General features: G+C 42.1%; 7 protein-coding genes across 8 annotated transcripts; 3 read left to right on the forward strand and 4 right to left on the reverse strand.

Annotated features, from left to right (window-relative positions):
- The first annotated feature begins 297 nt into the window (after positions 1 to 297).
- ufl1 (UFM1-specific ligase 1) lies at positions 298 to 10861 on the forward strand. Its single transcript, XM_030047538.1, has 19 exons — positions 298 to 528; positions 745 to 890; positions 2376 to 2404; positions 2586 to 2683; positions 2950 to 3064; positions 3198 to 3328; positions 3432 to 3490; positions 3606 to 3752; positions 4539 to 4714; positions 4915 to 5094; positions 6058 to 6184; positions 6398 to 6520; positions 6740 to 6860; positions 6994 to 7160; positions 7257 to 7387; positions 7721 to 7801; positions 7921 to 8006; positions 8716 to 8896; positions 10334 to 10861. Exons 1-19 carry the CDS (start codon positions 452 to 454, stop codon positions 10550 to 10552), a joined length of 2394 nt encoding a protein of 797 aa, XP_029903398.1. The 5' UTR covers positions 298 to 451; the 3' UTR covers positions 10553 to 10861.
- A 4838-nt stretch (positions 10862 to 15699) lies between these two features.
- gpr63 (G protein-coupled receptor 63) lies at positions 15700 to 24016 on the reverse strand. The gene is made up of 2 exons (XM_030046644.1): positions 23533 to 24016; positions 15700 to 19365 (listed from the first exon to the last, which is right to left on the reverse strand). The coding sequence occupies exon 2, from the start codon at positions 19248 to 19250 to the stop codon at positions 18018 to 18020; it is 1233 nt and encodes a 410-aa protein (XP_029902504.1). The 5' UTR covers positions 19251 to 19365; positions 23533 to 24016; the 3' UTR covers positions 15700 to 18017.
- A 1858-nt stretch (positions 24017 to 25874) lies between these two features.
- ndufaf4 (NADH:ubiquinone oxidoreductase complex assembly factor 4) lies at positions 25875 to 28442 on the reverse strand. Its single transcript, XM_030046645.1, has 3 exons — positions 28264 to 28442; positions 27993 to 28099; positions 25875 to 27073 (listed from the first exon to the last, which is right to left on the reverse strand). The coding sequence occupies exons 1-3, from the start codon at positions 28394 to 28396 to the stop codon at positions 26768 to 26770; spliced, it is 546 nt and encodes a 181-aa protein (XP_029902505.1). The 5' UTR covers positions 28397 to 28442; the 3' UTR covers positions 25875 to 26767.
- Positions 28443 to 31313: 2871 nt separating this feature from the next.
- Positions 31314 to 50094, reverse strand: dse (dermatan sulfate epimerase). 2 transcript variants are annotated; one of them, XM_030046639.1, is made up of 6 exons: positions 49812 to 50094; positions 47364 to 47817; positions 42689 to 42942; positions 35872 to 36111; positions 34195 to 34402; positions 31314 to 33494 (listed from the first exon to the last, which is right to left on the reverse strand). In XM_030046639.1, the coding sequence occupies exons 2-6, from the start codon at positions 47771 to 47773 to the stop codon at positions 31748 to 31750; spliced, it is 2859 nt and encodes a 952-aa protein (XP_029902499.1). In that variant the 5' UTR covers positions 47774 to 47817; positions 49812 to 50094; the 3' UTR covers positions 31314 to 31747. The 2 variants fall into 2 exon arrangements, with proteins under 2 accessions (XP_029902499.1, XP_029902501.1); XM_030046641.1 differs by lacking the exon at positions 49812 to 50094 and having other exon boundaries at positions 47368 to 47423.
- Positions 50095 to 52115: 2021 nt separating this feature from the next.
- Positions 52116 to 106087, reverse strand: nt5dc1 (5'-nucleotidase domain containing 1). The gene is made up of 12 exons (XM_030046643.1): positions 105676 to 106087; positions 104033 to 104124; positions 103364 to 103435; positions 103116 to 103225; positions 102871 to 102950; positions 102694 to 102775; positions 72356 to 72530; positions 68097 to 68194; positions 63440 to 63561; positions 57185 to 57358; positions 54103 to 54271; positions 52116 to 52228 (listed from the first exon to the last, which is right to left on the reverse strand). Exons 1-12 carry the CDS (start codon positions 105766 to 105768, stop codon positions 52116 to 52118), a joined length of 1380 nt encoding a protein of 459 aa, XP_029902503.1. The 5' UTR covers positions 105769 to 106087.
- On the forward strand, positions 95763 to 102505 carry col10a1b (collagen, type X, alpha 1b). Its single transcript, XM_030046642.1, has 3 exons — positions 95763 to 95864; positions 96555 to 96687; positions 100092 to 102505. Exons 2-3 carry the CDS (start codon positions 96570 to 96572, stop codon positions 101945 to 101947), a joined length of 1974 nt encoding a protein of 657 aa, XP_029902502.1. The 5' UTR covers positions 95763 to 95864; positions 96555 to 96569; the 3' UTR covers positions 101948 to 102505.
- Positions 106088 to 109255: 3168 nt separating the features above from the next.
- On the forward strand, positions 109256 to 120455 carry frk (fyn-related Src family tyrosine kinase). Its single transcript, XM_030047422.1, has 8 exons — positions 109256 to 109933; positions 112369 to 112490; positions 113488 to 113651; positions 113871 to 114039; positions 115732 to 115890; positions 117309 to 117490; positions 118296 to 118461; positions 118868 to 120455. Exons 1-8 carry the CDS (start codon positions 109551 to 109553, stop codon positions 119074 to 119076), a joined length of 1554 nt encoding a protein of 517 aa, XP_029903282.1. The 5' UTR covers positions 109256 to 109550; the 3' UTR covers positions 119077 to 120455.
- Positions 120456 to 144179: the final 23724 nt, after the last annotated feature.

The following is a 144179-nucleotide window of genomic DNA, read 5'->3' on the forward strand; positions in this document are numbered from 1 at the left end:
TATTTTACCGGAAGCACACCTGAGAGTTTGTGTTTTGTTGAGTTTTAATGGAAATGCATGACTGCCTATTAGAAGAGTAATGGAGAGCAAAACACTTGATGCTTCTATTCAGTGCATAAGTTCCAAAAGTATCAATAGTAAATAATAAAAATAGATAATATTGACTAATTGGAGGTATCAACACTGATGGGCAGCTCATAGAAAGTAGAGCAACATCACTGTGAGCCCTTTTATTGCCACAGCACTTTGCATAGGCGTTGCGCGAAATGCACCGAAGGAAGTTTGGTCCTTACAGGTCTCCGTCACACGTCACTGTGTGTTGACGTGTGGCTAACCAGCAGCTACACAGCTCTCGTTAGCCGGCTAAGCTAAGCGCCCATTGAGTTTGAATGGCTGGAGCAGCGTAGACAGTGGGCTCAATTTTGACAACTCACACCACAAACTCTCAACAATGGCAGACGACTGGGAGGAAATCCGACGGCTGGCTGCTGATTTCCAGCGAGCTCAGTTCGCCGACACGGTGCAAAGGTAAAGCAAAGCGTTACTTAGCACTTCTGCTGCTAGCAAAGGAGCTAATGTTAGCAGTTTCTAAATAAATATCACTTTTAGTCATTCATTTGCCTCCTTGTGCTTTTCGTGCCGAAGTGTAACAGCTGTTTGTAGTTGTCGAGGTGCAAAACAACCCAGCTATAACTTTCATGGCAACGCTTATGAACTGTTAAGTGATACTAAACTGTTCCGCAGGTTATCAGAGAGGAACTGCATTGAAATTATCATGAAGTTGATTCAGGACAAGAAGCTGGACGTGGTGCACACGCTGGATGGGAAGGAGTACATCACCCCAGCGCAGATCAGCAAGGAGATCAGGGACGAGCTCTACGTCCATGGAGGTCAGTGGAGAAAACATCAGCAACATACACTACTCACAAAAAGTTAGGGATATTTGGCTTTTGGGTGAAATTTCAGGATGAACCTAAAATGCATTCTAACCTTTACAGGTGAACTTAATGTGACCTTCTGTAAACTTTTGAATGCACATGTCCAACTGTTCAGTGTTTCAGTACTTTTTGCACAAGTTGCTGTTCTCTAACAAGGAGCTTAACGGCAAAATTCACATCAGGTGTTTGATGCTCCAGCTCATCGAGGTCGCATCATTAGGGAACGGCTGCTGGAGACTGGGGTATCTCAGATGGAGTGGCCTGCACTTTCTCCAGACCTGAATCCCATAGAAAACCTATGGGATCAGCTGAGTCGCCGTGTAGAGGCTCGGAGCTCTGTACCCCAGAACCTCAATGTCCTGAGGGCCGCCCTTCAAGAAGAGTGGGATGCCATGCCTCAGCAGACAATAAGTCGACTTGTGAACAGCATGAGACGTCGTTGTCAAGCTGTAATTGATGCTCAAGGGCACATGACAAGTTATTGACACTGACATTTTTTGTTGTGGTATATCCACCACTGTTGTTGGCTTTTGTTTCAAGAAATTGTTTGAGACGAGGAAATCACCAGTGTATGCTTCTACTTAAATGCCCTACTTTCATGATATAATATCACTGTAGCGTGAACTTTTTACATTTTCCATAAATTTCACCCAAAAGCCAAATATCCCTAACTTTTTGTGAGTAGTGTATGTTAACCTGCATGATGCTGCTGTCTGTCATACAGTCTTACTAAAGGCTGCTCTCTGTGTCAGGTGTTGCACATTTGAACACTGTACCTGCGACACTGCGACTTATTGTCATCAGTCTTAAGTGTTTATTGTCCTCAGAAGTGGGAATTTGCCTCACAAGTCGGTTAAAACACATCACAGTAAATCACAATGCATGCAATAATAAAAACACAACGTACAAAGTAAAAGACAACAATAACAGACGTGGATCCAGTGTGATCGGTGTGCATGAGTTTAGCAGCGTTATTGCATTTGGTGTGAAAGACTCGAGGGCAGTTTGATGAATTCTTTAAAGAGGGAAATCAACAGGATCAGACGCAATATCTCGGGCTTTTTGTTTCACCTGCATTTTATATATGCATCTGTGCTCATTCCTAATAATTTTACTGGCAAAGTCTATTTTTGTTGTTAGACCCCAGGTGCCCACACCATGTGCATGCATTAAAAAGTTTAAACGCCTTCAACAAGACTTCTGAATCCAATTTCCTGATCAGATACAAGTGTTGCATTGCTTTATTATTATTATTATTATTATTATTATTATTTAAATATATAGGCTATTCTGTGTTGGCTGTAAAATCCTCGCTGCAGTATTGTTTAAACATTGAATAATCTTCTGTGGTATCATCAGAGTGCATTACATTTCATGGGATTAGTGCAAATTTGATATGAGGGCAAGTGAGCAATTGTTGCCTTTTTTCTTTCACAGGGCGAATCAACGTTGTGGACCTGCAGCAGGTGTGTATTAGTACGTTCATTTAGCTCCAGGCGGGTTTAAATGTTGCATTGAGTTCTGTGTAAGTTAATGAAAGAGTCGGCAAACATATGCCAGTGGCAAAAGTTAAAATAGGTCATTTCTGCGGTCACCGGCTTTTATTCAGACATGCCATGAATGTTGACATGATCACGGTCCTTACAGATCATCAACGTGGATTTGGTCCATGTTGAAAGCCGAGCAATTGACATCGCAAAGTCGGATAAAGGTGTGCAGCTGATACTGGGACAACTTATTGATGAGTAAGTGTGACATTTTATTTCATTTACCATTGATTTTGCAAGGCATTTGCTTAAGTCTGAAGGGATTTCAGTGCACAAACATTATGATGGAGTTGTACCTGCGTGACTATGGCTGATACTGATGCTTGCAATCGAAAGACGTTGTAAATAAACAGTAATGGTTACCTGAAAAACTGACCTTGACTGATTAGACTAGAAATCAAAAGATGTGAAAAAACTTTTCTCTGTCCTGCTGAAAAATCTTGATCATCTTGTATTGGCTGCAGAAATTACCTGGATCGTTTAGCAGAGGAAGTGAATGATAAACTGCAAGAGGCGGGTATGATAACCATCTCCGAGCTCTGTAAAAATTATGACCTTCCTGGGGATTTCTTGACTGAGGTGAGTTAGTCTGCAGCCCGAATGTCTTTGCAATAAATAATGCTCAATATTTGATACTCTGTTGATGCCTCATGCCTTTTTTCTGCTCATTTCTGTTATATAATACAATATTTTTCATACTTATATGTCATAGGAGCTGTCGAAGCGTGTTGGGAAGCTCCTCCAGGGGGAGATGGACCAGTACAATAAGGGTGTCATATTTACTCCAGCTTTTGTTGCTCGCCACAAGTCCCGAATTCGAGGGCTTTTCAGTGCAATCACTCGGTATGTTGAAGCATTTTCTCAGTGCACCTGCAGTAATGAGCTTTTAATTACATTATAATGTGCTTTTACACTTAATCCCCACCTGTTGTTCTTTATTTTCCAGACCAACACCCATCAGCAACATGATGGGAGTGTTTGGATTCCAGGAACATCTTCTGTATTGTGAGTAGGAACTGCTTTGATGTTTGATTGTTGTAATGGTTTAAGTCAGATTGCATTCTGACCTGTGTATAATAGCTGTAATGTTGGCTCAGTTATGTGTGTTGTGGTTTGATAGCTGTGTTGGAGGAGCTGGTGAACACCGGACGCTTGAAAGGCACCGTGGTTGGAGGCCGGCAGGACAAAGCCGTCTACATCCCTGACATTTACTCCAAAACACAGAACACCTGGGTGGATTCCTTCCTCCAGCAGAATGGATATTTAGGTACCCTTTCCCAAGTCTTTCAGAAGTATTTTGTGTCACATTCAGAGAGAGAATGGCTTCTCCTCCTAAACTTTAACGGCAGAGATTGCACTTTTTAAAACATTTATTTTACCTTTATTTAACCAGAAAATCCCTTGAGATACATTTTTTTTTGAGGGACACCTGGCCAAGATAGCACCATTACAAGGTTACAAGTGTAATAAAATAGAGCATGACAAAAACAGACAAGGGACAATTAAAAGTAGAGCACATTAAAAACAGACAAGGGAGAACAAGCCACATAGTGCAAAATACAGCTTAGGAATAGCAATTGCACTCTTTGGTTACACAGTTGTTTTTTTTTTTTTTATCAGAGCTCTGAACTCTCCTAGGGAGACAAAATCATTAAGCTGGAGTGTGTTTTGAAGGTTATTCCATGACCAGGGTGCAAAGCAGGAGAAAGCCGTTCCTGGGTTATCTTCCCTGTCTCCTGGCGCCTCAGTACAAAAGGGCTGGACAGTCTCATTGTGTTTTGAGTGTATTATGGTATCTTTTTGTATTTTGCAGAACTGCCTTTCATTTGTAATGCATTAAAAACCCAGATTGACTAAAACCATCTGTGGATACTGACACATTTTCAGCATTTTACATCAACAGTTGTCATTGATTTGAATTGTCATTGGTGTAATACAATTTTATGCATCAATCAGGGGTTTTTATCATTGATCATTGTTTCTGCACATGCTAAACATTACAGGCTTTAGTGAATCCGGGCCTAAGTCTTCCTTCTTTATTTCTCAAATGCAGAGTTTGATGCCTTGATCAGGCTGGGGATCCCAGACCCCAGCAGCTACATCAAGAAGCGATTCAAATCGAGCAAGCTGCTGTTCCTCAGAGCGGCCTGTGTGGGCCAGGCGCTGGTTGATCAAGTGGAGGCCTCAGTGGAGGAAGCTGTCAGCTCCGCTACATGGACTGACATCCAGGTGCTTAAGAGGCTTTCAGCTCAGTCCTTTGCCATCATTACATTAATGATCATTTTTATAGCAAAACATGACAGTTATTTTAATAATAATTCATCAGACAACTGAGAAGTCAGCCAGTGTAAATAGAAATCACATATTTTGGATTTAGCACTGTCCCGTACACTAACCCAAGTAATGCGTTCTCGCTCCGGCTGATTTAGCCAATTTTGCCCAGCTGTCTGTCGATGGAGGACGTGGGAATGCTGATCAGCCAGGCCATGAGGAACGCGAACGTGCAGTCGTCCGCCCGGCTGCTGGGAGGCACCGTCGTCGTCAGCGAGAAATTCATCAGCAACTGTGTTTCTTTGTTCGACGAAGCCATGCAGCACAAAGCTCAGAAGGTACGTCTTCCTTCGCCCGAGAGCTGCATTGTGTTAATGCAATATTTAGAGCCTCTGAATGGACATTTCAGGTATTTCCTCAGTCTGAAATCCTATCTTATGTCAGTTTAGGTCGCTGCTCAGGATATTTTTTGTGTTGCAGACTCATATTTCCTCACCGCATTTATGGGAAAATCCTATCTTTAGATGAGAATTTAGCTATCCTAATGTATGAATCCTGTTTTAGAATAGCACTGAACCAGTCCTAGATTAAAAAATAATGGACAAAGATGGCAACCGGTCATCTGCTCCTCAGGTTAAATGACGACAAAAGGAGGGGGCGCAGAGATTTTGGTGGTTCAGCTCAGGAAGATGTCCTTAACTTCCTGTACGACGTATTAATTAGCATTTACAGGATGCTGTGACAAATCACATTGGGTTTAATTGCAGTGCCCTGCTTTGAAGAAGCCTATGAGGGGAAACAGGCTCTGATGTGTTTGTGTGTGTGTGTGTGTGTGTGTGTGTGTGTGTGTAAGAGAGAGAAAAGGTCTTAAACATCACAGCTTTGAACATCAAAACTTCCCAAAAGGATGTGTTTCCCCTGCTCCACTGCACACACTCAGGTTACATAAGGATAAAATAATAATGATTTTTTTTTTTTTATTAGTCACCAATCACCACGACTACCAGTAGCCATTGTGATGTTGCTTACTTTATATTGTAACCACAGACACAAACAAATTGCCAGTTGAGATTTATAATTTACCAAAAATAATAAGGATTTCCGAACTTGTTAAGACACAAGGCCTAAGGTGAGATAGAGTGTTTAGGATTTACTTATGTTGTAGCAAAATAATATTTTTTCCTGTGTTTCAAACTTAAGATAGCACAGGACCATAGGATTTTTTTTTATTTCTGTAATGAAGTTGCAGAATTTCTGAATTGTCTGTTCTTTTTTTCTGTGATGCGGATGTTTCATCTCAGGAAGTCAAGAACAACCCAGTTTTTCTGATTACCGAAGAAGACCTGAAACAAGCCTCTCTGGTGACGGAAAGCACGGCTCTGTCTAAAAAGGAAAAGAGAGAGGCAGAGCGCAGGAAGAAAGCTACAGGTTGGTTAAAACTTCCCCAGCTCACGCTGAGATTTAGCAGCCGAACTCAGCAGAACAATAAACCGGCCCAGCGGGGAGCCACTTAGTCTCAGAGCCACTCTTGTTGGATAGGCTTCCTGTTAAGTTACTTCCTCGAAGCGGCATTAAGATTACATATCATCTGGTCATAATTACCATTTTTCGTGGACTAACTTTTGCTTTTTTATTTCCCAGAGGGTAGTGGCAGTGTGAAAGGGGGCGGAGGTGGCAACGCCAGAGAGATCAGGATTCGCAAAACCAAGAAGAAGGGGAGGAGAGATGAGGACAGCGATGAGGAAACCGGACCTCCCCAGCAAAGTATACTCATGGCCCACAGTGCTATTTTATCTTCATGGGGGACATAATGTCTCTATATGCGCATTAAGCTTGTTCAGCGAGGCATTCTACTGTAACAAGAGCTTAATGGCTGGTTGGGTAAAAATCTCTCCCTTGGGTTGTTTAGCTTTTTTCATGTAAGACAAAGGTAACTTTAGTACCCCTGTGAGACTAATTAGGTTTTGTTTTACCTTTGCCAAGATCGCAGCAAACAGACTGAAGTCCCCTTTATGGCCCAGGAGGAGATTGTAGCCGTTTTAGAGGAGCGAGTGAGTGACTGCCCGGAAGAAATTCTCTCTGAGTTGGCAGAGCATTTAGTAAGGTAATAAGTAAGGGGGTTTTTTTCCCGAAAGTTAGTTTTCTCCACTTTCACTTCTCCTAACCTCACTGAGAAATGTGATCCGTTTCGTCTGTGGCTCTGTTTTTTCTCTTAACGTTGACGTTTTCCTCGGCAGGCCTTTGACGAAGGCCTACCAGGAGGTCGTGAGGACGGTGTTCATGTCCTCCAGCAGCTCCCCATCAGGCACCAACAAAAAGAAAAGCCTGAAGGATCTACAGGAGGAGATCACAAACCTTTACAACAACATCCGACTCTTCGAAAAAGGGACCAAGTTCTTCTCAGGTAAACCAGTTTGATTGGGTTTTGCCTCTGAAATTGGAAAGCGGCCTCCACCTATGAATGCCGCCTTAATATAGCGGAGATGCTTTGACCCTGCAGATGAAACCCAGGTCCACATCGCCAAGCACGTCCTGAAGACGGTGTGCACGGACGTCACCAACATCCTGGTGAACTTCCTGGCAGCTGACATGATGATGTCCGTGGAGAATCCCTGCACCATCACCAGTGAGGTTAGAAAAGCTCTCAGCGTGCCGCTTCATATCTTCTGTGCCCAAAACAGTAATAATCTATGTTTGCTAATGGTTTATTTATAAATGTTAATTAGCAAGGCAACTAGCTTGACCTTACTGTATTCTCCACAGAAGACATTAAGGCAGCTAATCAACAAGGGAGCCAAAGAGCTGGGATCACATTCAAATAAACTGATAATTAATGAGCTCTATTTTGCATGGTCGCAAACTTACCATGGGACTGTACAGATGTCTTCTTATTCTTGGTAATGGCTCCCAAGGTTTGCATACATTAAGTAATTTCCCTGTAACGCAACGGATCTGTCCCCTCAGGTCAGAGTGAAGATTTTGGGGAAGCTACCAGAGGAGACCAAAGGGCCGCTCATGAAGCTGCACAATTGCCTGAATGGAAAAGTAGGTTGGCTCCCTTTAGCGTACATCATCGAGCTGTTCAGTTTGGTTATAAGGATGTAAATGAAGCGCATAAATATTGCAGCACGTAAACAAGGTTCTCCGCCTGGTGTTCTTTGCAGACCATCGAGGACTTTCTGAGCAACATCGAGACCTCGGCAGAGGTGTGTGGATTCATGCTGAAGAAGGGAGATAAGAAAAAAGAGAGGTAACAACGACTCTTTATTTTTAATTTATTTTTTCCTGTGAAGGAAAGACAACACGGACTTTTTGACAGAGAAGCTCTTTGATCAGGTTGCCAGTTTGACTTTGGGTGCTTCTGGTACTGCAGTTGTGATTTCAAAAGCAGTAGCACATGAAGGAAAGCACACGGGTATGGGACTAAACTGCCTCCGGTCTTGTTGACACACAATTAGGGTTGCACAGATACCAAGGAAAGATTAAATATCTGCACCAGAAGTAATGCTTAAAGCCTTAACACGTCAAAAATAAATGAAAACTTAAGTTTCATTGTTTTGGCACACAAAAACTGATATTTCTCAAATGGTGGGAAAAAGACGAATTTTGTATCAATTATTGTGTTCATTGACGCCAAACTAATGGTCCAAGCTGCACCGGCAAGTAAAAGTAATGGATCACATCAGCACTTGTTACTGGTCGATACCTGAAGTTTTGTACTCGGCATTGAAAAAGTGAATTTGGAGTTTATTTGAAAGTCAGTCTACTTAGCCACTATTGGCATATGTCACACTGAGCTCCAACCAAAAGCTGCAAATCCAGCCAAGAAGTTAAGAACTGGAAAAAATAAAGATCCATGTATGCCTTTTTGACAGTGGATTGGAGATTTGAGGCATCTCATTCAGATCTCTAACGTCTGTGTGTGTGTGTGTGTGTGCGTGTGTGTGTGCTGTTTCCAGACAAGCCCTGTTCCTGCACCGCCAGGCTCTCACTGAGCAGCTGAAGGACACGGAGGATCCGGCGCTGGTCCTCCACCTGACCAGCGTGCTGCTCTTTCAGGCCAGCACCCACTGCGTGCTGCACGCCCCGGGACGCTGCGTGCCGCAGATCATCGGCACCCTCATGGGCCGCATACCAGCGGTACTGCTGTGCACTTACTACCCTGTATTTGCCTGAAAACTGTGTAACCTGCACATCTATACACTTACCCGTTGTAAAAATTTGTTTTTTTTTTCTGGGAAGGGATTAGAACTGATAATGTGCTGAGGGTTTGATTCCCACTGGGACATGCTATATAAACACATGCTTACATTACAGTGGGAAGTCTGTCCCAAAACAGAGAGTACAGGCCAGACAGTGAGGCATGAAAGCCAGACACCTCACCGCTGAGTTAAATTGAGTCATTGCTATTGATCCACAGTCCTGTCAGCTCCCTCCAGATATATTATGGTCATTTTGTGCTCTGGGACAGTATAAATCATCACAGAAAATACCACACACTGTCTCCAGCTTGGAGCCAGCACTTAATTAAACAACGCAGAGTTTCAATCTACTCAGGATCCTCTTCACGTCTAAACAGCAGGTGACCGACACGTCTGTATCGAGGGTAAGGTCACATGTTAAAGAAATCTAACTCCGCTGGACTGTCATATATTAACAAGGAAAATAATCACAGATGCAACATCAGATATAAAATCTACATCTTAGAATACAAGTTGTGAACAGCCATTTTCAAAGTAAACGTTCATAAAGTGGTACGTCTAAAGGCATTAAATGTAAGCAAACAAAAAACAAAAGGCACCATAGTCATCTCTAAGGTCCAATCAAACAATATAGAAATAGCCATAATAATCACAACAGTAATAATAAAAAAAAAAGTCCTCAGTGCTAAAGACAATGGAATGGCAATGGAAAGTTAAAAAATGCAAAAGTCATTTTTGTCTCTATTTTTTTCTGTTTTCTTTCTTTCTTTCTTTCTTTTTTTTTTTTTTTTTTTTTTTTACCTCCAGCTTAATTTAATGCTTTTTGAAATACTAAATGATCAATCTGAACAAATATTCTGAGGTGTAAATTTTATATCTGACGCTGCATTTGTGATTATTTTTTCTTCAATGAAATAGAGCAACTATCTGATATTGTCCTTGTTATTATTGTTAATATTGCTGTAGTGTTAAGAGACGCAGATTCCTTTGACAAGTGACCTTAAGTATTTTTTATCGCTTTAACTCTCCTTTGAAATAATAAAAATCTTAAGCCAACCATGCCTAGAAAAACATTACAGCTACACTAAGCAACTCCATTACCCAGAATGCATTTTCCACATAAAGCTCTCGCCCAGCGCAGCCTTACATGAAGTGGTAGTAAAAATGTTAATATTTGCGCTTCACCACGGTTTAAATTATTCAGCACACAGCAAATGTTGACGACATACTACTTAATCTCAGGATTGTTTGCATACAGTTTTCAGACGCAGCAGCTGTCTGTAATCTCCATCTGTTCGGGGAGTCGTCACAGTGTAATGCTGTTTGTTTGGTGAGTTAAAACGCTGAGATATGAGCGCGTGTCCATGTGTTTCAGGAGCAGCAGCAGCTGCTGTCTCGGTACCAGAGCCTCGTGGTGAAGCAGCTGGTGAGCCAGAGCCAGGGGAGGAAGCAGGACGAGAAGGACGAAGACGGGGACAAATGTGAGGAGCAGGACGGTGAGGCTGAGGCCATCCGCTGCGAGCTCAAGTCCCTGATGCCGGAAGTGAAGGACCTGGTCCTGTCTCAGAGGAAGACGTCGGTGACGGAGGAGTGAACGCCTCAGACAGTTGGGGGGAAATCCGGAATGATTAATGAATGTTGGATCAGCGGTAGGCCAACAAAACGTTATTTTATGTGATTGACTGATGGTCGTACATGTTTAGATAAACACTGTTAACAGCGTCAGGTCATCTGTTAATACTGTATCTATATGAAATGCTGACATGTGGCCATAAATCTGAAGTATTTAATGGAAATTCCTGTGTGGGATGTCTCACCGAGCAGCCTGATTAACATGGAAATCCTCAATGAGGCTATCATTTTCATGAATTGATTAAAAAAAAGCTCACCCCCTTCTTTGAAAGATTTGTGCTTTTTTGTTTTTTTAAGTTTTACATACTCAAAGGTTGTAAAGTCACTTAACTGTAGTCTCCATAGCAACACTGACAGCTTTATAACCACATGGAGCTATAAAGGCTCCCGCACAAGCCATGAAAAGTGTGAAAATGATGTTTGGACACCACAGATTTGATGTAGTTGGATATACACTGACATTTCACATTTTGTGACTGTAAAGAATAATCAACTGTTCTGTAATGATTCAGCCTAGTTGAGATGAGTGCCTTAACAATTATTTACATAAATCATGTGCAACATCAACCAAAATATTCACCTCCAGTTAAGGAAAAAAAAAAAAAAAAAAAAAAAAAAAAAAAAAAAAAAAAAAAAAAAAAAATATATATATATATATATATATATATATATATATATATATATATATATATATATATATATATATATATATATATATGGAAATCTGAGGGGCGAAAAAATAAAATGCTAATATGTAGGAACCTTGTCCCCCACAATATTAACCTCAGCAAAAGGAATAGTTTGATTTAACTATAATTTAATCCACTGAAGATTGTTAGAACACACACACAAATGAATGAGTGATTATTTTAACATTATGTATTAATCTCACCATTTTGAATCATATTTGTCAGTGATCAATTATGGCATGTAAACAATTTAAACCCGACACAAACCAAATTATCTTTTCATATCAGGGTCCTTAGGGAATATTACCCGGAAACTGTGGTCTGTCGCTCACTGAAAGCCAATTTGGTGGTCTGAAACATAAAAAAAAGGAAAAGTTGCAGTGACACAGGTTTGACTGGCGCCCTCTGGTGGCCAAACACGGAACTGCAAAAGCCTGAAACAGGACCTCACACCGTGTAATCCTGCTCTGCAACACTGGAGGGAAGCAACAGCAAGTATTAACATGCACTGCATATGACTCCGGTAGCGCTGAATAATAATTGCCTAATCTTAGAAGGGCAGAGAAGATGTTTCAGACATTTATAGGCATTCAGACAACGAGAGAAAATGCTGGTTTTCATTTGCAGATTTGCATTCATTGAAAGGTATCGTCAAGCTCCTGAACAAAGACAAATCCATCGCTTGGAAAACTAAAAAAAAATGACTGACAGGGCTTAATATTTTCATGGTGCTAATTACAAGGCTCTCTGTAACATAAAATGACATGACGTTTGGTTGCTTCTTTATCCTGACAATTTGACATGGATGTTAATTTTGTTTTTCAGCTTCAAAAGGGGTAAACAGTCTGATGTTCAATAACATTAGGCTTGGGCTGTAGACAAGAGATTGCACAATGCACAGTAACACCTCAAAACCACCAGTGTGACAACCAGAAATATGTCGAGCTTTATTGTTAGTGAGTTAAAGATATTTCATATTTCCTGATTTAAGGATTTATTGAATTCCCCGATTTTCTCTGTATCTCAAATTCTGTTATATTCCAGAGATTCGGTGACCTGTGGGAATCTTGTTATTCAAAGATAACTGGTAACCTGTGCCTTTAGTTATCAATGTAATCATGTTGGAACAGCCTGGCTCCTCCGTATTGCAGAGATGCTGAACGCTGAACTCGAGCCAGGGAGTGTTTATGTATTTTATGTCCAAAGCATTATTTTGAAAACAATCTGAAAATGAAGCCCTCCGCCCCGCTGACATGTGACGGTACCATGTGCCGTGTGGAGGCAGGCGCCGTCTGCAGCCCGGCAGAGGAGGCTGAGGAGGGATCTGCATGTGTGAGGTCATCATACACACAAGCACATGCTCCAGATCGCCATGGAAACAAGCATCTCCTATACTTGAGGCCAGATTCTTTCTTTCTTTTTTTTTTTCTTTTTCTTCTTCTTTCTGTATTCTACTGAGGCCTCTGGGCTTGGCAGCAAGAGAAGATGTCAACCAAAGAATTTCATTCTAAAATGAGATATCCAGCATTTGGAAAAAAAACCCCAAAAAAACAACAGTACCACCCACTCTTAAAAAATGATTCATAGTGCAAAATTGAGACAATCCATGTTGCTTTTTAAAGAGCAGCTTAAGTTGATGTTTGACAACAGATTCTTACAAATGAAGACATGAAGAGAATTCAATTCAGTTACATTTTGGCAACAGCTGCCTGCTTTTTATGAAAAAAAAAATCAGTGTCAAAATGTCACCAGTTATCTCATATTACAGTAGCTACTTTGGCTGAGATGCGGTGAAAAAAAAAAATGTCTGGCATGTCATCCCAAATAATAATTCAGGAATTCATTGTGAATACCTCCCTGTCATCTTAGCCACATAAAACTGACGTAAGATGTGTTTTTACCTTCCTCTTGGGGTCGCAGACATCATCTCGCCCTGCACAGTGGATGGTTTTTGCAGACACAAGCCAGCAATACTGTTGACATAATATCCCATCCCCTTTAACTGATAAGGTTGGAGCAAATTATGTACTTTTCCCACCGTGGAATGGAAGCTGACTCAAAATGCGTGATTAAGAATTCCAGTGCTGTATCTGTAACAGTGCAATTAATATTTCTGAAGATGGATTTTCCCCCGGCGCCAGAAGCCTGAGCACTCAAAGCGGTTAAAGATCAAAATCATTATTGTTCCACGGCTAATGAATCGGGACAAAATGTAACTGAGAGAACCAAGGTTTTTCTTCCTGGGTGCAGAAGCGCAAACAAATATTTGGCATCCATCCAGATTTTAGACCTTGATGGCTGCTGATCACGAGTTTGACTCTTTTTGTTTTGGCTTCTGGCTTTGTAAAGGGTTTGTTCAAGTTCTACAGCAAAAGATTTATTGTGAAACTGAATGATATTTCCCCTTTAAATGAAATAAAAAATAATGCCAGAATGTGATACAGCACAGCCCACGACTGCCTCTTTATAACACAGCTATTTTTTTTTTTAAAGAATAAAAGCCTCTTCAGCTGAACATCACTCCATCCGCCGTCACCATACATTCTCCTGAGACATCTGCAAGTTCCTGTTGCTTGGTAATAGTCTTCAGTGCTGTGATTAAAGTGAGCTTCAAAGCTCTGGGCGCGCTCATTAGTCACTGCTGGCTGAATAATAAATCCCAGGGAGGAAGCTGATTAAGAATGCCATCTTTTATATTCGCAAGGCTGGACAGAATTACTCAACAACAGTGCCCATCACAAGTATCTTTATCTGCCTGGGCCCGGCCAGGCTGCAAAGGGGCCGTCGAGGTCACCGGGGGCTAGCAAGCGTGAGGTTTCCTCTGAAAACAACCTACTGACCTTTTCTGGGCTGCTTGTGTTTTTGATAGCAGGTTACAAGCCGCCTGCAACCTCATTTGCTCTGCTTTGATGTCCCCTGTGAGTCCACAAATATTAACTGCTCTTTGATGCGTCTTTTAGTCTGACATTAAAAAGGTGTGTGGCTTTGAAATACGCTCTGTTTCAAATTAAATTCTGATTTACATTTATTTTCCCGACACAGAGTACATCACGGGCAGCCTTCCAGCCCGATGCTTTCTGCACAACAGACTATAAACAGAGCCATGGCCTGGTGTCAGGGCACGGCCGCTAACACGGCTCCCGGTCATTTCCATATTGAGCTGTGCGGCACAACAGGTGGCCCGTGCAGCACTGAGGCGTGCGACTGCCAGGCGTGCTCGAGGTCAAGGCAAACCTGGAGGAAATGCTGTTACAGAGAGGTGACACATACAGTAAATGCACTGTGGGCGCATTTCACCCTCGTGGAAGCAATCGGCATACAATGACAGGAAGCCGAGTCCCTGGGTGGAAAAAGGAGACTCTGGTGACGCATAGGATGAGACTAATTAACACAAAGCTGGCAGGAAGGCCACACATAAACAGTCTCACAAACACGTGAGATAACGTGTGTTTACGTGAGTGGAGCATTCTGCAAACTAACTCCTGTCTCAAGTAAAATTACCAGAAGTAATTTATTTGATACAAAACTGGATGAATGTAGTTTTTACTCGTTTTTACTCATAATTTACTCGTTTTACTCGTAATCACTTGAAATACTGGGGCATTCTTACAGAGTAAATGTTTTAGGGACATAAATGCAAAATACAATGAATTTGTCAAAGGCTCCTGCAATAAAAATTTCAGTAAAAAATGTGGATCCAATTAACAAAGTCAAAGGTGGGGCGCCTGCAGGGGAACATCAAGCTGCAATTATTTACTGGTGCCTGGAGGCTGAAAATGGGATAAGTTGTTTGTAATCATATTTTTTCTTCCTTTTGTGCAAATTAAAAAGCAATAATAAAAAAGAATCAACAGTACAGTGTTTGTTCCATCATTCATAACACAACCTCACTACTAATTTAGTGACTAGTAACTTAACACTGCTGCAGCTTCTTTTTAGCCTTCAGCACAGGGCAACTGGACAAAAAAATTGTGTCAAAAGCCACTAAAAATGCCCTCGTGCAAAACGAGAGGCTCATTTTGACCGAGTACAGTCAAATATTTTGTTGGAAATTTCCTACTCACAAACCCCATGTAAACTGCGCTTTCTGACAGGTTTTTATTTAAAGTTTAGCTGTTAAGTTTCTGAACTGCTAAAAAGAACATAGTGCAGAACAACAGTTGCTGAATCAATGCAAGGATTACAAATGGACACACCAGACGGGAGTGTTCCTTAACACTTTAAAAGACATTAAAACATTTATAATGGTTTCTGACGGTCAACAAACAACTGTTCCTTTGGGCTGTGATGAAGGCCAGTAAGAAGCTGCAGCCAAGTCTCCTGTCAGTAACACGAGCGGTGAGGATGTGTTACGTATGATCGTGTAATCTGAGCCGTAAAACTAAGAAAAACACACTTAATCCAGTGTTAACAAGGTAAGAAATGTCTATTTTTTTTATTACATTCAACAGAGGTACAGTACACTGAAATTGCACATTTTCACCAGAAATAGCAGCATTCTTACTGGCAAATAGACTAATCAATAGGCACATCCAAAACATTTAAATAGAAATACACGTTCAAATGTGTTGTGGCCGTTATCTGGCCATATTCAAATTCCATAGAAGCTGTTCATATACATGCCTTGTAAAATAAATTCTACATAGCGAAAACATACTGTCGTTTCCCACGACTCATGGTTTCAGTGATGAGAGAAGACTGGAGTTATGGTCGAACAAAGTCCAGTGGCAGTGAAGAGGGAACCTGTCCTCCCAGTCCAGGATTAAAGCAGAAATCCACCCTTGGATACTTTCACACCGTTACATCATATAGAAAAAAAAAAAAAAAAGAAAAAAAATCAATTTGTGATTTTTGAGTTATTTCATGAAGTGGTTCTTTTAACTTCTTTTTTTGGGTGCCCTACTTCCTCTCAACCTGCCTCGTCCTCTTGTATTTCGGTCAGTAATAGCTCACATTTCCCAGGATGCCCTTTGACAGCCCTCAAAGTGGGACTGGGCGATAAAGCCAAAAAATAAAGTCTCTTTTTCACAGTCTCAACTCGTTTTCCCCCCAAGTCTCTCTCTCTCTCTTTTTTTTTCAAACTTTTCAAGACTCATGATGCGTGATCATGTGACTGGTGATTTGCACATGTATTTCTGGAGCATGCACGTTCAAACTGGGGCTTGTTTTGGAGTGCTCAGCAGGTGGGGTTCCCCATGTTATGACATACATAGTCAAAATCTCAATTTACAATTAAGCTGTTCATCGCATCAATTTAAAACATCAACTGGCATTCACCCATTTGCTTGATTTATTGCCCAGCCCTACCTCAGAGGAGTGACAACGTAATCCACTCAGCAGTGTCTGGAGGCGGACAGAGCAACAGCGATAAGGATAGTAAAAGTAAGACGTGTTCTTCTAGTACAGAAAACTCCTCTCTGCCTCCTCTACGATGTCGTACTCTATAATTGTGCAAAATGGTGAGTCTAGACAGAGGCCATTGCTCTTTGCTTCCAGGGACTGACACTGCTATTAAATTCCTCTGTAGCTGCATTAGAAATATACAGAGGTACCATTACGTTGTCTTTGTTTGAGCTTGACATTTACACCTGTTTCTAACAGAGCGCGATGCGAGCGAAAGAGGGGAAACCTAGCAGCTAGGTAGTTTTAATGAAAGTTTGCAAACTTGCAGTGAGCTTCAGCAAATCGAATGAGTGATGCCACTTTGGATTAAACAAAAAATGTTAGCCTTTATTTCATCAACAGATCACCGGTGTAACAAGCCTCTAAGACACTTCCAGATTGTTCAGATAGTGAAGATGGCCAAAGAGAGGCGTATCTTGAAAGCAGAAAAGTGTCCAACGTTTCCAACTCTGTCTCCAAATCTTATGAGACCCAATGGGTTTGATAGAGTTCAAGCTTTATTCCTGGTTTAATTGCTTGGTTCAGGTTGGGCCTGACCTTTTTATTTTTTCAGTTTGTATTTGATGAACCAGAAGAGCCAAAGAGCAGCACAGTTAACCCTTTAGCCCCCCACCAGCTGTTGACGCATCTGATAAAATATGTTACAACTTACAATAAGCTATGCTGTCTCTATAGTTATTTATTATAGACAGGAGCCTATTTTATTATAACAGTCTGTTTTGTCCAGGAATGAGACTCCTCTCCTCTTTTGTGTCAAACGATATACAAGCCTATAGCATCATGAGGGGGAATATCTTGTTTAGCGTGAGATCATCATCTAATGGAGAAATTAATTCAGGCCTATTTTACGTCCCACTGGAGCTCAGGCTGTTATCTAAACCATTATCATTCATTTTCTGCTTTGGTTTGGGCAGAACTTTTCATGCTAACTATGTTAATTTTTTCAAGGCCAAAAGTTGAGATGGGCTGGAAAATTTGGAACCATGTTCAGCTCTAGTTTATGTTTGGCCAGATATCTGTTTGATTTAAAAAAAAAAAAAAAAAAAAAAAAAAAAAAATCAGAAAACAACAAAATGGGCCCAGAAATGCAAGGCACATCGCCAAGAGCTGTTTATTTTTTTTGTAACTTTGTATTATTGTTGCGTTTTTCCTTCCCTTAAGGATGCAGTGAAAAGAGACTGGAAAAAGAATGAGATGTGACAAAGGTCCCGGCTGGATTCGAAACCAGGACACTGTGGTTATATGATACAAGCCACTGAGCCATCAGAACGCGCTGCAAGCAGCCGTTTTTGTTTGTTTTAACAGTATTTAAGTATTAAAGGGTGGATTTTTCCTTTAAACCACAGAGCGGTGCTCTCCACACACATACACAGCGCTCGGCTGTATACGCCTCTTTGTGTGGCCTGGCAGCTGAGGAAGAAACTTGAAGTACTTGGGCATCAGATCAAGGCAGGCGTCACGGAACTTCTTGATCCGCCAGTAGTAAATGAGAGGGTTGAGGGCCGACTTGAGGTAGCACAACCAAAGGAGCCACGTGCTGATTTGAAAAAAGTTGTCTTTATGATAGAACCCACTGCTGAAGGTCGTGACCAGACTGTAGGCAGTGAAGGGTGCCCAGCACACTGTAAACACGGAGAAGAGGATGAGGATGGTGGTGAAGGCACGGGTCTTGAAGCTCATGTCTATGTTCATCTGGAAGGGCTTCTGCAGGCTCATCAGGCCCAGTTTGCTGGCCTGGCTCAGACAGATGCTGTCTGGGTGGCTGTGGATGCGGATTGCATTGTGGCGGATGGTGTTCAGGATCCCCATGAACGTGTACAGCATGACCATGAAGGGGATGAAGAAGAAGACTAGCATTAGTATCAACACGTAGGCGTGGTAACCAGGCTCGCTGCTGTAGCCGAACACACACTGAGGAGCCCTGGAGGGGATCTCGAGGGACGGGTAACCAACAGCCAGTGGGAAGGAGAAAATGAAAGCGAGTCCCCAGGTGACCACTATGAGCCCTTTGGCTCTGCGTGGGCTCAGCTTGTCTTGTTTCTGGACAATAATAAGAAAACGATCTATGCTTATTATAAGCAGTATAGCCACGCCCTCAATCACAAAGAACCAAAAAAGCATGGCCGACACTCGACAGAAAACGTCTCCAAAGATCCAGTGTGTAGTAACAACGGTAACCAGAGCAAAGGGCATGTTCAGGATGGCCAGCATCATGTCCGCAAACGCCAGGCTCGCCAGCAGGATGTTGATGGCGGAGCGCATGGCGGACCTCTGGTAGACCATCAGGCACACCACCACGTTTCCCAGGAGGGCCAACAGCAGGATGGCAATCATGAGGATGCAGAAGAAGACCTGAAGAGGCAGGCCGACGCCCTGCAGACTCTCCTGGGCCTCCGCTGTGGGCGTGACCGGCTCTGGAGGCACCCGGGAGCCGTGGGAGGCGTTTGCCATGGAGATGTTCTCCATCGCCGGCCTCTTGGAAAGGTTCAGCAGCCCCGTAACGAGGCAGCAGTGACTGCCGTTAATGTCCCCTGCCTCTGGAAGGGGAACAACAGTAAGGCGAACCATTCTTCCCCAGGGTGAAGAGGCATCATCGCTGGTGGTATCACACTGAACATGATGCCGTGGGTGCAGAAAATCCCTGCTCAACCAAACACGCCAGCATCTTCGTGGCTTCGAAACCCTAAGAAGTACACACAAATTTAATGAACATAGGAAAGCAAGTAAATCATGACACAGTGTGGTGTTACTGTCATTAATGAACAATATTCCATCCTGACAACTAAAAACAGGTTAAAACAACAGTAATTATTGTGACCTGGCTTTGGGTATTGCAACTGTGATATGATTCACAATTTTAGGGGGAATGATTATTTTGCTTAATTTTCATTTTCACTGGAAAAAAAATAGAAAAATGATGATAAAGTGGTGATCTGTTGTGGCCTGCACGTTATGTCTGGAGAACACAATTTGTAGGCCGGGGCATCTCTGTTGCACCATGATATTTCATTTATAACGCTATTTTGTCACACATTTATCATAAAATTAATGCTTCTGCAATTTGGAGATGGAACTCAGTGATACAGATATTATATTTCAATTAAATGTGCAGCCCTAATCCAATAGTTGTAATTATAATCGCTTTCGTCTTATGTCACAGCCACTGAGAGCAGGCATTTTGAAAGGCGATCTAGAGATTAAGACAATATCCTTTCCATCAAATTCCCTTCAGAGTAGTCATGAGTGAGACAGTGAGTTTCTAATCTGCTCGGGGTTAGGTGGGAGGAATGGCAGAAATGTCTAGGCCTTTACTCCCCCAATTAACTCCACAGTGCCGTGATCCCTCTCAAATGTAAAAAGAGACCCGTTCTTCAGAGTTTAAGACCCATTCCTGGCATTTGTTAATCTCTGTCAAACAAAATTACTTAATAAGTTATTCCATGAAAAAAATCATTCATGCCTTTAAATGGCTTAGATGTAGCTCTACACATTTGCCTTCATTTAGTAGGCATGGATCTTTAGTGAAATATGCAAATAGTGAGAGATATTGAGGCTACGACTGGTTAACAGTCTGTGACGTAACAGACCAGTAAACCTACACGGCCTGCATCAATCCTGATTTCTGTGAAGTGGCGTTTTGACTGCCACAAAAAAAAAAAAATGCTCTATGATCAGTGGAGCACTTAGTAGGCCTATACATCACTATAGTTGTGGATGTTCTAGTAAAACGCATTAAAAACAGGAAAAAAAAAAAAAAAGATTTTAAGGGGAGTGGATCTTCAAACATCACCCCAGGTTTGCTTTTTGTTTTTTTTTGTTTTAACCTGAGATCAAGCAGGCTGGGCGATGTAATTCTCTCTGAACAGCGATTAGTAGTGACATGAGAGAGAACAGCGCTTGGAGGAAGAAAAGTGTTTCAAAGAGTTTCTATTGTAGCTATTTTCCAATTAATAAACACACAAGCTGCTGCCCACACAATACAGGAGCTCATCACTATTCAGTTTAGTGCCCAAGATGTTAATTTTGTATGCACCAAAGCATGACTGCTATAATTATGGTGTTATGATTAAGGTTAAAAGCTAAAGCAATTTATTCCAAAATGTGTTCAAAGAACCAGCGGCGTACCTACCACACGTTGTAATAATGATGCTAAAGCACTGCTGCACTCCCTCAAAGTCACTCTGGCCAACAGCATTAGCTACATGCTTGATTAAAAATGAAAATGCATATGGCACAAATGCGCACACACAAAAAAAAAATCTCTTAGCTCTCTGGCCAAGATGTAATTATGAATAGCCTTGAAGTTGTTTCTTTCAAACCGTGTCACTACCCAACAGCCAGTGTTCAACTGGGGACAAGTCAATAGTGCAATAAAACGCCTTATCACTTGTATAAACACTGGGCACTGTTATTTCAAGACGGCCTGGTATCATTTACAATGGCTAAGTGGCAAATGTCAAATACTAAATGTTCTGGCCATTCTGTGCAAAGGGATGGTTTTTAAAAGGAGCCCACATCCCAGCCGTTAAAACCAATACATTTTCCCTCAAATCAAACATCACCGTTCCTATTTTTAGTCACATGTGGGTGAGAGAACTGAGCAAATACAATTATATGTAATTATATGTGCTGCGCAGGCATTAAAACGCTAGGCCACCTTTTATGCGGACGTGCTAATGAAAACGCAGGTTGGCTGCTATTCTGATACCTGGATGGGTAGTAATTAAACCGACAGCAGAGAAATAAGCATGTTATTTTATGTCACTGAGACAAGTCATGACAGAAAAATGCTGCATTAAGGAGATAAACTGGCTGACAGCAGCGAGGCTACAAGACTGTGGTTTATTCATATGGTGATGACAAGCACATTGTCTGCTGCAATTACCCACAGCCTCATAACAATGAGGACGTGGTGAATGAGAGCAAATACGAAAACAGTCTTAATCTTGGTCTACTTCCTCGTCTGCTCACTTAACATCCCCAGCATGTCACATCTTCTAAAGAGAATGTTTTTTTTTTTCCTTTTCCAGGGGCATGGGCATGGCAGACCAAATATGTATTGTGGAGCAGTCTACTTCAACCGGGAAGGTAATGACACATCTGTTTCCATTACTTTCAGGCAGAGTGACCTAAAAACGTTAAAATAGCCTCTTCGGCCTCAATGCAATCATATAAACCTGCAGTAAAAGGGATGATCGGGGTCTTAGGCTTCTTGAAGACTGGGTATTGTTCAAATATGTGGCAACGCAATTATGTGACAGAGAATTGCAGGGAGAAATGGGTTGAGAGCTTTTCATACTGGTGCTGCAACCCAGAATGTCAAGCAAGTGCACTTAACGTGAGGATTGTTCGCAGGCAGCCCCGTCGTGAACGTCACAGTTTATTAGTTTATGGCAAACACAACCTATCAGGAGGCACGGGATCTATTTCAAAAAGTTACTGAAACCCTGATAACGTGTCAACTGACAGTATTCATACCTGTATCTCCCCATATGTTGCGTTTTTGTTCATTCACCTTAACAGTAGCCGATGCATAGTTGTGACACTAAGTGCAAATGAATGGGCAACACACACACACACACACATATATATATATATGAATATATAGAGACATGTGAATCTGTGGAGCCATGCTTAAGCAATTACTCAATCAACTGATACTTAATGAAATTAATTGATTACAATTTTGATATTTGACTAGTCATTAATCAAATTAAAATCCAAAATATTTGCTGATTACAGCTCCAATACATCCTAATATTTGCTTATTTGCCTCCAATCATATCATTATTAAGTTAATACTTTTATTTTTGGGCTTGCTGGCCACACTAAGCCATTTGAAGAAATCACCTGGTGGGCTAGACTAACCTCATAAGAACATTTCTCATTATTTTTTAAAACATAGACTAAATGATTGATCAAAAAGATAACTGATAAACAACTAAATAATGAAATTAACCATTAGGCTAGCTGGTGCGGGAAGTGATGCAGCCCTGCAGTATAGTAGTATAATACACCAAAACTGGGGTCTGTGAAACACTAAGGGCCACATTTTGCAGGCTTGAATTAAGGAAAGTCCATTTCAGTTCAGATTTTGCACAAAAGAAACACCATAATTTGATACTACATTACTGAAATATTTCAGGTAAGGCTTTTGCGCACGTGCTGTAAAAGACTGACATGTTTAATGCGGTAAAGAAGAGACATGTCACCTATGAAACACAGTATTTCAGTTTTTAGGTCAATAGTGAAAAGATAATGATAAGAAACAGGGTGACCACAGACAGATGTGGATGTTGCAGCCTGACTTTTTAGCCCCCCAAAAAGACATGAAACACCTCCATGCACCTCCACAACCCTCTGACCCAAATATGTCAGTGAGCTTGCAGTGTGTTAAGCCGAGCTGTGTCCTGCAATGTGGCCAAACGTGAAGAAGAAGAAGAAAAAAAAAAAAAAATCAATGCCAAATGCAATTACACCTCATTCAAAACCAGGCCTTCACTTGATTAACCTCCAAGTTGGCGGTGCAATTAAAGCCAACTCGAGCAGTTCACCGTTTGCTGCCACTCATATGCCTGTGTGACATTTCCAAACAGGTAAATAATAATGTGTAGAGTCTTATTTTATTTTTTTTATTATTTTTTTTTTCTATCTTCCTTCCCCCCAACAAAATGGTAGAGCTGGTGGGCTTCATGGAGAGTTTACCTCCAGACGACAACAAGCGGCTGTTTCTACACGACAAGAGGCCACAAAATACGCTTCAACTTATGGCTTATCAAATATATATGCGATATTTAGGTATTTAATTTGACTGTCGACCGTTTCAAACGCCAAGCCTTGTCGATATTACCTGCTTCATTCTCCCATGTCGGCTGAAGTGAAGCTCAGTCCTCCAAATGGTGCATCTCCCCGCCCAAATGAAGCTTTTCTCCTCTTTGTAGTCAAGACATCAGTCGTTATCCCGGCCAAAAAATAAAAAAAATAAAAAATAAAACAGGCTGCTTGATTTAAAATGAATAAATACAATGAAATATGTATGGGTTTCAGCAGCAGTGCGACATTCGCCGACGCTCTCGCCTCCTACACAGCTGAAACCCGTAAAGTGAAATCGGCATCTGGGTTTGCTCTCGGGTAACTCTCGCTTTGTTTTCAACGGAGCCAAAAAAAAAGGAAAAGGAAAAAGAGCCGCACTGATTCGGTGGTTTTGGTTTAAAGTGGATGCATTTTTTTAAAAAAGCCTCTCGCTTTAGTCCAAGGCTGCGTTTTCTTTCGTGAGGTTTTGGACTAGCCTGTCCTCCTGCGTGAAACGTACCACACAAATCGATGTGGGCTAATTATTACTCCACTGGAAACTCGCTGTCGGGTACCATCGTCAAGGAAACGGGAGTACACATGTACTGCGTCCGGCTGGGGCTTTCAAAATAAAACCCCCACAGCTCAATGAGAGTGCATGTGCTTTTTGAGTTTTTATGGATTTGTATTTTTCTTTTCCTTTTTTTAAATTTCGTTTTTATTTTTGTTATCAATTTAGTTTAGTTTCAGTTAGTTTCCAGAGTGGGTTTGCTTGTTTCAGTTTGTAAAATATTTAGTTTTTATTAGTTTCCGTATTAGTTTTTTTTTTTTTTTTTTTTTTTTTTGTCTTATTATAATATGGGGTGTTTGATTGGATTTAAGTTTTAAGTTTAAGTTTTAAATTTAAGTTTAGAATAGGTATTACAATACAAATACAAAGGTGATGTAGACGTCTCAGTCTCAATAAACATGAGCACCAATGCATCCCTGTGCTTTAACTTGACCAAAACTAACGCCAGTTTCTTTATATTTTTAGTTGATCTTAATTAGTTTTGTAAGTACACAATATCTTAGCCCCCCCCCCCCCCCCCCAACCTACACACACACACACACACACACACCTCCCTAAAGCCTAGTTTTGTATTTTTGTTTCAGTTAACTAAAATGTTTTTTTTCCTCCACACTTTTAGTTTTGTCATAATAACAACTATAAAAAGCTTGGTACTAATGTGACATTGTGGTTTATGTGAAACTAGATCTCAGTTTCTAGTGTTAAAGACCAGTGCAATGGATTTAAAGAGTGCCCCTTAAATCCAAAATGTGCACATTATATATTAATTACCTCATCAACGCCACCAAAGTACAGAATTTTATTATCCTTTGACGGCCCAACTTTCACTTTGCATTTAAAGCAATTAAAGATTTTTTGCTTTTGCTATTTTTTACATTTAACTCAGACATTTCCTATCTCATCAGTGATGCAACATCGCAGTTTCCGGTTGCGCTCGTGCTGCCGGTGTCTGACTTGACTGCGGTCTGTGGCTGCTGCTAACAGACACACACATGAACCAGTGGCACGGGCCACAGTGGACGCGCTCGGAGGGACACGCCTACTTTCAACGTTATCCAATGAGAAATGGCCTCTCCGGTGAAGGGGGCGTGGCTTTTGCTTGGAGGAAGTGGTCTTTTAGGGCACGTGCGCGTGGGAAGGGATTGATACAATGTTACACAGTTTGTAGCATTTAGAGGTCACTGTCATAATGTGACGTCAGTGATGGAAACAACAGGTAGTACAGGGTTTCATGTCTGTGCCAACTAATCCTTGGGTACAATAAAATAAATAAAATAAATTCCCAAATGAGAATGTTTAAAGACACACTGTAAACTGACAAAAGTGCTTTTTTTTTTTTCATATAAAATAACATCCGTTGAATGTATATTTTGATTAAAATATAATTCCTTCAACAAACTGTCACCTCCATATCTAAAGACAGATCCAGAGTATTTTAGACATCAAAATTCTCCGGTAGCCTAAACATATTTAAACACACTGATATGCTCTGGTGTTTTTCTATGTTGGAAGTTAAGCAGTTAAGGATCTCTGATATGAATCTATTGTTAGCTGATATTGTTTTCTTCACTGTGATAATAAAGTCTGAACGTTTGCTGTGTGTTTTGAGGGTTCAGGCAATGCCAGCCTGCCAAGATTGTCTGAGATGATTAACGCGAAGGATTCATCAAAATGTCCCCAAACAGTTTGCCTCCAGCACGTTTATCAAAGCCCCTCAGTTTCTAATATCTCAGAAAAAACATTCAATTAAAATTAAAATTCTCATAAGCTCTCTCTCTCAAATATATATCATACTTCAGTACATACATGACAGTAAAAACAAGACTTAATGCCTAAAATAAAGTCATTTATTTAAATTTAAAAAAAAAAAAAAAAAAAAAAAGTTGTGCGTATATGCAGCAAATTAGTGCCAGTGCCATAAAACAATCAATACAATCCAAACATTTCCCATATATACTGGTTCACTGGTTCACTGTGACATGTGAACGCTCCAGGAGATTTAACCTTGTGAAAGAAACACACTGCAGTTTGCGGGCCGAATGTTTCCTACTGACTCGTGGCTCTAAATGAATGATGACACCCAGTGAAACAATGACATGACTGCGCCCTTGTGTCGGTATGCAATATCCTCCGCAAAGTGGAGAAAAAACAGTGCCATGAACTGACACAGAAACATTTTTGAGGAGGAAATCTGACCTTAAGAGTAAATGCAGAGCGACACTGAGGGATCAAGTCGGCTCGTGTCGTGACTTCAGCTCGGGTCAAGCTGCGATTTCCATTTTTTTCCAGTCAGTAAAATCCGAGTTAACTGGATGGATTAGAAACAAGAGCCCTGGAACGGTTTTCCCCATCTGATATAAGCCACTTTCTCCCATCTGATGTTCTCTTTAACAAGAAGCGAGAATACTGTTGGACCACCAGATACAATAAATGCCAACATCCAAATGGAAATGGATTGCTACAACAAATACTGCTTGAATACACTGCCCAGCTAAAGTGATGATTAAATAAAAACGCTGAGCTACACAGCTTCATATGAATGAGGTTTGACTGAACATGTCGAAGAAAAATGGCTATGTATGATTCAAAATATTGTCTACCTTCATTTGGACACACACAGCCTATATTCCTTGTCAAAATGGAAACCTGAAGCAGGCCACACTCCCACTGAAATTTATTCCCGTAAATAAATAAATCAGGTCATTGTTGTGTTAGTATTGTCCTAGGAACCCTTGATCTGCTTTGCGTTTTCAGTCTTGGGCGGGATGATTTTGACCTCGAAGGGGATGAAGAACTCTAGAAGGGCTTTGGTGTCTTTCAAGTCGAGGGAATACTCCTGCGCGATCTTATCCGCCGTCCACGTCTGAGGTTCGCGTTTGTGACTGCTCAGGGCTTTCAGGGCCTCCACGAGCGACAGTTTGCCCTTGGGAACATCTGTGATCTCCACCAGGCCGTACGGGTCGCCGGGTAAGCTGTACTTGAGCGGCCGGCGCTCCTCGTCTGCCTGCACGGCCGCGGGCTTCGGTGCCTGTGTGAAGACGGAGCACAGGAAGTGAGTCGGCAGTGTTTTAGGAAACTGAATTATGAAGACGTGAGGTGAATGCTCCCTCTGTGTCTTCCATCACCACCAGCTCTACATAAATACTTTTCTTTGCGTATCCCTGAAAAAACTCTCAAGTCATGTTAGAAAAAATTGTTTATGCCCTTATTATGCAAATAATTTCCCTCATGAAATGACCTCACATGACTTCTCCTTTTTTTTTTTATTAAGCCTGAACTTGGCTTAATAAAACTGTGTGTGAGCTTTCAAGGGTTAATCTGTCAACTCTCTGTGCATACACACTCCCATAACAGTGTTTTAATTCCCGTGTGGCCATCAAAAACATTATTTCAACACTGCTTGGAGGGTTGAACAACCGCTCGGAGTTAAGCACATGATGATATTTCTTGACTGAAGATAAAACAATATGAAGAAGAAATCCACAGTCTAAAACAGATAATGTATATGAAGCTTGCATTGTATCTTTTAATAAAGAAAATACACAGTCAGTACAGATTAACAAGGGATTAAAGCTTGTACTCTGGCCTGATTGGGAGGTACATGCCTGCACCAACACAGCTTAGGGTTCACTAACATTGACCTGCCAAATCCAGGAAATCAGCTTTAATTAGTGTATAATATAGGAGCTGAGGAATACAATACAATTACAACATCAAGTGTGGTTATTCCACAGACACATGAGCCACACAAGGTGTTCATATCCCCAATTATCCAGTGCGTGTATTATTATTCTCACAGATTACTGGATATCAACACCTAATTAACTGATTTATGAGTTAGTGCATGTTTACTATCGTCGTGGTTAATCCCATGTGATGTCGAAATATGTCCCACTGGTCAATATGAAACAGAAGAGACAGAAAACCAAGCCTTTGCCACATCTGACCTCTGATGCCACCGGGTCTGTCGACTCCACATACACGGACTTCAGCAGCGACAGAAACGGGTCGTTTTTCTGGTGGATTTGATTTGCTGCCTCCTTCACCTCCGTTGCTGCAAGACAGAGAAAAAAATTGTTAAAAACGTGCTTTGATGATGCTGACAGTTTGGATTTTGTGTGTCCAAATGTGAGCAGCAGCCTGGGCTGACCCCGGCGACGCGGTTACACAAGCCGCGGCGGAGGATGAGCCATCCCCCGGGTGTGTGTGCCCACTCACCCTCGCCCCCGCTGCTGGTACCCGGGTATCGGGGCGCTGCCGTCGGCTTCTCCTTGGAGATCTCCCGCAGCGCCCGGTTCTCCAGGTTGAAGTTCCTCATCATTCGCGCAACCCGTGCCCCCATGTTGGACATGTTACAAAACCCAGCGCACAATAAAGATTATTCAAACGTTCGACGGCGAGCGGGAAGGTTCACTCTCTTCCAGAAAGGCGAAGGCGAATTCACCGTGAACAGCAGGGTTGCCAGGTCTGTGAGACAAAAGCAGCCAAACAGCAACTCAAAACCAGCCCAAAAGCCGCCCAACCGGGTATAAAAAGGGCCCAAAAACCAGCCCAATACCAGAACTCAAAATATGCCCATAAAAATCCATATATGTTGCTTTTAAAGTCCAACAGCATTGCTATAATTGCAAAATACACTATAATATCTATAAAATAACACCATAAACATTAAAGGCAATTTCCCGAAACAGTTCTTTCACCTATTTAATTTACAGTATATCAGAACTTAAAATATAATTCACAATGTTTTAGACATATAAGCTACTTACAGCAAATACATATGTAATAGGATATGTATTTACTGTTATACCTTATTTCAACTTGAACACTGTATCCTGTTAATTTAGAACATTTTAATAATTTACTTACAATATATATGTGTCTGTAGGTAGGACATTTAAATATGTGTAAATTGGCTCTGTTATGAATGAAAATCATTTCAGCTCACCTGTTAAACTGCTGGCTGTCTCCAACATAAAAAAGAACGGGAAAAAACTCCATGAACTTGAACTATTTACAGCGTTTCTATATCTATGGTGCTGATGATGTGATTGGACATGTGCTGAGTGGCGTCACACAGCATTGGCATATTATTTGTCTGTGGAGCAGGTGACATATGTGGATAGTTTATATGCTGATCTGGCCCAGAGTCAGTTTGACAGGATTTGGGTATAAACATTAGTCATTCAAAATATGAATCTTTATTCATGTCTGCCCAAGCCCAACCCGCGGACAAAATTTGTCACCCGCGGCAACACTTAAAAAGTAGCCCAATTTGGCGGAAAAAACGCGGACTTGGCAACCCTGGTGAGCAGCGACACCGTTTGGTTGGAGCTGATAAAATCTAAAAACTTCGCCTCCCTACCAAGAGAAAAAAAAGTCAGATGTTTTCCCAGCAGATGGCGGCATTTCTCACACTGTTATGTTCCAGAGAGGTCAGTTTTTGTGGAGGGTTGTGTTGTAGATGACCAGTTTTTAGCCTGTTTCCGTTAGTTTGGCCTGATTTTAGCACGGCTGCCTGCCAGCACAAACACAATCTTGACGTTTGGCTCGGTGTCTCTTCATCCGTTGCTAACACGAGGGAATTAGACGGATTACTAGTATTTATAATCACACCGGCTCTCTCCAGTGGGGCCACACAACCTCAGCCATGTCACTTTTTACATGAGTGAACACCATGGAGCACATCTGGTAGTGATTATCTGCTCTTTTCTGTAAAGAGAAATGGAAAGACAAGTCATTTCACACAGCTAGAGGTTACTTGCCTGTGTGCCTCAAAACTACAGAAACAGAGGAACTTGTTTTGATGCTCCTCAGTTACCTCAGAGTCCAGCTTTGACTTGGGCATCCCATTCAAGGACATTTAAATGAATTAAGCAACCCAAATTGGTGTTTATGGTGGGGTAAGACATGATAAGTAAACTCCTGATTCTTGTCAAGAAACCCTGGTAAAGATTTGACAGAGGAAAATCCAGAAAACTTGAGTTCATTGATTGATTTGGGTGCTTTATTTTTATTTCTATTTTTTTTTAATCTTTTTTTTATTGATTAGATCTTATTCTTTATTTTTTCTTTCTTTATTTTTTTTTTATCTTTTTTTTATTGATTAGATCTTATTCTTTATTTTTTTTTTATTTTTTTTCTTTATTTTTTTTATTTAATCTGTAATCTGTGGATACTGCTGAAAAACTGCGAATTTCCTGCGGGATGAATAAAGTATCTATCTATCTATCTATCTATCTATCTATCTATCTATCTATCTATCTATCTATCTATATTTTAATTAAAGCCCATCCAAGGCAAGGGGAATCAAAGCCTTGGTTTTTTGAAATTAACAAATTTTCAAGGATTTTCTAGGCCTGTTAATACTCATCCAGGGCAGAGGGGCTCATAAAAATGCAACACATGGAGGACAGACATTAGCTGGTAGATAATACAAGCAACTCACAGTGTGCAAAGATCTGGAGCACCCCGAGCATAGACAGTCATGTAGAAGATGACATGAGTGTGAAATAAGATTTTAAGATATATAAATTAATAAATAAAACACAAAAAACACTGTGAAAATAAGTTTATTCGATAGAGGACAAAATACAGTAATAGTCTTGGATTGGTTCTTTGCCATGGGAGTGTTTTGAATTATCGGATATCATTCTATGAGGTGTTAATTTATCTTGATGGGGACCAAGTGGATTTAGCAACACTGGGGTCTAATTTATAAGACAGCTCAAGAGACTTGGAAGGCGAGGGAGTCACGTGTGTCTAGACTGTGTTTACTTGTACAGTTTGTGCAATGAAACTCTGAATCATGGTTTAGGTCTCGCCAGTATTGCGAATGACTAAGAGTTTTTAGAGATTCATCTGTTTCAGTGTTGTTATTGTCTGTGACTGATGATGGAGGGTGGAAAGATTTGCATCCCTGCCACCAAAGTAGGGGAAGGTTATTTTTTAATAGATTTTGTCTATTTGCACTGCATGATTTTTCTCAGCATAGCCCTGAAACCCACATTAGCTCCTTTCCGATGCATCACTGGTGCCACCGCTCACCAAGTCAAGGTGCAGGATATTTCACAGATGATACAGTTGTACAATAGAAAATGTGTTTTCATAAACAGGTAAGCCAGTATGAATAATGAATAACTGTTGATTGCTGAGCTGTGCCTGGTAAACATCAGCTTATTGTTGTATACCTTCTGGGGCGCCATATCTGACCTAAATTTATCTGTTCATACATTCAACAGACAACACACAATGACAATGCACACCTATGCTTGCAGTAATTTTAATTACAAACGGTAAAAAATAAGTCCACAAAAATATATCTTGTTTTCACATATATACATTTATATGTATTCCTAAAAACTATGTAGACATGACAAATCTCAAGTACTGGTGGTGATGACTGCATTTTAGTGGCTAACCTTGAGATCTTTGATACAAGGCAGGACTTCTCAATACTGTACAGGACAAACGTCACACAAGACTCAAATCTATAGCTCCACAGAAGCTTAATATGTCAGAGGTGGTCTGGTTTCATCTTGGCAATTGATCAATTCCTATTTGGAATCAATTTTGTTAAATTTTCCTGAACACCCATTAGGTAGATTTGGCTCAGACTGAGGTGTGGGGTGCATTTCATCCACCTTGTCCAACAGGTCAGTAGATCTGTAGATGGATGATCCCTCGTCATCCACTGATGATGTTAACACTGTGTGCGAGAGCAAGAAGAGTAGAGGTACAGTAAGATGAAACTGTCGATGAGAAGGATGGCATAGAAACACCTCTGGGTGTGCAGGCTCCGGCCCCTCTGGAAGCGAGTCAGTAACACGGCCAGCAGCAAGAAGAAGGTGGCTATGTTAAGGATGAGAAACAGTCTGATGTAGGAGGCTGTGCTGGACAGACCCTCACTCCCAGCGGTGGCCAGCATGTGAACCTCCTTGAATTTGCGGCCCTTAACAAAGGCCCCCTTCCTGTTTTTGTTTTTGTCTGCGTAGTCAATGAAGGCCCGCGAGTCCCCATCTCCCTCCTCTGGGCTGTCCTCATACATTCGTTTTGAAGTCCTCTGTCTCTCCTTCTTTTCACTCACCTCAATCTGTGCAAAAATGTCAGGTAGGCTCTCAGAGAGCTTTTCCCCAAGGTTTACTTTCTTCCCACCTTTCCCCTTGCCCTGTTTCTTAGACATGGTAAACATTTTCTCGATGACCTCCTCCGTCTTCTTTTTGTCTGACAGCTGGAGAAGGCGCTCTGCAGTCTTGCGGAAGCTGGCAGTGTTGAGAACCCGTCCCAGGATGTGTCTCTCCATTTGCTGGAAGACAGGCTTGGCGTGCTGGAGGTTGTCCTCCATCACATTGACATATTCTTCTACTTCCTCCGGCGAGCTGTCCATCACAGCCGCCTCTTTCTCAAATACTATCTTCTTGTGGTTCACCAGCACCATGGCAAACAGGGGCTTGCTGGTGACCTCTCCAGTCAGCAGGTAGATGGTGTAAGTGTGTTCCTTGGTGGCCAGGGAAATGTCCACTCTCTGATCATCGCCACGCAGGCTGAAGCTCTGAACATCCACCCCCGGCCCAAAGAAAATGTAGGCTGCCCTCGTGTGAGGGTACCTTAGTGGCATTGTCACATTCACATAGTTAGAGCCATTATATGGGTACCCGCGAGGATAACTCCAGTACCCTACCACCCCTTTGTTACTGAAGCCTGTGTCATCCATCCAGAACATCTTATACATGCTCTCACCATGTAATACAAATGTTCCATGCACACCATCCATTTTTGTATTTTGGAAAGGCAGCTCCGTGTTGTGAAAGAAAGCGCTCATTTCCCTGGTTGGACTGTCTGGATCCAGGTGGATGTGGTCCACAAGGAGCAGAAGCTGAGGATGAAGGAGGAGCAGGTTCCTCTGAAAGCTCCTGATCTTCAGATCTGGGTTATAAGCGGACTTTCCCTCCCCACGGATGAACACCATCCCCTGTCTCTCCATGGCAGCCTCTACCCTGCCCTGGGCATCAGCTGCCAGCCCCACCTTGTACTTCAACCACTTGGAGTCACAGGCCTCAGTGACCTGGCCAGCCCATGGCTTAAAGCAGCTCCCTGAGACAGCCGGGCCAAACAACACCGCATTGTTCAAGAAAGTGTATTTAGGTCCATACAGTGCCTCAGTGATGAAGGGCACACCATTGGGTGCAAAGGTGAACGTGTTCTGATCAGGGTGCTCATGCCCAGCATTGAAGTTCCTCCACCCTTTGATCCAGTCTTTGTACTTGTTCATATGGACAATATCGAAAATGGCACGTCCTCCCAGTTTTCCCGACTTGAAGGAGAGAAAGGAGCGGTTGGTGTCTGCAGGTAAAGCACCGCCGTAGGTGACCACTCCCCAGTCCTCGAAGTAGTGGAGCTGGGATGTCCCGAAATCTGAGGGAGGCTTGGGGCTCAGGCCAGGGTCATACCTGCAGAATTGAGGTCAGAAATACAGATCATCAACACGAAAGCACAACAATATGGAATGAAAACTCAAAGAAAGAGTTCTCATATCTTCTTAAACTGTTTGCTGTCAGTTTGTGATGTTGAATTCCAGTAGTTATTTTGTGTTGAGCTGTTAGTTTTTTTAAATTCTGGTCGATTGAGGCTACTGCTCCTCTACAATAGATTTCCCCAATCTATAGATGGTTGGTGAAACTAAAAAGAGGTTCTTGCTCTTAGATTTTGAGGAAATGATACCAAAACCTGGTATGTGCATTAAGGTTTTAGAAACATATACTGCGATCAAACTGCCGAACATATCTGGAAATAACATCATGTCATACATGCTTGGCCAGTTGTCCTCAGGAGTAAAAAACATAGACTACTAAACAAAATGAAGACAGTGAGGTACATCACTAATGGCCATTTTACATTGCTGAAGTGTTTTAGACTGGATTTATCCTTTACATTGTAACCTGCTGTCAATAAGAAAACACTGGATAAAGATATGGCATGAACTTCAGCAGTTTCTTTTTTAAGGCTCTTTTTAAAATTTAAACTTATTATGAACTGTTTACCCTGTAAAGGTATGTTATGATCCTGTATGGGATGGGCCGGCTAATGGCATATCACTTTCGTAAAAATTCATTCATAAAGATATTTCTGAGACCCCATTCGACCACTTACCAGATGAACTCTGTGTGGAGTGTACACCACCGCTGTCCTTTGCCAGCCTGTCCTGGCCCGTCTGTCACCCTGTTCTGGTGAATAAGATTTGCCAGCCAGTTTCCACTGCCGTTGCGCATCACATAGCGGTCCAGGAAGACCAGCTGGCTCTCCGGCCCATAGAACCAGTTGTAGTTGGAATCAGCAATGGCTACGGTCCTATGAAACCCTGGTGAGTGACGGTGAGAGAAAGACTAGACTTTACTATCATAAATGCAGGGCAAATATGACTGTAAGTGACATGCTGATGAACTTATCACTTTGAACAACCTTTGAGTTTTGTGTAAAATCCTGCATGCAGTACATATGCAGCCTTGTAGGGATTATTTTTTGTTTGTCATGACCAACTGTATGCCTGAAGAAGGTCTATGACCGAAAGCTTGCAGTAACTTTTGATATGCACAGTGTCTTAGTGTGCCGTTGCTGTTTTGTTATCTTCTTTGTCATGAACATTAACAAAAGTATAAGTGAATGATTTTCCCTGTATGAACAGTTTGAAGCAGCAGCTCATTTGCCATCTCGCTTAGTTTCATCCATAAAACAAACTGCTCACATTTCATTTTAACTGTAAATATCTAAAGGAAAACAGGGTAGAGAAGGTACAGAAGTGGGAAAAAGCGTCTACAAAACAGCAATAGTAGCTATGTATTTAGCCACAGTAAGTGACTGAGGAGCCAAAAACAAAACAAATAATGAGAATCAGAACACACACACAGGCCTGTGGTTACTTGTTTTAAGGAGTGTCATAGTTCTAGTAGTGAACAACAAATGAATAACCCTCCTGAGGCAATTATTTCAGGATCTGCACTACTATTATTGTAGGTGAAGCCGGGTTACTGGTTGATATTATCACCATTTCAAATATATTCAACACCAGCCCGGGGCCTGGGAGTTAGCGGCGGTTGCATTTTATTACAGTCCGCTTCCTGTCAACTATATGTACACACCACCGCACACAAACCCATAAAAACAAATGCACACACAAACAGGCAGTGAGCGGAGAGCAATCATCCGGGCTGCTAAGGGGGCAGTTTAGGATAATCTGGTCTTGTCTTCCTGTCTAGGGGGAGAAAGCTGCCACTGTGGCTCCGGATCCGAGGCTCTCCTGGCTGATGTAATTAGAGGTGCTTTCTGAAAGCAGCAGTGCCGCCCAGCCACAATACAGAAACTGTTGGCAGGGGGCTGTGAAATGTCCAAGCCTGACCTGGGGGCCCCCTCCTCTGCTGCTGCCCTCCCCCTGACCTTCAGACAAGCCTTCCAGGACAGCCAGGAGAGGAATGGCACGGATCCCTGCCGGTCTCAGCACAGCTTTGAAAGGCATCCAGGAAGGTAATAACTACACGCATGCATACCCCATATCAGGTCACAGGAGAAGCTACTCTGCAGTGCGGTGCCCTGAGGTTATTTTTATGCCCAATCTAGTACATCCAATGGGTAACTCTGGCACTGAGCATGCTAGGAGCTGGCCAGATGTGTCAGCCATTCATAGCTAAGTAAACACTTACTCACAGATTGTTGACTCAGCCTCTATTTGGCTGTCTTAATATATCCATTTCAATCAGGAGTGTATCATTCTCTAACATTAATTTCACGGCTTCTCAAGAGGTGTTTGGTCGCCGCACATGATGTGACATTTACCAGGCAGGATAGTCCTGTACAGGAAGGCAAAGTGTTTCAGGAGCCAGGGGTGGTCGAAGTGGCCGATGGCGAAGTGACGCTGCACCAGGAACATGTACTGGAACAGAGAGCGGGTGGTGTAGGTCCCATAGGCCACTCCTTCATACAGCGAGCCGTCTGTCACGTCCTGCAGGAGGACCATGGACTTCTCCATGATGGCAAGGACCTGTTTGGTCCACAGGTAGGCCTCCTGGAGGTAACCTGAAACACAAGGATGGTTGGAATGGTTTCAGATGCTAAACACACTCTGAGATTCTTGGCACGAGGGCAATTCATTTTGAATCTCCAGGTCTGGTTCAAAATGACAACGTTTTCAGAATTTCAGTACCCAGAGATCAAGCAGTACGTTCATGTTACCAAACTTGCCGGTCTGTGATCACTTTAACAGCAAAAAGCTGCAAAAATCATTCAGTCTCATATTCAGTTTTAAAATCTTGTTTTGCTTAAACCAAGAGAAAACATCTGCCAGTGGGATGCGATAATCCCACTTGTTTCCAATGCAGTTTCTTTTTTCTCTCAACAAGTATATATACTTTGAAACAAGGCAAAATGAGGCAGATCAATCCATTAGTATCAAGAAAATGACATTTGATCAAGGAAGTTTCCAGAAACAAGCTGATTAACAATGGAAATACTCTCAGTCCACGTGCAGATCCGACATTTGTTTTAACGCAGCAAAATTTTAAATATGAAAATAAATCTCTTTTTTGCCTTTTCTTTTCTTTTTTTTTTTTTTTTTTGCAATGACAGGGATGGGAAAAGCAAAAGATCTGATGTTGAGAGTCTAGTTTCCTGTGGACACAGTACTCACTGTTTACTGTTTGGGGTATTTGCTATAAATTTCACTTTATCACTTTCTGTGTGCAGAGAAATGCCAAAAATCAACACCAGTGCTCCACTGGGGAAAAAAGGGAATATCTACAGGGCTTCTCTTTCACTTCTTTCATCATGGATCCTGCATCTGTTATTTGGCTGGCAAATACCAAACAAAAAGTTGCTTAGGAACATTTTTTTCCTGCTTTGCACAAACAGTGTGCAACCTTTTCTTGCAAGCAGGAGATTTGTGATTGCTTAGCCTCTTGAGAAAAACAGACTTTGCATTACAACCTGACCTGCGTCAGCCAATCCAGGCGTCAGGTTTGGGACGATATATAATTGCATGTGTTATATCATCATGCTTAGGCTTCATAGAATTAATGAAAAGCTGCAAACAACACCTTCTTGGTCTGTTACCTAAAAACAAACCTGAACAGTTCCTTCCACTCCCATTTAGCTGCGGGGATGGAAAGTATGACAGCCGTGTAGTGCACAACACCATGTATGCTCTCTCTCTCTCTCTCACACACACACACACACGCGCACACACACTGGATCACACACATAGAGTTTACTATGAGAACAAGTGACCACATAAACACTCCAGCCACAGTTCATTGAGGAATCCCGGGGCCGCTGGTGGTGGCTGCCTGGCACCCACCCAGCCGGCCGGGTCCGCCCACTGGAGCTGTTCACGCCAGTGTTTGGTTTGGGTTTGGGGACCGGTGGCCTACACAGAGCAGGTATTTACCATCAAACAGGAACTCTTGGCACACAAAGACCACATTTACCCAAACAGCGCTTCACTAGCACTCACAGCGCTCACGCTCCAGTTCCACACTTCAGAGCAGCGCAGGCTTTCTGACTGTTCTGTCATTTTCCTCCTAAGTAATGCTATTATATGAGCAATTAAACAAATTAAACCCATGTTACAGCTATACCAATTTATTGGGCAAATATACAGTGTATAATATACAACTGAGGTGACCCTAGAAACTGGTTAAACCCTTATGTTTTGCTGATTGCTTGTGATTTGAACCAAGTGTAAAGATAATAATAATAATAAAAAATCACTTTCTTTTTGATTCTGTCTTTATAACATATTAAAACCCAGTGGGCAAAAAAACAACCAAGGTCTCAACCCTCCTTTTGCCACAAACTGGGTCTTATATAATATGTGAATGGGCTTAAAGCATGATTATTACACAGAATAAAGTAATATTTCAGTTTTTCTCTGTGTTATGGGCCCAGATGTGTTCCAAGAAACTGGTTCAAGTAATGATAATAATAAAAGGTAGAACCTCCTCTGCAAAGTTTTAGATTTCCGGCACAACAACAACCCCATACATGAACATTCAGTATGTTACATATATATATGTCGCCCATACATACTGAACATATTAAGTATGCAACATATTTCTATATGCATATAAAAAGACAGACTGCTCTTACATGGTGATATACGTGCACCTGTAGCTGCTCAGCATTAGTAAATGACAGTGGCAGCTGGTGATGTGTGTAATTGTAATATATTAGACATACATACATAAATGTACATACTCATAAATTACTGTGTAAATACTGTGTAGTACTTTATTGTTGTGTTTTTATGAGTTTGGTGTAGCACAAATAAACTTTATTACTACTATCATTATAAAGTAATTTATGAGAATGTGCCAAACCCATACATTTCATTTATGGGTATTTAATATGGACACACAGTATGTGCCATGCATATGGAAATCTCCAGTATGTGCATACAGCTCTTTGGAAACAACAGAAGAAGAACGGAGTGTCAACAGCCACCAGGGCAGATCAGACAAAGTCAAAACTACAGGAATTCAACCTTTATCCAAGAAAATCCAAGGAAAAAGAGATCCTGGTCCCGCCCCGCACTGTTTGATTGACGGGAACAAAACAACCTCAGTGACAAGTGCGCACCAAAAAGATATCACCCTCCGTAACAAATGAGGATCTCAAGGATTACCACTTCATTACCACATTAAAAGGAAAACACATACCAGACACCCTACATCACACACATGTACAGCCACACCGGTCTCAGGTCCAATTTCCTCTGTTCTCCCACAGTCTAATAACGTGGCTAGTTTACCTAATGACTAGCAGAGGGGATAATGCTGCCGTCTTGCTGAGGGCTTAGGCCGGCTGTCTCCCATGCTGTTAGCCCGGGTGCTGAGTCTGGAGACCCAGAGCCTCCATCAGCACACATTAGTGTCCCACACTTTGAGCGCTGCAAACCGAGCCAGGCTGTTAACTCTTCAGGGCACCGTCACCCCCGCGGTCCAGAGGAATGTGAAAGGTCAAAGGATTTGGCATTTCTAATAGCGCTTCACGTCACCTTTGTCTGCCTTCATTTGCTTGCACATCATAATAAGAGAGCGCTGCTGAAAAGCAATGGCTATGGAGGGAAATTACTGAATAGTCACTAATTATCTCTTGGATATTTCATATATTCGTCAACAACAGTTAAGCATTATTAAATGTTTTTAATTGAGTAGCTAGTGTAAATGCATTTGTTGAATTGATGGGATTAAAATGGATGCCAATTCCACACTCAATCCAAGATATTTTCTTGAAATGATCTGGATTATAGCCTGCTAAATTCAAACGGAACTGAACTGAAATACCAGAAATATTATGGAAATTTATTAGTTATCACAGTAAAACTTAATATTTTACTGACATTTTCCTTTAACTCCCTGCTGTATTCCATTAGTTTTGCTATGGCAGCAGCTCAATTTCCCCATGGGGATTAATAAAATTTCATTCTTAAACTTCTTATCTTAAACTGAATCCTCTCTTCACTGTAACTACAGTGCAACCGGACAGGAACTGCAGGTGGGGGGTGTTTATGGGGTTACTGATGATTTCTGAGATTTTTGGCTCTTATTTCTGGCAATTACACACCATAAGCTCTGACACAGACCTGTTTTGGTCAAAGACAGAGGTTGATAAAATTCATGTATTCATTTTTGCCCCAGTAAATTAGAAACAGTACTGTAAAAACACACACACACACACAAACTAAGATTGTTGGGATTAGGGTAGGAGCAGCAGCTGTGCCATATTTTTATATATGTATGTTTTTTTTACTGTCCAACAATGATTGTGGGATACACGAGCTGGTCATCATCATAAGTTGACTTTACAATCTGTTTAATTGTGTCTCAAGTCATTTTTAAATTAATCCGTGCCTTTCTGAGCTAACGCCCAGGCTGTTTTGAGACTAAAACAGACATTTTGCCCGCGTGGGTGGCGGTCAGGGAGACGTGACAGATAGGGCAGTGAGCATTACTGTGAGCACAGATGACCTCTGGCCCAAGTATGCACAGCCCTGTCTAGTAAAGTGTTCAGCTTGCAGGCACCAACATGCAGACACCTGCATCTGGAAAGCCCTTATCCTCTAAACTGCTCGCTGTCCTCTAATCTGGTTATCTAACTCATTCTCTCCTTAAGGTGCTTCTAATAGACTAAACTCACTAGCAACAGTAACACTTTAAATGTACCAGATGTGAGTGAGCGCCCGATGATTTGTCACTTGAAGTTTAATGTTATTTAAGAGCAAATATGAAGTGAAATAAGAGTTTTATGAAAAGCACCAGAGTAATAATATGAGAGGTGGTGTTTAGTCCTAAAATATCAGCTGAAGGAGAGAAAAGTCTGAAATGAAGCCAGACTTTGTTCTTCAGTGTTTTGCTGGCAAACGTCCATCTTTTCACAGCCATCTTGGCAGAATAATATTTTCATGTAATGTCATACTTTTGCACAGGAAATGAATGATAAATATAGGACAGGGGAATGCAGTCAGGCCTCGCTGCGCAGTGTTTAGAGCGATGCCCGAGTAAAGGCTGCCACTTCTCTTTTTTTGTGATCAATGCAAATAAATCATGTGTTAGCAATCTTTTAAGAAGCTATTCGGTCACCACTAAATAAGTATAAAGCGGTCTTCGCTGTGTGATGCCGGCTATAAAAAGCACAAATAAAATCTGTAAAAAACAAAAAGCAGCAGTGCCCGAGCAAAATCCATTTCCCGAGCAACAGAGGTGTTAACAAGCAAACTCTGTTTTTCCTTGGTTTGGAAAAAGAAAGCAAAACAAACAAAAAAAAAAATGGAAAAGAAGCAACGTAACAGAGTGTGCTATAACTCTGCTGAGCCTGCACACAGACCCTTCTCCCTACGCCCGCTGTTGCCTTACACATAAAGAAAAAAAAACTTTAAATAAAACCACCATGACCACAGTGATCTCCGTAAGCCAGCTGTCATATAGTTCACATCAGGATTGGATCTTTTGTACCAGAAATCAAATCCCTGTAAGCAAACCAAGCTGCACTGTAGGCCTGCTGGGAACAATAGACCTTCACCTTCCTGTCCCTTCTCCAAGATACAAAATGTTTAGCCCAGGATATTGAGGCACAACAGAGAAGAGCTATTGTGAATGAGCAGGAAATAATCACTGAAGCCTACAGGACAGCAGTCAAATACCTCTCCTATAGGAAATGCTGACATTTAAGATAAAACACACACACACACACACACACTGCAGAAAGTTGCAGAATCAATCTGCAGAGTTTCAGCTGGAGAAGCAATTATAAAGGATGAAGTGCAGCTATGGCAGATAACCTCAGGCTGACTGAACCGAAATCCCCGTCCACAATGTTTCTCTCATAAAAGCCAGCAAAGTCTCACCGCGGGAAGGAAAACTTCACATTTTGTCATTTTGAAGCAGGAGTTACCCATCCATTCAAAACCTGCTGGCTTTAAAAAAAGGGACAAACCTCACTGAATGGTCACAAATGGCTGAATAAGAGGAAAATATAATAAACTAATCAGTAACAACTAACTTATCCGCAGTATGAAATCATTTTGTAAACCCTGTCTTAGTCATTATTATTATGTTTTACAACTACAAAGACAAAAATGGGTTTCGAGAGCTCATTTTGTGTAATCATTTAACTTCCCACGTATTTTAACATGAAACTGCGGATTCAACTTATTAAATAACCCGTCTTGTATATTTTCAGTGGCACAGTCGTGTTAAATCTGATAGATTTACAGTGAATACTTCCCTAATCCTAATCTGCAGGTCAGTCTCGCAACAGCAACTGCCATGTTATGTTTGTTTGCTCAGTCGTGATCAACCTCAAAGTTACAAAACTCATTCTCAGGATTATTTAGTCTTACAGATTCCATATGGCTCCGCTAATCTAGGCAGGTCAGCTTTCAGCCACTTCAAAGCCGACAAATGAAACAGTACGCAGTGCACTCTTTGAACGCAGCGTCTTATTTCACTTGGCGATTTTAAATCGGGGCCAGACGCTTTATTGTGCCTCGAATGTTCCCAGCTCTGATTGTTTTCACACTGTGTTTTCAAATCTGCACTTCATTTAGTCGTATTTGTTTCACTTTTGTTATTATACCATTGTGCTGCATCCTGTCTCAGTGTGCTTTAGCCCTGAAACTAAACGACAGTAAACCAACATAAACAGTTCTAAGCAGGGTTTGATCAGCATGAGGTATCCATATTTTGACAACCTCTTTCTACGCGGACATTCGATATTTCTTAAATTAGATTATTTTCATGCCAAAAATGCCCCGCAAAAAAATCATTATTCCATGTTTCCTTCCACTGTTTTGTTCTTGGCAGGGCAGAAAAAGCTCTGAAACAGACTCCTGGATCATGTGACGCTAAAACTTTCCAGTGCAAACCCTGAAAATCTGATTCTGTTAGGTGAGCTGCAGCTCCTTAACGCAGGCTGAGGCAGATTTCTTTGCAGATTTTAACCTTAACCCTTAAAACGCCTTGAGTAAGAGGCAGGGTCAAGGAGGATAAACCCCATACTATTGGCAATTGTTGTAAAATCTCTGTGAAACCACGACTACTGATCGATTGAGGTGCTGGTGGAGACGCTGGTGATGAAGGTGTGCGGCAGTGATAGTCACCTTGGGTCATGTACACCAGGCTGCCGGTCAGCAGAGCCACGCAGTTGGTGGGCTGGTGGTTGTGCAGGTACTGGAAGCCCCAGCCTCGCACGTACGACTTCTCGTACATGAGGCGCGAGGCGTTGCCGATCACCTGGAGGAAACGCTCCTGCTGGCCCTTGCTCAGGTACTCGTACAGGAAGTCGTACGCCGTGGCGAACCCGACCAGAGAGTGCGCCAGAGGAACTTCATCCCAGGGGGCGTCTTTGACCAACCTGCAGAACAGACGACGACAAAAAGGCTGAAGGCAAGACGAGCGCACAAACGTGTCGAGGCCGGGGGAGCTTCCTAACTTTTTCATAAGCCAGACCCCGCCCCGTTCGATATGGAAAAATAACTTCATTTATGTTTACACATCATACTTCAACACTGACAAATATATTCAAACCGGCAACATTAAAACATAATGTTAAAAAAAAATCAGGGATACCCACGTTTTGTTTTTGTTTTTTTAAATATGAGACAAGTAAAATTAAATTAAATGATTATTCATTCTGCTGAGGACCCACTGGAAACCCCTTAAGGACTGCCGGGGTTCCCAGGACCCCACTTTGAAAACCAGTGGTTTATAGATCTTGTCTTGTCTTGTGATAATTAAGAGTAAAACTGAAATTGTTGACATGATTCCTACGAAAATGTGCGTTAGAAATGGGTTCCAATGCACAGGTGTGAAAATCCAACGGCATGACGTCTTTTGCTTTGGCAGGCCTTTTAATCAGCTTCAGCGTAGCTTTAAAATGTCTTTTCGCTTTGAAAGTGCATATAAAGATGCTAAGTAGTATTTTACACAGCAATTACATCCACACCATAGGCAACCACGTAAAGAGCCAAATAAAAGCGTAGCATATGCGATTTCCCTGCGTTTTAAGAGTAGCTAGCCTCTGAGAACGCTGACTTCTGCGCATTTCTGAAAAGCACAAATTGTTATTGTAAAACAGTTATAGGTGCTCTTTATTGATTCTGCACATTGTAATTACAGAGAAATGGTCCTCAGATGTGGTTGAATCCAAACTGTTTTAAGTGCCATGGTTTCACTCGGCGGATCATGCTGCAATATACACAAATATTACACCGAAATCTGTAAGCTACACTTATGCACACACCTTAATTTCTTAACATCCCCTTCCAAGCACCAGCTGCTCTCCTTAAAACTCCCCAAACTCTTAATTACACATATAATATATCAAAGACACACTGCTGGCCCCACGGGGAAAGTTCATCTATTTGATGTCGCTAATACATCATTTCCACACGTCAAAACACTGCTGAGGTTCATTTGAATTTAATTCCCCTTAAATATGGTCATGAAACTAGCAAAGAGATGAACGGGAAGCAAATGTGTCCAAAGTTAACTTTTATTCACTTTGGCTCATCCACGTCGTTAGGTGAGTATTTGAAAAAGGAATCATTTTATGTCACTCTTACGCTGGCTTGTGAATTCTGCCAAAGCTCACAGAATCCAGCTTGTGTATGTTTAAACATGGACTGTGCAAAAACACCGGAGCGGGGCCGGCATGGCTCCCCTGCACGAGCCGTCGGACACGTAATTGAAGGCGGTCGATACCACAGCTGACTGATTCCTGGAGCCACTTTGCAGGAGTCGTGTGAGGTTCGGTGACCATAATAAAAGCGTGGCTAGAGAGAAAACTCACAGTGTGTCCTTAAGATGTGGAAACAACACGCTCTGTGGCTTTTCATCTCTCAGCTCAACAACAATTTTGTGGCAAGGGAAAAAAAAAAAAAAAAAAACGTCCTGCAAATTGCGCTAATACCACACCGTCTGAAAAACTCTAAAAACAAGAGGCCTTTGGAAAATCCCCTTTCCCCCTGTTCAACGGCTGAACGGAGCACAGCAGCCGTGCAGCCAAATGAAAAGGATTAAGCTGCTAGAGTCCCCTCCCTCCTCACATGAGGGGGACTGAGGGTTTGGTGTACCTGTAAGAGAGACGGGATTGTCCCACAGATCTGCCAAAAACAGCAATAATTTAGTACCTGGAGGTTCAGTTTATCAGAGATTAAAACAATCCCCTCTCCACATGTCGGTTTAGAGCCCAGATTATTCGATTTTATGACTTGCCAATTGGAAAGTGACCAAAAAAAGGTAACTGTGCTTATATTTGGACGATGCCCCACTCTGTTTTGAGCAAGTATACCAGCTACAAAGCACGTCAAAGTATTTCTTCTGCTCTGCTTTTGCTTGATGATTGAACATAAACTGAAAACGGGGGTTACCATCAACCCCAACAGTGGATACTGCCACCCTCCAAGCATTGCTGTTGTGAGACGGTTGTTCCTTTATCCTTTCAAATAAAAGCTGAGCAGAACGGAGAGGCTCTGAATTTGCCAAAAATCGACTTCTCAACCATTTGCCAGGCGAAGCTATTGTTCCTCTTGTGAAATCACGCTGCCAGGCAGAGAAGAAAGCATGCAAACAGGGCTGGCAGTTGACAGGTGGCGGCTGCAAAACCTTAAGCCGTGGCCAGTTTCTCCCAGCGGACATGCTTGTTGATCGGCGCTGTTTATTTGTTGTTTATTTAAGCAAAACTGGACTATGCTCGCATTGCAGTTGTGTATTAGGGGCATTTAAGAGGATACTACAAATCTAACCGAGCACTACTTTATTCGTTTCTCCTTCCAATATATTCCATTAGGCCTTTTAAGGGATTTTAAGCTTTTGTTGTTGTGAAACAAGAGAAGCAGGGATGGTTCCTTTAACCATGAGCTAAATGGAGAGGAAAAGTCTGAGAGCACATAATGCCACATCTCCAAAATTAGCAGCAACAGTCCAGAGTTTTGCCCCATGTGTCAGCGACCTCCTTTAACACTTTAACTCCTCAGCTTGAGAAATGGAGAACAATTTTAGAGAAGGCAGGAAGGCTTAATGAATGTGAATCTGGACTTAACCAATAGAGATGCATTATAAGCTCAATAGATGCTTAGATACTTGCTTATAGCCAAGCTACACATCAGCCATCACTCACTGCAGTCAGGCAAAGACAGAAGAGAGTCCAGCGTGAGGATTGTCCTATTTCAAATGGCTGATGGTAGCATTTAGTCCATTTTGTGGATGGGAAAAAAAAAATCAAAAACATGACTAGTAGATGTTCTTTCTATTAGAATAACATGCAATTATTTAGCAAATAGCACGCACGCAAATTCTAAGGAATGTCTCGATCCAAAATGACTGTTTACGGTGATTCAGCGGACACGCTTCATTTAGACTGTCCAATGTTGGTGTTCATGTTTGTATCAGCCGAGTTTTTTTTTCAGTTAATGTTGATACTTCACTTCTTAACAATGTGTCCTACATAAACACTTGAGTTAGTTCAACTTTGTATCAGTGTCTCACAGCTGAGTCAGTGCCGATACATGACTTCATCAACTCGTCCAATGTAAATAATCACTTACTAGAAACAGCCTGTTAGTTGACTTTCAGCTTAATGTCAAAGTCAGTGAGTTAGGGTTGTGGTTGATGCTAAACTGATACTAAATTCATATTACAGTAAGTTGAATATGACCATCGGACAGTTCAAATAAACTATTACCAATTCAAAATAAATCAGATGTTCATCCATGAAAGTGCATTATACATTTTGCTACATGTTATATAACCTGTTGCCCAGATCATGAGGACTGACATGGGGAATGAAGATGTAACCGGTTTGGAAAAAGCGATGAAATTAGACCAAAGGAAAATCAGAATGCTATAGAGTTGGTGTGTGGTGTGTGTGTAGGAGGTATTCCTGCTGTTACATAACTTTTAATATTGAGGCCCTACTGTAGGACTACGAGTGTAATCAGTGTGGGATACAACTAAGACCGGCCGTGGGAGTCCTCTGGGATCCCTATCTGGTCAGCTGGGCGCTCCTGAGCTTTCGTCTAGACTCCAAGTGCTTCATCACGCTCAGCTCACATCTGAACATCTCATTTCCTTTGCACGGGGGCATGTACGGCAATGAATTCAAACAGCTGCTAAACATATTTCCCGGACCACAGACTTATCAGACCACAATGCATCTCTACCCCACTCCTGCCCACAGAGAAAAATGAGAATACACAGGAGGGAAGGATTGACTAGAAGTCCTCTGATGGGGAGGGGCATTAGTGCCCAGTGAAACCACATGGAAGAGGACCGCAGATGTGAGGGACCATCTGTAAACTCTCTAAATTGTTTTCTATTTTTTCCCTGTAATGAGAAAAAGAGGAACAAAAAGAAAGGAAATGCTAGGAGGAAGGCTTTGGTTTTCTGAAGTGGAAAGTGAGCAGTAAGTCGGGTGTCAAAATCAAAGAGAAAATAATTAGCAGTCAGGCATGCACTGATTCTGGGGCTAAAATGGAGAACACACATCATAAACTTTACCCAGGACGAAGATCAAATACCAAAAGCCCTCAGTAACATGTAAGAAATTACAGCAAACTGGTAATTTTCTCAATTTTGGGAACAAAACAAAGGATTTTAGATCAATTATTCTGTATACTGATCCTAAAGTAACTGTTACAGCCTAATAGTCCAGTGAAATAAATCGGATAGATATTTGTTAGTTGTATGCTTGCCCACTGTCCCCATTTTCCAAGAAACCTATGTGACAAGTGATGGATGTATGAGTAATAAGAGGAACAAAGACAGAAAATCTACCAACTAGGCTGAGCCGCCATCCTCTCCATGTAGTCTCTGGCCAGGTCCAGCGCCCCCGCCCTGTGCGGGTACAGCAGGCAGAACATGGACAGCACGCCCAGGTTGTTCCCATACACCTCGTTCCAGCGGGCGCTGAACTCCACGGGGCTCCAGGGGGGCAGGTACTCCTCAGGGTGCTCCAGCATGGTCTCCCCGGCCTCGCGGATCCGCCTCGCCATGTCCCGATGAGTCCCGGCAGCGGCAGCCTGCAGCTCCTCGACATCCGCCTGGCTGAAGTACAGCATGGGATGGCCTTCATAGTTTCCTCCCATGAAGGGGATTCCTCCACTGGGGTCCACTTCCCCGGCCAGCAGGGGCCACAGCAGACTTATGAAAAAGACTGTGGGGGCCCCGCGGGTGTAGGTTCTCATCGTCACATCAGAGAGGGCACCGTGGCATTGCCAAAGGAGCTCAGCTGAGAAGGAAAGAGTGAGGGGTGAAGAAAAGGCTTTGAGTGAGCCAGCCCATATTCTGCGCCGCTTTTTCTTACAAAGGCCCTGCATTCCTCGAATAATTAGATACAGCTGTATCCCTGATCATTCTGGCTTTCCCTACTGTTCTCGGCAGTTATTGAGCAGCATGACTGAGAACCTACCAATCACAAAACTGAACTGTGCCCACAAGCGGGGAGGCCTTTGTTATAAAAATATACACACACTCCATTACCAGTGGCTGATTTGTTACAGATCTCAGAATGAGGGCAGGTAAATTCTTCTGTTTACTTGACATTTCTTCTAAAAATGTTACCTAGTATGCACGTCACCCTTAAATCCTTACTTACTTTATACTCTGTGATTGCATATGTACTCAGTGGCCCAATCTTGAGGTTGCATCACAGCTCTAGCCACTGTGTTACTGGCCATCCGGTGTACAAGCTTTTTTTTTTTCCCCCAAATTGGTAGTGCTGGACAAGCCTGGCCATGCACACCCACACGGCCCAGGCAAGCAGGCCTCAGCACCATGGAGGCCATAAATGGCTCATTACTGAAGTAACATTACTCTGGCCTACTGGGCTGTCACACACCAGCTTTAAACCAAAGTGCAGCCCTTTCCAGAGAGACAAGCGTTGGCTATCGTCTCTTCTCCGAACATGAGAGTAAATTCCATGACCTTAGTGGAGTGGAGCTCTTGGCAATGGCCTGGTGGAAAACCATTTGGTAGTGATTTGAAAGACGTCTAGACTGCAGGCCATTCTCATGGCGTGAGCTGTCCTGCGTGTACATGTATTTTGTAGCTCTTTTTTTTTTCCACGTTAGATAAACAAGGACAAGCTCAACTTTGTTCTAAGTGTCCCCTCCGCCCGCCCGCCCATTAGAAAACAATAAAACATTTCTGGTTAGTTTCATGTTAATTCTGACATTTGACCTCGCGAGGTGTCACATTCCTCTGTTGTCCCACACGAGGATGGTGGACTTTTGGCTGAGAAGTAGCAGCCAAGACAATGTTGAGCTACTTTATCACAGGGAAGCTGTGACTGCCCCACAGCTTCACACACATTTATAAAAACTATACACTATATACCATAACCTTTAAATAGATCAGCTAATTTGTGCTGTTTCCATAAAATCACTGTAATAATGCATATATGGTGCTTAGAAGTTATAGTAATCTTAACACACACATTTACTTAATTAATTTAATCTCTTATGCTACTCAACTTTACAGCCACCACTTAGACTTTGGAGATTTTTTTTTTTTTTTTTTTATCTACTATTACATAACTTTAATATTCCTTAAGGGGCACTATGCACCGCAAAACGTGCCCCTCTTAGAGTGATTTAGGGATTACTCGTTTTTTGGAGGGTGGGGGAGGGCTTGTACAAGCATTATTAAGTTAACCATCTACAATTGTGTTCTCATTAGGGAAATAGTAAAAACATAAACAATGCAAACCACCTCTGCCCTCCCCCGGGGCCCCACAACTACAGTAGTTTACCTCCTGTGGGCCTCCCTACTACAAAAAAGTGAAGTGCTATTGGAATAAACAGTTATGACTGCTGTTCAACACCGCTCCGTGGTTGTAAAAGAAGGCAATGGTTAACTTAAATAGCAGGGGTTTTCAGTGTCAACCACCAAAACGTGTTATGGCTCTACCCACAGCAGTCAATTCTGGCTTCAAGGCATCTACCGCTGCTGCCTTGCTCATCTGCCTCAGGCAAAAGAGACTCTGTACTTAGAAAGTCAAAGTTTATTCTAACTTTCTGCCAGCATGCCATTTAGAGCTCTGGAAATCCTATGAATAACTTTGGGTGAAGGTTTTCCAACGCCTCTACCGCGGCGTTACAGAGGGCTACTATCAATTATCGATGGTATCGATCACCCAACTCTGCGCACAAAAGTCGCCTTGTTCCACTCAACCACGAAAAGACTTGAGGCAGCCGAGGGAGGCAAACCCCGGCTTTGCTTTACCTGTCAGAAGCGGGAGTCACAAATGCATATTCCAGTCTTCTCAGGAGTCATTCCCCGCCGGCCGCAGCAGTAAAATTCGCGGTATTAATCGATGATTGATTGGTTTTCGTCGGAGCGAAACAAAGTTGCGCGGCGCAGGGAGAGGATCTGTGAGTGCGGAGGGAGCGTCATGCTGGCGAGTGAGGAGGGGCGGCAGGAGAAAGTGACTTAAAGGAGAACTAATGAATTAAGTGGGCAGCCCTCCTCCTTCAGACCTTCGGTGCGCCGCTTGAAAAAAAAAAAAAAAAAAAAAAACCGAGCCGAGCCGAGCCGGGACAAGAGATTACCCCCTTTTTGACGCCCAGCCCCTGCCTTGTGCCCACTTTGACTCTGCCTTGCATTGGTCTATAGGCTTTGAAATTGCGTCACAAATCTCCTAGCAACCAAGTCTGGCACAATCATGGAGGTCTACTGGAAAAGTGGCTGTGTGCAAATAAAGAGACCCCAAAAAAGATTATTGTGCAAAAAAAAAAAAAAAAAAAGAGTTTTGCCTCCAAACTATCCTCTCTAACAGGACATTTCATTTTTTGGCCTGATAAGGATTCCACATCCTGACCTCCTTTTACTCAACCATGAAAATAAATAGGTGTTAAAATGATTGTCTTTAACTACATCCAACACCGATTAAGTGTCAGCATTCACAGGCAAGGCACCCTGTTGCTTTTGTACTTCTTGATTGCAGTATTTCATCTTTAATGCTCAGATAAATGTCCTCACATGCATAAAAACACACAATTTTCCCAATCCAAGTGAAAACTTCATATTTCATTTAATTTTACCCATACTACAGCCACACTATGGGCTGTGGAATATCATGAAGATTGTAGATCCATAAGTATATATTTTGATTCACTCTACCCAAGTGGAAATGATGAAAGTAATCACTCAGCTTTCATTCGGGTGTCAAGTTTCTTTGGTTCACTGTTGAGAAAAATCAAAAGAGAGGAACGCCATATGTAACAAAATTGTAGAACATTTTATTTCATTTGACAGTACTTCAACACTTGAACACAGAATTGAACTTTCCCTGTGTCGTCGAGAACGTAAGATCACAAATGAATTCAACATAAGGCAAATGTGTCCGATGAGAAAAGAGAGAGGAAGTACAATCACGACAGCTGTATGCATAAAACACCTGCACACACAGCGAAAAGTAATCGTTTCAGTTTTGTGCGACCGAGGTCTCACGTCTATGAGTGTGTCGTTAGTAGCTATGAGCGTTCGAATGTTAGCTCCTCGTTGGTGAGAAGTTGGTCTTAGTATTACGGCACAATTTGTCTATGCAACACCGACAAAATAACCATTCAGAAGTCGGTTAAAGCATATCTCAAACTAGTACTGCATATGAAGCATTAAGTATTCCACGTTTTTACACAATCACTCTAAGAGCACATGTCACTGTTGCACCAAAATAATACAGAGAACATCTAGCATAGTCTTCCCCGTCCATTGTTAAGTGTTTCCCAAATGTCAGGATTATGTTTTTTTTTTTCTTTATACCAGCCAACACAACGGATGGGATTGTGCCATTTCCTCAAAAACAATAACCTGAATAAGACTTTCCGCAAAGTTGACCTTAAACCTCATGTTCGAGTTACTAAAACACATACAGTAGAACGAAACAACAAAATGAAACCAAACAGAAAAAACCCTGATAATACACAATAACAGTATTGGTATCATAATACATGTGTTTACAAATATTGGCACACTGAATCCAAGTTTTTTTTTTTTTTTTTTTAAGAATTCTGCTACAGGGACAAACACTCCTGTGACGAGTCGGGATCCAGTTTGATCACGTTCTTGAGGTAATCACTCCAGGGATAAAGAGACAATAAAATGTTCACTTTATTGGGAAAATGTTCCCTCATATCCATAGTTATGACCTTCAAACAAGAAACCTATGCTGCACAATGGACTCGTGTTTATATTTAAATTCAACTGAGTAGATTTCTACAGTACAAAATAAGGGGAGGGGGGCTTCACATGAAACAATAAGAACACTACATCTCTTATTATTACTGTATGCTGACACACGCACACTTATTTTGGCGAGTCATATTTCCACGTGTACAGTACAATAAACCACGAAACGACGTTCAAATGTAGGCGTATTACAGAGAGATACTGTGGCTTACATTCACATGGTTTCTCTGAATGGGAGTGTATGGTTCCTGTGCTCCACGGATGGGGCGGGGCAGGTGGGGAACTACAGGCAAAATGGAGGCACATTCCTCTCCTGAGGCAGAGGGTCGGGACAGACTTTTACGACAGACTCTGGCACCTCTTCAGCAGGGAATCTGGAGGCCTGGGGTAGTAGCCGGTGGTGCACGGCTTGTCGGGGGAAAACCTGGGGAACTTGTAGTCCAGGGGGAGATCTGCGGACGGGAGAGTGAAATCAGTCAGGAAAGTCAGCTGCAGGTCATCAGGTACATGCGCTGGCATTCTGAACAGCTGAGACGGAGTTGTATTTAAAGGTGCTAAATGTAGCACGTGAAGACTGAAATACAAACCTGGCCCAAAACAGCAGCAAGCAATCACCCAGATAAAGCTGGGCTCATAATACCAGTGCTTCTTTCATGGGATTGGTATCAAAAGCAGGTCAGGCTTATGAACATTGTTATTTCTCAAATACCTCCCTGTTGCTGTCATCTGAAATCACCAATTTCAAAAGTTACCTAGTGTAGCCTTAACATCAATAATTCATTAACACATTCATTGGAAACAGTAAAATTATCATAAACAAACAAGATCATGAACAAGAAGACTGGCGGCCTCTCCTGGCCTCTTCTCTGAATTTTACAATTTTACAAAAACCTTTGGTACAGAGATGCATTAAATACTAGAGTAAACATAACCCATCTTGACAACACCATGTTGCTTCATACAATAGTCGTCCTCTTAGCCGATTTTCTCCAGATATTCAGCAAAAGGGAATATTTTCCTTTCAAAGAGTCATTTTCATAATCCACATTATATCGAAGCTCGCAAAATAAATCTCTCTGTATGTGAAAATGTATCTCTGACAACATTCAGATCACATTGGATTTCTTTGGGGCACACATGGCCACTGCTTTACAGCACAAGAGGAAGAAGAGGAAGTTCTCAAGAGTTTCTGTAAGATGCATGGGTTTGGCCATTGGTGACACCGGTGCTCGTTGTTGTGGTTTATGAAATGGGAAGGAAAGATGGTGGGGAACTGGGTATCCACATTTGAGGTTGAGGTTGGTGTCAGAGGAAAGGTCATGGGGTCATCAAAATAAACAGGGGGCACGGCCGAGGTCTTATGACTGTATTCATCCAATTTCATGAACCCCTTTCCAACAGATTTTGAAATGTTCAATTTTAGGGGCACTGAGGTTTCAAATTTGCGAAACACCAGCTCTAGCAACACCATTCCTGTGACATAAATCATGCTGCCAATTATCTCTACTATAATTCAGGGTAATTTAGTACCACAATTAATTTGACAATGATATACTGACATTTAAAAATTCTACCTACAGCACTGTTTCTGAGTGGACACTGTAGTGCCAAGTTTCCAATGACAACCTATCATTCCTTGACTTATCATTACCATTACAAATGATTCACAGGAACCAACTGCAGTGTCTGGGAGTGGTTCATTGCTCAACCTCCCCCCACCCCCACCCCCTTATGGAAAATTACCACAGCTTTGCAAAACCAAACGTTCCAAGGGGTCATTGTGGGTGCCACTCGACTCTAACTGGTTTAAGAACTGCACATGTGCCTTCCTTTACAAGCAGTTTAACCATTTTATAGTCAAACATAAAGTAAATGTGATGTAAAGCACGAATGTAAAGAACATGGCAGCACTAATATTGAAGGTTTTATACTTCTGTGTGGATGTAGTGTCGCTGAATTCCCATACCAATGTATCCCCCCTTTATATTCATCCAATCAGAGTGTGTGACCTGGTGGATTGGCATGAAGCTGAGATTCTACGGCAGGTATAAATCAACTACTTGGAGACCCTTTTCAATGCCAAATACGCATCCGATGGCTTCAGTTTACAGGCAGATTGTGTTTTCACTAAAGTATAAATTTTCTTGCAGATGTGACCGACCACTGCTGAATGAATGTTGGAGTTGGCTTTCGTCCACTGCAAATAAAACAATGATTAGACAGGAAACCATCTGAAGCTTGTCTCTGGATGGACAGAAAGCATGTTTTCATCCAAGCTTTGCGGATCTCTGACAGGCACATGTTAGCCATGTCTTCTCCCACGTACCTGCTATGTGCTCAACACTAGGGATGGCCATGGCGCTGTATTTGTGAATGCAGTGGCAGCACCAGGTCAGTTTCTGGCTCTCCTCGTCCTCGCCTCCACTTTTGTACACGTCAACAAAGTAGGAGCCCCACTGCTTGGACACAGCAGAGGGGGTCTTCATGCCTTGGTCCTGTTTGATGAATTGACATGCAAATCAAGCTTTGTGACTATGGCTTAAAGATTCGTTTTCAGACAAATGCAGACATATGGGGTGACTTTAAACTGGCTTCAACCCAAGAAGCTTTGAGAGTAACTTGAGGCTTTACAATGAATCATAATTTCCAAGACATAGCATGTTATGCTGACATATTTATCAGCTTGTAAACTGCAGATGAGCAAAAACATCTTCAAAACAGGATGTGGATGGAGATGAGGTGATCACAACAAAGGATGTGGCAAGCAAACCTAAAGACAAGTTTATCCGTTACGCAATGCTTATCAATGCCATCATAAAATGTTGCCTAAGACAGACTTAAAATGAATAAACACAGTATATTTAAAAGTAGAAATTGCAATCTGAAAGATTAGGCATCGTATTTTATAGAGCTTTGTACTGTAAAAAATGCAAAATACAGCATTTCAAAATCAAACCAGAACTGGAAAAAAATGAACTAAACGTTGCTGCAGGCGGGGAGATAATATGTTGCACACTGCAGCATAAATCTGTGGCCTCATGCACCACAGTTGACATAGATTAAATCTTTCATCAGGAAATCAACAAGCACTGAATATGCCTTCAGCAAAGGCTCTGCAAATATACAGCATTTTCTTCTCTCTGAATATGTTCATGTTACATACATTTAGTACATGGTTTGAATCAAAGAGAATACTGTAGTCCTTTGAGTGCATACACTGGAACTGAAGCCCAGACCATGGTGGTCTTAATGTCCATGATCCATCCACTGAGCTACACTGGACCTCAAGTATTATTGGGTATTGAGTGTTTTCCCATATAGTTACTTCCCGCATAGTTATTTCTAAATGAACCAAATTCAGTCCATGTTTTAAGTGAACAAGCTGTCAATGAACTCTCACTGCAAGGATGATTTCACATCAATAGCCTGTTTGCCTAATCCAAGTTGTTTGATACACTGTTAATTTTTTTTTATTTGGTTCGGTTGGCTTTCATGCAGCTCAAATAAAAGCGAACCAAGGCGTGTAAACCCAAGTGAGGTTCTTTCTTATTATTGGTCAGAGAAGAAAGCCAGCTGAGGACGTATGAACCATGGTATGGTGGTGAACGTTGATTACAGTCATCTTCTTTTTATCTGTGCATCAAAGGAAGATAAAAGAAGATTAATGGAAAGATTACGAAACAAAACACAGGAGACTGATAGACTCTGATCAGTGATGATACCAGCAGAGTAGATCACCTCTGATACCAGCGTGCCATGCTGCCTTCAGATCCTGGTACCAAAGTAGAAGGCTGGAAATACTAGTGTGATCATGATTTCAATAACTTATCTTCGAGGAATACCAACCAGGTACAACAGGTTATAAACTCCTTCCTTAGATGATTTGGTTAGGGCATTCTCGCTCAAACCAAGGGGGTAAACACACCAGAGTTCAAGTCACCGGACTAAACACAGCTGGTGTGAAAGCGACTTTAGTGGGCCTTAAAAGAGGAGTCAGAGCTCTTTTTTTGGCCCTTAAGCATAGATGAGACTGCATAGCACTTTTTATTCACACCACAACTCCATTAGAACTCACACCCAAACAGCTTTCCATTAGCTGTAGTTTTCTTCAAGATTTTTTGGATAATTTTGTTGAGGCACATTTGTTTTTAAGATGAGACACAGAGAGAGGGAAACCACAATTTCAACGCACAGCAGAGGAGACAGGTATCCTTGACACAGATACTTCTGTGTGTGGAGGTCATCTGCCTTCTGAAGTGTTCCTCATGTCAGATTTCTGGGAACGCAGCAGCGTCTTCTTGGGTTCACACAACTCTTTGTTCCACACGACTCGCCATTTCTTTTTGCTTTCCCATGTGTGGTTACACAGATGCCACTATTAGTGTACACGCTGTGTATGTACGGCATGCCTCCAAGAGCTGAACCACAAGCGAACCGAACTGAGACCACCCCTTTCGAGAGGCTGGGTGTGTTTGGCATGTTCACATATGCTTAACATTTGCTGAGTCAGTGGCCTGAATACATTTGGGGAGCTGAACTGGACTAGTGCGAAAACTTCCTAGAATAAAATGAAATGAGGATGTTCCAGAGAAAAAGGAAGAATGTATTAAAGATTCCCCTAGTTCATCTGACCACAATTAAGAATTCATGTATGTCAGCAATCTTGTGCTCACTTTGGGAGCCCAATATGGTAATCTGCCTTCCTCTACGTGTGATCACTTCTCAAAGCCTCAAATCCGGGTTCATATTCAGGCTGTTGCCACCTTCATCTCTGTCTCTGCTGTAACACTGCAGGACTGCCCATTCTCCTTGGGGAAAAAACGTAGGAGCAGCCATGATCCCAACCTATTCTGCCAACAGATGTGCTGACTCATCTCTTTTTGTCTGCCTGGAGCACAACATCCTGCAACTCAATATCCTCACAGAAGGGTAACTGCGCAAAAACACAGAGCTTTCAACAAAACCGAGGCAGTGAGGGAGAGAGCGGCACCGGGTAATATTTCAGCCTCGTTGAGAGAGCACTTCCTTATTGTTTCCTTATAGGTCAAATACCCTGACGTTGCACACACGGGCTTTCAAAACATCAGCATAAACCTGTCTCAACATGTCTGATTTTACAGGTTTCTCCATTAGAAGTGAGAGCATAATGATATGAAACTGTAGCAGCTGACTCATGAGTTCGTAATTGCCGAGAGTGTTCCCATAACGCTTTCCGGAAGCCAGCGCATACACGACCACAAAGTGACGCACAAGCCTGTGTGTATGCATGCAAAAACACATGCACACACACACATACCTTCTACAAAAAGTATATGGTGGCAGTAGGCCAAGGGACGGGGAGAGAGAGAGGGAGGCTCATGGAGGAGGGGGGGGTTACTAAACGGAAACAGCTGCTTCAGTGAACTTACCTCAAACTTTCCCTTTTTCTCCAGCGGTTCCACTTGGGCCTCATTGGACTTTGCTGCATCGCTCTTCGGGACACCCTCTCCCTCCATTTCCTCCACAATCATCACAGTCTCCCACTTGCAAAAGCTGCTAGCAGGGAACATGTCCGACCGCAAGCTATCCCCAAAATAAACTACCTGGAGGGGTATGAAAAAGACATGAACTCAGAGAGCAGCATGTGTAATGTCAGCATGCACACAGCCAACTGCAACAGTCAGATGAACCTGTTTGCCTGATGGAAGTGCTGTGATATATTTGCAATTTAACTGATTCCCTCTTCACGGAGTGCGCTCTGCGGCAGTCAAACTTGGTAAAGCTGGCATACGCGTTACGGCCCCCCGAGGGTGAGCTAGACCAGACACGGTGAGTCTGCAAAACTCATCACAACAAAGAAACGCAAGCTGAGACAGGCTTTACGGAGCAGCATTCCAAAACCAACGACAGGCCCGCTGCTCCAAGATTTAAACCCCATTTCAACAACTGTCCCTATTGTTTCTGTGCCTTTTAAATGGGGCAGGAAATGGATTGAAGAATGGGGAATGCCGGGGATTAAAATGACAAAACACAGAAGTCCGCTGACATGCTGGAGAGGCTTTGCAGCCTTAAGAGACTACAAAAGTAGAAAAGCAGAGGCAGACCCACTCAGAATAACTTAAGATACAGTTTTTAGAAATGCATCTAATTGTAAGTGGGAGGGATCGGTAAAGGAAAATTGTGACCACCTTTACAACAGCTTTTTTTAGTGTCTGGATCTGAAATGCAGTCTAACACACATCCCTCACTCTCTCCTGGTGGCATAACTTGTGCATAGGTGTGTTGATCAGAACATATCTAGCAACTGATGAGACAGCATGGCCACACACAGATCCATGAGGGGAGAAAAAGAAGACTAGAACTACCTCTTTAAGATACACTTGAGGAGTCGTTCCTACATGCTGCAAAAGGGGATTAAATACCTTGCATGTGTGTGCACTGAGGTGTAACTAAACCAAACTTCTCTACATGAGGCAGATGGCCATAAAGAGGAGGTGCTGCAAGGCATTCCTGCAGTTGGCTAGGTCACTGCAGGCCCTCCCCTTCACAGACCTTTTGCTGTGTCTACGGCCAGACCTTCCACACATAAACAAACAGGCCGAGCGGTCGGGGCTGCTGTGAGGTGCGCCTGTGGGGAAGGGCTCTAGGCATCGCATTTCCCCCCAGACTCTCACAGAACTGGCCACAGCTGTATTTCGTACCGGGAAAGCGCCGCTGTGCACTGCACCTATCATTGTCCGCTGGCCTCCGCTGCCAGAGTCGTGGGATTAGTATGATAAATATTTACAGGGGCCCAGAATTCCAGCACAGAAGCTAAATATTATAGAGGAGCTTTCATGAGGACAGACACAGTTTCATTAGCCTGCACCAGACTGAGCTCTGCACAATGAGGCGAATGGGCCTGCAGGCTGCGGTTAGATCGGCAGGGCCCGGCATTGTTGGGCAGACACTTCTCCGTTCTTATCCCTTCTCCGAGGGACAACAGGTCATTATGTGGCCATAGCGCGCTCTCTCCTCTAAGCACATTCACGCAAGATAACACTGTTCATTGTTTCTAAATGCATGTTTTGTTGTCGGCTTTTATGACCGCCGCTAAATGAGACATTATACCGTGTCACTGTACGGCTTGTGTTGGCATTGTCCGACAAACCTTTTTATGTGATGACAAGCTTCTTGACCAGCCTCACAGCTCATAGCAGCATTGGCCACGGCAAACACAATGCTGTTATGATTATGGCTATTTACTGAATAAATACATTCAAATACACTGTCCATATAACTCATGCTGCTTTGATATAATGCCTTGTACAATTAACAGTAGGCTTTCTATTCTAGATATTTTAGTATAAAATTTAACCAACTTATGTAGTACAGTTGTCCCTCGCTATAACGCGGTTCACCTTTCGCGGCCTCGCAGTTTTGCGGATTTTTTTTAGTGCAATTTTGCATGCTTTTTTTTTTTTACTGGACTTATTTTTCTACGAAGGTTTGAACTTTGAGAGTTTAAACAAGAGAGAAGTGAGAAAATGTTAATGTCTGTCTGAGAAAAGTGTATAAAGTGTGTAGTGAGGGGTTTTACAGCCTTAAAACATCTAGAATACTTGTAAAAAATAAAGCTGACTACTTCGCGGATTTTGCCTATTGCGGGTTATTTTTAGAACGTAACGAGGGAAAATAAACGAGGGACCACTGTATTCCGCTGACATTTTTACTAGTTTCAAGAAAAAATGACAATACGACAATGACAAAACGATGTTCCACTTGGCATTGGCATAATTATTCATTTGATCTAAAGTAAACATGATTCTAAGTCTTGATGTTAAATTAAGCAGTGTATTAAGAGGGATATTTTTTACAGTGTGTGCCTGAGGATCCCCGTCTGTTGTCAGTGCATCACTCAGGCCAACGCCAGCCCCAGGTAAACAGAGCTGTCGGCATGCAGAGGGACCTTAATGAGTCCATTGTGCTCCACGCCGTGTGAGGCCCAGGGCGCTGACAGAGGAGGGGGGCTGATCAAATATATGAAAAGGAGGGCTAACAACCTGTAAAAATGTCCATCCTTACAAGTCAATTAGCCTCATATTCTCAGTCTTAAAATCATTTTTTTTCTTGAGACGAGTGAAATATTCTGCTAATATGATGAGGTACAGTTATTACACTCACTTGGCTCATAAAACATAGCCTGCATTGACTGCTTTTATGTACCTGTGTGTCATTTGTTTGTATGTAACAGTGACTATGTTTTATGTTCTTCTGTGTCATCTGTTTGTATGTGACACCTTGTATGTTTTGTGTTCTTATGTGTCTTATGTGTCATTTCCTTGTACATGACACCATGTACGTTTTATGTTCTTATGTGGTTTTTTGTTCATTTTGTGTTATTTGTTTGTTTGGTTTTTTTTTTTGTCTTTTAACTTGTACAGCACTTTGGTTCAACTTTGTTGTTTTTAAATGTGCTATATAAATAAAGTGGTATGGTATGGTATGGTACCTCCAGTTTCAGGGATTTTCTAAAGACAAAACGTCAATACCTCAAAACACAGCAGAATGAGGCAGGAGGAGCCAACTACAATCAGAAAATGACACTCGATCAAAGAAAAGCCTTTCAACAAAGTGATTTCAGTTGGAATAAGTGAAATTATCACACTGATGGCTGATTTACATTTCCTATAATATGGCTAAGGTTCTCTGGCTCAATACTAGACTTAATAAAATCAATCATAATAAACAAAATCAGTAATAATAAAATCAACAATAGACTTAATAAAATGGATTTTTCCAGTATTAATGCAACGGAAAGTTAAAATTTTCAGGGTAACTTCACTCTCCTTCCACTTCTCCTACTCTCTATAATATGAGCCAACATAAATCACTGCAACAGGGAGGATAGAAAATAAGGCATGGAATAAGCTTACTCTATCAAAATGACAACAGTATGACTCTCCACAGGAAGTGCAATATCCTGGGCTTCTTTACACTGGCTTACTAAAGTGATTTCACATTTTGCTCATGAATTTGTGGCAACACTGAATTCCACTTCCCGTCATACTAACGGCGCACGGCACACGCGCTCAGAATTTCCAGGGACCGGTCACGTCTGATTCGCTGAATCTGTATGATCTTGTCCCGCCTCCCCTGCCGTGACCCCAGCTGTTCCAACACAGGGCTGAGAGGGGATTGTAATCTTCCCTGAATGCCTCCATTCAGCCCACCTGCATTAAGTCCTGTCAGGTGAAAGTGGAGAGAACTCAAAACACAGAGTGCCTCGGGTCACCCCGGAGGAACGCTTAAAGCGGCCATAAGTGCAGGTTGACACTGCATTCCGCGAGAGCTTTCTCCACGTGGCTGGGGAACAGAGGAGGCATTGAGCCCCGAGTCGGAGCGGGCGGAACGGGGGGAGGAGGGAGAGAACAAGGGCTGAGGACGTGGATGATGACGAGCAACCCCCGGGTGGACTCGGGACACCTCTTCCTGTGCCTGAGCATCATTACGGAAAGAGCTGAACTGTCAATTCTGGAGAGTAAATTTACCGCTCATGTATTTTCATTAGGAATAACACTGGCAACGACAGAGCAAAGCAGATTTACCGTAAGCTCTCGGATTGTGAGATGTTTCCTTTCGTTATTCCTTAACTCCTTATGAAATACAACGCTGCCGCTAAGCTTTAGCGAGTTCTCAGGAACGTGATCGGCAGCCAGACCAGAGCAAAGTAATGTTAGCTGGCAACATGGAAAGGTGACTGGCGTTACTCCATGTCTTTTTCCCTGGGTTATTTGTACTGTGCTACTCCCCTCATCCCTGTCTGACATGATGTATTTTTTTGAGATGATAGTGCAGAGGCTCCAAATCATCCCAAATGATTAATATCCTCCAAGTTATTTAGTATTACTGTTGGAAAAGGAATGGGAGGAGATGAGATTTCTCACAATTTTGCATGGAATTATTAGTTTATCAATACTCAGAAATGTCGGGCTATTTTTTCCCTGTTACACCTGGGGTTTTTGAGGAGTTTTTCTTGCACGCCCTAAGGATTAAGTCAGGGGGTGTCGTCCTGTTTGTTGTAAAGTGGTGGGTTTTGAGACTGTAAACCGTGATATTGGGCTCTAAATACACTTGAACTTCATGTAAACAGTGTTGTGCCCTTGCCTTAATTACAATTTTCACCTATTTTTTTAATCTGTTGCTATATAGTCATGATTTAACTGGCAGCTGTTTTGATTCAAAGCTTAAGACTTAACCTCACACAGCCTTTCGATCAGATCGTGAGATTACTAAACATCTGCACACACTCCGACCACAGCAGCATTAGAAACCACCAAACAGTCGGATGCCCTTTGTGCAACCTCCTATGTGGTTAAGGTGATGATGGCAGTGAGATGTGACAGTGCATCGGATTCAAAAACAGAAGCAGCAGCGGCTCTCGGTTTGCATCGATGCTGCTATGAAAGCAGTTACGTCAAAATAATTGTGCAATGACAGTAAAGTAGCTAATGATGAGCCTCCCAATGCACTTACATACATACTTACTTTCACCGTCACAGTTGCTGCTGGTTGTTTTTTAGCTTTGGTGCTCTCATACTGTGCCATATAGTTCATTTGTATGAGTGGATGAATTAGCCAATAACACACAAAGACAGACATAGCGGGTTGATCCAATCACCTGCTATGCTTTTTTCCCCCAAATGGTCTGAACCCAGCGATGTCTAGACTCCGTTTTGTGAAGTGAATGACAGAAATAGAAAAGGGTAAAGCTGTGCCAGGCTCCAAAGCTCTTTAATACCTCAGATATATTTATGCAGAGAGATTCAGGTCAAACTATGGCGGCTTGAGTAACCTGGTGACCGGCCATGCGCGGTTGAAGTCTTGGTCAGATTCACCTGTTTCTATGCAGCAAGTGGAGGATAGTGATGAAGTCTAGCTGAACTAGGTTTCTAGGACTAAGCAGCCCTGTGGCAAGTCATGCCAAGGGCCACGTTTCTTTCTCCGTCACACCAGTTTCCCTGAATTATTAGTTTGTTAGTGCAAATAGGTTATGAAGTATCCGAATTTTGTGTGCATGTAAATAAACCAGGCGTACTCTCTGAGGGATCAGGAAAAAGTCAACCTTTCTTTTAAATCAATCAATCAATCAGTCAGACTTCATTACGATTGCGCTTTTCATGTAAATGTAACACAAAATGCTTCACACAATAAAACAACACACACACAGAGGGACTGTAATAAATCACTCAATGAAACGGGAACTGAGGAAAGACTAAAATAAACCTTAACAATCTGCAACGAGGAAATGCCAGAGGACGGATTAAGATAAGAAATAACAATAAGAAATATATAAACAAATCAAGGAAAGGGAAGTTCCTTGCCAGTCCTCAGATATCAAAGAGAAACTCTTTCATCTGTGGAGAAAATGGCTCTAAGAAGGGGCTGCATTGTCCTTGAGAAGGTATGAGGGCACACTGTTAGACCTGTTTATCAGTGAACTCGGCCCGCTGGCACAGAGCGGTGCCGTCGACAGGCATGCCAAGGCCTACGCTCCCTACTCTGTCACGCCAGTGCGAATCTCCCTGCGCTGATTTATCATGAAGCTCCCGTTTCTTTATATGTCTGCCAAAAACCTGAGTCAACTTCAAAGCGAGCCTGAAATGCTCGGGAGGCGGAGGTAACGCAGGAGCTGGCGGCCGTACCTTGGGCTCTGGTTTCCCGGTCATCGTCTTGAGCAGCTCGTGGAGGTGCAGCCAGTTGCCCTGGGAGTACCAGCCGGGCTTGTCCAGCGACGGCAGCCCCTCGCTCTCCTCCACGTCGTTCACTGCGGGACGAAGAGAGAGTCAAACCACAACGGTCGCCGCAGCTCAACCGAGCAATCGGCTGCTAGTATAGAGGACGAGAGCAGACGTGACCGCACGCTCTCCAGCACAGAACCCCCCCCCCGGCTCGACCTCGCCACCACAGCACTCACCAGCAGACCCACAAGAAAACATAACAGGGGAGACCCAGTTCTAATAATGTGGCTGGTGAGTTTATAATAAACCACATTTTTAGGTGGGGCAAAAGTCACCATGAAATGGGAAAAGCATCGGGGTAAGGGCCTAACGAGACCTACTTCCGTTGAGTGTGTTTATTTGCATTTCAGCATGTGGTCTCTCCGGGCAGACCTTATTTTTTTTTCTCTCTCTCTCTCTCTCTTTTCTTTTCTCCACAAAGTTCTGATGGTGATGCATATTACAGCAGCCGTTACGTCACACAGAAACGGAGGGGGAAAACCAGCCTGTGAGAGAAACCAGAGTGGTGGCCATTGTTCTGTTTTAGGCCAAGTGTTGTCTCGGCGTTACTCCACTGCAGCCCACGTGTCAGCCAGTAGCATTTCCAAAGCTGAACATTTTCACTGTTAAAATGTCTGAACGTTTTCTGGCACCGCTGCAACAGTCCCACTCAGCCATGCAAAGAAAAAAAAAAAAAAAAGAAAGAGTGACAATTACCTCATGGAGGCAATCACAGTTCATGAATAATGACCAAAGTTTTTCCAGTCATTAGGTGCATGTTTTATGTTTGTGCAGGAAAAAGCAAAAACTGAGCGAAGAAACCTGTGAGTCAGTGCAATTTATGCAGGAGGTGCCATGTCTCCTACTTAACATTTTGGTGGTGTTTTTTAAAGGTTTTTGCCGATTTGCTGAAATTAAAAACAACAGAAATATTGCTTTATTGACCTTTTATTAAATATGTGGCATCAGTCAGTCTGGGTCATCTGCACAACCTGCAATAAATGTTGATTTTCATTGCACATTTTACTTAACTGGTGTAACTGAGATACATTTCTGCGTCTAAATGAAAAATCAGAGTGTCCCTGCCATTCAATAGGTGCTGTGGGCCACCCTGACCCCACAAGGTCTTCATCGGTCTGCTTTTCCGAGAGGTTTTTCACCCGATGCCAGCCTAAATGCTGTTTCAGAGCCTTTTCCACTCTGTCAAGAATACATCTCTGGAGGGAAAAGCTGAATCATTGAAATGCTTTTGCCAAACGAAAAACTAGTCAAACCACATCGGCTATCAACAATTTTAACACAAAAATGACTGTATTATCAACCAATGAGCTGAAACCGGCTTTCTTTGATTCGTTTTCGATTAATTATCTCAAACATTATTACTTTGTACATTTCTGGGGGAAAAACTGAATCACCGAAATGTTTTTGCCAAACTTAAAATGGTTAAACCACATCGGCTGTCAGCAGTTTTAACACAAAATGACAGTACTATCAACCAATAAGCTGAAACCAGCCTTCTTTGAGTCATTTTCGATTATGACAACTATTTTTACTTTGTGCGTAAGGGATATTTTGTGTTGACTGTTGATTGCCCCCCTAAAAAAAAATCAATTTAGCCCATTTTGAATTAAGACTGCAACATCAAAACACGCAGAACAACTAAAGGCAGCTGAACACTTTCTGAAGACACTGTGTGTGCACGACAGACATCAGAGTTGACGTTTTTGGTGTTAATAAGGGAGAAAAGGCTCTCTTGTGGTGAGTTCATTTGGTTTATTGGAGGGCCGAGAAAAAAAAACAAAAAACACTGGCCTTCCCTGACGCCTGACCTGACCCTATGTAGTGATTAATGCTCTACATGTTGGACAGGATGCAGTCAGTGATTCTTTCCAGTGGCCAGATGAAGCAATTAAATTTGCCTGGATGGATGTGACTCCAAGCTAAGAGTTTGAGAGCAGAGGTCTGGGTCGGTAATGATTCTGCAGCACTTTCAGCACAGTACAGTTAGTGCCAGAATAATGATAGTGTCAGTTGTAGTTAGTGTTGAAGAGCAGACTGTCCCATGCGAGAAACTAAAACCCCCTTCCAGCCACAAAACAAACACAAACACGCACAGTGAGCTCCACGGCTGCACCAATCTGCCTTTTTTTTCCCCAGCTCTGATCGTTTTCCAATACCTGGGCTATGGGTGTTGGGAATTTGAGTACCAAGAAACCAAAAATAATACCTAAAGCCCAGGTATCAGAATCAGATCAGACCTGGAAAAAACAGATCCGCTCACTGTGCGTGTGTGTGCATGTGTGTGTTTGTGTTTGTGTCTGGAGGGGGTCTTTCGTTTCTGGCATGGGCCAGTCTGCTTTTTCAACATTAACTGCAACTGACACCAACACTAGCAACAGCGTATCTCAAGGGGAATGTGGGAGAGCATCTAGATAAGCCACAGAGACGCTGCAATCTGTGCTCTAATTGCACAACACGATTACTCATGCAACAACATCGGGGAAGCCCCGAAAACATTCCTGTGAATAGAGGCAAGCGGACGAAATTTGTGCCGTGCAGCTAGAGCATCAATTGTAAAAAAAAAAAAAAAAAAAAAAAAAAAAAACCTCTAGAGTGCAACAATTGCATTTCAACGCTTTACCTCCCTTCGTTTCTAAGTATGACTCATAAATGCAATCATGTGCAACTCACAACACATAAAGTGAACCATTTTGAGTTGGACTGACTGGCATTTATGATGCTATCTTGTGCCTGGCTGCTATCTAAGGAATCAACAGCTTAAGGTCTCTGAAGAGGCTAATTGCTTCTCCAGACAGGAAGAGTTAATAGTAGTCTTCAGGATCGGTGCTTAAGACCAGCAGCGGCATGAAAAGAAAGACCCTGCTTTCATTTGTGAGAAAGACAGCTTTTTACTGAGGATAGGCCGCTGCAAGGTCAAACTGGGGTTAAATATGCTATAAATATTGTGACAGAAGAGAGTGAAAGAACAGATTTGAGCATCTGCACAAGTATGAGTGCACACACGCACAGACACGCACGCACACACACACACACACACACACACACACACACACATAGAGCAACAGCTGTGAGGACACTGGTCCCTGACAGAAAGAGGAATGAGCGGTATGTGGTCTCTGTGAGCTAACAAAACTGCAAACCGTGCTGCTGAGATGACCAGGCACCTTTGAAGACGCCCTTGCGGTGTTTCCACTGTAACCCAAGTGAGGCTGTATTGACGGGGTAAATATTTAGAGAGCCCTGGCATCGTCTGAACGCGTGACGTTGTACCATCTGGATGATTGATTTGCACAACACCTTCTTCCAATGCTTCACTTGGCGAGTGCAGCGCCTCTTAAACAATACAGTTTATTCTGCGGGGCTTCGAGAGCCAAAATCAGGTCATGCGGCGCGAGACACTCCTCTGTGTCTGTATCTGATCATAACTTCATCACAGCATGGTACATATGGAAAATCATGCCTGTTTTCATTGATTAGTGACAACTGTTAGCACATACTAACTACTTACTGCTTGCATTTCATAATAAATCACACAGCTCTAAAGTAATGTGTTATAAGCCAATGGTTCGGTCTGTGAACATTGCATTAGTTTCTATAGATAAAGGCCGCTGATCAACGTTTTCATATATAGTTCAATCACCACAGGATATGCACTTCATGAAAGGCCGCGATGATTTGATGTTCTTAAATCTTAACTAATACCAAAGTATCAAAGCAACACCACATTTATAAGGAGAACACGCTCGCTAAATGTTTAATCAGCAGTCTTAAGTCAAAATAGTTTACAGTAAGTGTCAAAGCCTGGTGAAGGAGCTTTATCAGTTTAGCGGGGTCGTATCGCTCAGAGGAGATCAGAAGTGTGGAAAGTAACAAATGTCTCCAAATACAAAAAAAAAAAGGGGTGGCTAATATCTCCGCAGGCCAGAGGAAGAGCAGATGCTGATTCTATTTCTGCCAACGTGGCGAGAGTCAGAAAGAGCGAGAGAGAGAGAGACAGAGAAAGAGAGAGAGAGAGAGAGAGAGGAGGAGAATATTTTAGGGACTGGATCATCGCGTCTTCACACATAATGCATCCCACCAGTATTATTGCTGGCAGGGAGACAATCCAGATGAGTGGAGCATTCCTGCAGGCTGCCCCTGCCAGTGCACACCTTCACTGTTCAGGATCCAATATCAAATGCCTGCGCTAATACAGGGAGGGGAGCAGACTGGGAGGGGAAGTGGGATTGTGTGGATTGGCAGTCCTGTGGATCTCGGCAAGAAAAAAAAGAAAAAAAAAAAAAGTAGAGGCAGCTGACTTTAACCTCACTGAGAACAGTTTCATCAGCTAGGAGAAATCTTCATGCAGGATTTGAGGAGATCTGACTGACCTCTGATTGCCTTCAATGGCAATGCAAGCTTTGATTAATCTCAATCATGTGGTTTGCACTAATGGTCCTACTTGGGTGGGAACCCTCGGGCTGTAAAATTATTTCTTAGTTGTGGGCTGAGTGCATTGTACTGACGCTCGATTTGGTAGAGACGTGTAAGGGGGACACGAGGAGGGTACGCCGGCACTCACCGAGGGTCCTGAAGGGCCTCTGCTGGGGCACCAAGGAGAAGAACCCCGGTTTTAGGGCGTTGGTGATGATGACGTCAAAAAGCTCCTCAAAGTCCTTCCTGTAAGCATCAGGGAGAAACAAACTTAGACACTCAGGCGCTGTGTCGAGCACAAACGCTTGGACAGCATCCATATGGACTTGTGTTATGCAAGCGAAAAAAAAAAAAAATAAAAATACCTCAGTGAAGCTAAACAGTCTGTAAAACTGATGGAAAACATGGATCATAAACACAGTGCACGTCCAACGCTATGGAGGGAAATGCTCAGTGGAGCAAAGTAAACATTCTGGGAAGGCAGTACACCCACAGAGCAGCGGGAGAGCGTGTTCTCTAACATCATGTAGGCGATCGATCACGTCTGCAGGGACAACTCACACTGCTGTCCAGCGCAGGGAGAGGCTTTGTGCTTCTACCATACATGGCGAGAGGGAAAATCAAGCCTTAAGAAACAGGAATAAACTACTTACTGGAATCTTTGAAACATGTAAATTTGATGTTTTCATGGTATAAATATCCATACTGGGCTACACTGCAAAAAGTCAAAATCTTACCAAGATTATTTGTCTTATTTCAAGAAAGAAACAAATTTTGCCAATGGAACAAGCAAATTTTTAGTGAACAAGTAAAAATTTGCTTGTTCCATTGGCAAAATTTGTTTCTTGTTTCAAGCTAATTTTCACTTGCTTCAAGTAAATTTTCACTTGAAACAAGTGAAAATTGTCTAAAGACAAGTAATTTCTGAGCTGATCATGTCTTATTTTAAGTGTAATGAGATATTTTGACTAGAAATAAGACATTTTTACTTGAAATAAGACAAATAATCTTGGTAAGAGTTTGACTTTTTGCAGTGTACAGCTCTCCAGTCAAGAAATATACGGCATAATTTCTTGACATTACTCTTTCCAAGCTGATCAAACCAGCTTTTGAGATGCTCCGGGTTTATTTTAGTTTTCATAAATTCATACAAGTCAACCAAAAACCTCTACAGTACATGGGAATTAATTAACAGCAAGTAATAAATCAATAAACAGAGGCCCCACTCTGCCAAATGTAAAAATCCTTGACTTTTCAATGGCTTTACATTATTAAAATGCTGAATTGTTGCACTGTATGACTGTTGCACATGTTTACACATTGATTTTTGATAAAAAATGATTAGTATTGTGGATATGATGATCCAGCAGGTAGAGGGAAATAACCAAACAGCTAAAAAAGTCCAAAAAGTTCACAAATTTCTTCCTTTTACTGTAATGCAGCCTTTAAAACAAGGAGACGAAAAACACTTAATGTCATCATCGTATTACAATATCCAAAAACCCAGATGACATCTTGTCTTATATCATAATATTGATATAATATCAACATATGGGACAATCCTATGTTTTTTTTTAAACAGGCTGACCCAATCCCACTGCTTACCATGACTTGTCTCTCATGAATCGTTCAGCCTAGTTTGAAGAGTGCTTAAATATTTGGAGCTGAATCCTCATTCTGCATGAAGTCATGGCCTTGTCCGTACTGTAAGGACTGTCTGGCCTGTCCACTTTCTTTGGAATGCAGAAGTAAACAGTTGGTCGAACTTCTGTTTTGTTTTGGGTTTTTTTGGTGCCGTATTTCCATTTAATCACCTCCCCCCAACTCACTTGACTACTTTACTTGAAGATGTCGTGGGAGTAGAGAAAGTATTGCATATTTGCTGCATGTCATCCCCTCTCTCTCTCCCTGCCCTTCCAGTCTCTCTTCACTGTCACTATCAAGTAAAGCAGAAATGCCAAAAAATTATCTTAAAATCACTTGTCGGAAAAAGTTTCGTGGCTTTTTTAGAAATTCGATGACTTGTATCATGGATAAACTACACACCTTTTCAGCGCCTTTTCAGTACCTGGCCTTGTCAATTTACACCATCAGCATCCTGGGAGGAGCCTGTGGGTGCTGGCTGGTAGCGGCCTGTCAGGCAGCTCTGGCCTTGTTGTGTTACTTCTGACAGCCGACTGTCACTGGCCTGCAGCCGGCTCTGCTGACTGACAGCGTCTGGGAGAGGCACGGGCTCCGACCTCAGAGGACGGCGAGCAAGACGAGCCCAGCAGCAGCAGGAGGCGGGGCCCCGGGTGGGCTTCCCATAAGAGGAAGAATGATGAGTCTGTCTGTAAAGGAGCCACTGAGTGACTCAGGCGTGGGTAAATAAGAGCTGTCTTTCACAACACAGTGCCTTCTCACCAGCGAAGAGATGAGACATGATTTCTCTGCTGTACCGCCTGCAGTGAATGTTGAGCGTTTGCCTCAGGGTGGGTGAAGAAACATTAGATACAAAACATTCTGGCAGTAGGAGAGACTTTAAAACAACAACAGCTCCTCAGGTGGGAGCTTCGCGAACAGGCCGACCTCTTCCGAGAACAAAGCGCGCTTATCCCTGAACCACCGTCGGCTGATTTCCTCTTGTAGCTATCACAACATAAATCTGTGTCCGCGACCTTGTAAACTTGTGATGTGAACATGAGCTAGGCTCCGACTTGCCTGCTTGGGAGGTGGCACATGCTGTGGTGTTAGAGGTCACTGGGAAAGCAGGGCAGGGGAGGCTAGTGAAACAGCGGGGGAGCAGGGGGGGGAAGCAGAGGAACAACAGAATGACCAGGCTGCTCGCTGCTTAACAGGAAATGGTAAAAATGTGGTGTGTGTGTGTGTGGGGGGGTGAGCCACAGAGCTACTCGGAGACAAATTGGTATCTTGAGAAAATGTCTCAGCACCCACCGCTTTCTGTTCCCGTGCTCCTACAGAGCACAGTCGAGCCTTACCACAAATACACAGAGAAGTACAAGACCACCTAAACGGCTGATGTGAATGTGGGCAGCGTAAGATAACAGCTTCACTGAGAGGTGTTTGTGTGAGTGTGTGTGTTGTTACAGCACAGCACTCCTCGACGGAAACACTCTCCGGCGCTGGAACAGGGGCGTTATGCTTGTCCAAGGTCTGCTTGCTGCTTGATCGAGGGCATAACAGGGCTTAGGCTGTAATAATAAGCCTAAACCACAGAGTGTGCACTGCAAAGAGGGGAGGACAGTAATACAGGAAGTCCGTTCTTCTCGGTCAGCAGAAAGCCAAAGAACAGGGAAATGCCTCACGACAGACACCCTGCTAAGACAAAGATCACTCTGGCACACTTACAACTGGGTTGTTCAACATATCAATATAATATTGATGCCATGACATGACCCTAGATATCATCTGGGATCTGGGAGTCATAATGTTGTGGTACAGTGCAGATACAGGCTTTAGTCGGAGTTCTGCATGTTATCCAGGGTTCATTTCATTTCAAGCCATGTACGATCATTTTGAACAGTCTACACAAGTCAGGGAAAGTCAGAGAATGTAATAAATTCTTGGGGCAAGTCATGGTATGACATTAAGTTTTGTCAGCCTCAATTTAAAAAAAAAAAAAAAAAAAAAAAAAAAAAAAAAACGAGTAATATCTGGTTATAAGGGCTTGCAGAGCAACATGTTATTATTCTGTCAGTACTGTTTTGTGAAAGTAGATATAGTCTGGGATTTTTGAATATCATAATATCATAAGTATGGCTATAAGCGCTGTGTTTTGTCATGGTTTTAAAAGGCTGCATTACAGTAAAGAGATGAAATTTTCTGAACTTATTAGGCGGTTTCAGATGATCTAACATTTGCCTCTACCTGCTTGTTCATCAAATCCACATAACCGGTGTCTGTTTATTAAAAAATTAATTGGAAATATCCTTTAAAGCACCAAAAGTCTTCTCTTCAATTTTATCATAATACTGATATCAATGTATTTGGACCATGACGTAATGATATTTGATTGTGTCCATATTGCCCAGCCCAGCTTAACCCTATAAAATGAAGTGTTCAGTGTTTCTGCTGGGCTGGTAGAGAAATAACTAGCTGTGCAGAGTGTTGGGGGCAGAGGGTATGAATGGTGTATAGCACATGTGTGCGATGATGATGGTTAACTCAAGGCAGACGTGTGACCCCAGGTTGACTAAAGGAATGACTGATGGCATGTGAGAGCTGTAAGGAATGTTGGGAGTTGGGAGAAAACCAAAAAATGCCGGGGCTGAGCTGAGCCGGACAGTGCTGCATCTCAGTGAAACCCCTCCGACTGCCAGGTTATAAATCCTGCGGGGGAGCGTCACGGGCGAGCGCTCCGAGCTGGACGGCGGGGGTCGGTCTGCGGTGCGGTCTGGTCGGGCTCACCCCAGGATGTGGTCGCAGATAAGCCTGCAGTAGTCGCTGTGGGAGCTGGTGATGAGCAGGAGGACCTTCCCGGCGTTCTTCATGCTGCGTAGCCAGGTCTTGACGGAGTCAGAGCAGGGCTGCAGGTACCGGCCCGGGTCCCTCTTCACGCTGGGGAAGTAGGTGCCTGCGTCCTCTGTGGAGGGAAGCAAACAAGCACAAAGAGACCAAAAATGTCATGCATACTTTGGATCTTAAAGCCTCAAGTCATAATATGCTGTGGCAAGAAAAACAAAATAGTTGGTAATTTGCCTTACGAGCAAGGTGATGGATAGAAAAAAGTAGAAGGGAAGATCATATTAGAGAACTCCTCCAGGCTTTTGGATGTTTTTATTCAGATGATCCAAAGTGTTTTGGCAAAAGCCTTCATCAGCAAATCATTCTCAAAAAACAATATTAATTTTTCACAGTGGAAAATAACCTTATTTTCAACTCTCACACCACCGTTGCTTGTAAACTAAAGCAAATGAAGTTCCCATAATACACTGACGTCATGTTTATCTGCCAAATATCAAACGCCAAAATTAATTTTGGAGATAAAATCATTTTGCATCTTGAAACCCAAAATGACACATCAAGAAGCAAATGAAATACAGCGATGCGGCGGTGGTGTCTCAACAGCATGTTGCGTACTGACATTTTAGATTGAGGTTTTTACCAAATTACAGTTAAGAGTTTAAGACGGGTCTTGTGAAATAGGTCAATAGCAACTGGATTAAGCCTCCTCACCGAACTTCATAAAGCCCTCCCCGCTCCCAAGAATAATAAGCAAAGGATTAGGTCAGAAAACATCAAAGGACATGTGCTTCCATTGCGCTCTATTAGAAACAAAATGCACGAGGAGTGAGCCAAAAATGATCGATGGCTAGCCTCAAGATTTTTCCATGAGCAGCTTGGATGAATAAGCTATGTTTCATGCTGGCAAACGGAGTCACAACACAGACACGGAGCTCCACGCATCCGCCCACTCTGGCTGTTAAATGGTTTTCATTAGAACCACGCCACACCATTTGATGTGCTCACTGAAGGGAGCGTGGGGATATTTCGACTTTATGAGCAGAACGGTGACATATTTGAAATTTTTACACATCCACAACAGTGCACTGCATGCCGAGACACTTTACAACACAATAAATGGGACAAATACATTTATGAGGAGGCACTCGATGCTCATTAACAGAGCAGAGCACAGACAGTGATGCAGCTATTCTTGCTTTATCCCTATCACTATCCTTAAGACGTTAATTATTGAAAGGATACGTCAGGTCTTTTTCAACCCAGGCTGAGAATGTTGATTCCCATCATTTATAACTGTATATTCACTGCTAGCTTCAAAAACAATTAAAATTTATTATTCACAAGTTTTGAACAATTATTTCCCATTACCATTTTTGGAACTACTTTTTGCAAAGACCACAGCACACCTCAAACCACCTTCAAAGCTCCACAGAGAGCAGTTCAGAAAGTTGTTAAATGCTAAATACAAGCTGTTAGAAATCAGAATTAGATTTTTTTTTTTTTCTAATCAGATCTAATCAACTGTACTGTGAGTTTTCCATTTTTAAAAAGGATTTTTATGATGGTTGAGAGCTCTGAGGAATGCTGCAGAGTTTACATGAAAACACATCATGCATAGGAGGGGAAGGCCAAATACATTCAGGTTAACAAGTTCAGCATCATGATAAATTAAGAAAAATACAAGAGACAAGGAAAATTCTGGTTCAAAGGCCAAGTATTCCTGGTTTGGGTGGCACACAAGCAGTGGGCCGGGTTTTATTTTTTTGTTCTGCTTTAGTCCACCTCACCGGCTGCACCTATAGGGGGTAAGGGAGACCTCAGGGCCATGTTCCTGACTTCTGAAGCACTGTGGATCGGCTGCCTTCTCTTCAAAGGCCCCCTCCCACCCGGCTGCTCTTCAATACATCCTGTCAGCCTGAGCCTCACACAGTGAATCAGACTGTATGGAGCTAAATATGGCGCCACTAAGATCTGTGTTACACAATCCAAGACTGCCACAGCATATAATTCTTGACCTAATGTTCTCGGCGAAGCCCCATGAATATAATAACCCATGCATAAAACATAACTTCAGCGAAGTAAAGCCACTTGAGGCTGATTGGCGACGTTATAATAGCGATTCCACATCATGCTGTGTGACTACTGAGTGAAGAAATAGTCCAGTTTCACCTACAATTTCCTGGTCATTGTGAGAAAATGTGATTAAATGGTATTTTGAAGCCATTTTTTGTGCACCTGGTGAGTTGGAGAGAAAAGCACTTCCTTCTTCCCTGCTATGTGGTGTACAAAGAGCTGGCATGGCCCGATGATGAGGAGCGTGAGCCAAAATTCAAATGAAACCCCGAGACAACCATATCAAAACAGAAAAACGGGGGCTACCTGCACATGGTGTTTGCTCTCAAACTGAAGAATGTACCCAATATGTGAGAAGTGGCGTTGCTTCTTTCACAAGCAGGAGAAAAGAAGGCTTAGGAAAACAGGGCTGGGTGCAGATGAGTGGCGTGTATTCATGAGTCTGGGTGTTTACCCTGGCAGAGCCCATCGGCCTCTCAGGAGCATCACTGAGCCCACAGAGCGACAGAGGGAGGCAGAGGCTGCGTCCACACTGGAGCTGAAGGGGTCCCAGTTCAAATTTTTTTTTCTCCTCACATGTGACACAGAGCTAACATTAAATAACAAATGTGAACAGAAAAAAAGCTGCATGGAGCCAATTTTTTTTTTTTTTTTCAATTCCAATCTGGACTACATAGACATGTGATGCAAAATTGGATCCCAAGTTCCTGGGACTTATGCACAACTTGGGTTCGAACACTTTTTTCAGTGTTGCCATGGCAGAAAAAGCACATCTGTCATAATTCTGACACCAAAAAGTGAAATAACCGGTACTTGGGGGTGGCGCTGTGGCTGTGGTTAGTTGTCGACTCACAACTAGAAGGTTTGAATTTTGCCCGTGGTCTATTCTGTGTTGAGTTTGCATATTCCCCAGTGGTGGATTGGTGTTTCCCATCCCTACTCCAAATTAATTAGCTCCAGTTCTCTGTGACGCTGATTAAAAAAGAGTGACTATATGGAAAATGAATGAAAGGATTGATTGGTATGTGGGAAGATGCCTCAAGTCAGCTTGAATAGGCTTTGTACCGAACTTTCCTGTCCATCTCCACTGTAAATGGTCAAAGCTAAGGTTAAATGCCCAATAAAGAAAAACTTTTTGTTACCAAAATTAGTTTGGAAAAAGCAAGAGAAGCATAGGTAATACTTTGTATCTGCGTGCACACCATTGTCTTATCAACACTACTGTCAGTTCATACTGGTACAGACTTGGGTTGCATCTTTGATCAGGTATGAACAAATATAAGCGGCAGTTTTGAAAATAAGCCTGAATGCAGCCCAGTTCTCTTCAGAGAAACTTGACTTATGGTTTTGTCTTTTCTCTCTCTGACTGAAGCTGCAGCTCAAAGCCCAAATTGCATGAACTGCAGCCCGGACCCTTGCCCAGATTTAATGCCAAATAACAGGAAAATATTGCCTGTAGAGTACGTATAGGTAAAACAAGTCATTTCTTGTGTATGACCCCTAATTAACGTGGATGGTGGATTCCATCCTTAAATGTGCTGAATGACAGACAGAGCTCAAGCCACCAGCTCCAACTGCATATAGTCAGGATAAGAGGCTCCTATGTTGGCACTATGAAAGGTTTGTGCATGCTGCCCTCCTGTGGTGCAACACTGGACTAGCTCGAGTCAGGAAAAAGCTCCCCCCGAGTATTACTGCTGTAAGAGGACAGTGAGGGATTCTGACCCGAAGGTGGCGACAAATGCAAAGAAAAAAACACCCAAGCGCTTGGAGAACCATTCAGATCCAGTTAGGATTAACTGAGGAATACCAAACTTCCAGAGAAGCCAATTACCCTGAGATGAACACCTATGAATATTTCTGTAGAATGGGGGGAATCAGATGAATAATATTTGGAAACATCTTGTTCTGATTTTTTTTTTTTTCATGTGTTGCTGTTTCTTTTTTCTTTTTCTTTTTTTTTTTTTCACGGACCATTTCACTTTCAGTTGAACAGAAAAGCCAGGTTGGCAGTACACAGTCGGAGGCAGCCGGCTTCTGGCCTTCATCTTCTGGGCTGTTCCTCCCCTGGGACCCTGCAGTGGGTGCCTGCCTCATTACCCACATCCAGGGAGGCCATCTGAGGGAGGGAAGGAGGAGGAAGGCAACTCCCTTGCAAGCACAAATTAACAAATGTCGGTTATGTACGCGAGAGGAAAAACAATAACCGACCTCGCCGCCATCCTTGGTGTTTAGTTTGAACAAACCACCCACTGCAGAGATAAGTCACAGACGCTGATTTATTTGACTGAGGTAGCTGAAAATTACTCTCGCTACACATCACACGTCAGGGGGCCGGGGTTGGGATCTGTTCACTTTGTAGTGCAACAATTCAGGAAATAGATTTTCTTCAGAATTAAACACAATGAGAATCAAAGCTGCAACTTAAAAAGGTTAGACATCACCGAGCTGCCATGTTTAGTTCACTGCGAGAGTGACTTTGTGACTGTTTGCATTTTGGTGTACCTGCTTTCTCTCAGGCTGCCTCATGTACTTCTACTCAGTCAGCGATTTCTTATTTTGCTGTAAATTATGCAGTTACATGGAAAGTGTAATATCAAGCAATGCTGATAGTGACAGCAGTGTGAAAGCTGTCTCCAGTCAAAAAATGAGTCATGACTCCTCCTCAAAATGCAAAAATGTCTTGTGGCAGCATTGCGTTGTGGATGCTACTGTTGGCGGACAAATTGGTAGGCTCTCTCTTATTCAGTGGATTTCTTCCAGAATTCCTGTTGAATGTCAGTGAACCATTTTAATTATAAAACTTTTAGCTCCGGTTCTTGATTATGATTGGCTGAGCCGCGTTTTTTTGTGCCTAAAAACGCCCCACCGCTGTTCTAAAATCACTGCAAACCGCAGCCTCACGTGGCTTACTGCTTAAAAATAATGCGGTCTCTGAATTGTTCAACAGCTCTGCAGTGTCAGCCATTCCATTTGCCTGTTGTTGTTGTCAAAACAAATAGCATGTTCAGAAATTACTGAGTAATGTTGGGATTTAGAGATTACTTTAAGTGCTACACAGGGTAATAGAGGCGGCTTTGGCTGCATTTGATGTGGAGAGTTGTTTGGGTGGAGGGTGTTTCTGGGACAACAGAAATCACATATGAGTTTTCTGAAGGTGTTACACTAAATTCATCAAATTCCTTCAAACATATCTGTGGCGGCAGAGGGTCACCTGATAGTAATGATGACATAGCCACACTCACACACGGAAACATTTACATGAAGTGGCATGTGAAAGTTGCTGCTGAGTGATGGTCCTGTAGACTTCTGACAGCATAACCTAATCTGCTCTATAGGAAGGTAAGTACGTTGTATTTTAACAAATAAACTGGGTTTCTTTATGAAAATCTAGTTTGGATTAAGGCATAAAAGACTGAAACATCAAATTCTGTGCAGGGATGTGACGATAATCACGGGGATGCACGAGAATATCGGCATGTCATCGCTGCATGTCAGCTGAAATCGTCTTTAAAATGAAATATCGGTATCGGCCTGAAGTGAAAATTTCTGCTAATATGACACGCCCATCTGTGAAATAGATCAAATCTGCTCTGATTGTTGTTGTTGTCAGGATTGTCTCAGGGAGAGCATCATCCAAGCCTGTCTAAGTGGGATGTATCTTACAGTACTGTTTAAGGAATAACAGTATATAAAAGTAAATATGGCATTTTTTTTACATATCCTAAGCTGAACTAGTATTCTTATTTTGACCAGTGAATGCGCACATTTTGAAAAGTATTGTATTTTCTGTTTGCCTCACAGTAAGCGAAGGCATAATAATATGTTAATTCCACTACAGGAGAGACTTGATGTTCTCTGCAATTTGTTTGAGTTGGAAAATATCAGCCAAAAAAAAAAAAAAAAAAAATTTAAAAATTAAAAATTAAAAATTGCATCATGAAATAATCACTGTTTAAATACCAAATCCATACCAAAATGTTAGACCAATATCGGTGTTTTTGTATCGGTACAATCAACACAACTTGATTCTTCACTCTGGCATGTAGACTTTATGTTCAAATATCAGAAAGACCAAAAAGATGAAGTCATGCTTATGGGACTGTGAGTCAAAATGAGAGCATGTAATCACATCACTATATCACAGCAAGGCATTACTAACATTTAGCCATAAAGAACTGCATGTTTAAATACTTCAAAGATAAAGTTCCTTTTTACTTGTTAATGTCAAGACAAAGTTTTTAAATAAATGAGTGTGTGCTTAATGGTATTTCTGTTTCGACCGTGGTGTCAGATCAGGTATCAAGAGTCACGTTTTTTTTCTTCTTTTTTTTTCTTTGACTGTTTCAACAGCCTTCGTTTATTTTGTGACTAAATCCAAAGCGGCTCCAAACCTGACAGCAGCCTACTGTAACCACACAAATACAACTTCCCTGCTGGCATGAAAGCTCTGCTGAAATCCAATGTCTCTTCTGACCTCTGTTTGGCATCAGGGACGACTGTACACCAGGCAGGCTAATACTGTGGTGCATTTTGGGAAACGGGAACGTATGATCAATCCGCAAGTCCCACACAGGAGAACACATTTATTTCCTGCTCTGACTTTTGCCAACGCCAGCTCACTGCAGCGTATATATGTGTGTGTGTGTGTGTGTGTGTGTGTGTGTGTGTGTGTGTGGTGGAGTAAATGTGCCTGTGCATGCGCTGGCTGTGAATATGGGATTGGATTGCCCTGAGGACTCCCAGGGCACAGCACTATGGAGGCTGGGCTGGCTGGCTGGAGAGCTGCCCGGCATCAGAGAGAGCCATGACCAGCAGCCCAGTCTCTCTCACACATCAAAGCAGCCTGACAGGATACACAAATCAACTGTTGCAGTGCAAATTAGGGCAGAGCACAGGACCGTTTCACAAACAGCCCTACCAAAAGTGACGGAGGGAAAACAATTTAGATGCACATTCATTTTCTTTATCGCCCGGTTAATCAGCAGGGAAGATATAGACTATCAAAACAAAAATACACAAAGCTATGCATTTATGTATTTCCTGATTACAGTTAATGAGGAAAAAATGGCGACGGTATCCCCTTTGTATATATAAAGCGCATGGAAAGGATCTTTAAGGGAAAGCTATAATCTGAAGTGTTTTCTCTTAAAAAGGCGTCCAGACAAACTGGGCTCAGTTTGGTCTTTTTTTTTCCCTGCACCTGTTTGAACCCTGTGAAAAACAGACGCCTAAGTTATGTTGTCTGTGGACTTTCCATTTTTAGCAGGCTGACCACAAACTACCGCATCGTGTCACTTATGGCACTTTTTTTCTCATCCCTTTGGTCAGTGACAGACAAGGAGAATCGTAATTTGTGAGTCATGATAACAGTAATGCTATGGTTCAATAAAACCGAATCTTTTCATAGTACCAACCTATAGCATCTAAATATATGTATATAAAACTATGACATTTGAAGGTACATGTAAATGAATGATTTCACTGTTTTTCTGCTTTCTTTGATAGTGCATAATTGATGGTGACGGCAAAGGTGGGAGACTGACACAGATTCTGAGCCAGAGTCAAACCATCACCACTGCAAGAAAACAGTACAGACCTTTGCTGAGCATCTGGGAAGGACCCACCTAGTCTCTTTTTTTAAACTGCAGTAATTCACTGGTGCCTCATCTTCACCAACATACTAGTAGGAGACTGACAAGTGATTGGAGCCCTAAATTTTTCAGTAATTGCCGACTGATGAGCTCTGTCTGACTGATTTCCATCTTGATTTTCCAAAAGGTTGCTCAATTAACAGAGATAAATGTGAGTCCTTCCATATTTGACTGAATCCTGATGCGCATTGTTCAAAAGATCATAAGAATCTGCACATTGCTTCACTGGAGGAAAAAAAAAACAGTGTATGAATTGTTTTGTATGATCTAAAAAACATCAAACCCTACCTAGTTTCCTTATCTGCTCAAATGTGATACTGAATGGGAAAGAGACAGAGCAATATGAAGAACAATGGCAGTTCAGAAGAAAGGGACGGTGGTTTTGGGACACCCTTGTGCAGATCACTGTGGGGGACACTGACGCCAGTTGCACAGTCACTCTCGCCTTAGAGCAAACGTGAGGGACGCTGCAATGTGTCATTATATAAAACCAATGCTATATTTAGCCGAGACATCTTAGGAAAAGAAGAATTGGGTGGATTCGTATCTCAAGGTCTGATCTAAGGAGGATCATATCTTGAATTCTCAACAAAGGGTGAAAGAATGTGCGTTTACCTTTTTCCCTCCAGTATCAGAGCACATCAGGTGTGCAGCACCATCCGCAATGCGTGACAACTCCCCGTTGTTAAAAATGACCTCACCATTAAGTTTAAAAAAAGGTTTGATACGGCATTACATCTCAAGCATCAAAGTTAAATTGCCCTTCGTCTTGAACACATTTGACCGCAACTCCTTAAATTGCTACCAACTTGGCTGAATTCTGCTGATTCACAGAACAATGAAGAAAGCACTGAAAGCTAAAAATGTAAAGCCTGAGCAAGTCCGGCCAGGTTTCTTTTTTTAATCACAGGGGGGGCTTATGGCAATTAAAGTGATGAATGATCCTCCCGTCTCAAGGTGCAATCTCCATAAACAATAGCTTACCATGGGTAACTGGGAGCGCGCTGGGCTTAAAAGAGACTGTGAGTTATCTTTATCTACGCACGCGTCCTGGCAGGCGGCGCGTGTGGGATGTAAAGGAATTTATCTTCCACACCTCACAACCTGAGAGGTCAATTTTAAGACACGAAGGATGTCATTTTAGCTAAAAATAGGAACAGAGGGGATGATGAAACTTGCGTTGCAAACTTCTGAATCAGTGTTTCTTACACACTTCTACAATTTCATATTGCTGTGCTGTAGTTCAGCTTGGCAACCACCTAACAAATTCATTACTCCCACCCACAGTAATAGAGCAGGTGGGCTATTAAAGGCTTATTAAGTGGCAGTAGCAGCCACAGCTGGTCCGAACACAACAGTATTAAATAAGATCTTTGGTCATAACTTTGATCATATTCCAAGTGTTACCAACACTTATACTGCTAGTTGTGCCTTAGAGATCAAGATTATGCTTTTTGCATTTTCACAAAAAAAATATGTCAGGTCGAACAAGTTTTTTTTTTGGCCAATGCTCCCACTTCTTTCTGTGGTTGTGCAGCTCAACAGATTAAACATGGTGCTACCTATGGAACCACTAATACTGAAGATGTATATGTGCAAATACTCGTAAACATGCTCTAACCCCTTTCCCCATTTCATCAAACAAGGGAAAAAAGGCTGAAAGATATTATTACCCCTTTTCTACTATAAGAACTGTCCCTGCAACACAAGAACCCTTTTGAGGAACCAGGAACCGCTACCTCTCTTTCCACCACGGGAACCAGCCGCTTGTATTGCTCCAAGGGTTCCTGGTTCCTGTAACCAAGGCAGTACTCTGATTCCCTAGAAACTGTTGGGCTGGAGTTTTACTGCTCAGCCTCCTTGATTGGTTAAATATCTGATGAAAACTGTTTTTAAAAACAGGCGCGAGCGACATCAAACACAAATTATTAAGAGCTTAAGGGAATCCCCGAGCTCTCTTTCAAGAGCAAGACCCAGAAAATTGGACAAGGAACTTTTTGGTGAAAAAGGGGCATGTTTAAAGTGCAAGAATCCATAATCTGTTCGTAACTCTGCAGACGGAAAACTCATTTTCATGTGTTGCATGCCAATAAATTGATTTAATGTCCACATTCTGATAAAAAAAGCCCCCTCTCTCAAGAATCCCGATCTCATCCTGATCCTCTTACTGAGCCTACCAAACCATTCGAAGTAACGCCATCTCTTAAGTGCTTCACTGGTTTATTTGGTATTGCACAGTATGCACGTAGACTGTTATTGCTGCATGCAAAACAAAAGTTTATCTTATCTAAGAGCAAACATAACACAGATCAAAGCACAAACACAGCTAGGACGTAATTTGGAGCGTCAGACATAACAGTGTATATTCCCACCCTGAAGGATGACGTCTCAGCAGGACACATGAATGCAGATAAAGTACATTTCTAGCAATGCAGTAAGGGACTAAGAGACTAAATTTCCAAGCAGCTGATCTAACATATGGAAATAGATTGGAGCATTTTAATTTTCAACCTCACGAGTGGTTTTCTGTTATTGGCGCTTTCCTGCAGCTCTGTAGTCGGAGACAGGAAGAGGAGCCGGGAGGGGGAAAGGTAGACTGTGGATTCTGTGCCTAATATGAGGCAAACTGAGCAGGACCAATAATAACCAGGGGAAAAAAGCCAGCTAGTTGTCTCTCCAGTCTTCACAATGATGAATAGTCTACAAATCCCTCCTCATATTGAGTCGTACTACTTTGTGGATAATCCATATCTCACTTGTCCTGAGGCTCAAAAATCATTAAATTTCTTTTAAATCATTCCTTCACAACTGAGGTAGATTTAACGCTTAAAAGTCAATGGAGAATCATATCTGGATTGTTCTGGCCTATCAATTTTGAGGGAAAGATCGCTGGGTCGTAATTTCTGACTCAGCTAGCACAAATGAGAAAAGACAATGACGATAAAAGGCACTGTAAAGAAGGGAATGCTGCGCTGGGCATCTAGAAACACGGGCCCAAACATGCTTTCCAGCACTACTTTGTCCAATATATGTCAACCATCCATTCCTCTGTGCATGTTCCTCCTCAACATAAAGTTTGTGTTTTTTTTTTTTCAAAGCTAGTGCTGTAGGCACATTTTAAAAGCAAACAGACATCAAATTAACGCAACGTGCCACTTTCCAGACCAATTTAGGGCAAAGGCTTGTGGCACGGGTGACTTCATAGTCTAACTTGAATCTTTATGAAGCTGTAAAAACATGGATACAGTCGTTAGGTCAACATACAAAGAGTGTATGTACATGCTCAGTTCATGACAAGTGCATTTTAACCATTAGTCTTTAAATGTGCCGTAACAGAAAAAAAATCATCATGGATTGGTTTCAAAATAATTTCACATTTGGTCATAACTGTACTAAAGCATGGGCATGCAGATCAGAAGAGGAGTATACAGCCTGCTGTCTCGAGAAAAAGGTAAATAAGACGAAAATTTGAAAAAGCTCCACTCTAGGATTGTAGGTTATCAGTTATGACTGGAAGCCCAGCCAGACTGGCTCTGGATCATCTGAGGGAAATTTGTCTTTCCACTTACTGGATTTTGGAGGTTGAAATAGGATTTTACTGGGATGAGGACAAGAGGACAATCAAAACACAAAGCTGACTTAACCGCAGCTCTCTGCTTTCTCCACTACCATATGAGTCTCCGACACATCCAAAAAGCAGCAACCAATCAGACAACGGAAGCAAAAGTAAAGTATTTCACATGGAGTTGAAAAACAAAATCGGTAGGCAATTTAGCAGTGGACACTGAGGTAAATCAGCGGTCAGGGACGCGGTGGGTTTGATGAGGGCATCCTGATATTTTCTGCATCTTAATACCATGTTTGAAATAAAACTGCTGACTTAAATCCTTTCTTCTTTTGGATTTGCGGGATGACCATCAAAACCAATGCACATGTCCCTTTACCAAGACTGTCCCCCATTTTACTGTGAAAATTAAGCATTACTTTTATAATTTTGTAAAACTGAGACAAAATGACACACTGAGTGACTTCAAACTTTAACAGCCAAGCTACACATCTGCTTATTCCCTCATGGCCTGCTGGCAGTAAACTCGTCTTATGCTTGTTTCTGTGGTTAGAATTTGGCAACAAAACCAATTATAGTAACTTTGGAAAAGAGAAAACAGTTCAGTTACATAAGATTAAATTCCTTAATCTTTCACCATTTGTTAGTTCCTGGTCAGGTTGGTCAGCGATCAGCCCAGCTGTTCCGCTTTTAGCTCTGCTTTAAAACGAGCATCCCTTCAAATGTGTTGTCCACATAGACAAAACCAAAGGCCAAGCAATTCATTTTGATTTTCTTTCCCAAACGTCTGTGACTAAGTGAATGTGGCTTTAAAGTTCTCCCAGTAATTACGATGTGGAGGAGGGATGGTTAACGAAGCCTCGCCACTGGTCATTACAGTAGTGTCAGGCAGCCCCCTGCACAATACACAGCACTGAGTGATAGCTCACTGCCCAATGGGAATGACTGGCTACTCGTCAAATTATGGAGGGATAGTCCAAAGGAGGTGGCTGACTCGACCCTCACATCAGCTGAGGAAACACTGGCACCTCATGTCTGGTCCACGTGACCTCAATCCCCAATTTAGTCCAACAGCGAGAAACCGACCACTGTTCCAGCACTTAACAATGGGATGGCTGAAAAAGCTACTTTGTTATTGAATCATTTCTGATGTAATCGCAGCTATTTACAGATGCAGACTACACTGCGCTGCTCAGTGTTACAATCAACACCAAAAGATTCAAGGTTTCAAAGGCGCCTGGGATTAACTGCTATGGACATTTTGGGAAGAGTGGGAGCTTTAACATCGATCTCAGGTGATCCAGTCACAAGTAACTAGCCTACAGATTGCTGCTAACATCTGGCATTATCATATGTCTCACATGTGTTTTTCAGTGACCACTTGTGACCACCCATTCATGAGGCAGTTGGGTCTGCCTCGTGAATGGGTGGGGGACAGAAACCAACAACTGTTTGCCAGTAGTGCACTCGATCAAACACTCCTTCCCTCCACAGTGCAACAAGCTGGTCTTCCCATGTTTGTCGGACACATAAACGTTCACATTCCACACGCTATGTGGCTTGCCGCGTCCCTGACCACCTTCAAAGGAGGGTTGACCGATCAGATCACCATGCATCTCCAAGATGCACTAGACCCTGTTAAGAACCTGCACTCAGCACTGTCCACTTGCGACTGGAAGAGTGAACTGGGTCTAAATGTCCCAGCACTTCATGTTCACACAACCTGCAGTGCCTGAGTTTTGCATCATGTCTCCAGCAGCTCTCTCTGTTCTCTTTAAAGCACCTACTGTAAACAACACAAACTTTGAAGTTCTTTCATTACTGAAACAATTTTACAGACTTTAGCCAAGCGCTACATAGGAAGTACGGACCCACTAAAAGTATTCGACAGGAACGCTGGTAAAACAGATGAAAATCTGATCTTTAACAACAAAAACCAGATGTTGCTATTTCTGTACTTCAGGACCTCAAGTAAAAAGTAAACATTATTCATATCATTTTGAGAAATAACTCTCATTTAAGCCGCTGTAATGAGTTTAATAACAGCTTTTTCTACACGCAAAAGGTACTGTATGTACATTTATACTATCTATACATCAACCGTGGTAAGAATCAAACCAAGGAGAGTTATACCACTCAATGAGATAAATGCTATTCGTGACTCGCTCCTTATTCATTTCCACTGAGGGTTAGTGGGTTTCCTTGGGGAAAGAAAACAGCCAAGTGCTTCTGAACTTCCCTAAGCATTCTTCCCACCGTACTAAGAATGGTGCTCAGGGACTCCTTCCAGCCCAACACCTAAAATAAAATCAAAACCGACAAAAACAACAACAGACCTGAGCTAGGAGAGCGGCCCAGCCAGAGGAGTTCACATGGATTCCTGTATATTTAGATGAAAGGCCACCGGGCCTGATAAGCACCGGTTTCAGAAGTACCATAAAGACATTTTACAGCTCATTTACAGAAGTTTATTAGTAGTGCACACTGAAAATGAATATGAGTGTCAGGTGAAGGTTCTGGGGGACCAGAAAGCTATTTATGGCTCTGAGAAAGTTCAGTCTTGTGTTAAAGGGTGATTCCGGCCACAGTGAAGGTTAAGCCAGGGAGGCTTTCTCCCCTCTAAAAATTCCTGTGGATTTTTACATGCTATTATTAGTGAAACATTTATCATGTCTTATTTCCCTACGTCTCAATGCCATACCCTTTAAAGTCAACATTTCCGTTTCATTTTTTGCTTATTTAATAAAACACAATGAAAAGTAGAAGTGTTTTGTTGATGAGAACTAGTGCCAATACATTTTTTTTCCCAGTTAATGTGTGTATTAAGAAAGCCCTCATCAGTCAAACAAGATCTATGATGTTACGCAAAAATGTAAAATTTGGAACAAGGAAGTAAACAAACGATTGTTGCAACATGGTTGCGTCATTCAAACAATGTCAGAACAAAAAATAAAAATATCCGTCTAAATGCTCATGTGCCTGGCTTATCCAGTTTCACCCAAAAGTCTCACCACAAAATTTGCTTTTTGTTTTTACTGGAAGTCCCGCCTTAGCGATTACTCTTCACTATTCTCCAACATCCTCCCTGGTTACATCCCACCATACTTCAGGCCTCGGAGCTGAGGAAGAGAGGTTTTCCGCCTGAAGGAAGTGACTATGAAATATTTTAGAATAACATGATGAGTAAGTAAGTTTTATTTTTTGCTGTAGCTATAAAAAAAAAATCACCTTAATTTAGACCCAATTTCTATTGCAATGTATTAAAATTCTGATTAAGATTTACTTTCACTGTAACTGGCCTACTGCTCAATCCTGGGATCGATTCAGGCCAAAATAATCTCCCCAGTGTTAAACAAAAGGATAACAAAGGGGAGTGAACAAAAAGCTGTTGCTGTAGTATTCTCAACAATCTCTGTCATGCTTTCATTTGGATCGATTTTAAGGGCTTGGCTTTTGAAAGCCACAAGATATTCAACTTAAAAACAAAAAGTTTACAAATGAGGCTTAGACACATGATTTTGGGATGTTTACCAATCTGCATGACCAGAATGACTGGGATTTTCAATGCCAGCGTTGCTCTTTCCATTTTCGTCTTTGTCAACTGTAATTATTTTGTGCGCTTCGTAATTTGGTAAACACCGCCGCTCCTTCCAGAAAAACATAAACATAATAGCGTCGTAGCTGTTTAAGACGACGGGTTTGGCCTCCAACACCTTTCTCACCACTGAGTCCGACACCACCTCCACAGAGGAGCAGCCAGTCAGCAGCGAGCCTCTGTGACACAAAGAGCCGCGAGGGGACACGGGGAAGGAATGTGAGGCGGGACGCCCTGAGACACTGCAAGGGACATCTGAGGCAAACAACAGAAACACACCAGAATCTGAGAATAACAACTGCATCCACTACGCTGCTGCAAACTGAAACCACCCCACTGCATTTGGATGGGCGAGACCTTGCTCTGCAAAAAAAAACAAAAAAACTCAACCTTAACAAGTCATTTAGTCTCATATTCAGTCTTAAAATGTTGTTTTTCTTAAAACAAGGTGAAAATCTGCCAATGGGATTACATAATCCCAATTGTTTCCATTGCTAATCATTCTGTTTTCAGATTTTTTTTTTTTTTTTTTTTAAATCAAGTGTAATTTTCTTGATGCTAGTGGACTGATTTGCTATAGTAGACATTTGACTCTCCATGCTTATTTTTGTATTTTCACATGTCATTTATATTGATCAATATTAACTAGTTATATGCAAAATCACTGTATGACTTGTTGCTAAAGATAATAACTCATTTAGTCCATTAAGAGAAAAGTTATGACCTAAAAAAGGATGAATCCGTATATATTTTTATGCATTCATTCTCTCAGAGTTAGTCTGTAGGCCTCTCCCTGTGTGACCTCTGGCCCTGCTAGGAATAAGTTTTGTGTGTGTGTGTGTGTGTGTGTGTGTGTGTCCACTTAGGTAACCTGAGGACACGATATGCCTGTATAACCGACTGTACTGCGGAGGTGTGTTTAACTTTGGAGCTAACATATCACGTTGACATGAAACATCTGTGAGATCGAGGCAACACAAGACAAACAAAGTTATCAGAGTTAGCAAAGATGGGTGGTGAACTAGGGATGATACTGCCGAAAAAAGGAGGAGAGCATCCTGTTATGTTCTGGAAACGACATGAGGTGTTTTGACAAACATGACTCAAATTCTCTGGAAAAATGACTAATGTCTAATGCCTTTCTTTCAATGTATTTTGTAGACTAGAGGGAGAGATTTTATTGGTGGACAAGCAGAATGAGAGAGGTGATGTTCATTTGTGTAACGCTGGCATATGAAATCCTATGTGTTTACAACATCTATTGCACGTCTGTCCGTCCTGGGGAGGGATCCCTCCTCTGTTGCTCCCCTGAGGTTTCTTCCTATTTTTCTCCCTGTTAAAGGGGTTTTTTAGGGAGCTGTTCCTCATCCGATGTGAGGGTCTAAGGACAGAGGATGTTGTATTTTTCTGTATTTTTCTGTAAAGCCCTTTGAGACAAATTTGTAATTTGTGATTCTGGGCTATACAAATAAATAAAATTGAATTGAATTGAATGTACACACTTTTAATCTTTGGTCACCCGGGATCTTTAAATTGAATTCACCTTTTTTCTTCACCTGTATTTATTCCTCTACACTGCCTTACTCTGCAGTGTTAAAAAAAAAAAAAAAAAAATCAGAAAATTAAAAAAATCTAAATAATTCTAGAAACAATTATCTCATCCCACTGCTAGATATTTTCACTTAGTTAAAAAAAAAAAAAAAAAAAAACAGTATGAGACTGAATGACTTGATAAGTTGGACATTTTTTTTCAGTGTGGATACATTCCCAGGAGAAACCATAGTAGCCGATGAAAATGGGGTTTACGACGACCAATCACTGGCGGTTTGGGATTTTTAAAGTATGCAGAATACTGACGTTGTAATACAGACCTGTTCTGGATCCCAGGCTGACCAAACAGGATGCCAGCAGCCTCTGACAGCACATAACTTTTCATTACAAACTGGCAAACGTACCTTGGCGGGCACACAACTCTGACAGGCCTGCAACCTTAGAATACACACACAGAGTGGCATACGTTCATACAAAAAAAAAATAATAACAAAGACTACAACCTGTGTATGAGAGCATTAAATCTCTTCTTTGATGACTCCTTCAACAGGACTGCAGCGCCCTGTGAGTGCTAAATGTGATGTGAAGGTATGGAAGGTACAGTAAACCTGAAAAATACCAGTGATTAGAGCACTTACTCAAATTTAATTATGATAATTGGTTTCAAAATAAGCCATTACTTGGTCCAAAAATAAAGCCGAAAATGGGAGTGAAATCTGATTTGGAGCCACTCTACAAGGCAAAAATGAAATTTGCCTGTGGCCTTAATTCCTCATTCTCATAAGACCAACGTCTCAGTAATTTCTTAATGACTTGGGCTAGATTTGTTTTTTGTCAAGATGACGGAAACTAAGAAAAAATCAAGAGTGGGGGGGAGGTTTTTAGGGTTTTGATTACTATTCTGAATTACAGTTAGCCTCAGGTCAGTCAAGCTTCCAACCATGATTTTTGTCTTTGGGTCTGTATGACTGCACCCACACTCAGCCTGGAGGTCCAACTGCAATCCTTCCATTCATAAAGCTGTAAGTGCCTCTTAGTGGCATATTTGGTTTATTAAAACGTTAAATCTGCGCCTCAGTCACTTCCCCAGCTGAAACGCTCTATCTTTAGCTCCCACTTTCCACTGTTCCCCTTGGCTTAGTCACATCAACCTGCAATTATTTTCTCCTTTCTCTCGGGCAGAATGACACCCTCAAATCACCGGGACTAAATGCAGACAAGAGATGCCAAAAATAGAAAAAAAAAGAAAAAAAAAAAAGTGTGCAGGCCATCTTTTTGCCTGAGAGGTTTTAAAATTAAACAGGTAATCCTTTCAAGGAATCTCACTGTACTGTTTGAAAATGAAAAAAAGAAACCTAAGCAGAATTTGCATTAATAAATATATATTCCTCACAAAATTTTCACACAATGATTTCAGAAGCCAAATATGAAGAACTGCTGACGTTACTTTTCATTATTCTAAAAAGGAAATAAGATAAAACTTAACCAGTCCCCATGTGGAACTTGGGAAAATGTGTTATCTGCAGAAGGCGTCCTTTTAGACGTTCACAGGTAAGAACAATTCATGTAAAAAGTCACTGTCATCACATATGCATCAATTCTGCCATGTAATATTTTCCACACAGAAATGTATTTGCATAACAGCTAAAGGATGTACAGTACACTCAGCAGGTGGACACACATCTGAACAAAATAACTGGAACTTTTAATTCTTGGGAACAAGACAAGAGAAAATGCAAAAGCAATTAGTAAAACACAAGACAAAACAATATGAAGGTAAACCATACATATATACCATGCAAACCAGAGATACTTTGTTCTGTTGTACAAAGGGACTCACAGAATGAATTTAGAAGCCAGGATTTAGAGCGATATTTAAGGAAAACATTTCACACATGCAAATTTGATCTATGGTTGCACCTTAAATCAAGATACTATTGCAAAGAGATGTTCCTGATGCTCTTGTTCCCATGGTTTATGACAACACCTGCCATCACCCCAGTAATTAAATCCACTGCAGAAACAATTTTAACCATCTAAGCACATAATCTGAAGAGCATGGTGCAGGTGCATTTAGGGTGTGTCCAAGTCCACTTTTGCTATTTCAGTGGCAGAAAAAAGGGCGCTTGCACCAGACCCGTGGTTCAAAAGGGTTGTACTTGGTCTCTTAATTAATCATGGGTGTGTTTTCACCAGTGTGCTTGCACCTTGGTGGATTGCCATTATAATGGCACATTTGCCAGGCAAGAAGGACAGCTTCTCTGCATAGGAAACGGATCTGCTTGTGCGTGAAGTGAAAGTGCACGAGCAGATCATCTACAGCAACAGCAGGACACCACCAACACTCCCTGAGGTGAGGCAGGCGTCCCTGTGTGTGGAACAAGCAGAGTGAGCACACGTTGGCACCCACCTATGTAGGTGCACATTGCTATCTTGCCAGTGCACCTTAAAATAACAGTGAAAACTGCACCGCTGACTTCAGACCTGGTTTTTGTTCGTCAGTTGCCAAATCGCTTTCAACTGGCCCAAGATGGCAAAACACCTCATTTTACGGTCAACACGTCCATGGGTACACAGATTGGCACAAGTGAATTTGCTATTTACATAACGTGGACGCTGGACAGGAAAATGACAACTGAGCCAGCTGGACACTAGCAAAGACACTTCCGTCGAACCTGGCGCTGCTTTGCATCAAGTGAAAGATAGGGGGCCCAATCTTACACCTTGCCTGGCAAATGTGCATTATAATAGCAATCCTCCAAGGTGCAAGGGCACATGGCTTTTAAAGGGAATGGTAGATGGCACTCTGAATGATTTATTGCATGTTACACCCAAAACACACCTATGATTAATGAAGAGATTAAGTACAACCCTTTTGAACCATGCACCTGGTGTACCAACCATTTTTTCCGCTATTAAAATAGTAAAAGTGGACTTGGACACACTCTGACTGCACTTGCGCTATGCTCTTCAAATAGCGCTTAGATGATTAAAATAGAACCGTAAGTCTTGAATTGGCAAAGTAAACTAGCATAACTTGAGTAAAAAACTGTGGCACACAGATAAAAAGGCAATACATTTATAGCAGACTGACATTTCCACACCAGGTGTGTCTTCATCACATGAACAAGATTACAAAGCCAGTATTAAATACCCTCCCCATACTAAACCAATCCAGCACTGGCTCAAGTAAAAAGAACAACAGGTCACTTGTTGACACCTGGCAATAGCGTCAATTAATACAATGAGCATTGGTAACAGGATCAGTGAATGACGTCCAGGAACAACAATGAATGCAATATGAGGTAAGCACCATCAGTGTACCATCAATAAATATATCCAAGCTTCTAAGAGCTAAGGTGCCCCCTATTAGGTTACACATGAAAGACCTATGTACATTTTACAAAAATGTACATAGGTAAATTTTTACAGATAAAAAAAAAGGGGAAAGTTCATTTCATAATTCAACCCAGTTGGGTCCACAGAATTTAGTTAATGAATCCAGAATGCTTCCCTACGACTTAGCTGACAATGTTTCCCCTCTAGAAGAAGGTGAATTTTTGCGATACAGGAGTGTCATAGTTACATTTAGGCTGATGACGCATGGCAACATCATTGATGTTGCTTCGAATTACAGTCTTGTGTTCCTCAATTCTAATTAAAGTAATTAAACCTCTTTAATTCTGCAGGTCTCATCAATGGTTTCCTCATTGTAAACACATGTCATGTGGTCAGGTGATGTCCAAACCCACAGAACTTGAATATTTTAACCCTTATAAGGTATTCGGGTCTGTGGGACCCGTTTTCACAAACAACACACATATGTATTGTTTATATTACTTGCAATTGGGATGAAGTAAAAATCTGCTGAGTATTTTAACAAAAAAAGGTTTGATTATGTTGAATTAAAAGCCCCAATTTGCAATGGGTCCACCAGATCCAGCAGGACTCCCTGTGTGACAAAAAAACGAATACCATATAAGGGTTAAATTTTAGCAAAGGTCCAAAGGTTTTCAAAAATGTCAAATATGCTGTGCTGAATTTAAGGGAAATGTGTATAAAATTATGTACAATATGTATGAGACACTGTAATACAATATGGAGGGGATATTTTTTTCTAACTTTGAAGCTTCTTGAGAGAAAATTTAAAGCAAATCAGATCAGATGTGAGGGGGTTAAATCCACAGACGGAACTCAAAGTTCTAAAGTGTCTGGAGTTGGGCCACTGTTTTACATAATTTGAGGGGTGAAATACTGGTTACATCAGACCATTTCCAAAAATACCACTCCCTCTGTCATCAAGAAAGGTCTGAGAAGTGACTTAGGGCAACTCCACATCCTATACACTGATGGCACCCTGAAGTGTACAGTATATCCCCCTCTGGCTAAGTGTATCTGTGCACTGTGATTGTCTTCTGCCAAACTCCGCAGAGCCTCCCCAAGATGCAGGATGTAAATCTAGGTATCCATTTGCATTAAATAACACAGTGGCCAAATTTAGATAGGGAGGAATTATCGCTGACACACCAAAAGAAAAAAACATAGATGCAAGGGAAATAAAAACCAAGCCATGCCACACTGTGGTTGCTGCCACTTTCATGGTAAGATGCAATGGCGTATCTGGTGCTTATAAAGTTGTTAAGTGTTGACTCCACCTCCTCCCAACTCTGTCATTTAACTAAAAGAGTTCACCAAAGATGCCCGTGGCTCAGCGTGCTGCGGCCTGCTGCTACGCTGATCATTTAAATGATATGCCAAAGGATTAAAAAAAGAACAGCTTTCCCAAAACTAAAGATATATGACACTGACTTGGCCGGCCAGCACCTTCACCTTATAAATAACAGGTCGATATTCATAATGCATTTGTGGGTTCACTGATAACTCTTGCATCTGTATATTCACTAATGATTTTTGCACACTGTGGCCCACTCAGTAAGATGTTTAAAGGTCTGATGAATATATGAGCTGGAGATATGTTTGGAGATATGAGGGTAATCTTCAATAATTAAGGTATTTGAATAGAACTTGTTTATCATAACTGTGTAATCATTTGGGCAACATCTTCATTGTTGGTATGACAAGTGAGATTTTATTGAATTTTTTCCGCATGATGATGAACACTGTTGATGTTACTTGGGAAATTAACAGCATGTCATTGTGGAGATAATATCACTATTAACTGATGCAGTGTCAAACAATACCTGATTAATTAATTTCTTTAACCCTTATCTAGGTAAAGATAAGGGAAGGGAGGACTGCACACATGCAAAAACTCACAACCTGAAGCTCTCCAGTGCCGCCAGTTATCCACACTAGTGATGCTGGGGTTTAGGTGGCTTGCTTTTGTGCCCCCTACAAATTTAACAGTCAGACAATCTGAACCTGTAACCTTCAGGCCACAGGTTTGTTTCTATAACATTTCACATTCCCAGAAGATGAAGCCTGTAACAGCACATGCAAAAACAAAACCTCACCTCTGCCCCCTGGTGTTTTACTGTTGCACTGTGGCTCCCAGGCAGGACTGCCTGACAGGCTGCACAGATCACAAAGACATTAAAGATAGATAAATTTGTAAAGTCTGCTAAAGATTAAAATGAAGTTCTTTGATTACTACAGCACCGTCATGAGACTTCTTACTGTGTGAAACTGAATGGGAACACTGCTGAAGTGAAGCTCAGAAAGGTGCACTGCAAAAAAGTCTCCACCTTAAGCAGTCATTTAGTCCTATGTTCAGTGTTTAAAAATGTTTTTTCAAATGAAAAATCTGCCAGTGGCCTGAAATAATCCAACAGGGTGTGATGCTCATCAGCTTGTTTCCATAGTTTTCCTGAATCAAGTGTCATTTTCATGATACCAGTGGGCTGATCTCTCTCACTCTGCCTTGTTTCAACATATTTATACTTGTTTCCAGAAAAGAAATCCTGAAACAAATGAAACTGCATTGGAAGTGAGTGGGAATATTTCATCCAACTGGCATTTGTTTTTGTTTTTTTCATTTATTATGAGAAAAAAAAAAAAAAACAAGATTTCAAGACTGAATATAAGACTAAATGACTTCCCAGCCTGTAAACAATGTACCAACTCTTAAATTAACTGGTATTCCCACTTGAATAAAAAAGGACAATCCTGTATTCATTGAAATTTTGCTAAAAAGCTGGGTGAAATCTAACATTTACCTGAAGCTCTAATTAAAATACCTATACCCTTAGCTATAATTAAAATACCTGGCACATGTACAGTAGTCAGCCACAGATTCACCTGTACTAAGTCTTCAGACTGGAGGAAAACATTGTCAGACTCAGAGTCTTTATTTTTCCAGGAATACACTCTGTCAGCAGACACTTTGTCAACAGACCTATGTTCCAGACAGCAAAACAGCTAACAAACTGCAAAAACACCTGTGTTTGAACAGTTAAAAATATGCAAAGCCATTCTTAAGAAGGGAACCAAGCGAGCAATTTGCAAGCAATTTAGCAATCCCAAGTCATCTGTCACTACATGCACACAGTGATTAAGATGTCAAGCATACATGACAGAACGGTGAAAATTAAGAAGTTTTTAGATCTGTACAACAGTGTGCCACATGTTTAACTACAGACCACAAACCAACCAAGACACCATCAAGACTAATCCCCACAATAACAGAGTAGAAAAATGTCACCCAAAGGGTATTTCAAAAAGACACTCTCAATGCTGCTCCTGAGAGACAAAGAGAAAAAGAGGAAGAAAGGGAGAGGAGGGAGGAGCCCAGAGAAAGGACTATCATCCTGAAGTGACAAGCCTCCTGAGGACATGACACCCATCATTAAAAGATGACATCAGAGCAGGGAGGGCCCTCCATACTAGGTAGATCCAATGTGATGCTGGAGACCCACTAAGTATAAATACCTTGAGCCCAATGCCCTGGGAAGCAGCCGCCGCCGCTCAGACAGACTACACACCTAAGGATATAACAGCACCGTATCGGGACAGCAGCCTCCCGACCTTATTCTTCTTTGGAGCGTAAACCTTCCGGTAAGTTGCGTTTTCCTCTGGGTTTTCTGCTTTCAGGTTAGTGCACAGGGTCGCGCTGCCTCCCGCCGGGCTTCCCTAACCTTTCCTCTCTCACTGAGGAGGGAGCATGGCTGAGCGCCGGTGGTTGGCTGGCGTAAAATGCATCCAGCAAACCTCAGGCCGTTTTTAGATGAGTAGAGTGAGCCACGTGCTACGGCTGAATTCACACAAGGAGAGAACTTTTATTTATTTGTACAGATTCAAGATTAGAGGAGAGATTTTTATTAGACTGTGACCCAGACTGTGTAATTTCACTGCGGGAGAAACATAAAAAGAAAAAAAAGAGGCCCGGCTCTATGACAGAGTTTGAAGAAAAAAATCTAATTTCGTTTCTGTGAAAAACCCTGCTGGTGTCATGGGCAATTTGCGTACTTTTCACAATCACTACTCATTTCAGCATGGATGAATGAACCAATGAGCATGGTCTGGTCAGATTGGCCATTCTGACTTTATTTAGTGACTATTTCTTCATTCTGACTCTCATAGCTCTTGTGCCAGGCCTTGATGGGTAGCATTGAGGCACTTCAACAGTACCCTGCCTATGTGAAATCATCTTTTAAGCTCCTACATTTCCTGATTCTCATATGAGACAGAGAGAGGTGCCGTTCTATGAGGTGGACGTCTTGCTGTAAATGGATTATGTCTTTGCAGGTTTAGCTTCACAAGATGGACCTGAGGGTAACAAGCGTCCTCCTCGTCCTCGTAGCTTTGGCTGAGGCCACCCCTGAGAGGTACTACCATTCGGCAAAAGTAACCAAGCAGCCCTACCCCGTCAAAAGTCATGGTGAGTTGCATATCTTCTTTTTCACACGGAGAGCTTGTCATGTAAAAACCTGCATCGCTTTAGTTCTGCAACAGCCCTAACATTCTAGTAATGGGAGAGATGGATACAAAATGCAGACCATAGGCTGGTTTACATTCAACTGTGTCAAGTGCAGTAAATAGTGCAAATGTATCACCTATTCATGTTAACCAAGCCTGTTGTTACTTTCAAATAACAGCAACGTGCACACCAAAACTGCTTGCAAACTGTTAATTAAACAATACATCATTTTGAGTCACAGTAATTCAACTAATTTATACCTGCAACAGCGTTCAAAAATGGTGTTTAATTGCACCAAGTTCTAGTGAGACAGCAGTCATCAAACGTCATAAATCATACCAAATTTGAGAGGGAAAAATAACAGCATCAAACAACTGCCTCATATTTCTCACATTTTGACTTGTTTTTAAAACACATCTGCAGCAAAGGTTGAGAAATGCAAGTGTGATATCATATCACTTGTTTTCCCCTTAGCGAGCAAGTGTCTATGGATCACTGCACCGATATATTATTGAATAATTTCACAATCAAACCTAATCGAGCTTCGACAGCTGATCTGAATATTACAACCTTTATACAAATGCAAACATAGCAAATATTACAACTGTTGTGGAAACTGATATAGCGGAATATGGCTTCTGCATCATTTAAAGAAACAAACAAACAAGGCATACTCACTGATTAATTTGGGATTAAATTCTAGCTCACCACCATCTCCTCTAACCTTTAAATATGAGCCATTCTTATGCAACCCAGCATCGTCTAATACACATTCAGTTAATGAGGGAGCCAAACAGACTGAGTAATGCCTCCTCACACACCAACTGCATCAAGACACAGCTCCAGCAGGTTCAAAGGAATTACTCATTGGCTAAAAGCAGAAGGTTGTGGTTGTGCCGGGCTGCCCCCTTGTGTAAATGTGCACTACTGTATAAATGTGAAGTGTTATACAGCAGGAAAGGAGCAGCTCTGCACTGGTGGAATAGAAGTTAAAAAGGAAAATGTCACTTTAGCATGCCTTTTTTACAAAAAAAAAAAAAAAAAAGCCAAAAGGCAGCAGTCATGGTATAATTGCATAATTGACATATAACACTACAAATATCTCAAACACAAATGTGAAATGTTTTTCCCAGCAGAACGGATTTTGCTTTGAATCAAATGGCTGAAAATTAATCCAGTAATTTTGCTTTGGAGAGTTTATGATGTGGTTTTTAGCATGTGCCACTCCATAAAAATAGGGCACTTTTCACAGTCAACAATGAAAGTGCAGAATTGAAAAATCTCCAAAACAGATGCTATAACCACATTGCAACAGGCACACCCTAGCAAACCGCTTTGTGGTGTTAAAGATGCACCACACACTTTGAAAGAAAAGAAAAAAAAAAGAACAGACAGTGGAGAAACTCACTCACACTTCAACTAACAGTAAATTCTCTTTACCATCCGTAAAAGTGTGAGACTTAGTGTAGCTTCCAACTATATCTCAAGTTACAAAACCTTTTTAATATGAATGAAAAGGCACAACAAAAAATATGCAGCGCATACTCAGAGTAAAGTGGATAGTGAGAAGGTTAAAGAGGGCAACCGCATTGAGAATGGACATTGATGCTACACTGTACATAAACATAACACTACTGTGCAGTGCCAACGGTTCACTCATGGTTCAACTACTGTTTCGGCTGCCACGCTGACCACTGTCAGCATCATCACCTCCCGTTTGTGGTGTTTCTGGCTGCCGAAAAGTCCCATTCTGGCACAAATACCTCCTGTGGGGTTTCAGGCACAATCTCATGTGGCTTGCAAATGACAGCCCTGTCAATCCACTTTATTCTCAAAGGCCTTTTTTCAAAGGAGAGGCAAACATTATTGCGCTTTGATTCCTTCACAACTTATACTTCTTACTGATGATACTTTGAGAATTTTTATGTTGATAATCTCAAGTTCTCATCCTGCACTGTTAAGAAATAATCACAACTTGATGCATGTGGCTAATATGGGGGCAATATTTGTTGTTTCCTTGCCGTTTTTATTTGTTTTGGCATCATAGAGATAAGAGAACTGAAATGAAAACTCACCAGTCAATAATAGAAAATTTGAGGATGAAATGAAAACATTTGATAGTGTTGCTGTGCTCTAAAATTAGACAAATCTTGAGTGCAAAAATGATGAAATATGAAAGTGTGACATTGTAAGATTTGGGTTTGGCGATGATTTGATTACAAAAGAAGAGAAAAAAAGCAATTGTTGCCCTATGTGCCCAAATTGATTGAGATCAAGCTATGACCTGGGTACTAATTATTTTTGAGGATTATGGGTGGTAAATCCCTGGTACAACATTTTTAGGTTTTCAATAAGTATCACTGCATCACATATGGGTACACTTGTCATATATAACTGTACAGCAGTTTTGATTTCATGGGACAGGGCTGTCCTTACGTTGCCTTTTAGGATAAATATATTACAGTTAATAAATTACCTCCATCAAAAATAACTGGCATCATATGTCAGTATGTCAGATACACAAACTCTCATATTCTCATTTGGCCAACTAATCATTCCCTCACAAACTCCACATTAAACAGAGGAAAATGGTTCAAGGTGATGTCAACAACTTGCAGACCACAAACCAAGCATTTACTACCATGGGCAGTCCAGGAAATTAAAGGGAAGAGTGTAGTGTGGCCAAATTAAATTGAAATACACCGGAGCTGGTTTGCTGGGCCCCTCTATGGAGGGGCAAACTTGAGTGAGAACATCCCCTCAGACCACTGGTGCTGTCAAGACTACGATGGGAAAAGTGTGTTGTCCCAACAACATTCCCTATAATCACAGGGAGTAGCATCCTCAGTGTTTTAAATCAGTTTGTGGTCTTCTGGAGTAAAATGCTATTCAAGGACCAAGGAGCCGTCATCATATAGTGAAAAGACAAGCAAAGAAAGATGGATGTGGGGAAAAATGTTACAAAATAAAGATTTCTCTTGACTATATACTGTTGCATAATTCTTCTTTAGGGAGAACTAAGGATTATTTTCAACCTAACAGTTGCTAGATTAGTGACTGCATACAGCAGAAATATTCAGAATAATAAAACACTCAACGGAATTAAAAAGACCTTATCAATCAATTCAACAAGTGACGCATGACAGATTAGTTTATCAATACTCAGACAAAATGGATCACATCTATGAGATCCATGTGCTTCTTTTTTAACCCCAATACTCAGTATACTGTGGCCACCTTCTAAAACCTATGCTTTAGTTCATTAGGAATATCAAATATCCATCGACATAAATTTCTGATACAATTAATTCTGGTTTTGTGATTTTTACTTGCATTACATGTAACCATATTTATGTATTCTCTAGCCGTTGCAGGTCCACCAGGTGATCCAGGTGCCCCAGGTGAGCCAGGACCAATGGGTCCCCCTGGACCTCCTGGGAAGAGTGGTGTAGGACATCCTGGCCATAAAGGCCCACCTGGACCTCCTGGAGCCCCTGGCTTCTCTCAAGCTGGTAAACCTGGTGCTAATGGTGCCCCTGGAAAACCAGGTGCTAATGGTATCCCTGGTGACAAAGGTGCCCCTGGTGCAACTGGACCAATGGGTCCCAGAGGTGCTCCCGGTTCTCCTGGAACCCCTGGACCTGCCGGACTTTCTGCTGTTGGCAAACCTGGACCACATGGTGCCCCTGGAGCGATGGGACCAAGAGGAGAGTCTGGTCTGAAGGGACATCCTGGTATTCCTGGTCTTCCAGGGCCCAAGGGAGATAGAGGACATGGTGTGACTGGACCTCAAGGAGCACCAGGCCCAGTTGGCCCAATGGGTCCATCTGGTATGCCTGGCCAGCCCGGAATTGGTAAGCCTGGTGCCCCTGGCTTCCCAGGAGAGCCTGGTAAGTCTGGTAACCCAGGTAGAGATGGCGCACCTGGAGCAACGGGTATTCCAGGGCCAAAGGGCCACCCTGGGCCTCCCGGCACTGGAGCACAAGGTAAAGCAGGTCAGAATGGCACTCCTGGTATGCCCGGACCTATGGGACCTAAAGGTCCTCAGGGTCCAGCTGGTCAGCCCGGTTCCCCTGGCATGCCAGGTGTTGGTAAGCCAGGTGTCCCTGGAATGCCAGGTGACAGAGGAGCCCCCGGTACCTCAGGAACCACTGGTCAGAAGGGAGAGCCAGGTCCCACTGGTTACACTGGTCCTCCAGGTGCTCCTGGTCCTATTGGCCCAGCTGGTCCACAAGGTGCAAGAGGATTCCAGGGTGAGACAGGCCAAGAGGGACCTAAAGGTGACACCGGTATGGTGGGTGCACCAGGGCCTAAAGGAACCAAAGGGGATCAGGGAGCTCAGGGTTTCTCAGGAAAACCAGGTATCCCTGGCATAGCAGGTCCTCCAGGACCCCCAGGTCACAATGGTCCTCAAGGTGAAAAGGGTCCAGCAGGCCACAATGGTGCCCCAGGTAAACCAGGTGCTATGGGCCTTCCAGGACCAAAGGGACACACTGGACCTGTCGGAGCACCAGGGAAAAGTGGTGAGAATGGAATTCCAGGGGCCAGAGGACCCGTTGGCCCTCCCGGTCCAGCCGGTCCCCAAGGACTCAAGGGCCACCCAGGTCATCCAGGCCTACCTGGCCCAGCTGGACTGACAGCTAAAGGAATTGCAGGTCCCCATGGTGCACCTGGAATTCCAGGAGCCAGAGGTCAAGATGGTATCCCAGGCCCTGCTGGTCCACCTGGTCCACCTGGCCCACCAGGAGAGGTGGTCTACCACCATGAGAAGAGCATGCCTATCAAGTCTCATGAGGTTATGGTGCCTCATGAAATGATGAAGGCCCCTATGTCTGCCTTCAGTGCTGTGCTGACCACAGCCTACCCCCCAGCTGGAACACCTATTGTGTTCCATCAGGTTCTATACAATGGAGAGAACCACTATGACCCCAGCAGTGGCGTGTTTACCTGCCAGATCCCAGGCCTCTACTATTTTGCCTACCATATGCATGTCAATGGGGCCAATGCTCTGGTGGCTCTCTACAGAAATGAGGAGCCAGTTCTATTCACATACGATGAGTACAACAAGGGATTCCTGGATCAGATGTCTGGCAGTGCTGTCCTGATGCTGAATGCCCATGATAGAGTATACGTCCAGGTCCCTGATGAGGAGAGCAATGGCATTTTTGCAGCAGACAATGTTCACTGCGCTTTCTCTGGGTTTTTGATTGCCTCCACGTGATTTCACAAATCCAATTAAACCTCAAAACATTACAAAAAATATGAACTACTCAGAGAAATAGTCCAGTTTACAAAATTCAAGATTGTCATTGTAAATTCTGATGTGATTTTTACAAGCTTATCTGCCTCAATCTTATTTTTACATTAATGGCAAGATAAAAGAAACTGCCTGAAAAGTCAACAGAGAGAGGCATTAATACAGGGGATGAATGAAATTACAAAATGTATGGTTCAAATTGTTCCCATTTCCCAGTGCATTATGTGTATCGGTGCAATTTTAAGAAGCATGAAGCAGTATTGGAAGATATCTTGTGTGGTGCTCTTCACCTGCCTGTAACATTTACAGTAAATCTTGTACTTCTGTTTGTGTTTATTAATGTCTGTTGTTGAAAAAGTTTTACCTGTAATATACACGCAAAAGAACTCAAACTTGTGTTAAAATAAGTTGTTATTAAAGATCAGCACATTCTCACAAGCACTGTCATTAACAAGACAACAGAGGGAAAAATCAAAATGTGTTTTATCAAAACAACTATGTCTGATTGGATGTGTAATGTAATGTACCACTTGTTGACCAAAACAAAGAATAAAGTTCTAGATCCAAAAAAGAAAAACATTTTTTTCTGTATGTGAGTGTGTTCTCCCTGTGTGTGACTGAATCCAAGACATACCTGAAATACCAAAAACTAAGACATAAATCATGAGAATAACTACAACCAGCCATCGCAAAAAGAAGCTGATGCATACCTTTGAATGCAGATGTGTTGTAATTATGGTCGATAGCAGCAATCATGTCTTTCCAAAAGTCTGAATTCACCTCATTTCCACGCTGTTCACAAAAATAGAAAACACCTTTCAATTTTTTTTCCCCACATGAAATCACAGACCAGTGATTATTTCAAAAAATTTCTTATCTGATTTTACCTTGTGCAACATGTCCACAACTCTTCCGCAGAGAAGAGCCCCAGGTAGATCAAAATAGTTGTCATAGAAATAGTATTTTGCTGCAAAAAGAAAAACAAAAGAACATTTAAAAAAGTGACACAAAAAAGAACTACCATGATTTAAAAAATCTTATTATGATGAAATTTCTGATGATGGACACAGGCCTGCAGAAGAGCCAATAGCATAAAATTGCCAAATAATAAAGGTGGAAATGGACAGGATACCAGATCTTGTGAAGGAGGTATTGAGGCTATTGAAGTGCTTCCACTCCCTTTTTGGACCATAATGTTTGATGATCTCTTCTGTGCTGAGGTCACTGGTTCCATGTGTTGCTCTAATCAATCAAGAAAAATACAACTGTTTTATTATACTACTTTAAAAGTCTATCTGTGAAATAAAAATGACAACTGTGGGGGCAAACAGCTCTAAAGAGAAGCAAATCAAACAAGCAGCAATTGACTGCCGAGCCTACCTTAAAACCGTTCCATCTTCCGCCAACTTCACCAGGTTTCCATCCTCAAGATCCACCACTAGCCCTTTGAAACTGGACACAAAATCAGTGTGTTATAAATCCGGTGCCAACCTCCAGCAGCCACATCATGACTGCTGTCCCATTCACAGCAAAATCAATACCAGTGATTTCCGCTGGACATCAACATTTGCTCGCTGGAATCACTGCTCCTAAATTTTGGCTGACATGAAATGTTAATAAATGACGAGATAGTGCTGTGTAAAAGTATTCCATTTGACCTAAAGAGGACTGTTGCTTAATAATTCATTGGGAAATGGGCTGTAAACTGTTCATACACAGTATTTAATTATTTACTGCCAGGTTCACGAGACACTTCATGAATGTTTCAGTGGTTGTGGTCCTTTCTGAGCAAGATCCCATTGTGAAAATAGGTTTTACCACTCCGGCACTGCTTTGTAAAGCTTCATGACAGGCATGTTTCTCTCAGTGACGAGGCGCAAGTGGGCACAAAGCTGAAGGGAGGAGGGTGAGCTGTGCTTCCAGGATTTTGCATATTTTAGCTATAATTAGGTGTGCATAGCCGTAGAAAAAGAGAAGGGTATTCAGCATACCTGTGTTTATCCCTAGACTACACCACTTCTCTTCAGGCTGGCGCTGCTGATGACTCACCAGAAATCCCAGGTAGCGGGAGTTAAGTTCAAGAGGTCCTTGTCATAGCCTTTATGCTCCACCAGATACCTGGCAAAGCTCTCATAGATCAGCTGCAAAAGAAAGAAGTCACTGGAGTCAGGATGAACCTAGACACAGGAATATGCAGGGGTGGGCAAAACACGGCACATTTATGCAAGGTTTTCATTCCAGCCAAAATCTACACCAGGTAATTTCTTTCCTCTAGAGCTGGGATGATATACCTATCTTCCAATTCAATACTATCATGATACTTGATTCCGATTCAATGTGTACTGTGTTTTAGTAATGTGATTTCTTTGAGATTTTTGTGTTTTAAAATATACTCTAGTTTGTGGATGCAAGGTTTCATGAAGATGTGATTATCCTAGAGGTCACAATGGGTCATTTTCTACAGTGATGTCAAGTTTAAAAAAATATATTCTCACTACAATTTAATGGCTAAGTTGGAGCTAGCATCATCACACATGAGTACAGCTGGGCTCACTGAATCCATAAGAGGCTCAGCTTTCCAGTCAAACCCCAATTTATGCAACTCTAAGGCTGTTTAGGCCCTAGTCTGCACAAATACACCATTTTACAACAGGCCAAAAGACAAAACACATTTGGACTGCATGGTTTGTGGCCCAAACTGCAAAAAAGTGGGCATGTCTGCAAAGGGGTGACCTGTGAGTTCCCAGAGAACCGTTTTTCATCCAGATATCCTGATGTGACACGGCAAGAGCCCCTTATGAAAAAGGTCATGCCAGATTTCCCCTCATCGAAAGTCAGCCTAACTTTGGCGCGGTATTTATTCTCCTTGCTGACAACCTAAGATGACACGCTTGGCACAGAATCCAATGGACTCCTTGGGTTCTCTAGTGTCATATAATACCAATATCTTGTCTTTAAATCGATTCAGCACAAAACAAAAACTGATTTAAAAAAAACTGTAAAACAAGGCATGGCAATACTTAAAGCGAGCTTATTTTTGCCCCCGATACTTTCCTCCCTGGCTGGCACATGGTTGACTATCCCAAGGCTATTTCATTTCCAACAGCAGGGACACACAGCAGAACTGGCACGCATGGGGACCTGCCATCATCACGACAGGATAAAGTCTGAAATGAACAAGGCCTGATAGAGCAGGCCTACGTTATACCACGTATATGACACAAGGAACAGCTGCATCCAGCAGTCATCTTCTGCCATGTAGTGTCACACACAATGCAGGTGATGTGTGTACCTGCTACAAGGCATGTGTGTGTGCGTGTGTGTGTGTGGTGCTTTTAGGTCCTAATGATATCAGAGGCCTGAGAGGCGAAGTGAGAGCATGTATGGGCATAACAGGCGACGTTATAGACCTGTGAGTCACGCAGAGTGACTGCAGCATCAGGATCATCGCATCACCTTGCACACACACACACACACACACATGCACATCCACACACACACATGCACATCCAACCAGCGACGATGCTAGCCCACAGGAGTCTGCAGAGGACGGATTATTGAGTGCTGCACCGTTTTGGCCGCTCCGTGCCACATTTGATGCAACATTTGATAGAAATGTCGAGTCGTTACGGCGACAGCGTTAATCATCAATAGCCAGGGACTCTAGCTAGCTTGACGGGCTACAAACTCACCCTGGAGGTCTCCTTCAGATGGTATCGGCAGAGTGTGTGGTCCAAATCGAAGCCAATGACATCGCAATCCGAAAGGCTAAAATATTCACTCATTGTAGCAGGGGAAACCGGAGGAATATGGGTACGAAGCCCACTATATCCACATCAACTTGCGCACGCCTGCACAGCACAACTGATCTGTCAATGTCAATGACGGCGGCCGGCGGTTTGGAGCCTCTCCGTTCAAACCCGCAGGGTCACGACAGCGAAAAAAAGCTCCTCCGAAACGCTTTCCCAAACGCGAATCTATCACCCCGACTTCACCGAGTGGATTATGTCAATAAGTTGCCCATGAAACCAGAAGTTAAACTACGCTGTGCCAGAAGAAGGCGTCCGAGAGGCGAGCGCCCTTAGCTTCCGGGTGTGGATTGGAAGCCGTAATGGACAGTGTGCGTGCGCAGGGTGGAATTGCCGAACCGCTCTTATACAAACAACAAATGTTAGAAATCTTGCCGTAACATTTGAAGCGAGTCACCTACACGCAGAATGGTCACTGACAGGCTTTCGTAAAGGGACGCTGTGGCGTAAGAGGTCCAGTTTTCGCAGTTTATAGGTGGATGGAAAATCCCAAATGCGCAAAATGGTGCATGGGAATTAAACCATTCCACAGTCCAAATTCCACTGTCCCATCATCAACTACACCCTTTTACCGCCTGGAGGGTCAGATAACCTGTTTACAGCCTGCATAACTGTACACTGTTTACCTGTTTGTCTGACCATTTAACTCTGCAATAATGTATACATGTGGAACTTGACAGCAATTCAGCACTGCAATATCCTAGTGTGTATATATAGTGTGTATCGGGAGACTTTTTTTTTTTTTTTTTTTTTTTTTTTTTTTTTACATATGTTCAATTTCTTATTTCTGTTTTTATTGTTGTAATATTTTATAGGCTTAATCCACATATTTAGACATAATGCACATACTTTTTTTTTTTTTTTTTTTTTTTACAACTATGACTGGATATCTCCTTCCTTTAGGTTCCTGCTCATGTAGGGGGTGGGACGAAATTAAGTGGTATTTACATTAGCTAAACCTTCATTAACACTACCATCAGTTGAAATACAAGTTACACGAAGTAAAGTGGAAGTTAAAACCATCATAAAGGGTTATGCACACAAAACCTGGCAGGAAAACTGGCACTTATAGTTGGCAGAGGAAGACATCTTTGCAGTATTCAAAAACAGGCAGGAATTGGTGGATTATGGGGTGAGAGCCCGGGGGAGGTGATGATCTTTACTCGCCTGAGAACAAGACACACAGATCTTAATCAAACACTTCATAAATTAACCAAGCACCTTACTAGGCTACACACACACTGCTACACACACAAACCAGAGCCAGTCAAACATGTACTGACAGTTTGCAACAGGTATGATGAAGAACGAAAAGAATTATTATCAGGCCTTTTACTCTACTTTTCTAAATGATTGGTATGACACATACAAGTTGTGTATAGTTACTTTCAGTGGCATGCTGCCTGGAGAATGCCATTTTTTAAGGGTTTTTAGGAAATTCTTCCCCACATTTTCCTGTTAATTTTATTTTGTATCTTTTATAAATTTCCAATATGTGGGACTAAATGATGGAAAACAAAATATTACATTATTATTGATATTCTAAAGAAGAAAAACTGTCACTGCTGTTCACCATGACCATTTGGCTAATACAGAATAAAGTGTTTATTATTGTGGTTATAAAGCAAGTCAGCAGGGCCCTTATATATGTTGGCCACCCGCCAATAATCAGAAAGAAGAAGAAGTAGTTGTATTCGTCACTCTGGCTTGAGAACTGTGAACGTGTTCAGAGGTGTTCATTCACTTCTATGTTTGGCATTGAGCTCATTTTACTGAGAGGTGTTTCCAATATTCTGTCCCCCTTATTGTGTATAAAGGAGGAGGACAAAAAATTAGAAATACCTCTCAATATAATGTACTCCAGTACAAGACCTCTGCAAACTACAACCTCAATAATAAACATAGAATTAAATTTGCACATTTTCCACAATGTCAGCAACAACTGAACATTATAAAGTTTGTTAAAAGGTAGACTTTATGGCAGGGCTGTTGCACTGAACTGCATTAGATTGTACAGGTGGACTTAATAAAGGGGACACAGTGTATGTTGTAGTGTGGCTGCAGTCAAAATAGAAAACAGTGAATATTTGAATTATTGTCCTGCTGTGTTTGCTACATGCAGCGGTCAGAAAATCAACTGCAATCTGACAGCAGCAAGAATAATATTTTACATTATCAGATTGAGTTTCTATTAGCCCTTCCAGTAAACATACAAACACATACCTAACTAGCAAGCATCCCACATCAAAAACCCTGCTACATACTGGTTTTAGCCTAACAAGTGGAGGAGAAAGGTGTTTGTTAACTTTAAACAGCTATACTTGTTCACCAAAAAACAGACTATTTCTACACATTGCAGAAAATTATTTTATTAAACTAAGAAGTTATTCAGATAGTATGCATGAAATGTAAACAGGTGATGTATTACCTTTGTTAAATACACTTTATTTAACTAAGACACCGTTATTTAATTCAAATGTGAACTGGGAAATTCGAATAGCATAACAAAAAGAGTCATGTTAACTGTAAAAATATTGTTTATTGTACTCTGACTGAGGTGATATAATAAATCACATCACTGCATGAGATTTTGAGCTCACTCTGTATTATTCTACACAGCTACTGAAGAAGTCAAGGTGTGGAAGAGGACCAGCATTCCTCTGGCCCAGGTGGTTGGTTTCCAGCCAAAGATATCAGTACTTTTGATTTTCCAAAACCACCTGTGGTTTATGTGTAAAGATGTGAAGATGTAAGATATAAATGTGCACGTAAGCTCACGTGATTATATGTGAATTGTGTTGTTTCACATGTGAAAATTATAGTTGACATCAGAAGAAACTAGTCACATGTGATGTGTAATTCACATGTGAAAATGCAAATCTCATGTGATTTTATGTTGTTGAGGCCAATCACATGTGAAAATGCTAATTCCCCATGACTTTGCATGACCAATTTTCTTTTCGCATGTGGGAAATTTCAGTCATGTGAAAACAGCAAAACACGTGGAAATATCTGGGTCACTCCTTTCATGTGGGAAAACTAAAGATCACACATAGAAAAGCAAATCACATGTGAAAAGTTCACATGTGACATTACTTTCTTTTCACATTTGAAAATGTTATTTCACATGTGAACATTGCCAGTCGCATGTGAAAATGGCACATTCACATTATAAATTCAAATTTTGACATGTGAAAAGGCATATTTCACATGTGACAGGTGTAATGTGCAGGTGGCTCATGTAGTGTATGTTACGGTTGTGTATTGAACGGTTCGGCTCGTTTCGGCTCGGTTTTACACCCTTTTTGGTAATAGAGAATTGATATGGTGACAGCCTTGCCATATTGTAGGCTTCAGTGCGGCCGCCAGGTGTCACCTGCCGTGACGTCACACGGTGAGCCGCCGTCGCTCCACATTCCTCAGCAGGTGCAGCTGATTGGCGCAGCGGCGCAGCGCTGAACTATAAACCCCCGGGCTCGTCCTCCTCCAGGAAACTGTGGCAAGCGGAAAGCGGCTGTAAATCTGCCGAGACGGCTCTTTATTTGCTGGGCGTGCTTCTTTACTTTGCTCCGTAGCCTTTTATTTCACTCAGGTCAAAGACCACTGCGGCTGGCCGGGATATAATCTGCTGGATAATTAATACATAAGTTCATTCCATGGGCCGTGGATCATGACTGAGAGCGAGGGAGCTCCCAACTTACTGTTTTTTCCTTTTTTCCCTGACAGAAAATGATTTAATGTGACTGAAAATCCCAACCATGGAGATTAGAGAAAGGTGCGCTCTGTGCTGCCAGAGTTTTACGGCATGTTTCAAAAAGCCGTCTCGGTCTGAAGTCGACAACGCGCCCAAGGAGAAAGACACCTTTCATGTGTTTAAGAATCCCGGTGCCATTGAGATCAAAAAGGTGTCCACACCGCAGATCCCACCGGACAGGGTGAACTATGTTTACACCGCCCTGTACGACTACTCGGCCCGCACCGAGGAGGACCTGAGCTTCAACGCCGGGGACACTCTGGAGGCTCTGGATAAAAGCGCTGGGGATTGGTGGTATGCTAAGGCACTGAGTGGGATTTCAGCCTCCAAGGAGGGTTACATCCCGGCCAACTATGTGGCACCTGTGAAGAGCATAGCTGCAGAGCCGTAAGTACACCTGCTGATGCTCCTACACCTGAGCAAAACACCTGTCTTACTTCCCAGGTGATGGAGGCCTAAATATGGCCTGTATAGGTGTGGATTTACTCTATTTGCAATATATCCTCCCTAGCATGTAGGCATTAAGACTAAATAATGAGTGATCATATTGAGAAAAGAAATGAGAAGCATGTGTAGACTCAGGATTCTCCGTGTGTGTGTGTGTGTGTGTGTGTGTGTGTGTGTGTGTGTGTGTGTGTGTGTGTGTGTGTGTGTGTGTGTGTGCTGTAGCCCCTTTAGGGTAAATTCTTGGCCATTAGGCCTATACTAATGTGAAGGTGTGTTCAAATGACAGACCCCTTTTTTTAAAAAAAAGAAATCCAACTTTTAAGAGAGAAAAATTAGTGGAATTTATTTTTATTTATGTTCATGTATGCATTTGTTTGTTTATTCATTATTTAAATACTAGAGTTTGTTTTATAATGCCTCTTTACCACAGATTATAGTCTGGATAACATGGCCTTAATCAGCAATGAACTACCACTTTTCATGTTTGCACTTCACAGAATTAAACAATACCTAACTGTGAGAGTTTTTTTTTTTTTTTTTTCTTGCCTCACTCAGAGTAAAGTCTTGCTTTAAACTGGTTAATCATTGCCACTGACCAGGAAGTGGAGACATAGGTTAATAATTCCTACAATGGGAACAGAGAAAATCCCAGAAACTCAGTATCATCAACAATCCATCGACGTGCTGTAGGCCTGTCTCATGTTTCATGGATAACTGCATGTGGCGTTCAAGTACTATGATTAAATGTCTTTGTTATGGATGGAAGGAAACTGGTTTTGCAAGGCAGATGAAACACCAGGCACAGACTGACATAGCTGAACTGCCTGACTGTCCCAGAATGAGCTTGGTAATGGTGAAGGGCTTTTACATTTGTAGAAACTACAATGGGAACCCGTTCAAAAATGATGTTCACTAGTCAAGGATGATGCTTTTTTTATTTGTCAAATCATATGTTAATGTTATTCTCGGTTAAAAAAAAAAAAAAGGAAACAAAAAACCCAAACAAATCTCAGCTTTATCCAGACTTTTGTTTACTTCTTTTTCAATCACAGTTTAAAAAAAAAAAAAAAAAAAAATCACAACAGAGAAACGAGGCCAGCCCATGTTAGGGATGCATTTGCAGCCTACCATACCTGACAACCCACTGAAATCCATTTCTGCTGTACTGTAATCTGGTTTTTCCTGTTCGCTTTGCATGGTTGCAAACAGGCATGATGTCTCTCTACCGCAGGTGTAAGCACCATTTGTTCCACTGTTTCGCGAAGGCAGAAACACGACAAGCATGATCTCTGGCTGGATGGAGAGGGATCTCATTAGGTTGTAAGGCGCCGTTCTCGAGACAGTAGCTATGGTTAAGTTAGTTGATCCCCGAGAATGAATTTCCCCACGAGGATCAATAAAGGAGGCACATGTCAATCAGTAAAGTCTTAATGTGAGATGAGAAATTCAACTGTCTGGGCAATTTTAAAGGTTAGCTTACGTCTTTTCTCATATCTAAAAACATAAAAATAAACTTCTGGATGTGTTGTAGAGGTTCCTATAGTATTTGAAGTTTTAAAAAAAAAAGTTAGGTAATTGAAATACATAGAGAAGAGTCGTGGTGACTGGTATGTAGGTAAAATAAACCTACACACCCAAATGAAACAAGATTTAGGAATGCATGTGTTTTGATTTGGGACCTTCTTTAGGTCTAAAACAACAGGTGCATGACGTGTACCTGGATATAAAAGGCAGGGCGCAAAGTGGTCAATCAGTCTTACAGATGTTAGTTTACACTTTGATCACCTGTGTGCCCTAAATCTGTGACTAATCACCAGGTGCTATTAATAGTGCTCGTACTGAGATGCGTCACTTTGTGCATTTCCTTTTGTAAAAAGGTGTGTCAACCAGTGATGCAGGACCAAGGTCCCAAATGGAAATGTTGACAGTGTGAAGACAGTGTGTGGATAATGTACTTTTTTGAAGTAAAAAAAAATAAACAAACAAATAAATAAATAAGTGCCAAATTACCTAATTACCTAAACGCACAAATATTGGTCACTGAATTTTGAATTCAAAGGAAAGATACAGGAATTCTCTACTGATGATTGTTCACTTTCAACTAATCACATCCTATCTGAGACAGTGGAACATTTCTTTATTTTATGATGTATTTTATTTGTTTATGTGTTTTTTTTGTTTTGTTTTTTTTTTATCTCAAGAATTGGTGCTGGCCTTCCATTAATACCTGTTATCACATGCAAGCCGTCTCATTAGTGCCGTTAAGATATATCAGAATACATGGGAATACTTAGTGAACCTCAGACACCTGCGATAGTGAACGCTGACCGTACGGCTGACCAGCTCCTGTTCTTTGCCTCTGTTGTGATTTGCAGATGGTATTTTCCCGACACCAAGAGGCTCGATGCGGAGAAACTGTTGTCAGCTGGAGGGAACCAGCATGGCGCCTTCCTCATCAGGGACAGTGAGAGTCAGAGAGGGGAGCTCGCCCTCTCAGGTAAACCGAGCTACCGATTAAGAGGAGGCTAGGGTGTAGCATCTGTACCTTTTTTGTTTAATTTTTTTTTTTAATCTGAAACCAAACACTCAGTCAAGTGGGGTTTACTCTCATATATCAGGATATAACATGCAGTTATAATCAAGGAACAACACACAGTTCATTCCAGTAATGTGGACGGAGCCAAATAATCAAATAAACATGAAACCTCAGCCTGCGAGCAAACTTACACCGCACCACCACATTATATTACCAGAATTAAAACACAAATGTAATTGTGTTAGTAAGCATCCTGCAATCCCTATATTTCTGTGCCAAGTTCCTGATATGAGGCTGGAACTGGAACCACACAACACACATTTCCTCATTCCTCAGCAATCCCTGCTTTGCACAGAGTGATTCACTTTTTCCCTCAATTGACAGAAGTGATTGATTGTTCAAGGTCATCAAGTTAAACAAATAATAGACCTCTGCTCCCGTAAAAAGCAACATGATAGCTTTATCTCTGCTGTTATCTATCCGTCCTTGTGCTTTATATCCTGCATTTTTCCCCTCATGTACTGTAGTTTGTTCACTGGCTTGCCTGTTTGTTAAAACCAGAGAGTTTACCTCAGTTTTTGGGCTTATACCTAGACCATTTACTGCCTGGTTTCCCCAAAGTTAAATCACAGATGTGTTAAAGTGAATCTGGAATGTGCCTCTGTATATTAACCAGTATATCCATAATGAATATTAATTATTAATAACTCTACTAGAGTAGAGTTATTACTCTAGTAGAGTAGACTAGAGGGAACAAAGGAACAATATCTGGCACATGGTGGGTTTTTGTCGCTCATGCAGGACTTAGGACTGTGGACGAGGACTTTGTTGCTAGCAATCTTATACCGTGTAGGCTTTAATTGATGGCATTATTATACTGGGAGAGAGTGGGTAACATCAAATTATGTTATTATTCTTCACTCTCAAGTGTAACCCAAGTGGTCTGCTTGTTTTTCAGTGCTGGATGGGCCGAGGGTGAAGCATTACAAACTGAAAAAACTTGACAATGGCCAATATTTTGTGTCAAGGACCAAAACCTTTGAAACGTTAAAGGCCTTAGTGGAGCATTATTCCAAACAAGAGGATGGCCTCTGCGTGCGTCTGGGTGAACCATGCAAGAAGGTATAATATAACAAGCTAAAAACATCCCAAAGCATGTTTGGATTGTATGAACATCAACATTTTTATTTCATTATTGCAGTTTTCCATCCATAGCAAAATTACTTAATTGCAGAAGATAGTAGGATGTGAACATTTGCTGATGGATATTTGAACTTACTGCAGAAATCAGACTGTTTTGCTTTGCTCAGTTGTAACCGATGACTCTTTCTGGCTGCTCAGATGGAGGCCCCGCAGACTCACGGTCTGTCCTACAACACGGTGGACCAGTGGGAGATCGAGCGCAGCTCCATCCGGCTGCTGAGGAAGCTGGGAGCCGGTCAGTTCGGAGAAGTCTACGAGGGCCTGTGGAACGAAACCACTGCAGTGGCAGTGAAGACTCTCAAACCTGGTACGCATCCATTTACAGCTGGGACTAACGATTATTTTCATCATCGATCAATCTGTTGATTATTTTCTCGATTAGTTGAGTCGTTGTTCGGCCCAGAAAATGTCAGAAAAATGTTGATCACAGTTTCCCAAAGGCCAAGGTGATGTTATGTTTTGTCCCAACCAACAGTCCACAACCCAAAGATATGTAGTTTAATGTCATAGAGGAGTAAAGAACCAGAAAATATACAAATTTGAGAATCTGGAATCAGAGAATTTTTTTTATTTTTTTTTTATCAATTATCAAAAAATGTAACGATTAACTTAATAGTTGGCAACTAATCGATTATTCAACTGACCATTGAGGCTGTGCTTGTATTGCTGTGTCGTGAGTGTCTCTGAGGACAAACACCGCTCTGCTCTCTGACTCTCTGTGTTATCAGTCGTCATGTATATGCAAGTGTTCATGCCGACTGTGATGCTCAGCTAAAAGAAAAACACGCATGGCTCTTGGTCGAGTTAGGCCGCTGATTTATCGGGTATTGGTTTCTTATCAAAGATGGAAATTTATGATGTGCTTGCCCATGTCGGTACCTTTATTTGAAGTTACATTCATCAGAGTGACATAACACTGTTATAACCACGTTGAGATAGCTGTTGTGAAGATTACCGAGTATTTGACCGTTTCCATAAATGGTAATTTAGTTAGTAATGTCACTTTATCTGCAACGGTGACATTTTATGTCAAGTTGGTTTGACAAAGACAATATCAGCTTTGCAGTTGACACTGAAGTCGCTTAATGTTCATAAGACTGTTGGCTATTATGAACATATTATGAGCGTAGCTTCAGATAAAGTGGTACAGCCAGCAGTGTTCATAATGGGTTAGTTCATCAACAACAAGAATGTGAATGCAGGTTAGACACTGTGTGGTAATGTCAAAGTGTTTGTTGCTTCGGTGCCCAAAACTCCTCTAATCTATAAATATTAATTTTGCTCATTCATGGAGGCTTGTCCATTTTAAAGACCTCTGAATCTGAAGTGTTTGAAATTTTATCAAGGAAAAAAAACATCATGTCCCGTTCATGTAGCTCCTAGAAATTTGTGGAAAAGTCAGGGAGTTTTGACATTCACTGGGAACCTGCTGACGATACATTTGAGATGACGAATGAAAGAAAAGAACGCCACCTGCAGAAAATCAAGTTCATTTAGAGCCTTTAATTACTGTCACGGTCTCAAAGGGCTTAGAAGACGGCACACAAAAAACTCCCAGAAGCCTATAGAGTCCCATGATTTCTTCCATAAAAAATATGGAAGAAATCCTAGGAAGGACCACAGAGAGAGGGAAGCTCCTTTCAGGCCAACCAGGAGTGCAGTGGGTGTCGAGTGGGAAATTATTAGCACTAATCAATTAAAATCATATAAGTAACTCTAATTAAACAAAGTCAATCGTTAAACAAAACCAATGATACGAATAAAATCAAGATCGGAATAAGACAAATATTACAAAAGAATAAACTTGAACTTTATTAGCAGAAAATCCAAGGAAAAAGGCATCATGGACTGACTAAATGTCACATAGGGGTGCGGTGTGATGCTGCCAAAATCAAAACAAAACAAACAAACAAACAAACAAACAAACAAAAAAAACAATCTCACAGATTACCTCTCAGAGTTTCCCTCCTGACTGCAACTTTTGATGCCTCTCTCTTAGGTACCATGGATCCTCAGGACTTCCTCAGGGAGGCCCAGATCATGAAGAGACTGCGGCACCCCAAGCTGATCCAGCTGTACGCCGTCTGCACCGTGGAGGAGCCCATCTACATCATCACGGAGCTGATGAAGCACGGCAGCCTGCTGGATCACCTCCAGAGTAAGACCACCCCGCTTTGATCTGCAGAAACGCCCATTAGATCCCACTGCGCTGCGACTGGATCGAAGCCCGGCGCTGCCATTATGCTGCATGGACCGAGATTACAGCGCCAAAGTTTATCTTTAACTTTTTACACTTTGGTGCCATAAGGGTTAGGAGGGGTTACAGTGTTTATAAAGAATAAATTATGCAAAAGATGGATAGTTGAAAACAAAGCGGGCTTCTGCTCTCCTGTTTTCTTTAGATGTTTGGTTTAATAATTCTGCTTTAATAAATGTTTAAAGAGGGACCTGAGATCAAAGTGTGAAGCGGATAGAGATCTTGCTGATGGCTGGCTGCCAGAGTCGAGATCTTGCTCACTCTCACACCGACATAAAGGGGGGAGGAGATTTGCTATCATCAGCCTACTTTTATCTCTTAGCCCCGAGCTAGCGTGGCGTGACAGGTCGAAACCGTATTGAGGAAGAGAACAATTGCAAGTGCTGTCGTTCGCAGGAGATTAGCCTGAGTCATCCTGCTTGTGTGTGTGTGTGTGTGTGTGTGTGTTGGGTGGGTGACTGTGGTGTTGGAAATGTGGACAATCTTGTTTGCTGATTGAGTATCACATATTCATACGGATGCTCCATAAACATCATTATACACCTGACTGACCACAAATTCTGGTATACAAATCAGCCGCAGTCATTATCTGTCGTGTTTGATGGAGGGACACCAGGCAACCAGTAATATGTGTCAGACCTTGTTTTTCATGTCAGTGAAGCCATAAAGGGCACACACATGCTTAAATGCCCCGGCCCTGCATCCTCTGTGAGGGTGATGATGATGATAATTAAAGGTTTGACAATATCTGACCTTGTTTATTTAGCTGTGACATCTGTTGAGTCCACCTCCCGGAGAGAGACGCAGCGCAGCGGCAGGAAAGATGCAGTGTCATTCCCCCAGTCGGAGCGATGGTCACGCCGAAGAGCGGTCATGTGGAATTGATGCCTGCGACCCTGAGACAGTGTGTGCGGTGGCCTGCGTCTCCCATAATTCACGTTCACCCTCCCACTGTAGCGCGTCGTCTCTTGGCGAGGGCAGGCTCAAAGTCACACGGCGGCTGGCCATTTCGCCCCTCGTGCTCTCTCAATCACCTCTCGTGCGTTGTTACTGCAGCGAGAAAAATAGATCTTACACCAGGGTCAGAAATGAAAAGGGAATAGGGGTAAAAATGCGCTTCAAAGTTCATAAAATGGCTTTGAAATACAAAAACAAGGAGGTAAAAAAGCCCAACTGTAAGCAATTGTTAATTCAGTGTGCAGCCTTTTTTTTTTTTTTAGTGTTATTGTGTTTCTGAGTGTCTGATTGGATATGTGAACGTGATTCCTTATCCTGCCATCTACCACACCTTGTGACTCATTTTTTCTATTTTATTGCAGAAGACAAAGGTGTCAGGCTGTGTCTCGCTGACCAGATTGAAATGGCCGCCCAGGTGGCAGCAGGCATGGCTTTCCTGGAGCAGCAGAACTACATCCACAGAGACCTGGCAGCCAGGAACGTCCTGGTGGGGGAGAACAACATCTGCAAGGTGGCCGACTTCGGCCTCGCCAGAGTCTTCATGGTGGGTTTCTCACTCTGATGGCCCGTGTTCAATTTGTTCCCATGAATCAACACTGATGTTGAGGAAAGCCCTTCTCACCCTCAGTGAAATTTGTGTTTAAAAAGTAAAATATTCTTTTGAATCAATTGGTGTGTTTGGAGTACATGGAGTAAATATACACAGGGTGCTCAACCACTGACATGCACCATATAAATTAAATAAATACGGGGATATTGAGGTGGCTCTGAGGTGCAAAATGCAACAGGATTTTAGAAAACAAATGAACAACACCAAAAGCACACAGACTTTTTAGAAAAGGGAAAAAACAACTTTTTTATTGGTGAGAATCTAAAGATTTTTTCATTCATTTCGTCTTACAAGCCACACACATCTCTTTGTTTTTGTGCGAGGAAGCTGTATTATCAAGAAATGACACATTCCAACCAACAACAACAAAACAAAACCTGACATGTTGTTGTATTTTTTAGTTTTGTTAATTATTTTTCTGGTACCTCAGGGCCGCCATACAAAAGTCCTATCGACATGGAGTAAGTTGATGCGAAAGCTTCCTTGTTTAAAGATAATTTACCTAAAATTATGATGTTTTTTCCAGATAAGTGCTATATAAATAAAGTTTATATTGTAATACACACACTCACACTTAGTTCCCTCAACACCCCACATTTCCTCCTGCCTGCAGGCATGTAGGGAAAGCACCGGTCTTTACATTAAAGCTGATTGCCATCGGGCTGAGTGTTGAAGCCGAGCGCTCCCGGGATCTGGGCCAAGTAAAAATCCATACGCTTTTCCTTGCTTTGTTTTTTAGATGGAGAGTGAAAGTGTGTACGAAGCCAAAGAAGGCTCCAAGTTCCCCGTGAAGTGGACAGCTCCCGAGGCCATCCACGACAACAAGTTCACCATCAAATCTGACGTCTGGTCCTTCGGCATTTTGCTGTACGAGATCATGACCTTTGGCCAGATGCCTTACCCAAGTAAGACCTTTTTTTAGATTTGATCAACTGGGAAAAACAAAGCCTTAAGATTTACTCAAACTGGAATGATGCATTCATGATAAAAAGAAGAGAGAATAAGATTAACATACGCACGAGGAAGGCCTTCATTAGAAAGGGGATTCACACCCTAATCAAAACTGTGATTTGGCTACCAAATAGAAGAAGTTTGCATGTTGAACTGCTCGAGTTTGCATAAACGGAGAGCATTACAGAGATTGTGTGTATAACATAATCACATCAGATTCTAGCCAAGGTTTGGCACCGAAATACCTCTGACCTATCAGATTAAGGTTTCAGAACCTACTAGGCAAGCATTTAAATACAAAAGGGTGTTTCCTGACAGATCGAAATGACTTTTTTTTTTTTTTTGCTTTGATTCTCCCAGCCATGTCGAATTACCAGGTGGTGCAGAGGGTTCCCGCCGGCTACAGGATGCAGTGCCCGCCCCACTGCCCCAAAGTCATGTACGAGATCATGGTGGAGTGCTGGAAGGAGAATGAGCAGGAAAGGCCCACGTTTGAGACCCTCCAGTGGAAGCTAGAGGACTTCTTTGACCTGGACGTGACCTCCTACGACGACGCCAGCCGTTATTAGCGCAGCACGGTGCCCGTCGCTTGGCTTTTAGGGAAAACAAACACTCTTTATGCTACCGTTAACGCTTTCTAAACGTAATTGAAATCAGTTGCCAAAGATGAGTAAAAAGCTGAATGAAGGACGTTTCTGTTTGATGCAGGACAGTGTAGCAGATTTTAACTTAATTTGAAGTTTTACTCAAATTGTGGTCACGTGAAGGATCTCTTTAGAATTACATCTTCTAGGTGACGGGGGAAAACAATCACAGCACATATATCTGTTGGCTGTGGAGTCATAGAGGGGCAAGCGTGACACGCAGTGGCTTTTATATGGTAGCAACAGTTGTTGTGACACTCCCCGTTGTGCCTTGTTTGCAAATCGCACGCACTTTGAAAAGGGGGTGATGTGCACAGTGACAGCTCCCGTCTCCAGCCGAACTCATTAAGTGCACTTGACTTGGCAGGAGGCCCGCGGAGGACAGCTCGCTCTCAGATGAGGCAGAAAGCCGCTGCCCATCCATCCTGCTGAACCGGTTCCGCGTGCACTCGGCATAGCAGACATTCTTTCCACTGGTTAGCTGCTGAGCTTTTATCGGAAGTTACCTGCGAGGATGAGCTTGAGTCATGTTCACTTACAAGCTCAATCTGTTTGGCTTATCCACGTCTGAGAAACTCTGATTGTGTGTGTGTGTGTGTGTGGGTGTGAGTGAGAGTGAGAGAGAGAGAGAGAGAGAGAGAGAGGAAGAAGAAAGTAAGTGGTAGGCGCTGCCCTCTCAGCACATTCCTGATTACCCTTTCCAACAAAATTGGAGCCTAGATGTTTCTACACTGTAACCCAACGCTGAATCTACTGTTCATTCTCTGTTTGCTGTCACAGTGGAGTGTAGTCGTTGTGCAATAGGAAGTGGACTTACTCAGCCAAAAAAAAAAAAAAAATGAGCCTTAACAAGCCGCAGTAGCCTTATCGCGGATCGAGTGATGGATGAATGCGTTTTGTTCGATCCCCTGCTCTCAGCGACTGAATAATATTTTGACACTGTATTTGAATTTACTCCGACTCCCTCTGTTTTTATCGGGTGTCTTACAGCAGCCGCGCTGGTCTGGTTGAATTCCTGTTGAACATGAGTCAATATGACATGAAAGACGCAGCACGGCTCATCTAAGACGCCTGATGTAAATGCATCAACAGCACTCAGGTTGAACTTGATGCTTTATCATGTTCTGATTATTTTGTGTCACATTTTTTTTGTGTCATAAACAAAACTTATTAATTGTACATTGTAACCTTTTTTTTTTTTTTTAGTATTTGGGATCTGGAAGTGTTATATAATCATATTTTAACAAAAATGTAATGTTATCCTTTATGCACATAAATGATTAAATGTATTCTATTTAGTATGATTTGGTTTTAATTATTCACTTCTCTCTTGAGCTTGAATTTCAATTTGCAAATCATCTGAGGTATTGACATTAACACACTGGCTAATGGACTATGTTCCTCATTTTTGGAGAAGGAGCTGACTGTAATTTCCCTAAAGAGCCACACAGTGGTGCTGACACTCTCCTGCTCAGGGCCGACTCCCATCACGTTTCCTGCTCCTGAAATCTGAAGCAAATTCAGTTAATCTTGCCTAAACTCAGAGCCAGTCATCTATGACAGTTTTACCCTCAACCTTTTGTGCCAGTGTAATTGTAATTGTTGACTGGCTGCTTCGGGTGTCCTCGCTCAAATCCCCGTACTCATATGTATTCCTTTAATCATCTGTCACGAAATGGGTGTGAGCAGAATGAAATGAGCGCGGGTGGCACGCCGCTGTTATTGCCACAACGACCCGGGTGACCTCACCGATATTTCTCATGAATATCTTGGCCAATATCGCGCGGTTAGAGCACAGACTGTACACAGACGCTCTTCTGCCGTCTTACACCTGATGCTGCGGCTCGAGTACAACCGCAGTGTGTGTGTGTTGAATTTTCATTAAATTGGAGGGGATTACAGGTCTGTTTGGGGGCATGCAGGGCTCATATTGTGTTCTTCAGACGCAGATAAAATATGTGAATCCAATCCCAATACTGTATTTAAGCCTTCAAACAGATTTAATATTGAACAAGGAGGAAACCCCCGGGCCTTCATACTGTGTTGAATTAAAAACCCCTTTAGCATGCTTTTTTTTTTTCTTTCTTTTCTTTCCAGGCCTAATTTTTCCTTGAGATCTGTTCATTGCTGTACTTGAAGGGACACTTCATAGTGTGACTGCATGTTCTGCAGAGAATTGTCGCTGCAGCCCCCTCCAGACACGCGACTTGAGTTACGTTAAGAGCGGTCCATATGGGGTGTTAGATCTTCCTGTCTTCCAGAAAAAAGGCCTCGTGTGAAAGAGAACAACTCCGTTTTCCTCTTTGTCCGTAAACATCCTGTTGGGTGCCACTCGATTACCCGGTAGCACCTACGTTTGCCATGCCGAGACCTGTCCTATTAGCTTTTCTGTCACACACATGCATACATACTTAAATTTAATAACGGCTCAAGATGGCTGTTAACTGTTCCAGAGAGCGAGGAAGGATACAAAGCTCATCTTCAGTGTCACTTTACAAATGTTTAAAAGGCTTTATCCTATTACTGCGGCTTTCAATCCAGTCCTCACACATTCCATGTATTTTTTTTTTTGTTTGGTTTGTTTTTTCAACTCTTTGGCTTGCACATCCGATTCAATTAGTCAGGGCCTTGCTGAGTAGTCGACTAATTAAGGTGTGCCAGCTGAAGAACTGAACCAATATGTGGAATTTGTGGGGGTCCCGGAAGGCTGGCTTGAAATCCCCCAGTCCTGCTAAATTGGCACAGTAAAACATATGCAAGTGTTCAGCACTGACAGAACAATGTGAAATGAAATAATAAAAAAAAAAAAAAAAAAAAAGTGTGTGTGCAGCTATTTTCAAAACAGGCTGGACATGCCGTCATCCCTGGTGGAAATTACACTCGTGGTTTCTGAAGTATTCAGGTTGACAAGAGAGGGTCTGTGATGCGCACCGGCACAGGCAAATGTTCTTATTATGTAATGTAAAAATGCAGTGTGTATGTATAAATATAGATATGTATTTTTTTCAAACTTGCTGTGCCTTTTTCAAATCTCTCCTTGGATTAACATTGTAAAGCTGTGGACAGAAGTGTGCTTCAGGTGGAGGTTTTTTTTTTTTTTTACTCATACAGTATTTATTATGCTGCGTTAATGTATCTGTGTTGGTCACCGTATCCAATAGAGTAGGCTCACTAAATTAATGATCAAGAGTTGTTTCGCAACAACCATGGGAAAAAAAAGAAAAAAAAAAATTCTTGATTTCTTAATTCTGAGGAGAAACTCCAATGAAATATTCAGTATGATGTTTTTGAAAACATTTCACGCTGATAAATTATTTGCATAATTTGGATAATGAATCATCACACATAAGTAGCACTGGAAAATAATCAATCTTTTCCCGGCGTCTCGGAAAAAGCATAAGGTTGAGGATCCACCTTGGAAAGCACCTGTCTTTTTCCATTAAAACGTGTATTTTTCCCCATTTACCGTAATGCCTCACAATAACAAGAGTGTTTTCTAATGCGTCCCTGTAAAACCACGGCAGATTTGCCCGTGGTCATAAATTACAAGTAGACAACGGGTGATTGCTTCTCAAAGGGAAAACAAGTGGATGAGACAGATTTAGTGAGAATTATTCAAATGAATTGCTCTTGTTTGCATAGAGAAAGGGGATTTGGAAAAAAGATGGGCTGCCGAGAATGGGATGGGTAATTCCTTTTCCGGCCAACATATTTATGTGTGCAGAGTTAATTCCCTCATTCATAGAGACACGCCGAGACTCTGGATGTGCTTCTCCTCCTCTTCCTCCTGTCTGCAGGCATCTGTGATTGACTGTGACAAAATCCCGCTATAGACAGAATGCAGAGCACACTTGGAGTACTGTTCAATGCACAGTTTAATTCCAACTGTATGACTTACATGGCTTGTGTCAGCATTACGACGCCTCTATATCATAAAAAGCTATTTGAGAGACAATAAAACTGTATGGAAGTTAAAATCCTCTTTCATGGCGTTTCAGGGTTATCGACATGGCAAATCAATTGTTTCTTGGTTGACTTTTGAAAGGCACGTACAGTGTGAATGAAATTTGCCATGAAATTAGACCTGAGAATTTACATAAAGTCAAGGGCTAATTTCCATTGCCTGCCTTGTTGTCTCTTTGAGTGGTAAATTTTCTTCTCACGGGAACATCCGCGGTGCTCGGTCTGTGTTAGCGTCATACATCCACAACGTTTGGTCCATTAACTCCTTCCCTGTCGCAAGAATGAGAGCATCGCCAGGGGTGTACTGCTCCAAAATGAATGGAAAACAATACAGTTTTGATGCTTCTCAAAGCTGAGAAATTGATGCGCAACAACCCGCGTTTGTTTTGGTTTCACTTTCTCTTTTTGGCCGTCTCTTCTCCAAAATGGCAGTTGTAGGTTAGTCCATTGGTATCCTTTAGCGGTCTCTCTTGCCCTGCCGTCACAGTTTGAATTCAAATGATCCAGCAGCCATTAAGTCCTAACACGTAAGCCTGAAGCTGTACAATATGATTGGCATTTAAAGATCACCGTCACTGCTGCACAATTAGGTTAAACCATTTGAATACTGGGAACAGAGCTTTGGCGAGCAAAGTATTTGTGTATATACTATATTCAGCCCACATGGTCGTCTTTGAAATCACACCCTGGCTGTTTTTCTGGAGATCAATCAGTCACTTAAAATCTTATGTGTGAATGCCACAGCGCGTCAGAGGCAAGTGCCTGGGGAAGAGAAACAATCAAAGCCTGGCCTTTCCTTATCAGTGAGAAAAAGGCAGGGAAAGGCTATTTCTTAGAGACATAGATGTGTCGGGCACAGTCAAAGAGCAAAAATGTGTGTTTGAAAACAAGTGTTGTATCTTAAAAGCAATGGAAGTGTGCAAGTCTTTTGTGAAGTAATGAGCATCTACAGCAAACTGTGCACTGTTGGCTCGAGTGCACTTTCAGAAATGTGACAGCCAAATAATAGACAGGAAGGGTGTGTGTGTGTGTGTGTGTGTGTGTGTGTGTGTGTAGGTGTTGGTAAAGCTTTCCCTCTTGAAATTGGAGTCTGATGGGTCCATCTTATGTTCTCTTATCAATCTCATATCATCCCAGGTAGCATCCTGGTAGAAATCAGAGGTTGTGGTGACACACAGTGGATATGATGAACCAATCATTCTTCACAATCAGCCGCCCCTCCAGCTGAACGTGCACTCAGCAAATGTTCTCCTGGTCGATACCTAATCTGGTTTACTTGTGCAGATATGGCTTATTGGATCGAGTCGGAGGTGACTCTGACTCGATCAGACTCACCACTGACTCTCACAACAGGGTTGAGGACAATTAATCAAAGGAAGCAAAGCAGTAAGATCATTAGAGCTGTATCACTCAGAGACGCTCACAAGCCTTTTTTTTTGCAAGTCCAAGTCAAATCTAAAGTCTCGTATGACTGTAATGAGTTTTATCATCTGCTGCATGCCATAAGGTCTGCTTCAAACGTTGCATACATACATCTAACGAATTCAAAGCATGTACTGTATTATCATCGCTCCTTTACTGACTAGCATACAGTATCAAGGTTAATTAATTGTTTGGTATATTATCTATATGATCTAAACAGGCTATTGCAATGCAATATTAAAAAAGTGTGATGTGGCTGATCCAGCATCCTTTATTTTGACACCACAGACATTGCATTTGGTGATTTCTTTTGTTTGGGCCTTGTTTGAAGTTATTATGGGCAAAGGTTATGACAAATAGCACCATGGTGTTGTTACAGTAGTGCGCATGCATAAAGTTACGCATGATAAAAAGGATGGGAATGACATTCAGCTCCAGTTTCAAGTCCAAGTTGAGTCTCAAGTCTTTTGAGGACGAGTCTCAGGTCAAGTCTCAAGTCACTGTTTGACTCAAGTGCGACTCGAGTTCAAGTTGCAAACTCGTGTCCCCATCTCTGGTATTACTTATGTAACTTTGACGGAAAGGTTTGCAAAAAGTTATTCACATCAACCCTGGGAGGAACACATGGCATGTGACCGTGACTGAGTGGTGAAGACCTCCACTATGCATAACGTTTCAAGGACGTCTCCTTGTATAGGCAACCTGTGAACATGTGAGGAACCCCGCTGCTTGGGAGATGAGGATGTCCTTAGAGTCAGTTTAGTGTAAGGAGGCTGAAGCAGAATGTAATTATATTTTGTGGTGTGGGGTCAGGTCGGGTTCAGAAAGCCAGCTCCGGTGGGGTGAGAACATGCGGCTCTGTGGGTGACATGATGGATGGACTCCTCCCCTAGCCGCTCACATTGATCCCACCAACCCTAATGGCTCACGGAGAGGGGCAGCATGGAAGCATCCTCCAAGAGACGAATGACCCTTACCAGGAGTACTGAGCCCCTTCTTTCCAGGCCTGAACCATCACATCTTCATCACGCATCGATTGGTGGCAGCGATAAATGCCTCACCGCGGTGGCTGTTAGATGATCATGGAAAAAGGAGAGGACCCTTCCTAGCAGAATCCTGGCCTTCATTAGCAAAGCCACGGTGGCCCTGACCTGACATTAGAGACTCTATATTTAATTATCTCCACTCTGTAGGGGTCCAGAATTGGCCAGAGCAGGTGCTGCTTTTTGTTAAGGCAAAGTCATCACCACAGAACAGGACAGGGCAACACGGGGCAGCCTGGCAACTGGCAAAAAAAAAAAAAAAAGTCGCTGCTTTCTTAAATTATCATTACTCACGAAGATTAAATGAGCATCTGGAAGTACATCAAGGATGCACGCGGGAACAGGCAATATGATCAAAGGGCGAAAATGAAGACTGAGACTCTGTTATGCATCTATGTTCTGAAGTTGCAGACTCGAGCCTATCTGGAAGCTCCATTAAATGTAAGATATACTGCGTGTTAGGAATATGTCTCACTTTGATTAACGCCACATTACACAGTCCCCTTGCACCATCCTAGCGGTAATGAAACACAGAACACAATCGAGCAACCACGTGGTAATTTAAAGCAAAGTTCTTAAAGATTCATGCTTTGTTTGACGAATGTAGATATAGAAGTAATAAGGCCAAAGTCTGGTCCTGTGCCTCCTAGGATCCCCTCTCTATTTAAACATTTAGAGCATCCGTTCCTTTCACCCACGTCCCCAATTAAAGATCAAAATCTATGCATGTTAATTGGAATTATATTAGCCTATTTTACACTTCGTGTCATTAAAGTTTTATCCGTCATTTGAAAATAGGATTCATCTTGGCGAAAATGTCTCCGGATGACATTCTGGTTAAATGGGGCCGGTGACATTGGGGTTGCGCTGTGAAGTGTAATTTGTTCAGACCCAGTGACACTTGCCCAGGTCCTGCAAACCCAGTCAAGCTGTTATCTCAGTGTGTGACAATGGCCACCTGCTCCATCCACAGGCAGCCTTACCCCAACAAGCCGGGGCTTGGAGAATCAAAGTCTCCTGAGAGGTCATCCGTCTTGTCCCGACTCTGTGTCTTGCTTGTTATCCACGGTTGGAACACTAATGAGTAATTGCGAGTATTAATCGCCAACAATACCCCGTGTGGTCTGGAAAAGTTTTGATCTTAATGTGATTCACTTGTAGCATACGGTAATGAGAGGCGGCCTTAACTTGTTTACAGATGTCCAGAGTGTAGTTGGACACGGTCGGCTTTGTTTTCGGGGCCGCAGCGTTCCTCACTGATGGGCACATTAGAGTAACAAGAGTTTTAGCTCAGCCCAGTTTCTTCACCTCTCCTGTCAGGTTTCATTCTCATGCAGAGCAATAGTTGTGAAGGGGGCTAAATTACCCAGAATCCCACTGTGTCACCATATGGTTCACCCATTTTGTCAGAGACTCATGTTGAGGAGCAGTCTGCTGCTAACTGGATGAGATCAAAGGCAAAAGTCCTACAGATAAAGGTCCATTAGTACAAACACTGAGGCAAACGTACCTTAGCCAAGGTTTGTGTGGTTAAAAATCACAAAATTGTCCAAAGTGCAAAGATGGATGTGTAACAATTCTGTTTCTTACCCGCTGCCTACATCAAAGTACAATTTCCCCTCTTGTTTCTGAAAGGCATCAAAGTAAGTAATAACAGGCTGATGAAACAAAACAGTGAGAAATCTCTTGGGCAGAATCTCAAAGTCCCACAGAGCATCCCCGAGAGGTTTCGACTGCACTAGAACTCTATAAAGTGCTAATCAGCTTCGACCAATTTGAAAAATGAACTTGACAACAGATGCTTGTGTTTCTCCTAGAAATTAAATGCCTGAACAACAGCCAGAAATGTCCCTTTTCACCTCTGGACAATAAAATATCTGCCTTGCCAAGTACTCTCTGACATTGGCCCAGATGTCCAAGTCTATCAAATGGTGTTCAAGGACTGCCATGACCACTGGCAAAGCTGGCCAAGAAGCACTTGGATTTTCTAATCTGCTACAGGCCTTTCTCACTTTGAATAAAAGGAGAGTGCCCTTCAACTTGGATGTCCTCTCATTTTTCTCTTGCCTGAATGAGCAGAACATGACGATATCGGAGGGAGGAGCGGATGCCTGCCTGCCTGGCCGCTTTTGAAAGACCTGCCGCTTTTTCAGATCATCTCTTTGTGAACTGTTGTAAAAGTGAAATAAACCAACACCGCCTGTTTGTCATACAGCGTTTTTTCTTTTCTTTTCTTTTTTTTTTCATTGTGAATCGGTTCAAAGTGGCCTGATCAAAGATGAACCTGGAGTTGGAGTGAGATATATTGTCACACAACAATGCTGACATGAAAGCCTGTTTATGACGTGAACCTGTCTTGTCCATGTATGAATGGATCGGACAAGCCGGGTCAAGTAATCCTCACCGTGAACGCGATTTAAAAAAAAAAAATTCAACAATCTTTATTCTGTGTTTGGCAGGGCTCTCTCCTCACCTCGCCTCGCGCTGCTTCGTCCTGTAAGGAGAGAAACTAAATGATCGATTACATTATGCAGTAGACCTTTGTCTCTCCGGCTCTTAGAAATGAAGGTAGGCAATCATCCATCAGATCAGCGGAAACTACCGCTTCCAGGGCCTGAATATATGATTACATTGCTTTGACTTCATTTATCTGCATACCTCCTATTCAGCAGTGTGGACTCGAGTGTGCGCTCCACCCCAAAACTGCAGCCCAGAAAAATTCCTCACAACCTGTCCCAAATCCTTTTAATGCTATCAATCCTGCTTTTCCTCATTCCACTTCATTGTCTCTTTATTTCGGCACTTTGCTGCATGGGGAAGCTTGATTGATTTGGCTCTCAAGGATGGGAGACAGGAAAGTTGGGGGGCTAGGCAAAGTGTTTGGGAGCATCGCATAAACTCTGACACAGACAAATGGCTCGCCCGGCTCAGATGAATCATTTGACTTTCTGAAAATTGCAGCGGTTTCCATTCAGACAAGTGGCCTCGTCATGCCTTTTCTCCAGCCTGATAATGTGGTGACATGCACATCTGTTCTCCTTTGGCCCGTATTACGGAGGGAGCACATGATGACAGCCGTAAATTCACGGGATGGGGCAGTTATTTCAGAATGACCAGGAGGATGCGTGTAGCGTTGCGGGTCCTGGACAGACGATGCTAAGCAGTTCATGATGCCGCTTTGAAACTACAACAACAGCAAAAACTGTCACATTCAGTTTGGACTGTGTGTGTGTGTGTGTGTGTGTGTGAGAGAGAGTCTATGTGGCAGAGAAAGAAAGGGACACACTCCAGAAATTCATGTCACTACATCTCCTGTTTAGTGTAAGTCTTTTTTTTTAAACAAGTGAAAAAATCTGCCAGTGGGAAGAGAAAATCCCACTTGTTTCTAATGCAGGGTCATTTTGGTAGGAGAAATGGTGAAACAGATAGATAGATAGATAGATAGATAGATACTTTATTCATGCCGAAGGAAATTCACAGTTTTCAGCAGTATCCACAGATTACAAGGTTAAATAAATAAAAAATAAATAAAGATGACACTAGAGATCTAAAGATCTAAATACCCAATGTGCAAAAAACAATGTGCAAAAAACCGTGTACATAGATGTATACAATGTGCATAGATGTGGGCAATGTGCAAATTTACAGTATAAACAGATGATAAAACAGATGATAAATAGCAGGGCACAAGGCAATCAATAGGACAGAATAGGGCAGATCAAACCACTAATATCAAGAAAATGTTTCTTGATTCAAGAAAATTACAGAAAAAAGTTAATTAACATTGAAAACAAATGGGATTATCTCATCCTGCTGGCAGATTTTTTTCACTCATTTGAAGAAAAACAACACTAAATATGAGACCAAATGACTTAATATGTTGTATTTGTTTGTAAGATAGATAGATATATAGATCGATTGTTCTTTGCGCTTTCTAATAAAGCATTGTAAAGCAGGCTATATCAAACCGCCAGACCTAAACTGGGTTGCACGCCTGTTTCTTTTGGGTCCCTACCTCACGAGAATATATTTTCATTAACCTCGGTCCCAAAACAACACTGGATTTACTCAATTTAGGTCTTTTGCTGACAAAATTCAAGAACTGCTACTCTAACGCACCGCCAGACCTCGAGCCAGTGAATTAAGGCAGTGGAGGGAATGTTAAATCCTCTTTGCAAACATAGTTACGGAGTAGTTTGCCTTGTTATAGAAATCGCTGTGGCATTGATTAACACTGTGTGCAGATTAGCCGGACGGAGCGTCGAGCCACACTGTGGGACAGGGACTTGGGGGCAATTAACAGCATTGACACCATTTTGTGTGGTGATCCTGAGCAGGGTTTTCATGGAGACGTCCCACTGGTGCCAAGCAGCCCTCCCTTACTAATCCTCTGCAAGATTTCCATTTTTAATGAAGTTCATTTATTTTTGTTACAACCGCTTAAACATTTCAACAGGGCTTTTTTTTTTTTTTTTTTTTTTTTTGGGTCTATTGGAAGAGGCTTAGCGTGATGTATTTCAAATAATTGATGGAACAGGAGCTTAGCCAAAAGAAGCATGAAATCATTTCTGACCCCCTCCAGAAATGTGGCCAGTGTTGAGCCAGGGCAGAGAGGGGATTCAGAGGCATGACGAAACTGTAATGAAGACATCGCCGAGCTGCACCCTTTACACATGACAAAACTTCTCTGTCTGTGTGTCTGAGGAGGGGAAGGCAGCAAACTCAAAGCAACAATCTTAGACGTTTTCATATCAGCAAATTTCAGACGTGATGCTCTCTGTTGCTGAGTGATGTAACACAGCAGCGATTCAACTATTCTCACTTAATGAAAACTTTTAAACTTGCATTCACATATGCTCCTCTGTTAGGGTCTTTTGTTTTATCTTTCAGAAGCAACAGCGCTTTCTTTTGAACAAACAAAAGAAATTTGTAGTTGTGTAGGTCTCCATCACAAAGAAAAAGGCACCACCTACAAAAACTCAGATTTCATACACAAAACAAAAAAATCCAGCAGGGAAGAAACCACAGTCCCACCCACATTGTTTGATTGACAGGTGAGTCACAGAGCCGCCGCAGCAACGTGTGCATAAAAACAAAGATGCCATCCCAATTAAGACATAAAATGAAATAACATACAATTAAATTAAATGATTAAAAAACAGTTTAAAGGTAAATGATCTACACTGTAAATCCACATTCTGAAAATGAAACAAGTCAACAAAACAGACAATAATCATTCATGTATGCAGCTTCTGAGGCACAATTTATGATATGTACTCATTTCTGTTAATCCCCACTGGTGGTCCCAACTCAATCTGTCTCTGTTTCAAGGTGCTGTAGGCCTACAGTGAAATGCAATATTTATTGAACCTTATGCTCCCTTTGTCTCGCCTTCCTCAAGGACACAGGCGGAGATGTTTTGATGTGTACAGCCAGGAAGGCAGGAGCCTCCCCCTAACGATCTGGCCAGCTGATGGGGGCCTTAGGGTGCTCTCTGCTTGCAGAGTGGAGCAGCCAAACACAAATTAGGAGGGTCACAGAAACTAATGAGGCCATCGTCCAGGGACAGCGGGGGGGAGAACAAACGAGAGGGGAAGGGGAAGTTTGAGGAGGATGAAAGCAGAAGAATAAAAATATCAGAGGGAGTGTTAGGCGTTGGGAGTGCGAGGAATACTTAAGGTGATCAGTCGATCAGACTCGTGAGCTCGGGGATGATCCATCAGAAACGCTGTTTGCAAGTAATAGCAGGAAAACAAATTGCTCACGACGTGAACAATGTGGACAGATCTTTTGAATGAATTATCAAAGATAAAATAACCGCAGAATTGAATGACAATCTGCAGGAGCTTCAGCAGCTCTCACTTCTTGACTTGTAATTTTGGAAGCGGACAAGTGGCAGCGGTGCTCACAACACCTCAGTTGTTCATGTGGGAAAACAGTTTGACAGAGAGGGAATCATGACACATCGCCGCTGCATCGAACAGAGTTAAAGGGACATTGAGTAAAGCAGGGAGTCGATCAGCAGAATTTGATAAAGGCTCTCAATAGAAGCTGACAGACTCTATAGATATAAAACAACATCAAGAGGTGCGGTGTCCTCCCCTCATCTCCCTCACATCCTGATATGAGCCTGTAATTGAATAAATAAATAAATAAACAAACATTTTCACCACCAAACTAGAGCAGATATTCAACTGAAACCGATTTCATAGTGTAAAATGATGCAATAATAGTACTGTTTTGATTTTTTTTTTTTTTTTTTTTTTTTTTTTGACAACCTGGGTTTTTAGTTTTTGGAGCTGAAATATGCACCATAAAAACAAAACAAAAAAAAACTTAAGTTAAAAAAAAATGCCTGTGAGATGAGATAACCCCACTTTTCAACAAAGTTTCTTTTCTTTTTCTTTTTTTTCTTTTTTTTTTTTTTACTTTTTTTTTGGAGAACTAGTATAAGTATGTTGCGGCAACACAGAATAAGCCCACTTGTATCAAATAATTTGGAAACAAGTGGGATTATTTCATCCCAATTGCATTTTTTGCACTTTTTTAAAGAAAAAACAAGACTTTAACATCAAATATGAGACTAAATGACATGCTAAAACTGACTTTTCTTTTCTTTTCTTTTCCTTTTTTTTTTTTTTTTTTTTTTTTTTTGCAGTGTGCCATGATGCTGTTGCTTGGCTCACAGATCTGTCCTTCCACAGATTAAAATGTGAGTCGGTGAGGGGGGGTGGGGGGGCCCACTAGGAGTTTTGGTTCCGAAACAGAGAACTGGAAAGTGATCTTTGAAAACCAGAAACCTCAGCACTTTGGAGAGTAATCGCTGAGTCATTGGTATTGATCAACAACCCTATCAACCTCCTGCAGACATATTAGTCATTTGTGCTATCAGGCATTGAAAATCTTACTGCTCCTTTACAGATTCTTTATCTCTGCAGCATGAGGCTACTTTTGGGGGCTGCAGAGTGGCCCCGTAATTACTGCATCATTTTTAGCTGAGAGATCACAGGCTTATATGGGTCACAAGTGTGTGTCCATCAATACACACACCCCCATCTGTTCACTTTGAAAGGCACACTGCAAAATATCTCTGCTTAACAAGTCATATTCACTGTTCTTTTTCTTCAAACGTGAAAAAAATCAGACAGTGGGATGAGGTAATCCAATGCAAATCAACTTGTTTTAAGAATTTTGTCATTTTCTTAATCCTAGTTGGCTGATCTGCTTTATCCTGCCTTGTTTCAACATCTTCACAGAAAAAAAAAAAATCCTGGAACAAGTGAAACTGCTTTGGAAACAAGTGGGATTATCTCATCCAAATGGCAGGTTTTTCCTCACTCGTTTTAAGAAAAACAAGATTTGTATGGCTAAATATGAGACTAAAGGACCTAAAATAGCTATTTTTGCAATGCAGCCGGCGAGTTCAGCAAGATCCTGAGGATAAAATGAAATGAATTCAAATGAAATGTTCATCTTTCCGACTGTTGTGTCTCCAGTTGTCTGACATCCTGACACTCGAGCCTCTCCAGTCCTCAACTAGCTGCGGCCAGGACGATGCTGCATCATTGTCAGTCACAAATGAGAGCAAAAAGTAATTGAGCTTGATTGGTCTGGCCCTTTGCCACATCATTAGATTGATAGATCGAATTGGCAGATCAGACAGGAGAAGGCGGGAAGCACTTAAGTCATAAAGCAAGGTCGTTTCTACCATGTGACTGACTCATTTGCAATGTTTGTTTCCACTTCCCTTGGCGCAGCGCTTGCAATGTCAATTGCATGAACAAGGGGCAGATATTTCACTTTCCGGGGTGACCATCTACTTGACGGCAGCATTGTAAATGCAAATTGAAAACAGGAGACCGTGAATCAATATGCATATATATTCACGCTGTATGGACGGCTGCAGTCTGTATCTGTTTCAGTGCCAAGAAAGCTACTATATCAAATAATGCAGATAAAGCTCTCCAGTCAGACTTCAAATCCTTTTATCGCATTTATTCTGTGATATCTGCGCAGCCCAGCAATCAAATCAAGTCAAGGAAAATTTATCTAGAAAGCGTTAAAAAGTGCTGTGAAAAAGAGGACAAAGGGGGCTAATACCGATAAAAATAAAAGATCTGAGTGAAAAAGAGTTTATGTCTTCCATTTGACAGCCACGTTGTTGTCATATCCTCTTTATTCTTATAATATTAGTCATTATCCAGCCTGATATATTATGTTACATATGGTACAGCAAACTTATAAGGTATTGTAGACTTGCTGTACCATTGTTGGATGTCTCACTGCAAAAAAAGTCTCCATCTTCACAACTCATTTAGGCTCAAATGCCACTGAAATGATAATCCCAATTATTTCTAATGCAAATCAACTTGTTTCCAGAATTTTACTGAATGAAGTGTCATTTTCTTGACACTAGTGGGCTGATCTGCCTTATTCTGCCTTGTTTCAGCACATTTATACTTGTTCACAGAAAAAAAAAAAATCAAGTGAAACTGTGTTGGAAACAACTGGGTTTATCTCATCCGAGTGGCAGATATTTTTCAATTTTCACTTTGAAAAAAACAATTTGACTTCTGAATACGACACAAAATAAATAATTTGTTAAGATGGACTTATTTTCTACTGTCGCACATTTGTGTGTGTGCACGTGTTTGTATGTGGAAGGCGGCGGACGTGTGAGGTTTTTGCACTTGACGAACAATATTCAATGTGAATCATGAGACCTCATTTGAATTTGCATTTGTGTGCAGTCCTCTTACTCCCGAGGAGCTCTGGGACGCCCTGAGCAGGTTAGATCTCAAGTGCCGCAACCGTGAATAGACGTTCAAATTAACATGCATATAGACATCAGGTAATTGGTCTATTAGCATCAACAGCAGTCAAGAATGCCTGATCAGGGCTGACGGAGTGGGAGCGCCGTCTAATAGTAAAACCACATTGTGTCTACACTGAGACGCCCTGCCTCCGTGTCTGCTCTGCCTTCATTTAGGGAGAGGGGTTCATTCGGGGAGTACGCCATTACTGGTGTTTACGATGTGCCGTGGGGGCCGTGGACAGCGCCGTTCGGTGCTTATGCTTTTCGTGTGGGAAGATTTTTGGGAGAGGGAGATTACACTGATCTAATTAATTACCGTCGTAAAAACAGCAAACATCATTAAAGTGTAATTCCATTAGAGTTCCTCATTCCACCAGTATTCATTAGCAGACAAGACTGGGAAATGGGAGACGCTGAGGAGAGACCATCCGCACCCACACACATGCACACATATGTATGCACACGCACACACACACACACACACACACGCACTTATTCTGAAATGAGTCTGGGAGTGTTGAGCAGAATCCAAATCACTGTTATGCTGTTATAGTCAGACGGAGACAGAGGGAGCGTAAAACTCACAGGGGTTGTGGAAGTTTTATAGATGAGGTCGAAATAACATCAGTGCTATTTTTACTTTGTGTGTGGACTGTTTAGGGTCTTTGAAGCTCCTGTTGCATATGGTTATGGGAGAGAAAATCCAGTCTGACCCGAGATTGCAGATTATCCAACCCTCAAAAAGCCTTTGGATGTTATAAAACCAGTGAGCCAGCTTACCAGAGAAATTGCCGGTGCAACTGTGAGCCAAAGCTGCGACTCCCACCCAATTCATATGTCAGTGTAGTTAAAGTAATGACATTTAGATCCATTTGTGAGGGCTGTGCAACACCTTAGCTCAGAGGAAAAATCCATCTTGTTACCATATATATCGCATATGCTGATATATATACAGTATTTGGTTACGTAGAAAGCAATAAGACTGCATAAAAAATTACACACATACACACACACTGGACCGAGATCTCAGATGTTGTTCCCGGAGCCACTGACATGAGCCAGCCTGTGACATAATATTCACAATTTTGCCGTGGTACACCACAACAGTGGATTTCAAATGGAGCAAACAAGACGTGATTGAAGTGCAGACTTACAGCTTTGATTTATGGGGTTGCACAAAAATATGACATTAACCATTTAGGAATTACAGTCAGTTTTATACATTTCCATTTTCAGAGGCTTAAAAGTGATTGGACACTTGACTAAAAAGCGGTTTCATTTCCAGGTGCGTGGCCTTTTCCCTCGTTATTCCAAGACAAATTAAGAAAATAAAAGGTCTGGGGTTCATTCCAAGTGTTTGCATTTGTCAGCTGTTTACCAGAACCCTCAGCACGCGATCCAAAGAGGTGTCTATGCAGGTGAAGGAGATCATCATTAGGCTTCAAAAAGAAAAATAAAATCCATCAGACAGATAGCAACAACTTAAGGAGAAGCCAAATCAACAGTTTGGTAAATCCTGAAAAAGAAGGAATGCACTGGTGAGCTCAGCAACACCAAAACTGAAGAAGTCTTTCCCTGGTGAAGAAAAACTTTTGAAAGTGTCATAATTTTACAACCACTGATCTCACAATGTCATCAGATTTCAAAATATCTTCATTATAAATATTGTGCCATGTAACAATAACAGTCCAGTTATTTGTAAATATCTGTAAATCAAATGTAGTGATCATTTTTTAATCTACTACTCTGTTTTGCAAGCGCTCAGCACTGCCCCCGATGTTCACAACCCTGTACTGCGCTCTTTTTCCTCTCTATCTCACAGCAGTAACTTTGGCTTTCTCTCTCTTTGCAGAGACCCTGCAGCGGTGGTCTGATAAATTAGCCTTGCCTTTTGTTGTGTTTATCAAACTTCATTGTAGCTGCACCGCAATATGTCATGCCACCTATATTTCGCCTGTATAGGAATACACCACCAAACAATAAAAGGGGGGTATAAATACAAGGTACACTAACGGTAGCTCAAATTTAACAGTGTTAAAGTGTTTTAGGGGGAATTTTTCAATTAACTGAGGAATAGATTAAACATTGTCATCGGTAAATTGCAGTAATTCGTTAGTCACATGCTGAGACACAGAATGATAATACAATCTACAGTGTGCTCTGACCTCCCTGTAAGGAGGGAAAGACAATTTCCCTTCCTCTATAATAAAAAAGTACAAAAGAAAAAAGATGCAGCCCCATTTTCCATACCTGTATTGTTGAAAGGGTCAGTGTCTCCTGTGGCTTTAGCCTACACTTTCCCGTCACATAGGTAATGCTCCTAAATTCGGAGTCCTTGCCAGGCTAATGGTGATGCCCCCTCGATGCAAACAAAAGGATGACATTTTGTCATGACCCCGGAGAACAGGCTGAACATTTTGTGTCACATTTTGGAGCAGCATGACCCACTTACACCAAAAAAAAAGGGTTCCATCACGTAAAAATGTGCTCTAATTGGCATCTTCACGAGTCTGCATTGAGTGCTCTTGATGGAGGGAGCTTTTGAAGGGCCCTTGATCAAAGCGCTGAAGAGGCGCCCCGAGATCTTCAGAGCGCGGTGTTCCTGCACCTTACCTGTGGCCCCATGCCGTCCTTCAGAGAAGTGGAGCGGAGGAGACTGTGAGGAAGATTGTTATTCCCAGTCGCTCACAACATCCTCGCAGAATCAAAAGTCTTATCAACTGACCCAAGAGATTATCTAGTTTGCCACTGATAAGCTCGGAGTTGCAGGATAGTTGCTAAGGTCACGCTGGATTGTGCTCATTTGGGTGCCGGCCCTCTTGAGGGATTCGGAAAAGGTCGCGAGGAGACCAGGCTTCCACCCCAGGTATATTGCTTTGTGTGGTTGACTTCTATCTCATCAGACTTTTATCACTTAATCCATCTACTTGACCTTTTGGCGGAGTCTCCAAAACTATTTCTTTTAACAGATTTTGCATTGAGCCCCATTGGATCCCCGAGGACAGCACGAGCCGTTTCTGAATGATTAATGCCCCGCTTTGTTCTGCCTGAAAAAGCTTTTCTTACAAGCCCCATTCAGCCGGTGATCGGTGGAGGGGAGAAACACTGACAATACCACAGGAATAAATAACATTCTCGCACCCTATAGTCATATCTCACAGGCTATTGACAATAAAAAAAGAGAGTCTTTCAGGGTATGATTCATTACTCGGAGAGTGGAATGCAGATTGCCTGCAAGGTATTCTTATTTACTCAATAAGTCCACGGAGGTGAATTACAAAGAAAGCTTGGTTCTCTCCACCTTTGTCTTTTCTTTTATGTCAGTAAGACTAATGGTCACAAACAGCACAAGATGTCATGGAACCGTACCTCTCACGGAAACACAAAATCGCATCCAGGAAAGTGTATAAAAGCTGCAGCAGTATTAGGTGCCACAGACTTATGGATTCAATGAATGCAGATACATATAGCAATCAAGTGAAATGTCACCTCAGGGTGAATATGCCTTCCTTAATTCAACCCTTTGCTGCAGGACATTATGTATCCAATCTGTGGTGATGGAGCAGAGTGGCCACTCCTCACGTCCATCTGGTCAAGTGTTGATTGCCTGAGGAATGAGATTGCCCAAGTGGCAGCAGCCGCCCTGCAGTTAGTGCCACTAGCCTGGGGGGCTGGCATCTCAGGCACTGATGCCACGAATGAGGAGAGAGAGAGAGAAACAGGGAGAGAGAGGCAGAGGGAGAGAAGGAGATCCAAATGAGAATATTTGGACACTCTGGAAGTGTTGTTTATGCAATATTCATGCCAATGCAGCATACTGAATTCAACCGAGATGGTGAAATACGTACAAAGAGAAAGCAAGAAAGAGAGGAGAGAGAGAAAAGCCAGAGTGTAATGCATCCTTGTGGAGCAACAGGAGGTCGAGACATCATCTGGGATTTGCCTCACACAGACACTTAGCTCCAGGATCACAATACCCAGACAACTGCCCACGGCTACTGAGGCTAATATGGAGCCCTCAGCGCCGAGTCCCTCCTGTCCCAGAGTCTGCACACCGCTGCAGGACATGATAGTCAAAGTGCTCTCTCATTAGTTAGCCGGCTGAGGTGAGCGTTATTTTTAGCAGGGGGCTGGTGTGGACACCGAGCAGGCTCGAGTGTCCCAGAGTGCCAGCTTGCTGCCACTACTACTGATGGTCCATTTGGCACCGTCCTATAGAGTCGACAAGGCCCGCTGACTTCACTTCTTCATAATCTAATGTAAATGCCAAGAGGATGTTTCATATGCTCCAAAATTGCTGGCAGAGTGAATACTCACAGGGGTGGTAATTACATTTTTTATGGTATTATAAGACAAATTGACAGCACACAAAGGGAGGGAAAACCACTGAATTTAACGTGAAAAAAAAAAAAAAAAGTGGCATGTCTGGCATCATTGTCCCCAATTTTTCTTAGATGCACCATGCATGAATGTAGAGATTGTTGTGTATAAAGATTTGAAAGATCACTTTTTTCACGTTTTAGACTATTTGCTGCAGTTCTTGCATGTTTGGCACTACTACCAGTCATTTCCAAGGCACACCATTCTGTTTGAAATGTCTGAATGCGTTTTATCTAACCTCCAGGCAGCCATTCATTTCCCTTCAAGTCTGCTCAGTATGAAAATAAACCTGCAGAGACTGGCTTGAGAAGGGTGCTCCATCACAGTGACATTCCTGCCCATGTTTATTTTTGAGTTACCTCATCGTTTCAGCGGGTAATTCAGTTTAAGGCCAGCACTGAATAGAAAAGAGTAACGTTTTATGAAGCGTTCCTAATGACAGGACCTCTCAAGTCCCTGACTCCATTCACAGCATTCACGTGCAATTTGGTCCAATTACTTCGATAAGTAAACACAGAAATCTGGCAAAAGATGATGTGGCTTTGGCCTCTTCTTGCTTCAAAAAGCAAAACAAGCAGGATGTTAGTTTCTGGGAGTTTCCTGATAGCACATGAATGCACTTGTGCTCTCTTGTGCAACTAAGAAACTCACACAACAAAGTGGATGTCTGAAAATAGCGCCTGAATATAAAAGCCCGACACTTGCATGAAGGTTAGCAGGAGCAGCAGAGAATTTTAAAGCACCTGTGTCACCTGAGCATTTGAATTAAAAAACAGAGAAAGAGACTGAGCGCATATTCAGACGTCTTAAAAAAAAAAAAAAAAACATATATAGCTACGCTTTGAAAAATGGTTGTTAGTAGTGTAAATCATATACAGCCTCCATCTCTAAGTATTTTTTTTTGTTCTTTCTTTCTTTCTCTAATCACAATTCCCTAACTCCTGCTCTTCACACTGCCTGTTATTTTATTCAAACAATTCTCTCTCTCTCTCTCTCAGCTTCCCTCTCTTCTCCCCACTCCCTCTCTCAGGATTACAACAACACTTGTTGCAGTGTTCAATACTCTTGACAGGAATAGCGCAGTTTATTTCTAACCAACTTGAGGACAACAGCCAGATCAAAGGCAGTGCCCCTGTGGCATTAAATGATAGATCAAAGTGATTTTTTTTCTCTCTTCTATTTCGTCTCCTGAAGGGAGAGTCTTGTACTGTAGCGTGGTTTCCCAGGATCTGCATGAACTCAAAAGTCTCCAAAGTGCAGAAATATAGTCATTCAATAAATGAAGAGTTTCATCCCAAAATGTGAAACCGCACTGAAACCTTCGATCTGTTTTGAAGCCAGTTTTTTTTTTTTGCCTGACATTTATTATTGTAGATTATAAAATGAAACACGGCTACATTCCCAAAAAGATTATGATATTTTATTCATCATTTGGTCTATTTGATTGTAACAATTTATAATAAGTGTATGATAAATACTACTACTTCTACTACCACTACTACTACTACTACTACTACTACTACTATCAGTGTGTTATACCTCATTATTTCAACCATGCTCCGCAGTTATAGACATTTGCTGCAGGACCTCTGTTTACAACATATACTTAAACTGAAAACAGAAATATTGTAATTAGTGTCTCAGCAACCTTTCTGGTGTTGATGTTGTAGCATAAAGATGAAGTTGGCACAAAGTCTGGCGTCATCCATGGCTGCCTCCTGCACTGTGGGACCTCCAGGTATCTTTCTGGTTCAGTGGTTGATTGACAGATTTTATTTGGGTACGATACCGAGTACAAAGCGACTGTGCCAGCCCGGAGGATAATGCATGAAAGAGAAAATCCTGAACGTGTCTTTAAAGAGCACATCTGGACTGTGACTCCGACGGAGAGTGGAAGGCTGTTTTTCGTAAGAAGAAACGTGTGTCGAAAAATGAGCCTGGTGCCCTGCCATTAGCTCCTGGCACCTCGCAGCGGCGCACACTAACCTGTGTGCAGTGACTTAGTTCAAACCCGCTTCCAAAGCGGTGAATGGATTTTCACCGCTCCGTAAAATCAGTTTTTGAAAAATCTGTGTTCATCTGGGATGATATTGAACTTGGCCACCTCTTACCGCTCACCTCACCGTCTCCGTTTCCTAGATACAGGGCAGATAATGTGAGCTGAATTCTCCCTAAAAAAAAAAAAAAAAAAAAAATAATAATAATGACTTGGGTAAGCAGAGGCTCTTTATGTAATGCATGGAAAAACATTATGTATTTGAACTGCATTAACTGAATTTATCCTAAAATGTTTTAAAAAAAAAAATGAATTTACTGAAACAGAATGCAATGGCTTGACTTGAATATGAGTTTAACTTGTACCTATAATTTCAAATTCATTTTCTCAAGTCAGATTGAGCTCTCCAGTACCACTTTTACACCAAAAAAGCAGATGTTACAGTGTTTTTTCCCCACCTTCAGGTTAACTGGTGTCTTCTAACCCGGGATGAAACGCAGCATTTTCTCCAATGTTCCACCCTGGCGGTCTCTCATTACAGCGGCACTATGAGCATAAGCCAAAGTCCAAACCAAAAGGTGGTGATTTATCGGTAATTTCTCATATTCCACAGGTTAAAGTTAAACTGATTAGGGCTTCCTGCTTAAAATGTAGCGCATGTCCTGTATCATTAAGCCTGATGCAGGTCAGAAATTAGCGGGTGACCCGTTCACATCCACGCCGATCAGAGTTAAAACCGATAATTACCCGGGACTGTTGCAGAACTCAGAACACAGTGAAACGCCAGTAAAACTTTTTTTACTCTGATCTCCACTCCCAGATGGTATAGTGGCATTCTAGGTCAGAGTAAAAAGTCGAATAAGACACGTCTGATCGTGAGACTGCAGTCAAAAACTCAATTCAGCGTTGCAAAGGAGTGCACCGGTGCCACTGCTGGTTTTCACAACCAGCTGTCTACACTGTCTACACGAATGAGAATAAAAACTTCCAAGTAACGAGTGAAAACTTTGAATAGTTTTGGGCTTTCTAATGTTGTTGAATGTATTTTTTTTTTTTTTGCTTGTTTGCCTCCTTCTCCTATATCCCCAAACGTGCGTTGGAAAGCTCGATCTGATCTGAGAAAACCTAATCCCACATTTTAGTTAAGAGTTAAGTTCAGCTCTAATCACATTCGACTTCAAGCCAAGTCAGCGGGTCAGTGCGAACATAACAAATTCAAATTTATTCAAATACAATCTCTGGTGGCATGAATATCTTTCCATAGGAGGTGGAGGGTGTGTTGCCGCTCCTCTGGATCTTGGAGTGCTGCCAGGCAAAGTAGCTGCCGTGACTGACTGGCCGTCCAGCAGCTGACCTCGGATGCCCAGCTGAGAGGGTCCCGAAGAAACTCAAACAAGGTGTAGGCGCTTCTCCTCTGTGTCCCGAAAAACACCGGCAGAGCTCTTGTCCAAACCTGCATAAAAATGAAACTTGGGTTTTGGAGTTGGCAGAAACACAGTAATGTAATCCACGTCGAGAAGTAGAGGTGGGAAAAATTCATCCTGACAGTGCCATATGTTAATGGAAACCCCTGTAATTAGGCATCTGGGGGGGAAGGGGGGTGTACGCATCGAAGAAGCAACGTTTCTCTGCCTGCCTTCACATTTGGGTTTGATCGACACCTGGGAACCAACTGGGAGGGACTGCAGGGCTGCTACTTGACAACTGGAAGTGGCAGATGGGTGGAGAGCGTATCCACCGGTACGGCGAACACAGAACCATCCCCGTCCGGTTCGCCGTTGCCTGATTACGAAACAGCCCAGACGTGACAAAGCAGTCTATTTTTTTTTTTTTTTCCCCGTGTACTCCACGCCGACAAAAAGGAACATAATCGGCCATGCTTGCGCGATGATGGGGATTCTCCATGCACAATTAATCCCTTCTATCTGCCAACTCCATTTGGTCTGTATGTGCAGATGAGTTAAATGTCAGGGAGGGAGAGCGGTGCGAGCTCATCAGTGTGGCTATAGTTGTAAATGGGTATCACTTGTACTTACACTTACACAGCCGCCTATTTATCCTCCCCGTGTTCATATAATGAAGTCACCATGCAAGAAGGGCAGTTCAGCTTTTCCAGGCATGGATAGGGGAAAAAAAAAAAAAGTGCATTTAAATAATGTGTCTGAACTCTGGCTGACAAGATGGAGGAGAGCTTTTGACCTTGACATTGCTCTCCCTCCTCCTCAGTGACATTGCCCTTCCACGTCTTTGGAGAGTTTATGCAGGGGGGGTCACACGCCTGTCCATCTTTTGTATGACATACAAGTCGGTCCGGGGAAAGAAATAAATTCAGCTCATTTACAAAAAAAAAAAGAGGCAGGGCCTGAGACGGCTTCCTCTCTCCATCATAACGCTTGGCAGGGCGATGTGTCTCTGCGACATTTTCGAAATTCTGCGGTGGTGAGCGGCGTCTCGCCCCCCCCCCAGAGTGGAGGGTCATGTCTGTCAGCTCCATCTTCCCCCCCTGTCCAACCTTGGGGAGGCCTCCACCTGCTCTCCCAGAGGGCGGGCGCACAAAGACAGACCGCAAAAACAACCCGACAGACAGAGGAGAGACAGAGAGGCAGCCCCGCCGAGGAACCTGTCGCTATGCTAATGCAGCGGTGGCTATCAGGCGCCGGTGGCAGCGTCCTCCCAGCCTGCCTCAACACGCTCAGGGGACAGCCAGCGGATTTTTCTCACTTCCACAGGCAGCCTTCATTTTCCACACTACTGGAAAATGGACACCGTCATCTGTTATTGAGTTTCTGGGTTGTATCACCACGGTGACGGCTGCAGAGCCCATCACTGTATGGGAAATTGAATGCGGTGCTTTTAGCCATACCCAGGATTACAGTGGTTCGTGATGGGCCACTGAGTCACACCTTAAAATGTGTGCTGTTGCCAAATGAAAAACCTCACCCATCCATTTTCATTTGCACGTATTGTTTTGATGGTGCGGAGCGACTTGAGCTCCTTCCTCCGAGCAGGAGACCGAGGGAGATCCATGGGCACAAATTTTATATATTGCTGATAATAGGCGGGTGCAGAGAAACACCTCCAACAATATGACCTCAGCAGCTTCTCTGGCAATAATTTATTTCCAGCGGGCGTCGATTAAAGCCATTTAAGAAGATCGTTGCTATTCAAAGTGGCCGTGATGGAACATTATAAAAAGATACCTTGACAGACAGTTTGAGATCCAGTGGATGAATCAACATAATAAAAGAGCAAGACATCCATCATCTGTCCAATTACCTTTCAGGCCAAATTAGAGTATGTCACACAAAAGGTCAAGGTTGCTTCAGCACCAGTGTCCATCCTTTGCAAAACAGACCGGGGCGTCCAACTGTTTTGCTGCCAAACGCTTTGCTTCATCGTGCCTGTCCTT

Source organism: Myripristis murdjan, chromosome 24 (assembly GCF_902150065.1).
Source record: "Myripristis murdjan chromosome 24, fMyrMur1.1, whole genome shotgun sequence".
Classification (NCBI taxonomy): domain Eukaryota; kingdom Metazoa; phylum Chordata; class Actinopteri; order Holocentriformes; family Holocentridae; genus Myripristis; species Myripristis murdjan.

What these genes read in the sequence shown, in the direction of transcription:
- ufl1 (XM_030047538.1), top strand. Translation starts at nt 452, where the DNA reads ATGGCAGACGACTGGGAGGAAATCCGACGGCTGGCTGCTGATTTCCAG. An exon ending in ACGTTGTGGACCTGCAGCAG is followed by an intron (nt 2,405 to 2,585) that starts GTGTGTATTAGT and finishes CGGTCCTTACAG; the next exon opens with ATCATCAACGTGGATTTGGT. An exon ending in AACCGGACCTCCCCAGCAAA is followed by an intron (nt 6,521 to 6,739) that starts GTATACTCATGG and finishes ACCTTTGCCAAG; the next exon opens with ATCGCAGCAAACAGACTGAA.
- gpr63 (XM_030046644.1), bottom strand. Translation starts at nt 19,250, where the DNA reads ATGGTTCGCCTTACTGTTGTTCCCCTTCCAGAGGCAGGGGACATTAAC.
- ndufaf4 (XM_030046645.1), bottom strand. Translation starts at nt 28,396, where the DNA reads ATGTCCAACATGGGGGCACGGGTTGCGCGAATGATGAGGAACTTCAAC. An exon ending in TACCAGCAGCGGGGGCGAGG is followed by an intron (nt 28,100 to 28,263) that starts GTGAGTGGGCAC and finishes TCTGTCTTGCAG; the next exon opens with CAACGGAGGTGAAGGAGGCA. An exon ending in CAGACCCGGTGGCATCAGAG is followed by an intron (nt 27,074 to 27,992) that starts GTCAGATGTGGC and finishes GTCTTCACACAG; the next exon opens with GCACCGAAGCCCGCGGCCGT.
- dse (XM_030046639.1), bottom strand. Translation starts at nt 47,773, where the DNA reads ATGAGAACCTACACCCGCGGGGCCCCCACAGTCTTTTTCATAAGTCTG. An exon ending in ATGGCGGCTCAGCCTAGTTG is followed by an intron (nt 42,943 to 47,363) that starts GTAGATTTTCTG and finishes TCTGTTCTGCAG; the next exon opens with GTTGGTCAAAGACGCCCCCT. An exon ending in CTCCACACAGAGTTCATCTG is followed by an intron (nt 33,495 to 34,194) that starts GTAAGTGGTCGA and finishes TCAATTCTGCAG; the next exon opens with GTATGACCCTGGCCTGAGCC.
- col10a1b (XM_030046642.1), top strand. Translation starts at nt 96,570, where the DNA reads ATGGACCTGAGGGTAACAAGCGTCCTCCTCGTCCTCGTAGCTTTGGCT. An exon ending in CTACCCCGTCAAAAGTCATG is followed by an intron (nt 96,688 to 100,091) that starts GTGAGTTGCATA and finishes TGTATTCTCTAG; the next exon opens with CCGTTGCAGGTCCACCAGGT.
- nt5dc1 (XM_030046643.1), bottom strand. Translation starts at nt 105,768, where the DNA reads ATGAGTGAATATTTTAGCCTTTCGGATTGCGATGTCATTGGCTTCGAT. An exon ending in TACCTCCTTCACAAGATCTG is followed by an intron (nt 102,951 to 103,115) that starts GTATCCTGTCCA and finishes TTCTTTTTGCAG; the next exon opens with CAAAATACTATTTCTATGAC. An exon ending in CAACACATCTGCATTCAAAG is followed by an intron (nt 72,531 to 102,693) that starts GTATGCATCAGC and finishes TTCCCTCCACAG; the next exon opens with AGGACGCAGGCACCTACTTC.
- frk (XM_030047422.1), top strand. Translation starts at nt 109,551, where the DNA reads ATGGAGATTAGAGAAAGGTGCGCTCTGTGCTGCCAGAGTTTTACGGCA. An exon ending in AGTGAAGACTCTCAAACCTG is followed by an intron (nt 114,040 to 115,731) that starts GTACGCATCCAT and finishes CCTCTCTCTTAG; the next exon opens with GTACCATGGATCCTCAGGAC. An exon ending in CCTGCTGGATCACCTCCAGA is followed by an intron (nt 115,891 to 117,308) that starts GTAAGACCACCC and finishes ATTTTATTGCAG; the next exon opens with AAGACAAAGGTGTCAGGCTG.